General features: G+C 35.5%; 14 protein-coding genes and 1 pseudogene across 27 annotated transcripts; 7 read left to right on the top strand and 8 right to left on the bottom strand.

The window, feature by feature from the left end:
• The first annotated feature begins 7,576 nt into the window (after positions 1 to 7,576).
• Positions 7,577 to 12,397, top strand: LOC105174100 (monodehydroascorbate reductase). The gene is made up of 10 exons (XM_011096089.3): positions 7,577 to 7,754; positions 8,484 to 8,555; positions 9,573 to 9,624; positions 9,892 to 9,972; positions 10,118 to 10,236; positions 10,337 to 10,556; positions 10,673 to 10,791; positions 10,889 to 11,014; positions 11,298 to 11,438; positions 11,820 to 12,397. Exons 1-10 carry the CDS (start codon positions 7,704 to 7,706, stop codon positions 12,141 to 12,143), a joined length of 1,305 nt encoding a protein of 434 aa, XP_011094391.1. The 5' UTR covers positions 7,577 to 7,703; the 3' UTR covers positions 12,144 to 12,397.
• A 693-nt stretch (positions 12,398 to 13,090) lies between these two features.
• On the top strand, positions 13,091 to 14,882 carry LOC105174098 (large ribosomal subunit protein P2z). Its single transcript, XM_011096088.3, has 4 exons — positions 13,091 to 13,249; positions 13,358 to 13,447; positions 14,064 to 14,296; positions 14,641 to 14,882. The coding sequence occupies exons 2-4, from the start codon at positions 13,360 to 13,362 to the stop codon at positions 14,665 to 14,667; spliced, it is 348 nt and encodes a 115-aa protein (XP_011094390.1). The 5' UTR covers positions 13,091 to 13,249; positions 13,358 to 13,359; the 3' UTR covers positions 14,668 to 14,882.
• A 6,439-nt stretch (positions 14,883 to 21,321) lies between these two features.
• Positions 21,322 to 25,825, top strand: LOC105174097 (IQ domain-containing protein IQM3). 2 transcript variants are annotated; one of them, XM_020697676.2, is made up of 10 exons: positions 21,322 to 21,771; positions 22,030 to 22,144; positions 22,294 to 22,359; positions 22,493 to 22,581; positions 22,835 to 22,922; positions 23,179 to 23,325; positions 23,430 to 23,522; positions 23,819 to 23,917; positions 24,195 to 24,296; positions 24,962 to 25,825. In XM_020697676.2, the coding sequence occupies exons 1-10, from the start codon at positions 21,452 to 21,454 to the stop codon at positions 25,463 to 25,465; spliced, it is 1,623 nt and encodes a 540-aa protein (XP_020553335.1). In that variant the 5' UTR covers positions 21,322 to 21,451; the 3' UTR covers positions 25,466 to 25,825. The 2 variants fall into 2 exon arrangements, with proteins under 2 accessions (XP_020553335.1, XP_011094389.1); XM_011096087.3 differs by lacking the exon at positions 23,819 to 23,917 and having other exon boundaries at positions 21,323 to 21,771.
• Positions 25,826 to 27,310: 1,485 nt separating this feature from the next.
• Positions 27,311 to 33,644, top strand: LOC105174095 (uncharacterized). Of its 7 annotated transcripts, none has more exons than XM_088875299.1 (7): positions 27,311 to 27,584; positions 27,702 to 28,150; positions 29,336 to 29,494; positions 29,576 to 29,653; positions 32,093 to 32,158; positions 32,271 to 32,336; positions 32,415 to 33,644. In XM_088875299.1, the coding sequence occupies exons 2-7, from the start codon at positions 28,001 to 28,003 to the stop codon at positions 33,243 to 33,245; spliced, it is 1,350 nt and encodes a 449-aa protein (XP_088731425.1). In that variant the 5' UTR covers positions 27,311 to 27,584; positions 27,702 to 28,000; the 3' UTR covers positions 33,246 to 33,644. The 7 variants fall into 7 exon arrangements, with proteins under 7 accessions (XP_088731425.1, XP_020553336.1, XP_011094385.1 ...); XM_020697677.2 differs by having other exon boundaries at positions 27,311 to 27,874; positions 28,000 to 28,150; XM_011096083.3 differs by having other exon boundaries at positions 27,311 to 28,150.
• A 1,974-nt stretch (positions 33,645 to 35,618) lies between these two features.
• Positions 35,619 to 45,464, bottom strand: LOC105174093 (Transducin/WD40 repeat-like superfamily protein). 3 transcript variants are annotated; one of them, XM_011096080.3, is made up of 15 exons: positions 45,010 to 45,464; positions 44,767 to 44,890; positions 44,636 to 44,676; positions 44,469 to 44,562; positions 42,539 to 43,314; positions 41,460 to 41,588; positions 40,540 to 40,612; positions 40,247 to 40,286; positions 40,043 to 40,115; positions 39,145 to 39,210; positions 38,527 to 38,601; positions 38,274 to 38,446; positions 36,956 to 37,002; positions 36,200 to 36,428; positions 35,619 to 36,120 (listed from the first exon to the last, which is right to left on the bottom strand). In XM_011096080.3, exons 1-15 carry the CDS (start codon positions 45,345 to 45,347, stop codon positions 35,786 to 35,788), a joined length of 2,613 nt encoding a protein of 870 aa, XP_011094382.1. In that variant the 5' UTR covers positions 45,348 to 45,464; the 3' UTR covers positions 35,619 to 35,785. The 3 variants fall into 3 exon arrangements, with proteins under 3 accessions (XP_011094382.1, XP_088731737.1, XP_088731736.1); XM_088875611.1 differs by lacking the exons at positions 35,619 to 36,120; positions 36,200 to 36,428 and adding an exon at positions 37,953 to 38,076 and having other exon boundaries at positions 36,957 to 37,002; XM_088875610.1 differs by lacking the exons at positions 35,619 to 36,120; positions 36,200 to 36,428; positions 36,956 to 37,002 and adding an exon at positions 37,140 to 38,076.
• A 1,868-nt stretch (positions 45,465 to 47,332) lies between these two features.
• LOC105174092 (cytochrome P450 94C1 pseudogene) lies at positions 47,333 to 49,480 on the bottom strand (annotated as a pseudogene).
• A 7,695-nt stretch (positions 49,481 to 57,175) lies between these two features.
• LOC105174090 (GDSL esterase/lipase At5g03610) lies at positions 57,176 to 62,018 on the bottom strand. The gene is made up of 5 exons (XM_011096077.3): positions 61,860 to 62,018; positions 61,493 to 61,738; positions 60,335 to 60,609; positions 57,606 to 57,912; positions 57,176 to 57,515 (listed from the first exon to the last, which is right to left on the bottom strand). The coding sequence occupies exons 1-5, from the start codon at positions 61,921 to 61,923 to the stop codon at positions 57,295 to 57,297; spliced, it is 1,113 nt and encodes a 370-aa protein (XP_011094379.1). The 5' UTR covers positions 61,924 to 62,018; the 3' UTR covers positions 57,176 to 57,294.
• A 6,978-nt stretch (positions 62,019 to 68,996) lies between these two features.
• LOC105174089 (Flavodoxin family protein) lies at positions 68,997 to 77,877 on the bottom strand. Its single transcript, XM_011096074.3, has 13 exons — positions 77,702 to 77,877; positions 76,738 to 76,903; positions 76,387 to 76,464; positions 76,187 to 76,291; positions 75,607 to 75,698; positions 74,035 to 74,219; positions 73,109 to 73,203; positions 72,511 to 72,585; positions 72,273 to 72,383; positions 71,672 to 71,797; positions 70,600 to 70,719; positions 69,858 to 70,074; positions 68,997 to 69,754 (listed from the first exon to the last, which is right to left on the bottom strand). Exons 2-13 carry the CDS (start codon positions 76,891 to 76,893, stop codon positions 69,225 to 69,227), a joined length of 1,890 nt encoding a protein of 629 aa, XP_011094376.1. The 5' UTR covers positions 76,894 to 76,903; positions 77,702 to 77,877; the 3' UTR covers positions 68,997 to 69,224.
• A 674-nt stretch (positions 77,878 to 78,551) lies between these two features.
• Positions 78,552 to 82,621, bottom strand: LOC105174088 (uridine nucleosidase 1). 2 transcript variants are annotated; one of them, XM_011096073.3, is made up of 10 exons: positions 82,477 to 82,621; positions 82,194 to 82,388; positions 80,886 to 81,001; positions 80,717 to 80,776; positions 79,916 to 80,098; positions 79,708 to 79,812; positions 79,327 to 79,423; positions 79,144 to 79,251; positions 78,907 to 79,042; positions 78,552 to 78,815 (listed from the first exon to the last, which is right to left on the bottom strand). In XM_011096073.3, exons 2-10 carry the CDS (start codon positions 82,294 to 82,296, stop codon positions 78,707 to 78,709), a joined length of 1,017 nt encoding a protein of 338 aa, XP_011094375.1. In that variant the 5' UTR covers positions 82,297 to 82,388; positions 82,477 to 82,621; the 3' UTR covers positions 78,552 to 78,706. The 2 variants fall into 2 exon arrangements, with proteins under 2 accessions (XP_011094375.1, XP_020553427.1); XM_020697768.2 differs by lacking the exon at positions 82,477 to 82,621 and having other exon boundaries at positions 82,194 to 82,470.
• Positions 82,622 to 84,605: 1,984 nt separating this feature from the next.
• On the bottom strand, positions 84,606 to 90,145 carry TAF12 (TBP-associated factor 12). 4 transcript variants are annotated; one of them, XM_011096072.3, is made up of 9 exons: positions 89,694 to 90,145; positions 89,195 to 89,347; positions 87,343 to 87,861; positions 86,890 to 86,964; positions 86,213 to 86,291; positions 86,072 to 86,136; positions 85,891 to 85,926; positions 85,546 to 85,719; positions 84,606 to 85,127 (listed from the first exon to the last, which is right to left on the bottom strand). In XM_011096072.3, exons 1-8 carry the CDS (start codon positions 90,105 to 90,107, stop codon positions 85,576 to 85,578), a joined length of 1,485 nt encoding a protein of 494 aa, XP_011094374.2. In that variant the 5' UTR covers positions 90,108 to 90,145; the 3' UTR covers positions 84,606 to 85,127; positions 85,546 to 85,575. The 4 variants fall into 4 exon arrangements, 2 of the variants coding, with proteins under 2 accessions (XP_011094374.2, XP_088731683.1); XR_002288020.2 differs by lacking the exon at positions 84,606 to 85,127 and having other exon boundaries at positions 85,581 to 85,719; positions 85,789 to 85,926; XR_016062833.1 differs by lacking the exon at positions 84,606 to 85,127 and having other exon boundaries at positions 85,616 to 85,719; positions 86,072 to 86,132.
• A 989-nt stretch (positions 90,146 to 91,134) lies between these two features.
• On the bottom strand, positions 91,135 to 93,763 carry LOC105174086 (uncharacterized). Its single transcript, XM_011096070.3, has 11 exons — positions 93,469 to 93,763; positions 93,294 to 93,388; positions 93,148 to 93,205; positions 92,826 to 93,017; positions 92,619 to 92,695; positions 92,443 to 92,525; positions 92,316 to 92,367; positions 92,088 to 92,156; positions 91,913 to 91,999; positions 91,758 to 91,822; positions 91,135 to 91,677 (listed from the first exon to the last, which is right to left on the bottom strand). Exons 1-11 carry the CDS (start codon positions 93,599 to 93,601, stop codon positions 91,566 to 91,568), a joined length of 1,023 nt encoding a protein of 340 aa, XP_011094372.1. The 5' UTR covers positions 93,602 to 93,763; the 3' UTR covers positions 91,135 to 91,565.
• A 4,112-nt stretch (positions 93,764 to 97,875) lies between these two features.
• On the top strand, positions 97,876 to 98,776 carry LOC105174085 (A20/AN1-like zinc finger family protein). Its single transcript, XM_011096068.3, has one exon. The coding sequence runs from the start codon at positions 98,145 to 98,147 to the stop codon at positions 98,625 to 98,627; it is 483 nt and encodes a 160-aa protein (XP_011094370.1). The 5' UTR covers positions 97,876 to 98,144; the 3' UTR covers positions 98,628 to 98,776.
• Positions 98,777 to 100,124: 1,348 nt separating this feature from the next.
• Positions 100,125 to 102,544, bottom strand: LOC105174084 (purple acid phosphatase 22). The gene is made up of 5 exons (XM_011096066.3): positions 102,291 to 102,544; positions 101,895 to 102,186; positions 100,871 to 101,439; positions 100,671 to 100,759; positions 100,125 to 100,577 (listed from the first exon to the last, which is right to left on the bottom strand). The coding sequence occupies exons 1-5, from the start codon at positions 102,429 to 102,431 to the stop codon at positions 100,358 to 100,360; spliced, it is 1,311 nt and encodes a 436-aa protein (XP_011094368.1). The 5' UTR covers positions 102,432 to 102,544; the 3' UTR covers positions 100,125 to 100,357.
• Positions 102,545 to 106,545: 4,001 nt separating this feature from the next.
• On the top strand, positions 106,546 to 108,367 carry LOC105174215 (putative purple acid phosphatase 20). Its single transcript, XM_011096240.2, has 4 exons — positions 106,546 to 106,807; positions 107,311 to 107,885; positions 107,992 to 108,080; positions 108,154 to 108,367. Exons 1-4 carry the CDS (start codon positions 106,546 to 106,548, stop codon positions 108,365 to 108,367), a joined length of 1,140 nt encoding a protein of 379 aa, XP_011094542.1.
• A 765-nt stretch (positions 108,368 to 109,132) lies between these two features.
• On the top strand, positions 109,133 to 111,581 carry LOC105174083 (putative purple acid phosphatase 20). Its single transcript, XM_011096065.2, has 5 exons — positions 109,133 to 109,440; positions 110,009 to 110,300; positions 110,390 to 110,964; positions 111,157 to 111,245; positions 111,329 to 111,581. The coding sequence occupies exons 1-5, from the start codon at positions 109,291 to 109,293 to the stop codon at positions 111,507 to 111,509; spliced, it is 1,287 nt and encodes a 428-aa protein (XP_011094367.1). The 5' UTR covers positions 109,133 to 109,290; the 3' UTR covers positions 111,510 to 111,581.
• Positions 111,582 to 116,489: the final 4,908 nt, after the last annotated feature.

The following is a 116,489-nucleotide window of genomic DNA, read 5'->3' as shown; positions in this document are numbered from 1 at the left end:
GCTTTTCTTTATGTCATTTTCATTACAAAGTTTTAGGTTTTTTTAGGAAAGGGGTTTTGTCCCGCGCCAGCCATAAATCCATTAACCCTATGTTTGTTTTGCATGTTATATATTCCATTATTTTATAATTTTGACTTAATTTTGTAATTGATATTTTACTATTTTGGAATAGAGTATTGAGTTATTTTTTATATTTCAACTCCAATTTTTTTGTGTTTACGAAAATACAAATTGCATGAAATCTTCATCGTATATATTTTTTACGATAAATATTATTCAAACAGTCGCATAATTTGATTTCTGACATCATACTTATAAAATATTTGTCCGTGTGATGTTAATTAAATTATTTAACTTTAAAAAATATGTTTTTTTCTAAACAATATAAATAAAAACTCAGAAGCAACGAAAATAACTAAAGAGTATTTACTCTCATATTGTTTTTAAAAATAGGTTATATTATTGTTTTGTAATCGCATTAAGTTTTAATTTTAGTGCTTTTAATTGATGAACATAATTTTATCATACTGAAAATATTTCATAATTCTTGGCCCAATTTGTAATTATTATTTGCTGGGATGATCAAAGAAGACAAAAAGTCATCCTTGGCATTTTTATTTTTATTTAAAAAAGGGTTGTACAGTCATAAATTATTATTTTTAAGAACATTTATGCCACTTTAAGAATATAAAACGTGTTTATAATTTACATTAAAAGAAAATTTATTACTGATTATAATTTTATTGGGTATAAACTAAAATTATAATAATTAATTACTATTAACTCTGATTAAATAAAATTTAGTTTATCTATCATATAAACTACTAGCAAAAACTACAGCCAACAACCGTACTGTAGTCGTGGTCAAGAACTATTTACTACACTATTTATTTTTAATTATAATAATTAATCTTGATTAAATATTAAATTTTTTTTCTTTTTGCATGTAGTGAGAAACAAATATCTCATGAGTGATAATTTTTGCACTGATAATTACTGTGAAATGAACTGTGTATGATGCAATAAGAATTTTATCACTTAATAATTTATATATATAACAATAATAATAACAATAATTCAATGTTAAATATCACTTTTCATATTGTATTTTCTTGAAGTGTGCCCACTACATGCGTATTCTCCACATAGGATGTCGGATATCGTGAAGGCATGCATGAATAGATATTACTTCTTTTTTTCTCATTCATGTCCCTTTTTCCACTAATTATGTTAAAAGAGTATGTTCGATTTCTACGTACTACGTTGGTATTTTAGTTTATTTTTCATTTTATATTTAATAGTTAATTTAGAAATATTAATTATTGTGTATTAAATATTATATTAATAATATTAATTAATTTATAACTATATATTTTGTTTTCCCGGTCGACTTTATAATAGTTTTATATTGAAAATAATGTTCTCAATTTCTACTCTCGTATTGACTAATGCAATATTATCTCTAACCCTTCTTTATGCAAACATCAAATAAATATTTTCTTACTAAATTTTGTCGGATTAAAATTCAAACGGAAAAATACGAATAATCTGATTCAATAACTAAAATTGTGATTTCAAGACTCTACCGACGTGAGTCTTTGAATTTAAATTATATAAGACGTATAAATATTTTATTTTTGTTATACGAGTTTATTTTATCACGTCTGTTAATATACTAGTTACTGAGTAATGTAATGAATTATAAATTCATATTCTAATATAATGTCAAAATACCACTTCAAAAAATAAAATGTGAAAGGCAGCATGACTAAGTAGTGGCTGCCATGACCCTAATACACCCAATTACCAACCAATTCTTTCATGGGCCATATGTATATTTTTCTATCAGTGGTAAACAAATCTCATATACTTGGCAGTAAAATTTAATTTAGTTGGTAAAATTAAAGTCTTATGATTTTAGAGGTTATTAGTTCGACTCCGTTATTTATGTAATAAATATTGTTTCAACTGCATAGAAAGTATTGTTTATTACAATACTAGGTGTTGGTTAAATTTAATTTATTCGATATTATTGATCATGATATGATTATTATAATAGTTCGATATTTAATATAAATAATTATAATCAATTTATTTTAATTATTAATAATTTACCGTTATTACTTCGAAAAATAAAAAATCTCAACAACTACATACTATATACAAAAATTGCAGATATTACTATTATTACATACTAACATATAAAGTGGGTCATCTCTTTATAAGTTCATGGCCGCACGTTTCACAACCAAAAATGATACACTTATGTAGCTCAAATTGAATTCATTTTAAGAATTTGCCAACCACCTTAATAAAGAATTGTATTGGTATCTCATTGTGCTAAATATTATCAAATGCGGTTTCATAAGTATCACAAATTTACTCTTAAAAAGTGTGTTTTGAATAAATAGAATATTAGAGCTTATAATATACTCAAATCCATTATCTGCAATCGATACGAAACATATGAAAAACCCACATTTCATTTTTTATATGAGTTGAATTAATTTATTATAACTTAACTAAATAATTTAGACGTTAAAGAATATTCCCCCCCTTCATAACTCGTCGAAATATTATTCAATTTGGCCATCTATATCCATTAATGTTATAAATATATAAATTTTCACCGAATTAAATATTTTATAGACCCGTAAATAGAACAACTAGCTTTAGGTAAATTAAAATTTGTATAGCATTCGAGTAAGTCACGGAACTAATAATGTTTTTTTTCCGTATTCATTTGATTTTTAATTAGTTGAGAAATGGTAAATATATGTATATTTTTTTTTTTGAGGTGTTGAGCGTCCAGAAGGACTGTCAAAATAAATGTCAGAGACGTACAGAAACATGTGGTGGATGCCAGAAATTTGGCGAATTCTGCACCAATTTTTCCCTATGTGGGGTTAGTTCTGATTTGGACATATTATACATGAGTTGAGGTTTGCCTATTCAGTGCATCTATTATGAATACCACTTTCTTCCCCTAATATTCAAAAATACCAATAATATCAAACAAAAAGACACAAATTCAATAATTGAGATACTTAACTATTTTTATTGGATCCTCGTAGATGTATGAATCCATTATAAAATAAATAAAATTGATATATCTACAAATATTTCGATTTCCCATAAATATGCGAATTTCTATGTATCTAACACAAGAACCTTTCGAATTACTTTTATGATGTTTTTTTTTTAAAAGTTGTTTAATAAATTATAAATATTCTTTTATTGTATGAAAAATTAATAATACCCAATGATATTTGACATAATTATGTAAGTTGTAATAGGATGGAAATGTTAACTTTATCCATATATTTTATTTATTAATGTTTCTTTTTTTAAAAATATTTAAAAAATATAACATTTGTGCAATGTCCCATTTGCTCCTCTATGTTTATGCCTTGTATACTTTAAAAAGGGACATTTAATCCATACAATACTTTAAAAAATACGTAAAATTATAATGCAAAATCTTAATGTACCCTAATGAAAGCTAACAAAATGAGTCGAACATTAGTTTGAGAATTGAATCTCATGAAAGCTTATCAATGCAATTTACCCTAAATAATATTTGCAGTACTTTGAGCATCATGTGAACCTTCCCATTCTAAACCCTTCAGCTTGCTCCATAATTACTTGTTAATTAGATCTTAATCACAGTAGTTAAGATGGATAATTGATTAGTTGTTGATTAATTAGGATGATGATGGGATGAGAGTGGAAGTGCTTTATTTCGATCTAGGCCCATGTATCTAACTAGGACCACTCCATCTTTTTACATAACTGAAAGTTGAAGGAAAGCAATAAGAATTTTAAAAAAGGGTTCCAGTTTGAATGCAGATTGTCCCTCCCACCCCACCACCATATGCCTAATATCATTACCTAAATTAAACAACTTTAATTAAAGATGGTAATGTAGCTTGTGCCGATGCAAACTTCGCCCATACCGATGCGTATTAATCGCCATTTCTTTTGCCTTTTTGTTCTGCTAAATAAATCATGGTATATAATCTACTTTAGTCGTTGTCCATAGGGAGCGATTATTGAGAAAATATTATCGAATCAATCAATAATTTAATATACTCATTACACATCAGATGTGATTTAAGAATTGATTGTTTTTCGTTGTACAATATATTGTTTGATATGAGCTTTACTATTTTTATTTTGAAAAGTTGCTTTGAGATATAGACGAGGTATTGAGATTTATAAATCACTCAAACTTTTTATTTACAACAAATATGTCCTGTTTGCCTATACTATTAATCTCCTAGATGAAGAGTTTGGGATAGGGTACGTGCCTTGTTCTCATGCCTCATTGCCCGGTAATTGTCTGTTTTGGTCTGATATAAGACTCACGGTTTTATTTTGAAAAGATGACTTGCTACAATGAGGATGTCTTGAAACTTATAAGCCGTTTAAACTTATTCTTTGCAATACATGTGTTCCACTTGTCGACATTATCAATTCCCTAAAATGAGGAACTTGGGATGCGCATATGCCCTGTTGCACAGGTATTGTCTATCCTGACTTTATATGAGTCTCACAATTTTATCTTTATTTACTAATTATAAAATTCAAAATATGTCGTTGGCATTTAATTTTATTTTCCTTTTAACCCCAACATGGAAAAGAATGATATATATTAGGAAAAAAAAATAAAATTAAATATTAATAAAATATTTGAACTCTTAATTATAAAATATAAAAATCCATTGGTCTTTATTTTTTTTTTTAATTTAATAAAACTTTGGCGTCTATTTCAATTGTCACCTTGGGATAATTTTGATTTAACCCCACAACAACAACCAAAAGAAATTGAATACATGGTTCTTTCATAAACCCCCTCTACCCATTTTCTCTAAACAATATATTTCTTTTGAAAAATTGGTCTTTATTTTTTCCTTTATAAAGTTAGACGTAGGTTGATCAGACTCCGAATTACTTCTGGGCTGCTAGGCTTGTGACATAGTCATAGTCTCAACATCAACTGGTCCCCTGCTAATGGGGTCTATGCAATAAATATAAGTGTACTTTTGGAAAATTGCAAGTCCTGGTTTAAATTAGACTATTATGGGAGCTTTTTAGGTAGTAGGTATTTGTATTAAATATTACTTGGGTTTGAGTCAATTTTCAAAAGTACGCATGAACAATCACTTTCCCATAGTATTCCTTCTCCCCAAGAATTGATTTTTTTTTTAAATGAAAATGATGAATTATTATTTTATGAGTAAGTCGATTATAACCACATATGCATATAAGAAATTTGATCACGCCACAAGGGCTTAACGACTACAAAATAAAGGTTAGCACTCCGATACTTAAGTTAATAACGATTTATGGAGAAATAAAAGGAAAACATGAAATAAAATGAGAATAATGGTATAAAATGGTGATAATATATATATATATATATATATTTGTATGGAGTGCAAATCATGAACTTAAAATAGCCTAAGAATCGAGAGAGCGAGAATAATGTAACATAGCCTAAAATAACTTGTAGTGAAAACGGAAATTTAAAGAAAAATTGGTGAGCTTTATACAGCAAAATAAATACTTTCAACTTTAAATGAGTAGATTATTGATTTCCACATGGCAGCTTAATAATGGTGGATTTGCTTAGTTGAAGTGTAAAGACTCGAAACAATTATGGTCGTGGGTTTCGTTAAATCAAATAATTGTAGATTCCATTATTATATTGATAGGTAATTTATAATTATTCAATACAACAACCTATAATTTCGGGAATATATTTGAGTCGATAGTGAGAAATCAGAATTAAAATCACTCAATTTTTTCTAATAATAATAAAGAAAACTATAACAATTATGATGGAGAAAAAGAAGGTCAAGAAAACGTAGTTTGAACTTTAAAATGAATTCTGGGTTACAAGGAACGATTTCAGTGCGGTTCCGTCCAACGGGCCTTGAGGAATCAATTTTTCGGAAGTCAGAGTCGCCAAAGGGTAGCTACAAATGGCGTGTTTACTATGGGCTAATGGCCCGTGAGTGACTAGGCCCTAAACAGGAGAAAAAATTGATCTTTTATTTATAGGTAAACTGGAGAAAAAATTGATGAAAACTATCTTATGTGATTTTCTCCCGAGTAATGACCCTAATTAATTTTTTTTATATAATTATTATTATAATGTATTTTTAATAAAAATGAAATTTCAGTAATTATTTAATAATAAATATACTTTTATTAATATTGCGGATGAGAATTGACAAGAATAATATCGTGTGACTTTAAAATAAATAAATATATTGAATGATGTAAAATAAATAATGTTACTTTTTAAAAACTCAATTATTTCCCAAATCCTACAAGCTCATTTCCTAAAACCCCTTTTAATTTATTTTGATATGACAAGTTGAAAATCTGCTGTCTCGTTAAAATTCCAAAACATTGGGATTTACTTTTCAAAGTAGTATTTGAATTTTAATTTTTTGTAATGAATTTGGTCAAAAAATAGTTGTAGATGCATCTAGACAGGTTTTGAAGTCAGCGTCCAAACGTCAACTCAAATAGCAGGCGAGAGTAACGTATTTCCTTAGTTTATTGGCATAGATGCTTTTCACACCTACCCAAATAATTTAGTTCCCATCATTGACGCTTTTATGGCGCCCAAAATCGTCTCGAATCACGCTTTTGTCCCGATTTATATTTAAATAGCTAGAAAGGAAATAAAGATGCTTCCATCCGCGTATAGGACACTTTAGCCTCAAATTTTAAATTTATATATGATTGCACCAAATGCTCAATTCTTCTTTTATTATTTAAAATTTGGCAAATTTTTGTATTTTAGTATCATGTTTCGCTACACAAATGTACACCAACGTCGAAGTTCTTATTATTTCATTAATATATATATATGCAATAATTATTTTGATTTTATTTATTTATTTGAACAAGGGAATATGACATGATTAATAAGAATATTAATAATTGCATTAATCAAACTGATATTTTTCGCATCAAACTATACCTTAAACAAAATTATCAATATTTTTATATTAAAATTACACTGACTAATAAGAAGCTACTATAAAAGTAAGGTAAATATCACTTTTAGTCCCTCAACTATACCACTTATCCATATTTGATCCATCATATTTCTCTCTTATTAAATTTAGTTCCTCAAATTTATATATTCCATCAATTTTGATCCTTTTCGTTATCTTTATTTTAATTTTAATGGATGTGCGTGGAAAAAAAAAATTGGTGACAAAATGACTAGAAATCGGGACCTAATCTAAAGATTTTATAATGAAATTTTCATTTGACTTATGTGTGGGAATTTGGAAAGTGGAATTTGGATGATATCAATTTTGAATATTTGGACAAGTGAGATTGCATGCCTTATTTCAGGTAGGACTAGTCCGCTCGTCATTAGGTGCGAAGAAGACCCAATGCATCTATCTATTCACGTGGCGACTGCAAGGTCAGCAGATCCAACGGTATTGCTCGTAACACGTAATAGAATCAGCGTGACTTCCTGGACGTTTCAATCATGAACCGGTCACAATCGTCCGCCTCCTTTTATGCATAAAAGTATATATGTGTGCTTCCACCATCCCGTATTTCTCACCTAAATCCCAAAACTAAGAAGAGAACAGGAGATCGCCTCTGTCTTCAGCGGATTCATTCTCCAGCAGGTTGATTTTGATCGGTTATCTGGCGTTGGTTCAATGGCAGAGAAGTCATTCAAGTACGTGATCCTCGGTGGTGGCGTTGCTGCTGTGAGTATCTTTCGTCCTTGATCAACTTTTCTTTTGAGTATGACCTTTTTATGCTTTTGCTGTTTCTGTTGCATGGTCTGCTATTGTTCTGGCCGATTTATGTATTGTTTAGTACTTTTTTTGTTATGCGATGCTGAAATGTTGTCAACTGATTAGTGCAAGTCTACTTCGTTTTCAATCAGTTCTTTTTGGTTTTGATGGAAGTAGAATTAGAAGTGAGTTTTCCTAGATCTGTATTACATTTCTACACTTGATTTAGTTGCCTCTTTTTAGAATATATCACAGAAGGCTTTCTGTCTTCTTCCTCATTTTTCTTTTTTTTTTTCTTTCTTTTAATCTGTTTCTATTTAGCGTTGGCTGAGGTTTAAATTTCTCTTTTGAGGTTTCAGCAGTGTATATTTAAATGCTTGTTTTCTGTTGCTATGTAAGTTCTATGTTATATATATATATATATATATTAAATTGGGTAAGGATATCTTTGTTGGCTTTATCAAGTAAAGATTCACTATGAATTGAAAATAATGATAAAAATTGCCTGATTGAACCAATTCACTGTATTTTGTTGGTTGAATTTGTAGCCTCTGAAACTACCATGCTTCTAGAAATATGTGAAAAGCTCAATTTGAATGGTGGACATAGTAAAGCGTAGCAATGCAACTTCACAATAAAATTACATGAAATTGATTTAAGGTATGGTCTCTGGATTGAGGGATGTGTTTATGGTTGCAGGGATATGCAGCGCGGGAGTTTGCAAAGCAGGGAGTCCAACCTGGTGAACTGGCTATTATTTCCAAAGAGGCGGTATGCACCCATCGGAGCTATTTACTGAGAACTCTTGTTTTTATTAGAATGAGTGAATTAGTAGTCAGGCTTTTCCTTAAATGAGAATATCTTAACCATGGGCATTATCATATATGCTAAAACTTGCTGTCAAATAATGGATCAACAGTCACATGTTAGATTGCTAGTTGGCTGTCAAGAACTGCAGAATAAATAATAGTAAATACACCAAGGAGCAGATATCTGTTCTCAATCCTATATTCTCTGTTCTGGAAATCTTACTTAGCTATTCAATATACTAAATCCAATTGGTAAGAACAATTACAATAGGTTGGTTGGCACAGTAAATTATGTTTGTGAAGGTCTTCACCGTATATTTTTAATCTCTTGATGCACACTTCTATAAGGAGCAACTTAACTGTACCATATTATTTGGCGACGGAAGTGGTAATCTAATTATGCAGGGGATTTATGTATAAGAAGGCTGCTTTATTAGCTTACACTTTACCAAAAAACAAAAAAAAGCTTACAAACAACTTCTGTTGATTCTTCATCTTGATCTATTTGATTGAACTTAAAGATTTGAATCTTCTAACCAGATGCCCTATAATTGTTTAAATGGAGAAGCAATTTCCCAGCATCTTTTTCTTCTGTTATAGCTTGATCTTAGTCTCACCATTGGTGCAATGCTTGTTTCTTCCATAGAATCAAATAAATGAATATAAGTGCTTATGATGTTTTTCCTGCCTCAGAAACCAAGATCTTACCGGACTATAATGTATTTATGAAATATTAATCCTGAACACATGGGTTCATTAAACACTTCAGGCATCCTTCACTTCTTGTAATTTGTTCCCTGTCTCCTCCTTGGTTTCATTTTCCTGCTTTAATCATTGTATGCATCTTCTGTAACATCTGAAATTTGCTTCTTTCTTAAACTTCAATGCTTCTCTTCTGAATTTATGCATAGGGGTTGTCCTGGTATGAACATGTTTATTTTCCTCTTTGTTTAACGCCTGTTCTTAATGATGGTTTCAGGTGGCTCCTTATGAACGCCCAGCACTTAGTAAGGGATACCTGTTTCCGGAGGGTGAGTTGGTTACCTCTAGTATGTTACTCAATTACAAAGGACAAGCTGTATCATGGCAAAACCTTTGTTCTAATTATAGGTCATAGACACTGTCTTGGTCTGCGGAAATCCTTACATTAAGCATGGATACCTATCCTCGACGACACACATCCACATGGACACAAAACTGCACATTTTTGTTCACCTTTAGGTTTCTGAAAATGATTTCAATGTTTCTTTAGTTCGTTAGCAACATACTGATTCTTTCAAGCTCATCATTGTCTCCAGGAACTGCAAGGCTACCAGGTTTCCATGTGTGTGTTGGAAGTGGGGGAGAGAGGCTTCTTCCTGAGTGGTATGCTGAGAAAGGTAATACCTCTTTTCAATCATATGTATGAAGAAGTAGCTGCCATTGTTTGACTTATATGAAGGCATGCATCAGTAGGAATTGTTCCTCATATCTCCTTTAGAGTTTGTGCGAATCCTTACATGAGCTTATCTTGATGATTGACAGGGATAGCTTTGATCCTTAGCACAGAAATAGTCAAAGCAGATATTACTGCAAAGACACTTACCAGTGCAGCTGGTCAAACTTTCAAATATCAGACATTGATTATAGCAACTGGTTCCACTGTACATATCATGTTCTTGGAATTTATCATAATTATATCTTTTGGTCTTTTTTTCATGTAGCATACTGCTGCCTTCTGACTGCACACATTACTCTGTCCAGGTTATCAAATTGACGGACTTTGGTGTACAAGGTGCTGATGCCAAAAACATCTTTTATTTGAGAGAGATTGATGATGCTGATAAACTTGTAGAAGCAATCAAAGCAAAGAAAAATGGGAAGGCTGTGATTGTTGGCGGCGGATACATAGGTCTGGAGCTAAGTGCAGCTTTGAAAATCAATAATATTGATGTCAGCATGGTTTACCCAGAACCTTGGTGCAGTAAGTCAAATTTGCCACACATTTTCCTTACTAGGTTTTATGGTTGTCATTTATCCTTATTCTGTTAATTGAGTTCTTGGGGCTCTCATTCACTTGGCTTAACCATATGTCTTCAGTGCCTAGGCTATTCACAGCTGGCATAGCTGCCTTCTATGAAGGTTACTACGCAAACAAGGGAATCAATATCATTAAAGGCACCGTAGCTGTTGGATTTGGCACCAATGCTGATGGGGAGGCGAGTTCTCAAGCATATGAAACTTTTTATTCTTCAGTTAATGATGTTTTTACATGCTTGATAGCATAACATGTGCAATCTTTTTCACGCCTTTCAGGTTACTGAAGTAAAACTTAAGGATGGTAGAGTGCTAGAAGCCGATATTGTTGTTGTTGGTGTAGGTGGAAGGCCCCTCACAGCTTTGTTTAAGGGCCAGGTTGTAGAGGAAAAGGGTGGAATCAAGGTGTGCAGCTTCATTCTTTGCTGTTTTTCCCTCTAAACTGCTCCCACATTCTCATTAGCATATTGCAACAAGAGTCACCAATTTCTATGGGATGTACTCGCAATTGTGATCATGATACGTTTTTGTGAAAAAGTTATCTACCCCATGAATGACAACCAAAAGCATGAAGAAATGAAGCCCTAACTTCAAGCTTGGTTGCACTGGAGATGTCAAACATTCCGAGGATATATTTATCATTACTAGATTACTTCATGCTAGATAACATATGGCCTTATTTTTGCAGACTGATGCTTTCTTCAAAACGAGTATTCCTGGTGTATATGCTGTGGGTGATGTTGCTACGTTCCCCTTGAAATTGTACAATGACATCAGAAGAGTTGAACACGTTGATCATGCTCGCAAATCTGCTGAGCAGGCTGTTAAGGTATCTGATATTTTTGTATGCATAAATATGATCTTCTTTTGGACTATATTAACTAAGTACTCCTATGTGCCAAAAGGTAGCCTTATTCGTGGGACAAAATTTTTGACTGATGTGAATGTATGACCCCAACTGCTAAGTTAGATTGTCTTCATGCTCACCATTTATTTGCCTGGATATGGATATAAATTCACTACCTTTCAGTCCATATTTTAACCCTAGAGAATGACTAAAACCAAAAGTTTAACTGCTGTGAAGAGGGCTCTTAGCACAAGTTTCACTTCATTTGTCTTTCAAACACACGCTTACACACAACATATTGTGTTTTATAAATCTCATTTCCTGTAACGAAGCTAAAGATTTAACTCACATTCAATTCTGCAGGCAATTTTTGCAAGTGAAAAAGGAACATCTATTGATGAATATGACTACCTTCCATACTTCTACTCCCGTGCCTTTGACCTGTCATGGCAGTTCTACGGAGACAATGTAGGTGACACAGTTTTATTTGGAGACAACAGCCCAACATCCCCTACACACAAGTTCGGAACATATTGGATCAAAGACGGCAAGGTCGTCGGTGTATTTTTAGAGAGTGGAACTCCAGAAGAAAACAAGGCAATTGCTAAACTTGCAAGGGTCCAACCTGCAGTGAGCAGCTTGGATGAACTAGGCAAAGAGGGTCTCGCTTTCGCCAGCAAATTCTAAAATTTATTTTGTCAACATATATACCAGAAGGCATTGTTTCTGCATTTATCCAAAGTTCGTGGCCTTGGAACAGTTGTTCTCTGTATTCTGGACCATGCTCCTTGATTGTGGTTTGTTCCATGGACTATGCAATATTTTTTTCGCCAGTACTGCCCCATCACCTGAAAGCGACCAGATTTCTATGAAGTAACCTATGTTGCAACAGGCGTTATTGCTACCATTTTCTTGAAAATTTATGTTGAGCTCTTACATGATATTTTCTGTTTCTGCAATTCTTCCGTCGTCGTTGCCACTGGTTACGGATATAAGTTGAATATCTTCGTGGCGATATGGTGCTCGTCTCTTCAGCAGCTATCAAGATAATTAATTGAGGATTTCTCCGCTTCTGGCTTCCTATTGGGGTGCGGAGATTCAAGCAAACAACTTTTCTCGAACAATTAACGTCAGATTTTAAAAGCATGTTGAGGATCTTGATGCCAACCACATCAGGATGATTTCAGTTGTAAAAACCGAGTGCATGACAAATATTTCAATAATTTGTTCTCCCAGTACATATTTCTACATTCTGATCTGACCTAAGAGGCTAACGAGATTCAACACTCCGAGCGCCATCATGTGACAAGATGTCTGTCCAATATCAACTAGGTTCACATTTTTCTTCCTTTTATAATGTCAACTTAGTACGATGCGGTGGGGTCGAAAACAACTTGGATTTGATTTCAGGACTCTCTCATTCATTGAAGAGAGTGATGCCAATTTAATCAATTGGGATTTGGCAATGCATGCTCTTCATCTAGTTTCTTTTTTCAAATAAATAAAATAAATTAACTACCCAATTGAATAAAAACTCACTCTTAACTTAAAAAAGAAAAGAAAACAGAGAATAAGAGAAAGCTTACGGTTGCAGTGATTTGTAATTTACAAGAACATCACAAGCTAATATCTATTAACGATAAACCACAGGGGCAAAACTGGGATATATGAAAACTTAAAACCCTAGCCCTATAAACTGGCCCGCTTATTAATCCATCTTTGTCATCGCCACGCTATTCCCTCGCTTTACTCCGATTTCACCTCTTCTCTCCAAAGTCTAGTTGATTCACACGGTAATCTCTCTCTTACGCAAGCATCCTCCGTATACAGTATACATTCATTTGCATGTTTTCGTGCATAATGAATATGCATTTACACGTTGTTGTTTGGATTTCGAGCAGATATGAAGGTAGTGGCAGCCTATTTGCTCGCCGTTCTGGGAGGAAATGCTACCCCTTCCGCCGGTGATTTGAAGGATATTCTTTCATCTGGTATTTATTGAATAATTCACTCGTTGTTCCGAATATATTGATAGAACACAGTATTTGTGCAGTTCCTGATGTTTGTGGATCCTTTCTCTTTCTTTTTGATGATAGTGACTTTTATAGAAATAAGGTTGATGCTAATGTGGTATATGAATTGTAGGTTCATGTACTTTTCCCGGAAATTTAGTGTTCATTATATTATGAGTTATTTGAATGCGGTTTGTGTTTCGTCTATAGAATATTGCCACAAATGAATTGTTCTTTAGAAAATCTAGGCTTCGTGAGTTGTGCTGGAAATGTTTAGTTTATTCTGTATTTAGGTGTTGATTAACAAGGTTGCTTGTGCGTTTATGTCTTTTCACACTTGGCTTTGATGAATTGAGCTAATACTTAACCGATAATTTATGTTTTTTAGCACTTCCACTTGTAAACTTTGGTTGTGGACATCCTTTAATCGCATGGAATAGCAACACCAAACATGCATTGTTCTAATATTTTGCATCGAGAAGATCTTTGTCCTCGATTAATTTTTATCATCTTCAAGTAGTTTTCTCTTTACTTTTTGATAGTGACACTCATATTTGGTTTGATTGTGTTTCATTTTTTTATGTATGATTTGCAGTTGGAGCAGAAGCTGATGATGATAGGATTGAGCTTCTTTTGACACAAGTTAAGAACAAAGATATTACAGAGCTCATTGCAGCTGGACGTGAGAAGTTGGCGTCTGTACCTGCTGGGGGTGGTGCTGTTGCAGTTGCTGCATCTACAGCTGGTGGAGGTGGTGGGGCTGCTGCTCCAGCTGCAGCTGAGCCCAAGAAAGAGGAAAAAGTGGAGGAGAAAGAGGAATCAGATGATGTAAGTCTTCTTTGTGTGTTTACATTATCTAGTCCTCAAGTCTCTGAAAGACGATGTGCATTCTTATCAAGTTGTTTGCGATGTTGGTAGTGTTCAGTTGTTCTTGGAGCCTCACCTGAGATGTTTTTCCTTTTTGGTTTATTATATTAATATTCCACTATATGATAGGAAAAAATCATCCTTTTTTACCAATGTGATAGCGTACTGTGGAGGTCAACAGTTCATGATTACACCAAAACCTGCACTTGGAGCTATGTTTTTGAAGCATGTTTGTCTGTGCATGTATTCATAGTGTTCTATCTTCTTTGCTCATTTTAACTTTCATCTTCTTGCACTTGCTGCAGGATATGGGCTTCAGTCTATTTGACTAGAAGGTTATGGTGTCTCTATGAAACTTCTGGTTCGCACGTCCCTCCCCTTGGGGCTCTTGATTTGCGTTTTCCGGAGAGACTGTTTTTTCATTGTTTATTTCCCGTTTTTCTGTGTTTATCTAGTAGAGGAAGTTTTGAGAATCTAAAAGCATTTCAACCAGCCACACTGAACAGCTGCATTGAAGTTTTATCAATAGATACAAGTTTTTCTATTACGTCAGAAATCATTTAGTTCGCACGAAGTGGTGGTGTTATTTCTGTCAGCCCTTTTTCGTCTTCTTTTTTAATCAATAGTCAAAGTCAAGATCTATATTTATGTAATACTTCAGGGGCATGTTTATTTGGGTGATTGAGTTGGATATTCTGCCTAATTCGGATGTCCAATCATCCGATTAATCTTTTTATGGTGAGCCCATGATAATCAACTAGGCCAGGGCTTCGGTTGGATTATGGCCTGATTATAATCCCACACAAAGAGGTGGGATCAATAATCCCATAAGGCTTACTTCAGTTGGGTAAATTTTTTATTTGACTAAAATTTCCTAAAAAGTGGCTTTGATATGATCTCAATTGTCCCTGCAAAATAAATTAATATCTACGAGATTGTAATACATTATTCTGGCTACTTTTTGACTTTTTTATGCGCGATTTCTTTCTCTTCGTTTTTTCGAAACAAGATTTCTGTCTTTGTTGATACATCATTTCTTACGTTTGTCCCTCTGTAAGTAAACAAAATATAAGGAAAAAACATTATCATGCTATAATTTTCAATTTTATCATGCATTAATTTGTTATCCATTAATGTTCTAAATAAATAAAGTAGGCCTAAAAGAGATTTGAAAACTAATGACACGCTTTGTTTTGTACAATTTCGTCCTTCTGATTCATCCTACTACAATATGGGCCGTGAGCCTCTCTCTCTCTCTCTCACACACACACACACACTTTGACGATGATGTTGTAAGTTTTCATCTTTTCTTTCTCTGTCTTTGTTGTGCTGCTGTTTGATTATCTAAAAACGCAGTCACTATCATCTTGGTCTGGGTCCTCTGTTTTTATGTTTATGGGGTCATAGACTGACACCCCAAGTCTTAATCACCAATTAAAGAGGGAATCAATTATGTAGGGTACGGTTAGGACCATTACTCCGTTCACTATTATCTTGACAAGATGGGACAACTATATATGGTAAACTTAGAAACACCACCAACTATTAACAACTTCCAACATCATACATAATACTCCACAGTTTCAACCAACAGTACTGTTACTTAAGTTTCTCTAAACACATCACCAAATACTAATTTACATAACAACAAACCCATCAATAAATCTCCACATATTGCATTGACATCAAAGAATCCAACCAATATTATGTATAGTTAACTAATAATAGTCGCCAGTTAGAAAACAAAAAATAGTGGCTTCTGAATTAATATAATCGAATCGGAAAGTGTATGTACGTAGGAATGATGAAAGCAGTTAATTAGAGGAGGAGAAGGGCAGAATAAACGAACATTCAGAGAAGATAGGACAAGAAAAAAGATTTCTGCGACATATGTGAAAGGTAAAGCGGAGTGGAGTTATTACAAGGAGACAAGAGTTTTGGATGAGAAGGTGGATGATTTTTTTATTGCCAAAAATATTGGTCATGAATTTAATAGAGATAGATTTTACTATCATAGTCCTTGCAATGCATTACACGTAGCTGGCAACATTTTAGCTCTATGTGGTGTGCAGGCAACGGGCGGCTTCTTCATTACAGCATTAATTCTTACCACTACTCAAACCAAATCATGCAACAGAGGCTATGTATGGGAGGAAATTAGGTGCACATGGGGACTCTTCTGTAGGGATTGTGACGTGGGATACAACCTTGTTATTCGAATCAGGTTACAGTTCTGAGTATTAATCACTTTTTTTGATTTATATATTAATGATACATGATAAGTAATTAGTTTGATTTTGAAAAATTCGTTTGAGTTAGAATTGCCCCGAATCCTTGTATAAGTTAAAATTCCCATAATATTCCCAAAATTTAGATGAATATGAAAATAAGACTAGGATTCCCAAAGCTTCATGATGCTTAATCTGAACCATAGGATGAAAGCTAGATATGCCATATAAATATTACATATCATCTTGATGAGATTCATGTATATAGAGTTACTATTACAAAATATTAGCTAGTAACCAGAATAGGTTTGCAATTAAGATCCTATTTTTAAGTTTCTTATCTTACTAACTTGAGTATTAAAAGACTACAACATAAGTATGCTCAGCTTTCTTTGATTGAGATTTGTCGGCTTAGGGCAACCAACAATAACATTTGATCAGAGTTCAAATCAATCTCACCAAATAATAATTTGCATACAATCTGACCCAATATCAAATCAAATTGTGTTTCAATGCATAAACAATGAAAATTCATGTTACGATATATAGTACAACCCATTACTAATATAAATAGGATCAATATTATTCGATATTTAGACACTCAATTAATATATTTAAAGAAAAAAAAAGGGCCATATAGGCATGGATATGATTGCAAGCTTAGGGGTACAAAGAGTCAACTCTAAAAGCAGTCCTGAATTTTGTTAATTTCAACTTCTTTTATTGTGTTTTAGATTAAGTAAAGGAGTCGAGGATCAATAAATTCGACTAACTTTTTCATTATCTTTAATTATATACAGGACCGGTGTGCAAATTAGATCATGTTCTAACTTTCTATTCCCTCCCTGGACATAATAAAGTTGGCAAGAAAACGACGGGTGAACAACTCATTTTACAACTCAGAATTCACACAATTCTTGAATTTACAATTCTCTAATACCTCCAAAACATATATCAACCGGTCACTTAATTATTCTCTAGGGAGACTTGTTGACAATTGACAAGTCGCAATTATATATATATATATATATATATTGATGGGTACGATTTAAAATAAATTGATTTAAGAAGAAGTACTAAGTCTAAATAAAGACGTATCAGTCCAAGAGAGAGATAACCCGCCCAAGTCACCATACTTGGTTCAAGAAGAAGACCTCCTACAATTCGGTTCGGTTTAGGGGGAGGTCTATTCAGCTCAGACCAAAAGCCCCCACTAAAGTCCAGCCAAGGAGAGGAGCATGCTTTGTTGAATCCAACCCAGGGAGGAAGCCTAATCTAAGGGCCTTCCAAGCCAAGTCAGAAAGATGCGCTCAAAAAATTGGACTCTGCAGCTTAAAGGACTCTCCGTCCAATAGAAGTCCACACGGAGGAGGAGTCCCCCTTCATCCGAGGGATGTTTGTTAGAGATAAGGAGGAGCATCATCCCCAAAATCTTGCCTTTTTCGCTGGATGTTGGGCCCCTCTCATCTGATGCACCTCCTCGAACTCTTGTCATTTAAAGAAAAAATACGTGAATTACATGAATTCGCGTGATGGGTGTAATTGCTCTATTTTTCTTTTCACATGGGGATAATTGTTATTTTTTTTACAATGGAATAATTTTCTTATTTCATATAATACAGGAGTAATTTGCATTTAACCCTCTCTATATATATGTATATCTTCATAAAATATTTGTTTCCAATCCAATTGAGATGCAAAATGCAAGAAGCTTCGAGGTTAGTCTCATTTTAGTTTTGACTAGGTAGAGAGGGATTTCCGAGAAATGAATGCATTCAAGAATGCATCACCCGAGACCACTTTCTTGATAAGGAGATGAGGGGCCTGATAAGCTCCCTTTTCAATTTGTCTCTTTTTATGACCATCATACTTCAATTATCGACTTTATTATGAGAAGTCGTTTATCATACGGGTCAATTTTCGTATTGTGTTGTTCTCCTTTATTTTTTGTATTGATCGATTTTTACTGTATTCAAAATAATTCTCAATAAGTCCAACTCAATATAAATACATCTGGGCTCCTAATAACTTACATATAAATTAGCTAATATATATTAATTATTAAAAAAATTGAGCTGTAATTAATTTGAAATGAAGCAAGTGTGAAAATAGAAAATTATGCATCATAAAAACAAAACCCCAGTTGGTAAGTGAGTAAGAATATTGTATATGGGTTTGACGCAGCTATTGAGGTCAAGAAACATTAAAAAAATGAGTCACGTGGTGGACCAATAATTAGTGTTTACATGCACACATCTCATGCAAATTACCACTTCATTATCAAAACAATTTTCACTGCCTCCTAATCTTCTCTCACTTTTTTACAAATCAAATCTTATTATTCTATTCTATATAGTCTCCTTCTCTAATTTATCAACTTTGACATTATTTACGAGATATTATTCATTTTAATTTTATTTCAAAAAAATATCTTGTTAGAAAAATAAATCTTAAAAATTTATTGATGGAGGTGGGGTGGGACGCTTGTTTACGTAAAAACTCATTTGAAAACAAAATACAATAACGCAAGAGGAAAAGGGAAAGAGGGTGGAAGAGTAGAGCTGATAGAAAGTCACTTTCAATATTTGTTGTAAAATGCAGCCGCCAAAATAGAATGCCAATCATGACACGTCTGCTTGATTTGTGTAAAAATTGGGGTTGTCTTTGACTTTTTCACTGTCATTTTTACCACAAAACAATTATTTCTATAAACAAAATGTAGAATTGGACCTAAGTGTTTATTTTTGAAAATCTTTAATTTGACAAACCACACCAGATAGAAAAACTGAAAAACTAAAATAAAAACACGTTTTTCTCAAGTAAAAACGTCAAACAATCTTGATTTCTAGTCCCCGAAAAGAATGGGTAACTGTGACAGGAAATGGTCTCTCCTCACACCCTCTTCCAAATTCTTCACTCTCTTCTTATTTTTCATTTTTCTACGCTTTTCCATTAATATATAATTGCAACTTTATTAGCTATTTTCGCTAAAATTACGACTCGAATGCAATTTACTTGTTTATTCAATAGCATCGACTCACCGACTTCCCTAAATCTAATAAACTAAATTGATCCACTGTAAAATAACATAATATTTATATAATTGATGTAGGGATGAGTCCCGCATTAGGTTCATAAAAAGGCAATAACAATGGGACATCGATCGAGCCGTAAGCCATATTATTTGACACTATCTACAGGAACGAAGTTATGAACCCATACCAAGCCTCTTCAAATTCATATAAATTCAAAACGAACAATACTCCCACATTGATTTGCATAATTAATATATTGACAAATATTTTAAAAACATGTGAATTGCATGAAATTTTCAAATGATGAGAATTCAATCAAATTGGTGCTCGTAATATAATTAATTTAATTTTACATCACAAATGTAATATACTTAAATAAAGAATTGGTGATTATACAAAAATACTGTGTTTAGGTTTTGGAATTTGTTCTTCAAGATAAAGTTTATGCATGTTTAAAGGCAGTCAGCGGGGTGGTTGCAAGTTCCTTGGACTTATTCCATTAAATAAATCCGGATACGTCGTCGTGTTAGATTATATAATCTATTTATCTATTTAATTATGCTTTACTGCACATCACATACATACATAATATAAATTAATAATATGGTAGTTCAGTAGTATGTTAATTCACATTTTTCAAATAGTTGTTTGAATGATTGTTGAAGATAGTAGTTGTTTTAATTCTCTTTCTAACCACATTCAAAAAGTGGTGTATATATTATATGTTAAAGGAGAGAAATGCAAGCAGCCGCTTGTTATATTGCAAATGAACAAATTATTTTTTTATAAAAAAAAAGTAGAACAATTTACCTCTCTGTATTTTTCAAAATACTTCTTTAGACTGGGAGGTAGATTGATTCATTTCAAAAGATACGCGTGAGAGGAATAAATTGCTATTATTTTCTAATATAGGGTAATTTACTTATTTGCAACATCACATGGAAAAAAATTGCATTTATAAAAAAAACATTTGTTATCAAAATATTCATTGGCCAAAAAAAAAAAAAAAACTCTTGAACATACTAATTTATTTACAAGATACTTATTTTTTAATCAAGTTACTCTTTTAATAATTTTGTATTCATGTATATTAAAAATTAATTTCTTTTGTCAATTTTGATTTAAAAAAATCTTATTGAATTGAAGTAAATATAATAAACTTTATATTGTACACAAGCATATAAATGTTTTGATTGCTATTTCTAATAATAAAATTGATTATTTAAAAGGGTAAACTATAAATATCTCTACTATAACATGATTACGAATACTCTCTTTCAAATAAAAAATAAATATGTAGTCTTTAAAAGGTGATGTGGACATTACTATTTTATTCTTTTATTAAATTTAAAAAATATATATATATTTGTAAAAAAATAGGGTGGATAAAATAAATTATTTATATATTATTTTAGTCCGTAAAAATATTTTAAAAAAATTTAACATTATATTGTAATATTTTAATCAGTTCATCATAAAAATTTAATAAAAAATTGATAAATACTAATAAAATAAGATGGTTGTTAGCAAAAATAGCACTTATAGTTTTTTAATTAATAAAAAAAATTAATAATTATAATATTATAATTTACCAAATTAAGAAAAAGAAAGAAACAATAAACGCATTGATGTGGTGGCGCGAGTACGGGAGACTATGCATTTTCTCGCGCGTAATGGTGAAGAAGGATACAATATAAATTGACAGGCAGGTGTACCGGGAAGATTCAACAACACTGCTCTTATATTCACTCAACTCCCATTCCATTCCTCCACAGTCCACACTAACCTTTATCTCTCTAAAACTCACCCTGACTCGACTCCTAATCTTCCCACCTGCCTCACTACAGTCTCTAATGGAGGTCGAAGCTCACGGGCTTTCCACTTTTGATCTCAATTCCGGCAACCTTACTGCTTTTTCTCTCAGAAACCGCCCTGAGTTTCTAGTCCCTAACATGTCCGGATCTCCAAAGCAGCCTTCGGAACTTGAAAAAGTGACTGGTGATCAAATGGCGGAGCACGGTGGTGAATGGGAAGCCACCGCTGCTCCGACGAGTCCCGCCGCAGCACTGGTCGGATGTCCGTCGAATGCCGCGATGAAACTTCAGAAGGTTTACCGGAGTTATCGTACTCGGCGCATGTTGGCTGACTCTGCTGTGGTTGCTGAAGAGCTATGGTACTCTAGTTTTCTTTTTTCTTTTTTGGTTTAAATGCGTGAATTACGAGATGAAATCACGAGTATGTTTATTCGTTTGCGCGAGATGTTGTTTTACTTGCATTATTGTGGGTGAAATATATATATTTTTTCGATTTTTACGTACTCATGCAGAAAGTGTTCTATATAAAACTGTAATTATTTGTTTTTACCAATTTAATATTTCCCACTTTTTTCGGTATTTTTTGTGATGATTTTGTTTCGTGATGAAAATTGAAGGTGGCAAGCGCTAGACTTTGCACGGTTAAATCACAGTACAATCTCGTTTTTCAACTTCCTAAAGCCAGAGACTGCTGCGTCGCGGTGGAATCGTATCGGTTTAAATGCTTCCAAGGTAAAATCATCAGATTATCAAGATACTTTTGTATGACCTCTGTCTACAGTTGTTTACTAATTGCTTTAAACAATAAACTGGAAAATGAGCAGAAGTGACTAGACTCAGTTGTGTGGCTGTATTATTTTACTACAAAGTTATGTGGACAGGTGGGCAAGGGGTTGTCGAAAGACGCCAAGGCACAAAAGTTGGCTTTCCAGCACTGGATTGAAGCCGTGAGTTGCACCTTTCTTTATTTCCTTTCACGTACAACCATAGTAGATAAGACTTCCGTTAGTTTGTAATATGGCCGCTGATTATAGTACTACTTTGGGGAAGTTTGATTTTGTGGCTCTGTATTTGATCCAGATCGACCCGAGGCACCGTTATGGCCACAGCTTACATTTCTATTATGAGGAGTGGTGTAAAACCAATGCTGGTCAACCCTTCTTCTACTGGTAGAGAGTTTGAGCAACTTTTGATGTCTATAAGTTGTTCTTTTGACTTTGTCTATTGTGCTTGACCAAATAACTGTGTTATTTCAATTCCCATGGTGCTTCATCTGCGGTGGTCAAACCTGTAGCGGTTGGAGGGACGCTTGTAATCTTGTGAAAGCATAATTATATTATATGAATTACATAATCAATTATCAATTTCCCGTAATGTGTAGCCAGAAAACATGATAAGAGCTTGGGATTACAAATTCTACAGGTTGGATCTTGGAGATGGCAAAGAGGTTGATCTTAAGGAGTGTCCAAGGTCAAAGCTTCGTCAACAATGCATCAAGTATCTTGGACCGGTGTGTGATCAACGTTTCATTTGTTGGCAACAGATTATTTTCTGAAAAATCTCGTCATGTATTAGATACAAATGATAGTATCTTAAGGCAACCAAAAATATCTCTGTGTCACAAGTTACACGACGATTCTAGACGTGTCCTCACTTTATTTTTATTTTTTGTTGACAATCTCTTCTTCAGTCTTTCTCTTGAGTTTTCACTCATTCTATTTTGAGATAGAGTAATATAAATCATTTTTCATGTTTGATCTGATCAGAAAGAGAGAGAACAATATGAATATGTGCTTGTTGATGGGAGAATTTTGCATAAAGTAACTGGGTACCCTCTTGATACAAATAAAGGATCACCAGGATCGAAATGGATTTTTGTGATGAGCACCTCCAAGAGACTCTACATTGGAGAGGTAAGCTGTATTAGAATAAGTAGAACACATTGTCTGATGTTCCTCTTTACCCCAGGTTTCATACTTCTTCTTCATTGAAACATACAAATTGTAATTTCCTCCAGAAAAAGAAAGGATTGTTCCATCATTCAAGCTTTCTCGCTGGAGGAGCTACTTTAGCTGCTGGGAGGCTCATAGCAGAGGATGGAGTGCTTAAGGTACCTTCTGAGATTATGCAATTTGTTTTCTATAAGCCTGTTCTTTTCATTAACTGATAGTGAAGGGTACTAGCACGGTCCTTGGGAACACGATGTGTGGTATCAAATGTGTGTGGGAGGGGGGTGGGGGGGATGGAAGTGTTCTAATCCGTAGTTAAAGGAGAGTAGTGAATCTCTTCTGTTGTCTGGTATTGTTGAGTGGAGTAAAAAACAGCCCTTACTCTTTGTTTTAAATATTATAAAAATCAGTGGTGGGACATGCTTGTGTTGTAAATTTCAATCCCTTCGCAGCTCAGCCTCATGAGGAGGATTTGAAGATTGTACACGAAGAAGAATTCCTTCACCTCTTCTCGTTTCCCTTCCATTCAATTTTCCTCCTACAACATAAAAAGAAGGTGCACAACCCTCTCCAAATCTACACCTCCTTTGATCTCCTCTCATAATCCCCTAACAAACACACCATAAATGCATTTGTGCTAATGCCGATTAAGGTTTCATGAAGTCAATTTTCTGTTATTACTACAAATATCTTTCTGACTAATATATGCAGCAACTCTGTGATTGTGCATACGCAGTTGCAATTGCAAGGCCACTCTTTTGTGAAATTCTCTTAATATTTCAAGATAGCTGGTCCCATGATTTTGACCTTCAAAACCTTTTTATGTTGTCTAGTGTATCTCAGCTTACAGTGGACACTATAAGCCAACTGATGAAAGGCTCGGCAGCTTTTTATTATTTCTCGAGGAAAATGGTGTCAACCTGGATGATGTAGAGGTACAGCATCGCTTTTTCTTTGGACAACTATTCTCTTCCACAATTTTGATCATGGATCATGCTCTTTAATTGGGCCTAGGGGAAGGATGGGTTGGTGGGGCTGCTTCTACTGCCTTTTCTTGGACAGAAATTGTGAAAATGCATGTTTGTCTTTTTTTCTTTGATAAAGAAATGCATGCTTGATAATCTATAATTTTCCTTGTAATGGGAATGACTATACATTATACAAGTTCCTTGTTGATTTCACTTCACTCAATTATGGATTCTAATACTTGTGTATTGCATGAGATGAGAAATATACTGCAGAATTGCTCTAGTGAGATTTGTATCCTTGATTTGTTTAAAGTGGAGTTCATAAGCAAGCAATCTATATGATCATGGAACTAAATACGCGTTATCAAAAGGTACCTTTTAACCTAAGGGAGCCGGCAAGTAATGAGTAAATTATGTTTGATGCATTTTAGTGGGTTTAATGGTAACATAATGTGCTGATTTATTATCAGTGAGACCTAATGTTCTCTGCAGTTGTATCATCAATGAACCCTGCTGTTCTCATGTAGCTTCCACCGTCATTCATGGCTCCAAAAAGAGTTATCCTCCCTCTTGTAGAGTTCTGGTTTAAGTATTTCACCTAAGAGTCTTGTCCTTTTGTCTTGTCTTATCAGAAACACAAGGCGAATGATGACTATGAGAATAATGAAAACGGAAAAATTTCCATGGATGCAGCTGTATCTAAAGTTTTGTCAATATCAGATTCTGTTCAGTGCGATCTACCAAATGAAGAGGAGGAGCTGTCTTCAGAAGCACCCGAAGTTTCCAAGCCTGAAACTAAGAATGAGTATAAGAGGACTCTCTCTGGGGGTCTTCAGAGTCCTAAAGCAGACGTGCCGAGGATTTCAATAATGCAAAGGATCAACTCCAAGAAGGCTGCAAAATCATATCAATTGGGCCATCAACTCTCTGTCCAATGGTCTACAGGTGTTGGTCCCAGAATCGGTTGTATTGCTGACTACCCTTTGGAGTTGAGGTTACAGGCACTAGAACTCACTAAACTCTCCCCACGAACATGCCCTCCATTATCGACACCCGGTAGGAGTGCTGCTCTTGTTTCACCTTCTTGTCCACCAAATATAAGCAACGATGACGTGGGAGCTCTCTACTTGGCCTAAAACCCTCTGCTACAATGTTCATTGGTTGCTTCTGCCGTCTGCTCTTGTTGGTGTTGCTATCCTAGTTTACTCTTATCCTATGCTGTTTAGTCTAGTAGCATACCTTTTGAGAAACCGGATATGATTAGTTTAGAAAGATATCTTTAGCGATTGCATTCGATGAATAAGTTCTAAGCCCATTTTGAGCTAGACAGACTGCATTTTTATGAAGTAGTGTGTATCTCAAGGTACACTCCTATCGTGTCGTTTCATTTAATATTTGCCCGGAAGTGTACAAAGTAGGGAAATTATGTCATCAGTTAGGAGAAGAATAGTACCAAACTGGAACTTCTTAAGCAAAATTTGGTTCTTGTGTTTGTACATAGATGATTTCTGACCTCGGAGCAGTTGTGCAATAATAATCTTATGACATGATTTAGCATAATTACAAAAGTATTTACCCTTGTCTCGAAACAGACCAAAAACAAACCAAATATAGTAACATATAACCTTTATTTGTTTTCTATTTTGTGGTTGGCGCCTTTAAAATAATATCAAACATATTAACAATTGTTTTCAGCAATTTTTTATACAAACGTGAGACCTTTCTAGGCTTGAAACCGACTCGAAAGACAAACAAAGTTTGACAAGCAACAAACAGATAGGCTAACGCAGTAAGCCCAAGAGTCTTTGAGACTAAGCAGTTCAGAGAGCAGCTTACAAGGTGCTTCCAAGGCGGCGATGAAGTGTATTTATACAGTTGCTGCGTGTAGCAGGGAGGGACATATGCTCTCAGTCTCTGAATATTATTATATACTGAGAAACTACAAAAACCATAAGCCCGTTCCGTCAGGCAATCCCACCCCTCCTCCTCATGCGTGGTAGGCTGATGCGATGAATTGCCCACAGATTGATTATTCACCAGTCCGCAATGCATTGATGAGGCCTACAATTGCTGCCACGACAGATGGAACCATCACGCAATCGTGTTGTAAGCTTTCTTTCTTTGCCGTGACATTGTGCTGTGGCAACGACGCTGCTGCTCTATTTTTGCCTTGGGGCCCCTTTTTGTTTCATTTTCTTTTCTGCCTCCAGTTTTCAATTTCATATTTACCCTAATATCCATAAATACACATTCTTTTTTTACTTAATTCATAACATTGTTCAAGTTTTATTTGCAAATAACTAGAAATAGTTTAAAACTGTTTACTTGTTGGTTTCCTAGCAGGGAGAAAATGTTTGAATTGATAAAATTATAAAAATCAATTCTTCATACCTACTTTACTTTCATTATATTAATTAAGCGGAAATATTTAAAATTTATTTTTGCGTCAAACTTACCATAAACTTGAAAAATGAGTATTATATTTTCTTTATGTAAAACGAATTTTACAAAAACTATTACTAACGATTCATGGTCCTCTGCAGCCTAGACACACATGCCATCTCACTTCTGCACAAAGGGTATGTCCTGATTGTGCCAAACATTGAAATATCAGCACCACCATTCGTTTAATACAACCTAGTTTTGGACGAATTTTATAACATCAGTGTCACCATTCATGTTGCATGATCACAACTTACAATGCCTCAAAATGCAGAGCCTGTGCAGTGCATTCAACATCAGAATGGAGGATGCTGCGAGGCTTTTGGATGTGACTATGCACGCACCGTTTACAAACTCTTCGTCTGGGGCTTTGATATTGTTCATCCACGTCAAAAGGAGATGAGGGGCTTCAACTGTATAATACACTTAATGGTCATCTTCTTGCAAGACGCTTCATTGAATAAAGTCATGTTAGCTTGGATTGAGTGGACGATGATCCATCCGAGGAGAAGCTCCAAAATTAAGTAATTGAATCGAACTCAATTATTATACAGTAAAAAGAGTTGAATTAAAACATTTATTCATATATACTATTGACGAAGTAACTGACTATCAGGAACTTAATTTAAATATAATGATTTGTGGGAGGTTTGGAGGCCCCACCCGCTGTAAAAGTCATCTACCCCTATGCTATTATTATTTTTCACACAGCTGTATTTATAGTACAGAGTGAATAGTGTGTGTGTGTATATATATGGTCACCTTTTCCCCACGTTTTGGCTACGTACGACGCCCTCGAATCTAACAAAAAAGGTAACATTCATATTATTCCTTGTACTGAAACTCATTACAAATATTGTATTAATTGTTATTATTTTACAGTTTATCCATTGGTGCATTTGATAATTTTAACAAAACAAACCCATACAGACATACAGCGAGAGCCATTTTCACTTGGAGGGAGCGAGAGAAGTAGCCAAAACTGCCACAACCTAGTAGCCAACGGTATCACTCCACGCACGTGCGCCCCTGCCACTGCGGGATGATGTTCCGACATGGCTTGGCGGTGACACGTGGCTACTTCCCACACCTGGGCTTGTGAGGTGTGTCTCCGTCAAGTGGCCTCCCCCCCCCCCCGTCTCACATGCTTTTTATGGTTGGTTTTAGCTTCAGTAGTACGATTTCAGAGGAAAGACTCCGATTTTTGTTTTTTCTTCGTTCGTTAAAGAATGGGGCACGAGGAAGTTGATCTGGAGGCGCTTCCCCCGCCGGAGGATGATCAGATGGTAACTTGTGAGCTGGAGGCGGCGGAAGCTCTGGCGGGCTTGGCTCGGTGCTCCGCCGGTGAAGCAGTGGTCACTCCCTCTCACTCCTCTCAGGTTTCCTACTATCCTACTTACTTGAAAATGTTGCACTTTGCGTGAAACAGCAGGGTTTCGTCTGTATTTTTCTGCGTAACTAATCCTGTTTCTCGAACAAAGTTCCCTTTTCCCCCTCTGTATGTGCTTTTATGGTAAAGGGAAAAGAGGAACAGCGATGTTAAACATATTTGCTTTTAGGGACGCAGATACTGTCAGGGGTTTGATTGCTTATTTGGAGGAACGTTAAAAGTGTCTATTTGCTAATCCTAATCTGCCTCAAAAATGATTTCTTTTAGAAGATTTCGTTATATTGAGTTTGGTATAGGAATTGCACATGACCATTCGTTGCTTGAAGGAAATCTTGGGGATTCCTCTTTCCACGACTTTCAAAAAGAACGGCACTTTTAAAGGAGAAAAGTTCTTGAAAAAGCACCATTATTTAGTTAGCCTTCTTCAAGCAGATAAGAATTTTAAAAGCATGTAAGAACATCTTTGTCGCAGGAATATATCTTTTTCTTCTTATTCTTATTCCCTTTCGTCGTCCTCCTTTTTCTTTTGGAGGTGGTGGTGTTGGGACGACAAATTTATACTCTGTAATGATAAGATTGTGTGGTTTGCCTAACGAAACTTGGGATATGGTACTTTTCTTGTAAACTTACCCTCATTCATTCTTGTGTATGGAAGAATGATCTTCTTGGCGAATCATGAATTTATTATGAACACACGTATAAATTGAACAGTGCCTTGTCAGACTTCGTCCAAATGGATCTTCCAACTGAAAACTGTGTTTCTAGGAGCTGCTCAAAGTTTTGATGTGCCCTTCAGGAGAAATAGTGGTTCTTTACCTACTAAAGATTAAATTTTTTGAGGTGACGCCGTGTGCTAGGATGCCTGTTAGTGCTTGAAGGTCTTTGGTTTATGCATGCGCAATAAATTTGGAGTATTTCAATCATATGCAAAATCATTATGGGTTTTGCCTATTTGTCAATATGCAGGAACCTGTAACTTGTGATATTTTTTCTCTGTGAAATATGGGATCATCATTCAACGTGCTCTGCAGTTTCTGGTTGATGTCTTCAGTGTTCTCATAGGACTTGCATAAATAGTTGGCATCGCATGAATCATGTTAGGCCTGCAGTTTTTATCACCAAGTTACACAGTATCCTCTTTGCGGTCAGTGAGCAATGTTTTTGTGTAAATCAGGATCAACAAATAGCTGCTGCTCCTTTTTGTGGATATGCATCTACCACGATCACAAGTCCAGAAACAACTGAGACAATTGTTAAAAATGTTTCCAACCAGTTGTGCAGTACAGGTTGTCAACCAAATCCTGGAAACAAATTCAAGCAGAAATTGACAGAGGTATATAAACTTGGTTCTCTTCTTGTTTTGCAAGATTATGCTTTTCTTTTAGTAGAAACTTGATAGGTTCTCTCCACTCAGGCTGAGAAGGAAGCACGAAAGCTTCGTCGGGTCTTGGCAAATAGAGAGTCTGCTAGGCAGACAATTCGGCGGAGACAGGTAGGTCCAATTGCTTATATGATTATGGTGATCAATGTCTTCAATATTTTGATGCATTTGAGGATTAATGAGAAGCAAAAACATACAAATTACTGTATACAGCTCCGCTCTAGATCTTCTGTGTTGTTATATCACTATATATTAATGAAATGAGTATGTTCTGGTTGTGGTGCTCTGGAAAGAAAAGATATTTGGGTAGAGGACTGTTAGGCATAGGATAAAGATGCTTTGAGCATGATTCTAACGTAGCCATGCATCTGTTGTGGGGAATCGGTTTAGAGCTAGTTTGCCTACCTGTAAGGGTTGAAGATAAATGTCCTATTACAGTTCCTGGTTCATATATATGTTCATAGCCAAAAAAAGATAGCTTGCCTAATTAATAATTTGGGAAGTTTAACTTGTACCCAAGTCTTCATTTCATGCATTTGGTATATACATTTGCCTCCTGTTGGAAGAGCTAAGTTCATTTAAATGTTCATGTGCATCTCTGAGTGGCCATGTTATAAAAGTTTAGATATGGAGTTTCCTGAGAATCGCATGCTGGCTTCCAGCATGAAGCAAAGGAAAAGAAGATCCAGAATTACTCAGATGCATCACTGAAGTGAGTTAAGTTTCTTTTATGCCAGCAGTTGCTTATTCATTCATCAAAAGGTAGTTGAATCCAATTTCAGTTCCTAGCTTCTCTTTATGCAGATGCTGAAGAGAGAGTTTCTGGAAAAATTAAACATGTTATATCTAAAATAATCCGCCTGGAGTGGTTGCTCGACAACAAGTAGTTGCATTCTCCATTTTGCTGCCCTTTTGGCTCCTTTTGTCCATCGTGGCGTTGCTTCCTTATTTTAGCTTGAGAATCCATTCTCGCTTCCCTTAAACATCATAAATGAACAGCATAGTTGAACAATCATAAAGCAAAATGCTATGTCTTACCAGTGGATTTCTTTCTTTTAGGTTTTTTAGGGTACTTTACTCTTAAGTTTCAGGTCATTGAGTTAAATTATGTAATGACCAATAGGCAAAGAAATGGCATGTAATGGTGAATATCATATTAGCTTCCAATATCACACAAGTGATGTAAAATATGCCAAGTTGTTGTAATGGCCCAGAGCATGTGAAGCAGGTGTAATCTTTTAAGGATCAACCGTTCTTTCTCAAGATTTTACCTTGCAAGAGTTGATTCTTTTTCCCTCTATAAGGGTATATATAGAGAATGGTGACTGGTTATGGAAGGAGGCCACTCTTTAACCAGATAATTGGCAACTTCTATCTGTGGGGAAATTTAGGTGATTGCCTTTAACACCATCAGATCTTATGAGCTGCTCTTTACAGGTTTTACAGAATATGATGAGTGGAAAAATGGATGGAAAGGAACGAATAAGGTTAAGGAAGAAAGGAGAAAGAAGAATGTGGTGGGGGAGGGGAGGGGTGCTGGTGTAGTTCATGATTGGGAATAGAGTAGGAAGGAATAAGGTAGATAGTAGGGGGTGGGGATATCAGGTAGTTGTGCTTAGCCAAGGCCTTTTGGAAAGGCCCGGCCGGCGACTACCCTCTTTCATGCCCCTCGCCAAGGATCACTCACTTTTCGCGTTAGGTTCCTCATTCCTGCGACTCCGACTAGGAGGTCAGTCACTCTAGAGTTTAAAGGAAGAGGGAAGCTTCAGAGCTGGAAAGGCTTAATAAGCACATCTCCAGTGGTACATTTAGCTTACATCTTTAAACTTTCACATGAATTTGAAGCACATTTTTATGAGAAAGTATTTGCTATAAATAAGCATTCAACAGTTTAGACTAGGTTTTGACCCATATGCAAACACAACAAAGAAAACCAAAGCCGTGCATTAAAGCACACTACTTTATGTCGACACACTACTTATTCGACTCTTCTAGAAAAAGAATCGATGGACTCTTCTAGTCTCCCAGGTGACAATGGCCACGTAGTGTGAGAGCCACTAGTATCGTGCAAACTGGAAGTAAAGAGGAAACTGAGATGGGGATAGGAAGAAAAAGGTTGAAAAGATAGAAGAGAGGTGCTGAGGTGGTTAGCTGTGAGGGTGAAGGGATGGGAAGTCAAAAGGAGGACAAAGAAAAATAAGATAGAAAAAGGAGGAAACACAAATTGAAGCACACTCAAATGTGTCCTGCAGCTGGAAGTGTCGTATTAAAAGACCTTTCAATGATAGGTACTTGGGTTTGCAAAGTGCTGTTTATCCCAGTTCATCATTTATCAGTATAGTACATCTATAATTCCTTTGCTAGTCAAGTTCTATTATTATCATTATATTGTTTCTTTTCTTTTTCTATTCCCCCCCCCCCCCCCCCACATAAGGTGTGGTAAGCCATTGCCTGTGGCTGTTTCTCTGTTACTATATGGCACCTTGATAAATTGGATAATTTAGGTTATGGTGGTTGGCATTAATTATCTTTTGGTTGCTTTTTGATTAGGCTATGTATCTGGAGTTGACCAGAAAAGCAGCTGATATGTTGGAAGAGAATGAGAATTTAAAGAAGGTAAGCAGTCCCTTACCCTCATCCAACTGTTGTTTCCATTCTTTCTTATATAGAAGAAATTACTGAAGCTAACTTTATTTTTTTGGGGGACCAATGGGTTCTGTCTGAAAAGAAGAAGGAGCTGGCTGTGGAGGAGTATAATCTTTTGAAAGGAAGAAATGAATTTCTTAAAGCACAGGTAAGACACATCTAAATGGTTTTGCACTATTGTCCTTGTAAATATATTCTGTTTTTACTTATTCTTTTGCATTTTCAGTTGGCTAAAATAAAGCAGGCTGAACCAGGAGAAAAGCAAGAAGAGCCAAAGATATCCCTCCCAGAGAAATCTTGTCCTGCTACTACGAGCACTTCGACTTTTTTCCATAATCAGCCCTCTGTAGTTCCTTTTTTCTGGCCCTCGATTCTTCCATCTTCAGATCTTGTCCAGTTCCATTGTGCATCTGGCTCAAATATTATGAGCTCACAGCAATTCGCAATACCACATAGGGATATGCCCTGTCCACATCAAGGACAAGAAAACTCCACGGGGTTGAATAGTGGACAAGGAACTACTCCCTTTATTGTACTCCCAGTCCCTTGGTTGCTTCCATGTCTCACCCATAGCAGTATGCTTCACTCCAATTCTTGTATTAATGATAAACAGAACACTCAGCCTCGCAGTTCATCTGCGTGTTCAGAGACTCGGCTGCATGAAGACAAGAATCAGTCGTCATCAAGTTACAATGCAAGGGCAGAGGCTCATAATTCCACAAAAGCCGGCAGTGCTCATGGAGCTGGATTTAACATGCCGAGAGACGGTGGTGTCCAGTGCACAGCATGTCATCCCAGAGGTGCTGTTTCTGTGCCTGAGCTGTTCAGCTCTGTCAGGGCCCAAGAAGGTCACAGGCCTAGTAGAACATCCTGGGTAGAGAATACGGCTGGGGTCGATGTTTCTGCTACTCATGGTACAAGGCAGAAGAATCAAGAGCCAACCATTGGCCTGCATAAAAAGCCAGAGAATATGTTTGTGGCAACTGAGGCAAGGAGGAGGAAGGAATTGATGAGACTAAGGAATATCAATTGCCATCATGTCCAGACACGCTGTTGAGCCTCCAATTAGTATTTTTGTTCCGGTAATCTCTCTAAATCGGGAGTCCCTTTACTTGTTCTGAACTTGTTTTGCTTTCTAAATTCAGAGATCGCCAGCTGGTCAACAAAACTCACCCTCACCTGTAAAAGCTCGAAGAAGCTTTGCTCCTTCCTTGAGCTTTGTTTTTGTCCGACGACCATATGCTCGTTACTCCGACGTGGTGGAGTAGTTCAGGAACAGTATCTTAGTTGTATAGTTCAGCGGGGAATCCTTTTCTGGATTGCACATGCGAGAGAAGAATCACAGAAGCTGCTGGAAATGTGAAATTAATTTGTACCGAACCAACTTTTGTGTTTTCTTGTCTTTGTTTCCTTCTCCACCTGCTGGAAGTATATATATATGCTTATTGGTAGCTCATTTTTGTTAAAAATTTTACAACCCTTTACTTTAAATCGCGTACAACATCAAAAACAAAACAGAAGGCTTATCGCGTCCCATTGCGTTGCAATTTTTGTTCAACTTCAGGATGCATCAGTTGTAGATGTGGAGACATTCTAAATAAACAAGAAACCAACATAAGGGAATTTTTTACTCAAATCAAATTAATCACCGTGTGTGATGAGTTTGTTGTATAATTTATCATTTTTTTTAACTGTATGCAAATGATATGGTAATTGTGGCATTAGACATGTAATTCATTCAAGTTTAACAAAACTTAATTTCAATTAAAATTTTTTGAAGAGAACAAACAAGCGTTTTGTTTCTAATTAAGATTTTCTTATCTTCATTTTCTCATCACAGATTAGGCAAAGAGTATCGACAAACCAATAAACGAATACATTAAGGTGGGGAATGAAGAGAATGATATGAAAATTTTTATTCATCTAAAGAGTGCAACGCAACAATTGTGAATTGCGTTCCTATATAGGAAAGAAACATTAAAAAAAGAACATATATGTTGTCTGTATAATGACCCTAAAACACATGGAAGAACATAAGATGATGGTAATCCTTTTGTTCATACTGTGAGCTATGGATGCGCTCCCATGTCTCTTATTGATGGATTTATTTAGAAGAAGACTGCACCAACGACGCCGGCGGCGGCTATTGCTCCCGCGACGGCTGTCCCTCCGAGTGCGGTGGCACCATTTGCGGGTGTGGGGGCGGGGGCGAGGTTGGGGAAAGCCCCGTCGGGGACTGGACCGCCGACAGGGGCAGCATCAGTGACTCCGGCACCGGTGACAGTGCCAATCACGTTGTCCAAGATAGGACCGTCAGCCAGTTCGCCAGGGCTGAACCCAGAGGAGGAAGGAGCAACAGACGGGGTGGAGTCCGCAGCGGATGCCATCCCCACGACGGCGAAGAAGACGAGAGTAATCGCAACGATTTGGTTCGCCATTTATTGCAGTTACAGATATATAAATATATATATTTATATATATTCAATTACTCTCTATCGTTGGAATAGCTTGAAATCGTTGCATAATGTTGAGGTTGGGAAGGGTGTTATATAGGGCGGAGGGAGGGTGGAGATGGGTGGTGGAGGGGCGGGCGTTGCGGGAGGGAGTGGTGGTGCATGGTTTACGTGATCTTGTTGAGAGGCCATTGCTGTATTTGCATAGGAACCTCAAAATAGGTGACCCAAACTTGAAAACCCACTTCTTTTCTTGAACTAATTATTATTTTTTTAAGTATTTGGATTAGAGCTTCTTCAACATGATTTCTTTTTCTTATAACTCTTAATAAATAATTAAGGAAATCCAAGTTGGAGCCTAATCAACTGAACAGGAATGCTTGTTGCAAAACTCGTTCTTCAATTTTCAGTGACGGCTTGAAAACTCTTTACTGCAAATATGCACAATGCCTCTAATATTTCTATGAATAATTTTTACGATTATTAAATTTGATTGGATCAAATTAAATCTTTTACAAATATTAGATATTTATAATCAAGTCAATATTTTTATGAATATTTTATACCCATAACAAATTTAAGTGAATTGTACTAATCACATAATAAACAATTGGTTACTTTCTCTGAATTAAAAAATCAATCACAATAAATATATCATATTTACTGTGTAATTGATTCAAATTGAACAAAATTGATTTGAATTAAAACTTTTTCGTCTCTACAGCCCAGCTAATTACATCATCACAATGCGATAGCCGACGAATTGTATTCAGACTCGTGCAACAATAAAATTAAACCTGGGCTCTCAATAAAATAGTTATACCATATCACTTCATTATAACTTTATCTGGTCACATGTCTATTGCCCTTTTTCAAAATAGTCTATTCCAATTCTCTGATGCAAAATTTTGTACATATGACACAAACCAATTGTTATATCTTTTTTTTAATTAACTTTATTCGAGAGCTAGACTTCGTTACTCGAAAACAAATTTACACATTTGATAGCTTATATTTACGTAGATACAAGATTAATAATTTAGCTAAGTCACATACAGGTACTCATTTCTCTATTCATAAATAAACCTCCTACATCTCGAGACTATAGTACAATAAATGCATCTCCATGTGACGACCATGTAAACTATTTGAGAACAGAAAAATCAACCTCCTGACAGCGTACCAAGCCAGCAGCCCCTCCATAGCAAAGCCACTTCTCTCTGCCTTTGTTGACATTCCATCTCACTCTATGCATTGCCACAATCTTTGGAGGGAAAACTTCAACCGTATCACCTTTCTCCTCTTTACCACTTCCTTCCCTTTGGAGTTGTCCTGCATCTTCACTTCTACATAGCACAGTCTCTTGATTGGCTTGTGACTGGGTCTTACTGCTCTCTTTTGGTTTTGATGCTTGTTTCTTTATCACCATGGATGACTTATCAGATCCATGCTCTTCAACATGATCACTCCAACATATTGCTACAATAAACAAATAATTACAACTATGCTTGAGGAGAAAAATGAAACTACAGAACTTAAATATCCAGTCTCAAATTACCTGGAGTTGGCGGCTCATTACATGTTACACTTTTAGCCATTTGTTCCTTCACTCTTTTCTCTTGGTCTTTCGCTCCTCCAGACCGCTTCATGCCCGGTGATCTTTTTTGGAGGAAACTACTTGTCGAAGGACTGGCTACAATAAGAGCAGTTTCTTCTTCCAATAGAGATCCACAAAGATAATGATGCAGACGATTTCGTGAAGGGTCTCTCACTGATCTAGTTGTTGGCTGCTTAAAGTAAAATATTTGACTGGAAAAGATTTAGCTGCTGAAACTTCTGAAGAAATATACGTTCTATAGAAGTGTATCTGTGTGTGTATACATATAGGCATATACATGTGTCTGTAAATATATACATATGTTATCAACATTTTAAGAAATAGATTGGCTAGTAAATTTTGCATGCAATCAGAATATAACAAATCACTCATAGGACACTAAATATAAGCATCTTTGTTGATTTAGGGCAAAGAAATCTAATTTTAGGACCAGCTATAATGTCCAAAAATTGAAATGACATAGAAGATCTAAATAATCAACTCGTGCCAGAAAATCTTAATTATTTTAGATGGATGTTCAATCAACAATTATATGTAATATGACATTCAAGATGTTCCTGAGGAAACACAAAATGATCCTTACTACTCGAGCTCCATCATGGACTATTTACAACCCAACAAAAAACAAGGGGTTCAGGTAATAGCACTAATGAAAAATAAATTAACAAAAGTATAGGTATTTAACCAAACATTCACCTGGAAGCAAAAGGTTGTTCCTTCTTCACCACAATATGCAACCATGCCTAATTAAATGGTCAAAGCAACAGACACAACTAAGAGTTAAAGGGGCACAGTATTGGAAATTTTTGCTACAACAGTAAGGTACATAATCCAATACACTGAATTTGAAGATGTAATATGGGATTGGAGGGGGGGGGGGGGCGTGAGTATTCAAAATGATTTTATCACATGCTTTAACAAATTATTTCAAACTTCCCCTCCCTCTTCTCCCCTAACCCCAAAGAAGAAAGGACAAGACAAGGAATTAAACACAAGTAAATGCAGACACACTACACCAAAAAACATAAGGGGGACACATCTTAGCAGCTATGTGGACTCATGATAATGAAGATCTAAGAAGATATTCAGGTAAAGATAACACAGATAGCAACAGGTTGCTGACATCATATGTCACTCGGAGCTTGAATTTCCAGTGACTTTGTGTTTATTACAAGTTCAATTCTGGAATAGTATACTACAGACAACAGGTGAAAGGGTAAAAGCAATAAAATATAGCCCTCCAACAAACAAAACAAAGTCCATAAGACCATATGAATCATATAAAGACAACACAACATAGACAAACTGACACACAAAACTATAGGGAAATAAATAAGATATGCTGCAGAATAAACTTCGAATGGTTGCTTGTTGATGTAGGCATTAAGAGTCCTTTATCTACTTCACTGCTTTTGCTTTTTCTAATCTTTCACGTTGCTTTTGGATTGAAGGATTAGAAATTTTAATAACAAATCCTTTTAATTTGTTTGGATAATTTTAAATTTAATGAATTTCAGATCCTTCAATTCTAGTTTTGAACTATGTTATATTTTTTAATATTAACGGATTTCAAATTCTTTTCAAATGGAGTCATTTGAAATCCTTTGTCCAGGTTCCCTCAAATCCAAATCCATCAAGCCAAATGCAATGTCAACAAATTGGACTTAATGTTTGCTTTCATAAATGCTGTCACCTTGCTAATAATCATTTTCTTCAAAGTAGGTAATAGCTGCAGCAAGACAACGGATTATCTAAATGCACCTGTGGACTCTTCATAGACGTTAAAACTTTGCACTCCCACCAATTTCTAACATTTCCTGTGATGTTTTGAATGTATAAATGGCATTGATCAATCATCAACAGAGGAGGTCAAACCAAGGGAGGACTAGTAACATTATGGCCCACAAAACATACAAGAAAAATGTCATTCCTCTCACATGCGCACACATTTTTTAAGAATGGTAAGATTTCAAACATCTGCCAGTCAAAGAAAGAAATATCTTAAACAGCCAACCTGTCAGCCGCGAAGCATGAATACACCATATCGAGAATGAGGAACAGTCAAAACTATGGAACCCATGCTTCGGTGCTGCAGTGATAGATTTTCCAGTAACTGGAATGTCATGAGCTGCCCTCTCTAAGCTGAGTAACCACAATGTTCCATCATCTATGGACCCAAAGACACATCTACAAGCACAATGACTAGTTGAGCACATATGAAATAATCAATGGGAGATGGAACTCATACCACGAAAATTGAACTATACCTTGGATCTGGCAGCCACTCCAGACCATAAGTGACTCCTGGAATATGATGGTCCCACAACGGACGGAATGGATCCCTGGGATAAACAGGAAAGTTGAGGAGAAAAAACAGAGATTAATAATGGATAGAGTGCAATATTTTTATTGAAATAACTTCACTAGTCTTAGAATATATGTGGCTTTTGGTTAACAGATCTTCAGTATTGCTATCCATGCCTGTGGGAGGATACTAAATACTACTATATTTCCTGGAATTTTACCTCATCTTTTCTAGGCCTGGTTACCCAGATTTATTTTCCTGTATCCAGAAACAGATCTTTTCTTCACAAAATTACGCTCTTTAGACTAGACAATGTGATGATTTTTGCACATTACTTTTGAGGGCAAAAATTAGAATTTCCAAGAAGTACTCTTTCATCTTTAAAATCTCAGGCTAGATGTATGAACCAATTCAAAATCATTTGATGATGAATTTCTCAGATGAGACAAGTCATGTATATTCAAAGTTTCAAAACCAACAAGGATAATAGTATGACCATCAGAACAGGGTCAAAACTAATAACTCCCTTTTCCATCACGATTAACATTTAGGTAATCAAGTATATAAGATGTGTACTAACCGTATGTCCCAAACCTTAAAGCCTTTAGGACCTGTGGTGATGATAACATTTGCACTCTCAAGTTCGCTGCAAATTTGGACCAAAATTTGATTAGTGATAACTGAAGGCCTACAAAACATGTATCAACCAAAATGAAGGGAGTAGCATCACAATTAAAGCCATTTGTTTCAAGTTTGACATTCTATCTGACACGATAACACTCACAGCACAGACAAAGGATAATTTCCACAGATATTAATAGATTATAAGAGAAAATTCAGCTGCTTTACATGTCATCCGTCAAGGTTTTCAATGCTCAAATCATATATACTACCTCAGTAGGTGCAAGGTTTCCCACATCATGGGAAGGCCTGGGAAAAAGCAATCACCTTTCCCTCAAAACAGTAAATTTGGTTTTGCAGAGCATTGGTTATACTGAATGGATCGACACATTTGGTTTTAATACCAAGAGATCTCTTTAGGATTTTTCCAAATTATGGGGGGCTACATAGTCATTTGGCCCTGTTTTGATGTCTCAGAACCATACAGAGTTATGTACATGCATTAAGTAAGTTTGGTACATTGCTCTCCGTATGTGATATTGTATGGATTCAATCCAAGTGATATGAACTTAGCTAACACAGAAGCTCATTCCAATGCATCTTAATTAAGTGCCTCAAAAGGATGATGTTTGGGTGAACTCTATCCATGCACAACCCTAGTAAACTATAGTACCCAGTGAACAGAGTGAGAAATTAAATGTGTGTAGTGAAGGAAAAATATAAAGCAGAGAATCTATGAGGCAATTTGTGAAATCAGAATAGCAGCCAACTGCAGGTGAGAGGAAAAGAAAGAAATTCTTTATTTGACTTCACTAGAAAGAATTGTAGGGGAAATCACTTCATGCAATATTACGAACCCTTGAACTGGTGCCCAGGCCAGTGATCTAACAGGACCTGTATCTGCACTGAAGGAAAGCAGAGGCCTTGTTTCTGTAACAAAACGAGGCATAAGAACCTATCACCTTCCATATAAAACCAAACTTTGCAAGGAGACAATATTCAAAATGAATGAAAACTTGGATCAACGTGAAATATGAATCTTAAGGCCACTTAGCCACTACCTGTTAATGGATCAGTAACTGAAAACTTCCATAAAGCAACCTGCATTTACAGAGATAAGAAATGAGCTCCAAGTGTAAGGAGAACCTGATAGAGAAATGGTAAACCAATCTGCGAAAATTGGCTGCGCCACAGACACCGACGCACACACACACTAACATATGTAGTAAAATTCAGAGTTTTCATCTTGACTGTGTTTTCTACAGTGGAGGACCAAACAACCATAAAACCCAGGCATTCATCAATGTTAGATTTACAAAGACACCAAGGAGAAAAAGGAAAAAGTAAACATTACCACTCCATCATGACATCCAGCCAAAATCATATCATGGGGAGATGACACAGACCACTCCAGCGTTAGGGGAATACTGTAATAAATCAGATTTAATAAAATTACATGGTAAATTTTTTATGTACAAAAATATATTATCTAATACTACGAAGGTACAAAATCATCTACCCTCCAAAAGCACATAAACTCTATCCAATTTATATTTCCTTTTCTTGGATGTGGTAAAACAAGGTTGTGTTACTAAAATGGGTACTAAATTCCCATCAAAGTAATAAATGTGACACCACTAATTCTCATCCACTAGTTTTGAGGGAAATAAAGTATGGATACACAGAAATTACTATTGAATTTTAGTAAAACAAACTCCAAATTGAGTCAGAATACACCCAAAAGAATGGGCAGAGCGAGTATTATGGATCATGGAATCCTGAAGTAAACCCCAAGGTTGAAATAATGTGGAAATCAATAAGAATCCACTAATCAGTATTTGACCGAAAACTTGTCTGAGCAGTGATTTTCACAGTGTGATCATTTCCTATTATCATCACCCACTGGTACTTCCAACTGAAACAATGGCTCTTTTGTGCACAAAACAGTATGTACAAGTAACAGTAGCTAATCCAGTTTAGCACTTTAATATCAATTGAAGCCTGAAGGAGTACCTCTCCCCCAAGATCAAATGCTCAAGGGTAAAAAGAAAGTGAGTGAAAAAAAAGCCTCTGCTTATGCACTAAAAATATAAAAAGGAAAGCAATCCAGGACAAAGACCAACTAGTATAAGAGTATGAGACAATCATTGTCTTCATTGCCGAGAACCCGATTAGGACATAAACTAGGAATAAATTTCGTATAAAACGAGGAACTAGCAGTACTAGCATCTTGGGTAGGCAAGAACAGGATAAGCATATCTACTGCCAAACTACCTTTGCCTATCACCACACTTCAACATTGAACACCTGAATACTGGTCGCAATTTGATGAAGCGAGGATCAATACGCTCCTGGCAAGCAGGAAATACAAATCTCACTGTATGGGGAAGAGGGACCTCCCACCTGCATGTAATATTTACAATCATGAGACAAACAATGAAAGAACAACACCAAAAGAGATGATTGCTTGATATTGGAAACACTGATGAGAGAATGTACTACCACAACTGCTAGTAGACTAGTCTGACCTATTTTTAACATAGCCAGTCTCAAGCCTGGATTCATATACAGGTAAAAGGTATTTGTGCTAGTCTTACAAACTTTCTCAATTTTATTAGGGAGAAGTCATCAGGTTCTGAATAAAGGCAATAGGGTGTTCAGGCCAAGCTACATGATCTACCTAACTTAGGGTGTTTCAAAAGGTTGTATTGCGTGTTGCTTATACTGCATCTGGGCTGGTCGAGCCCTAGGTAAATGAATGATAGGTTACAGTTCGTAGAAAATCTGAAAAAAACAAAAGAATGCTTGAAATCACATGTTAGAAAGTCATTAAGCATTCGATGTTCAACATATTAGATAGCCCTTGATAGAGAGAGGTCGAAGAAGAGGATCCTCACAACCAACTAGATATATTTGCTATAATATTTTGTCGGAATTTGAGCACACAAGATGTCTTACTTCAAACATCTCATTCATCCAGCTCATAGCCTCATATACTTAAAAGACAAGAAACCCGATTTGAAAATGTATGCAGATTTAGACGAAGTTTCAACAGTATTAGTTGATCTCCAGGTGAAAGATTCTAAATAATGTACGAATACGATATATATATATATATATCAACGATATAACAGATAATTTATGCCATTATTTCAACACAGAATGTTGTATACTGAGTTAGGTAATCTTCATTACAATACTGACATCCATAGTAACTTCACATACATGATTATGATAATTACCATTTTTCAGTTTCACAACTTTGGTTTTACAAGAAAATGGAGAAAAAGGAACAAAAGCAAAATGTTCAATACTTGGACTCGATACATGAAATACACTAGAAGAGATCTTACACTTCTAGAGCACCATTTCCAAGCAAGACAGCAAGATAACCCATAATTATCATGGATTCAGGGTCAGAAGCATGTACTGGCTGCCACTTTAGATCCCACACGACCTTTCCATTGTGAGCTAAACATAGTATCATTCTAGGCAATGCAACATTCAAGGGAATGGATATCTTAGAATTACTAGGATCACAAGAATTATTGCAAGTTACATTCTTGTCAGCTCCTGCACATGCTGGTTGATTGACAAGAGTAGATTCTCCATGGTCACATTGCCTGAGAACATGCAAACCGTTATTATGTACATGGTCTTCTTTCTGTGCCTTCGCTTTATTTCCCCTGCCTTCAGGACTAGCCAACATTAATGCATTTGGATGGTCCAAACAATTAGAATCCTTATGTGTTCTTACATAGTCTTCATCATGAACATGTTCACTGGCAGTTCCAACAGTATCCGAAGGATGCAATGTAGACGTGCCCGTAGGGTATTCGATAGCAACAGGTTGCACATTATCACTATAATTATCTATCTTCTCTACAGACTCATCAAGAGGTCTCTTCCTTGGTCTCCCTCTTGGCCTCTTTGGTTTAGTTGGCTCGTTGGCCTTAACTGGTTCCTTTTTCTTGGAAATTTGTCTTGACCTTTTATTCCTCTGAGAAGGTACTTCTTCGTTCATAGAGACAGTTAACAAACACCATATCTGGACGACCCCTCTGCCAGTTAAAGGGGCACCAATTTTGTGATATGAAGATTCAGGGGGATGGGCAGCAACAGCGACAAACTACTATGTCAATTTTCAAAAATACACAAAATCAGTAGTATATTTAATGTGAAAAAAGTAGTAAAGGGTACATCACAGAAAAATAAGACACATCTTTTAATATCTGAACTGAAGTTGAAGACAACTAGGTGATTTTAGAAAATGTGTGATTCTTAAATAAAAACAAAGACAATACAGAATACTTGGCAATAAATTACAAAAGTAGACAACTAGATATATAATGATTTTGTGTTGTTCTCTTAGAAGTGCAACTGCAGCATTTCCATATCAACAATAATTTAGAAACAGCCACAAGGCCTTAAATTTTAAAGAAAGTATCATATATAGTGACTTCAATAAGGCCAAGTGAGCTCCACCTAATATTTTCCCAAAGCAAAACAGAAAAGTACCCGTTGCTTTGTGGTCACTAAGAGGAAAGAAGACGGGCAAATTCTGTAGCATTCATATTGGAGGTCCGGTCATTTCCTAAGACATCAGAATAAGATCCCAGAAAAAAGACTATAGATTTGACTCACGTCCCCTGATGTTACCTTAAACATAATACCACTAAGTTGACCAAATCATACATATTATATAGAATTCTCTTCTCCAGCACAAACATTTTTGAAAAAACTGCACCTTTTACTGCCTAAAATTGGAAGAAGTGAGACCATAACACTCACAGCAAGAATCATCCTGGGATGGTTCACAATTTCAGTAACTGCTCCTGAGATAATAGTTAGAACTCTTCAAAAGGATCTCCCACAAAAATCTCAAACTAGCTATTTGGAGTAGAGAAGCTTTTGATCAGGCTAACTGCTCAGTGGATGAATATAACAGATAAAAGGCACTTCCTTTGTCATCCATGACGACAAATTAGAGACCCTCATTTCCTTCCATCCTAGATAAGCATATAACTGAAAATTTAAAAATAAAAACACTGTTATTTTTTCAGGCATAGCCAGCTTCATTCCATAAATTTTGAACATCATTAAATTGTCTTCCAGTTTATCTATTTAACATCAGTTATCACATAAAGCAATTTTCATCATCAGTATTTGCCATTATCACAACTTAATTACATTTCTAATAGAGGCACCCCCACCCCCCAACCCCGCGGGAAAGGGAACAACAAACAGGAGAGGATAAAGTAAGAGTTATACTTGGTGGAATACCTCAGACTTAATGTGATTCTCAGTATTGCAATGAAAAGGACACCAGTCTAATGCCCAGACTGCACCGCCAGCATGCATTATGAAGTCTTTGATGCTGAAATAATATAAAAGAATCAATGATAATAACAGATGATATCTCATATGCACATTGCAAGAATGAAAAATACCTAGATTCTGTATCGTCTTCGCTCCCATTTTGTGTCTCCTTCTGCAGTGCCCAAACAGAGTTAAATTCAAAAGCTTATCACAAAAGTTTGAGACAGTCATTCTTTTCACGAAGAATTAAATAGCAAAGTACCTTCGGAACAGATGCAGCTGAAAATTGAGGTAATGTAACCTCACCTATTACATCTTTCTCCTTCGAATTATGTTGATAAGCAAACCTCACAACTCGAGGTGTATATTTAAAATCCCTCCATTCTCTGCAACCAACATTCCACAAAAAAAATTACCTAAACAGACTGGCATTCCGTACACACGACCAATTTCAACCAGTTGATCGGAAAACCAACCAAGAGAAAGCTAAAACCACTTCGGCTACCTCAAGAAAGTTATAGAACCGGACAATCGCTTAAGTTCAGGTTGATTGACATCAAGTGTTTCCGGGTACCCACACAGTTTGGCTATCGTATCCACCGCTTTGAAGTGATTCTCAACGGAGTAATCGAACTCAGAAACTGCAATCTCAGGTGGAGCGTTAGTGGTGAGGTGTTGAGCGTCGGCAGGCAATTGGACGGAGTCAGGACCGCGGGGTACATCGGGTGGCTTGCCTGGCCGGGCCTGCTGTTCTTTCTTCTTCGGGATCGGTTTTCTCTTTCGCTTAAATGCTTGGACGAGTGGAGCCTCTTCGTCGAAATCCATTGCTGCTTCTCCTTCCATTCACTACGAGGGTTTGGCGAGCGAAAATTCTGAAATTTCACGACTTTTGAAGAGAGGAAATATCAACTTATCGGGTCGGGGCGGCAGAGATTTTGGCGGATTTTAACTCTGCCCGCTACCAAGTAATAGCTCAATCAATTAATAATTATACGGTCACTTTTTATTATAAGTGTCAGTTAATTAATTATTTTTAAAAATTATACATCAATTAAATAAAAATCATACTATTATATGACCTATAAGTAACTTATGAATAATTACATAATTTATTATTTATTTCTTTTTTTTTCGGAAACAAGGAGGGAAATCCCCCTGTGACCCCCCCGTTCCATCAGTCATTCGTGCTCCTCCCCCGAGGATCACTCTCTCCTTCGATGTAAGCGATTGCACCTTCCAACTAGGAAGCCGCTCTCTGTCCGCTGCAACTGGAGTATGTCGTTCGAATGCCTCACTCCCTTTCCAACTCATATTGGGGAGCTGCCACTTCCCTTCAGCTATGCCGGTTCCCCTAACGCTTTAGTGCTAACGGGGATCCGGCTAGGCGTCAGGAAAGCAGCAGCCCCCCTTGCTTACCCGTTCCTGCCTTCCAACTAGGAAGTCAGTCACTGCCATTGAAACTAGATTTTGTCGTTCGTGTCTTCGGCAGCTCACTCGATTTTCCTACAAATCATCCTTATATTCGGTAATTATAGAACTGTTCCTAACATAAAAAAAATAGAGGTAATTTTTGCATTGATTTTTATAGATGTGTGTAATTTTTTAGAAAATATGAGTAATATATAAATAGATCATAAATTATAGAATATAAATATAATTATTCCATTAATTTATATTTGATCCAACTCAATTAAAAGTAGAATTTCTTATATTCCACTCTCCTTTCATCACTTTAATCTTTTTTTTAACGTACTTAATCATAAAATATATTGCTGCTTTTTCGGAGCAATAATTTCCATCAAATCAAACTATAGCATTAAGGATTAAGGATGTGGGTGTCAATCATGTCTTGACTACTTTATTCTTGCTAGAGAGAAAAAGTGGAAAGCACAATGATTAGTGAATGCTTGTAAAAAAAAAAGTTAAATGACAGTCCTAATTATTAGTAATCGTGTTCCTCAGTTGTAAAATTGTCTGACGTTATAACATAGATAAAAACCAACGTTTTAAATTAATTGGATTTGGATGGAAGATTTTCTTTTCTTTTATAGGGCACCCAAAACGCACCATAGGCATTGGGTCAAATTTCCAGCTCCTTAAAACTTATCCTTTAGGTGGGCTCTGCGAATTCTAACACATTCAAACATTCTACGTCAGTACTAAAACATGTAAAACCCAACACCTCTGCCCTGTCACTTTCATGGTATACGGGCAGCTTCTATTCCACATATGTTTTTTATGTTGATGCTGACCCAAATTACAGCATATACGCCTTTCTTTAGCACGCGCTTTTCTTTTAAAAGATTTTATATATGTGATTTGTATTCGTCTCAAATTACATGTCAATTATATTGTACTTATAGTGTGATTGAAAATTTCATACTTTTCGGGTGTATTTTCTAATATCGTAAAGTCATAAACAATTATATTAAAAGGAAATTAAATGATTGAGTATAGATGGATGATGATCGCTGGGGTGCTTGGAAGATAATTAAGGTGATATATTTAAGGAGATTATGAAATTTTTAAACTTAGCATAGTCATAGCAATCCATGTGAGATGGGCTGAGCCTAAATGAATAAATTAGTGATTATTTGACTTGCTACCATGAAAGGGCATTAACTATTCAATCAATTCAAGAATTAAAATATTAAACTGATGAATTAATAATCCACTTGGGGCCAATGCCATCTAATTTTCTAGGCCTAATTCCGATGTGTTGCTACAATAGTACTTCTTCTACCTACGCAAACATGGAATATTAACAGAAAATATCTTACTCAAATAAATGAAAGAGCAAGTAAGATACACTTGTCTTGTGATTGGTCTTTTATTTTAAATGCATATTAATTACATAAAAAGTGCAGTAAATATGCCATACAATTAGTTCAGATTTATGCAAACTAGATCTGAATTAGAATTTACTGGACTTTAACCATCCGTGGCCAAGTATAAATTCAGATGCCAGAAAACTAACCTATCACCTATGAACATCTTTGTATCATTGCTGACAACCAGTAATAGTTAAACAGTAGTCATATAATTTACATGCCATATCAATACATATTCGGCCAAACAGCAATAGCGGCTCCCTATAATCTGCACACATATGTATAAAAGGCAACAGCAACAAGCTGGTTAGATCTTACCAGTTAGTTGCCAAATTAAGACAGGACGAACCCCTCATTTGGAGTTCGAGCTGACGCTGATGATGCTTCAACGGATTAGCAACATTTTATACTAATTAACATATGGATCATTTTAGGTTGTTGTGCATATCATAGTTATAAATGATCGATGGTTTGTTGTTGGTCAGCTGTGCTGTGATTATTTTGATGAACTACTTACACTTCGGGGACGAACTAAAACTCGTAATCCGTCAGCAAACGTGGCGGTTAGCCCTGGTGAGAACCGGGGCGTGCACTCCGGTTGGGCTAATTCGACATGAAACTGTCGCAGCAGTGAGATTGCAACAGTTTTGAGTTCCACAAGTGCCATTTCTTTCCCCAAACAGACCCTAATCCCAGCTTGAAAAACTGGGTACTTGAAAGGGTTTTCATGAGGGAAGAAAACTCCATTCCTCAGCCATCTTTCAGGCTTGAATTCCAAGCAATCTGATCCCCAAATCTCTTCCATTCTCCCCATTGCATAAGGGTGGTAAGTAACCCTAGTGCCCCTCTTCACGAAACTCCCATCTGGCAAAAGGTCATCCTCCAAACAAAACTTTGAATCGAATTGGATTGGTGGGTAGAGTCTCATGCTCTCGTATATTGCTGCATGTAAATAGTGAAGTTCTCGCAGTTGTTCATAGCTTGTCAGGTCCTGATTAGGCCCGATGATCTTCTCCGCCTCGATCAGTATGGCCGCCTCGATGTCCTGGTGGCACGCTACCAGCCAGATGAAGCTAGTCAAGGCGGAGGCCATTGAGTCGCGGCCGGCCAACAGGAAGCTGATTATGATGTCCCTGAGATAAGTTTCGTCGCTAATACTACTCATGAATCTTGACAGAAGATCATTCTGATCGGAGAAACTGAACTTTCGGCGTTGCCTGATGACCTCCCGGGCTAATAGGTGGACGATCTTGATAGCCTGCCGGAGTTGTTTCTCGCTGCCGATGTTCAGCAATCTTTTGATCTTCCAAACGATTGGGGAGGCAATCATGGCTCTCTCAGCCGAAAGCTTCGACGCCAAATCGAAGGAGACAGCAAATTTCGATAAGGGTAGTGAAAGCTCCAAACACTTGGGGTCTAACCCGAATGAAAATCTGCAAATACTATCAAACGAAAATCTTCGGAAAACGTCTTGTAAATCCAGCACTTGGTTTCCGGCGGAAACCGACTCGAGAAGGGGTAGCAAGCGTTGATCAATTTCTTGATTCACGACTCGGAATGAGTAAGCGCGGATTGAGGTCCGACCCAGTTCAAGACTCGCCATTTTTCTCTGGAATCTCCACAAATCTCCATCGACGTTGAATATCCCCCGCCCCAAGAAGTCACCCAAAATTGCGGAGAAGGGCTTCCCTTTGGGGAAATTATCGAACCGGGTTTTGAGCATGTACTCAACGTTGTCAGGGTTAGCAGTGATCGTGTTGTTGAGAACATGGATATGGATTGTCCGAGTGGGGGAATTCTTGAGCAGGTGAGCGTACCAATCACAAAGATTCCCAAACTGGGTAGTCCAGCGAGATTCAATGTATGTTTGACAGATTTCACAGTTGCACCAAACCCTCACTCTCACTAACCGGATACTGAAGAAAATCAGCAACATAATAATGATCAAGAGTAGGAAGAAAACAAAGAACAAATGGTAGTCATCAAAGGCCCGAATCCAAGAAGATGCTGCAGCATCCATAGACAAACAATATGATCCAATAAAGGGAGAAAAGACGAAGAGGGAATGAAGAGTGAAGACCAATGAGAGAAGGGAGATAAATAAGAAGGGAAAAACATCTGGCCCTATTTATTTTTAGTTTTCTTTCTTTCCAGAGTGCATGTTTACACCCACATAAAACACTTTCGCGTGGAATATAAGGTCCACCAAATAATTGAATTTTAAAAAGTAAGTTTTAATAATAAAAAATAAAATAAAAGAAAGAAATAATAATATAAGCAAGAACAAGCCATGGCGATGGATTACATTCGTTGGCTTAAATGATAACAACAGATTATTTTTAAAATTAAATACAATTTTTATCCATTAATTATATATAGTTAAATTTCATTTTCGTTTTTTAACTTTTTAGGGTTTCAAAAACATACTTTAACTTTTAAAATTGCTCAATTTTGAGATACTAGTGACCGGATTTTGTCTAAAGTAACTAGTGATCGGATTTTATCTAAAATGACACCTGAATCAGACGTGGTGTTTCAAAAACCGGCGACTTTGGACAAAATTCGATAAATAGTCTTCCAAAATTGAAATTTCAAAAGTTAGAGAACCTTTTTGGAATCTTAAAAAGTTAAAGGACTAAAATGAGATCTGACCATAGTTAGTGGACAAAAAATTGCCTTAATCCTTATTTTTAGTTGTATAGTGTTTAAGGGCAAATTAGGGTAAATTATATTTTGCCATGCAAACTACGAGTGTTTTACACTTTGTCATCAATTTTTTTTTTTTGTGTCATTTTACCATCTCAACTTTGTGAAATTTGTACTTTACCATGTATGACCATCTTTCTGTTGATTTTTCTGTTGGAAAAACATTGAATGTTGTGATATGTAAAAAATATCACATTACATAACTCTTCATATCACATGTGTACTGCATATATATGATTTTTCTTGACAAAAAAATTTGGTTAAAAATAATTATAAAAGACAAATTACAAAATTTTATAAAGTTGAGATGTTAAGTTGATACAAAAAAAAAATTAGACACTAAAATATAAGAACAGTTATAGTTCAAGTGACAAAATCTAATTAGCCCTTAAAATTATGTTTCCTCAACTATTGATGATTAATTTGAAGTTATTTGAAATATATATATATTTCAAATCTTTTGATCAAAGTGAAATCCTTCCATGCAAAAACGAAATAATGGAGTCAATAAAGGATTTAAAATTCAATTGATTTATTGCATGAACCAAACAAGTTAAATGGATTTCATGAATTTTAGATCAACAAAATTCAAATCTATTAATCCAAATACAATCTAAGGAATATTACCAACGTGTTTAAGCTTATTCTTGATACTAATGAGTAGTTTTCTCTTAATCACCGTACTAATTATTCTTAACGGTGTACGTATTTTTAGTCTCAAGGGTGTTGCTATTACCAATTAACGCATAATAATAAAATAATAATAATAATAGATCAAACAGGTGATCTTTCCTTTTACATGGAACTATATATTATATTTGCATATTAAAAAATTAAATTTCTTTATGTACATATAATACAATTTTAATTAATTAAAATATATGTTGAAGGAAAATTCCAACCACAACCTCTGAACATTACCTACGGGAAGATTTTTGTACAGATTCATGCACGTGCTATTATTCTGTGTATTATACCAACTACTGTTTAGAAAATAGGCTAAACTCACCAAGGTATGTGGCTATGTGATGGGACACATTATCGTGTTCCCAACACTTTATTTTTATATATAATTATAATAGTAATGCTTCTTGATTAAAGATTTTAGCTATATATTTTTAATTAAATCCTGGGACTTGTCTTTTCATAACCCAAATGGATGGCGTTACTGTTTGATGATTTGCCTCCATTTTTAAATGTTATTACAACATTAAAAGTCATAACGGCAATTCAAAAGGAATTGTAACAAAAATTCATATATGTATATATAATTATTAAACTTTATTTTATATATACTCTTTAAAGTATGAAAGGTAACAAAATTAATATTCCGATAAAATAATTTGACATTCCAACCTCTTCTCGCACCACAGATTTTGAAATGACTTTGCAACGAGATTCCAAATTTTTAAATTTTGGTAATAAATTTTGGGATAAAACAACAACGAATATCGATCGTAAAATTTGGTCAACTTTATAACATGTCATTTTAAAATCTGCTCACATATAAATATTAGGTGTATACTGAATGTTTCTGGAATGAACTTGGACTATATGATGATAAGAGAAATGCAGTTAAAGAGAAAATTGAAAAAAAAAATTAAAATTAATAAAAAAAAATTGGGTGAACAGCAGAATCCGACGTTGGATGCGTTGAATTGCAGTACAGATCATTAATTAATATTAAATATATAGTACTATTATTAAACAGCAGTTGGAAATAAGTCCAGAGGCACATATAGTAACGTGTTAACTATTAACTGACACACACATGCACATATGACAAACATTATTTATTACAAAAATAATATAGAATTAAGGCACTAATGGCGGAATCTTACATTGCCCCCACACCATTGTTGAAATTAATTCCCCCTAATCATCATTAGATTTAAGGTTTTTTATTATTATTATAACTAACAATAATGTAGAACCCCATGCTTTTGTGCTAGTGAGGTTCTAAATTTTTTGAAATATTTTATGAAATATCAAAAAATATTTGGTAGAATTTTTAGAAAAGAAACTTATAAAATTCAAATTTAAGTTGTTCGGAGCATATACATTCATTTTGATAGAGTAAAGACTTCTCGATTTATTTTTAAGATTGTAATAAACTTCTTCAATCTTAATCGTTTTTGTTATAGAATTGTTAATACTAATGTCCGACAGATATTAAAATATCATATAAATGTACGAGTTCATAAAATATTGTATTGAGTTAGCTTTTTAATATTTATTTTAAATTTAATACTTATTTCTCTAATAATTGTCTATTAAGCTTTATCAACATGATGAAAATGAATTATATTTTATCAAATTTAATAAAACTTTTTGTTTTTATTTTTATTTTTTATCAAAAAGTCAAATACGGCATCTTTTATATAAGGATGATTGGAATATGTACTACGCCAAGGGCCATATTAATTATATATACTATTTTTAATAGACTCTGAAATATTTTTGTATTTTCTAATCCTAACAACTTTAAATTAAAAATGAGCTATATAAATTTGGTCAGAATTGGAATCTATTGCCTATAAAACAAAATTTAGAAAATTACACCTTTTTTTTTTAAATTTAATAAATTGTGAGCATATGTCCTAATTTTGTAATTTTAAATGTCTTTGTTTAATTGATGGGGGGTTGTCAAGCTAGTGTTGATGATCCCTACTCGAGAAAATTGTAATTTATGTTTCATAATTTATTCTTTTTTTTAATTATTTTGATCATATTATTTTACAACTCAACCGAGTGTGCAACGCTCCTTCTATTAATAATTTATAAAAATAGATAATGAGGCGTAAATTATAATTTTTTTAAATTTGTGAGACTAAATCTGTTAGGTTATAAAACAATGAGACCAAAATCGTAAATGGGTAAGTTATGGGACGTAAATTGCAATTTTGTTCAACAAATGGCTAATGAGGATGGGAAATGAGGTTGCGAACTTGTACAAAAAATATTTACATGACTCATGTCCAACTGGCCAAATTTCATATGCTACTTGTAGCTCGTATTTTCTTTACCACCTTTCAAAGCATATGATCTATTAATGTTTCAGAAATTGGGTCATTTTCAAGTAATGTATACGTCCGCCTAATTTATTCCTAAATATTTTGTCTCTATTCTTCACTCTCTAAATAAAATTTTGGTTTCAATAAAATAATTATTTTTGTGTGTGTATATTTTTATATAATTATTCTTTATAGTTGCAATGAATTAGTTGGTTTATAAAAAAAGTTACTTATTTTAAATTAAATAGGATATTAGTTGTTTTAACCCATTAAAAAGGTAAAATACAATCACGTATCTTGAATTTAATCGAGATCTTGTGATATAACCCAGGGGCTTCCAAAAGTGGAACATGTGTTAGGAGTGTGTTCGATTGATTCAATATCGATGAATTGAGAAAAGAGGGTTGAGGGTTGGAACGAACGTATAACAATAATTCTTGGAATGTCGTGGGCATTCTTGATTGGTGCTGAGCTAACCATAGTGCAAAGTCGTATCTTTTTGGTTAATAAGATCTAAAAGGTTTATCGATCCCAGGGGGTGCAGATTCATAATAGGCATACAGAAATTATTGTACGTCAAATAAAATCAAACGTCTTGGTTTCAGAATATTTTTTTCACTCGGAGAACTAATTGGATTGTTATTTACAAATATTTTCTCATTATTCGAAAAATTATAAATGCGCTTATAATTTTAATGTCTATTTAACAATGAACTCATTCTGTTGACTTCCTTTATGTTTATATCTGTTAATTATAGTAGGTGTTCATATTGATATGATTTGTTAATTAAAAACAAGAAGCATTTAAGAGATAAAAGAAAACAAATGGCAAATGATAGAAAAATCGCAATTTATATCCCATAACTTTTTCATTTGTGATTTTGGTCCCATTATTTTACAACTCAACAAATTTTAGTCCTACAGGTCTATAAAAATTATAATTATGTCCTGTTACCCATTTTCATTAAATTAATTGTTAACTGAAGGAGCATTGCACGTGTGTTGTACGTGCTCCTTTCATTAACAATTTAATTAAAATCGATAGTGGGACATAAATTATAACTTTTTTTAGACTTATGGAACTAAATTTGTTAAATTATAAAATAATGGGACCAAAATTACAAATAAAATAAATTATGAAATGTAAATTGCAATTTTTCATCCATACTCCACATGTTTATAGTTAATGATAACGTGAAGTAGAACGAAACGAATCATACTATTTGAAATTTTTTATTTTAAATATATTCTTTATTTTATTTAATATATATATTATGTTATGTGTATATATTTTTTTTAAAATAAAATAAATAGCAAACCCAATTCGCTAATTGCGAGACAACAAATCATAGCTCTAGCGTAATTTAAGGAGACAGAATCTAAGGAAACAGCACTTTAACATTTGATAATGCGTCGTGATTGCAACTTTTTTCAGTTAAATTAAAATATCTTTAAAAAATAAAATGAAAATGTATTGCACATGTCTGTCACCTTTTGTTTCTCACAGTATAATATATATTAAAATGCAAGGACGTATCCATCACTTAATTTTAGGTTGTCATATGCTCATTTCTCCTAAGTGCGTACCACATGTTCGAAATTAAAAAAAAAAAGAGAGAAAAAGGATAGTCATTAATCCCAATATCTTAATTGTCCTTAAAAAAATTATGATGATATGGACTTGAATCTAAATATTATATTTGAATGGATGGATTTCATATTAAAAAATTTAAATTCATAATAACAAATTCATCGAATCTGTTAGGATAATTAATCAGTGCTGCACAAAGTTTCAAATTATTGAATTGTCATTTTGAATTGTATTTTATAACATGGTAATAGTTTATATGAAATTATTTGAAATCTTTCATTCAAAATCATATCATCTCATCGAAACATAATTTAAGATTTTCATTAGCTCGACGATATGTCACAATTTAACGCTCCTATGCATGTCTATTGTGAGTAATTTGAAAATAATTTACTGCATAGATCTTTGAATTATCCATCTTTTGAATTTAGGAGTTATTACGACAAGTTCTGATAAAAATAGAAAAAAATGGTGCAGTTGGACTCAAAAAGTGATCAAGAGAAAAGAGGACAGAAACATATTTCAATGCTCAATAAAGCGTGATCACTCGACTCATGACGAACTGCCTCTATGCCATCCTTTTCTACTTCTAGTTAATTTTAATCGAAGACGAGAAACAAAAAATAAAAAAATAAATGGAGTTGCCAATAAAAACATATATTATATGTTTTCGAAGTAGTAACTACAATTGATGGATCCATAAATAATATTTAATTAATTCGTACGAAATCATATGTTGTTAATTTAGTATTATTAATTCCACGCGAATGTACATTTACGATTGATGAAATTAATACAAAATATATAGCATTAATTTTGCAGTAATGTGATGATAATCAAGTGATATTGGTGGTGAATGAATTGAGTGATATATTGTGTTGGAAAAAATTTTGGTGGTGGAGAAGAGTTCCAAAAATTCCGACTTCTGCTGTAGACCACTGAATAATTAATGTTGCATATGACACCTCATTCTATATACTTCATGCACACGTCCCACCTAGTAAGAATACTACATTCTCTTTTGTTGTGTTTCTATCAAGACTTCCGGCGTCGTTTTGCATTTCCATGTTCTTTCAGAAATTTTTGTCGTCCATGGCCCGCCCGGACACTTGCAAATTCGCCTCCGGGACCGATACAGACTATTAACCCTGCAGACGTTTTTCTTTCTTGATAGCCCCATAGATAAGGTTATGATTGTGTCTTGATATCCCATGTACCAAACCCACAGAAACTGCTACATCCTATGCAGCAATCTTGGTTCTCGTATACCAGATTCATATATAAATGCACTACGGAGCCCGCCAACCAAAACCCTATATATGTCCTTGTGAGACAACACCAACAAGTTATTAGCAGAGGCACTATGGCCTGTGCATCAGTTTTGGCGCCAGACTACTCTCTACTGCACTGCATGAATCTGCCCACAACCAATTAAGACCTAACTAACTAATTGGTTGGGAAACAGATGCAAAAGCTGGGATATGTATTTATCTCTACCAAACGCTTTTGTAAGAATTCAAAATCACATCATAATTCTAAGAATTTTTGTCAAAACAACTATAGGCATCTCTGGTGAACATTGAGTTGGGCTGTCCAACACCAGCACAGACTTATAATCCGGAAAAAGCTCAATTCAGGACTTACCCACGTACTACTATTTATAGCCAGTCCTAAAATTGTCTTGGACCTTTAAATAGACCCCATTTCGATAAATTTTTAACTAATCTATTTACCTGTCAGGTTGGGATCTAAATTATGGCCGATTATGCCTTTCTTCTGTGTAAAAGTGAGGTGTTCTTTTGAACAATTAATAAAATTTATAATTGTCTTTATGAAATAAATGAATAATGAATTAAATCACATAAAAAATTATAACTAGAAAAAATAGTTTAAAATTATGTAATAAACTTAGATAGTAACAATTCCAAAAATGACTTAAAACAAACTTTTAAAAAATAAAGAGTATTAATGAATTAATGCACTAAAGATTTAGAAGTAGAATAATAAAAATAAAAAATTTAAAGTTTTTAAATATAAAAAAATACTAGAATAGTTCATTTAAAAAAATAAAATAAAACTATATATAATGCATATTAAAAGAAAAAAAAACGTAACTCAAGATCAGATAATCCTAGGCCACTAAACTGGTCGAAAGTACAAGGATCAGCCAGGATTGGCCCCCGGGGCGGGCCGGGCCATTGATACGGGTCCATTCAAGTAAATCTCCTGTCCCGTTGTGTAGGAGTCAATGAGCCAATAGGGGGCAGCAGAGGTCAAATTTAGTGAGGCCCAGACGCTCAGCAATACGAATGCCATAACACTCTCAGCAGGCCCATAATCCAACAACTGCCCATTAAGGCTGATAGAGTTAAAAGAAGCTACGCTTGGTATTCCCACCCACAGATCAGACATTATTCCACAGTCCACACCTCATTCCTTCACAACCAACCAAACTTAAGGAATATACAATCACTTCCCTACACTCTGTTACTACCATCATACAACCAATTTTCAACCCACGACAACTAATTAACTCAATACTACCAAAACAAATAATAAATAAACAAGTTGAAGTTGTCACATTTAGGACATGAAGAGAAGCAAGAAAGAAACACTAAGCATTATCTAGTACAAAGACAACAACACTCTTAGTAAAGTTTCAAGTTCTGTTCAAGACTCGACTTCAAGTTCGTGTAGACAGCATGCCATCCAGCCTCGGTTGGATGCGATGCGTCCCAGAAAAACGCCGACTTTGGATCACTGCAGACCGTATACATTTTTGCACCTTTGTCGTCCAGGCTGCCACACCAGTACCCGGTACTTATCCCCATGCAACATGGCTTCAATGGAGTCTCAAACTTCAAAATCCCTGCTTTGAATGACAGATAAGTCTATGTGATTACCATGCATGCAAGAACTAAAACGATAACAAAACAGTATTTATTAGCATATTATTTACCTTGAGAGTCTCCTTTTTGCTCGAGCACAGATGTGAAGGAGGTGTAGAGATCAAGAATGAAGAATGTGGAGGTTCTGGTCTCGTTGTTCAATTTGTCGACTGCTTGCTGCAGTAGGAAGTTGTGGTAACCAACAGCTAAGTTCTGCGTGATGTTGCATTGTTGGAAGCCAGACATTTGTGTCATCCGAGGGAGGCACCCCAATGGCTCCAAGGATGTAACAGCAACTTTGGTTGCTCCGAGTGCTTTGATTCGTTTTAAGTCGAGGGTGAGCTGGTTGATCACTTGAGGGATGAACCTTTGCAGACCCTAACAAGAAAGCAGATTTCAGTGGATTAAGATAACATTCGGAAACTTTAGTTCAAATAGAATTCAACAAAACCCGACCCATTTAGACGACGAGTGTAATATAGTTGTTGAAAATCCAATTATAGGGCAAGTACAAACTCGTTTTGGGCAAGAATTTTTCTATACTTGTCATATGATTATATTAGTGGACAGGCTAAGAGAGGAACCAATCATATGGCTGGAAAGTGTATTACAATTTTTTTTAACCACTCACATGCCCAACATGCACGCAAACACCCAAGGTTTGAACACGAGATCTCCAACAGAAAAGTTTTGTGTGACTGAACTGTTGGGTTGTCCCTCAGGATACACTTATTGTATATTACACTCGTTATATGACTAGTTCGCTCAAGCTAAACCTAATTTGGGATACTTAATTAAAATTAGTTAGATAAAGTGAAAATTACACCACCATCTCCTAAGGTTTGTTGTAATTATACGAAGACTTGTTGTTGTTTAGAAAATTATATCTAGTATTCCTAATGTTTGATTTGTCTAACAAAATGGATCCATGCGTTGGTCAAAATTCACGAAATTTGCTGATATCAGCAAAACAATGTTGAATAAAAATTCATAGCTACTCTTAATTGACTTGGTAGGGACTTATTGTATGTCAAACAATTTTTTTCTAACTAAACCCCCCTTATACATCTTTATACACTAATGCATGTAAAAAGGTACATTGCCACCCTTATAATAAGGGTAGTTTGGTGAGAAAAAATTTATTAGACCTATAATAAATCTGTAAGTCAATCAACACTAATATGGATTTCTATTCAACTCATTTATTGATGTAAGCAAATTTTGTAAATTTTACTAAATAGAATGACCTATTTGTTGGATGACATCAAACATTAAAGTATGTACTAAATATAATATTCTAAATTATTAGAAATTCACATATAATTATACCAAATTTCGTGAAAGCACGACGTAATAGTGGGTTAATCAAATTCAAGAAAGTAGTTCAGATATTTTGATAGGCAATTAGGGAACACTGAAGGAAATTTGAAATGAAATTGCATACTAGACTTTAATGGGTGGGGTGACTTGCCACCTAATTCTCTTGGATTGCTCATATTTATAATGAACAAAACAAATGAGAAAGCAGGCAGTGTTGGAGTAAGCAATTATGGCTTGCTTTCGCCAATTCAAGGAGTAGGCTAGCTGGTCAACCTCAATGACCTTCAATTAGTGTGAACTGTGAAGTGAACAACTACCCACTTTCAACACACATACCAACTATCAACTGTGTGGCCACGTCAACTGCTGCATTTCTGTAGAAAGAGTTTGATTTACAATTGAAGTCTCAGTGTTATTACAAAAACATAATTATGTGGACAGGAATACAGACACCACACTTATAATATTCATTGTTTAATCGTTGGACTAAGGAAAAATATGGGACATATATACATTTCTTCTCTGTCCCATTGATATCTCTTTTCCTATAGTTCCCATCATACACATCTTATCATCTTCATCTAAAAATGATTATTCCCTACCTCTTCTTTCCCTCCTAGTGCAGCCAAATTCTACATGTTTCCACACACACAACAATATCTTCAATTTTTGCAATAGCTATAGCTAGGAGCGTTCACAATTTAATTTATTGATCCACTCAACCACAGTCAATAACAAAACTCGCAAATTTTGTCCCATATGTTTGATCTTTTTTAATTTAATTTTATTTAGTATAGTTTTTTATTTTGCGACTCATAAGTTGAAATTTACTTCTCAAATTCGTTTTTCGTTCCATAATCAACAGTAAAGGCATAGGAAATTCTAACGGCTCTGTTAAGTATTAGACAGAAAAAAAAAACGTGAGGTTTAAAATTGAAAAAAAATCACTTTATAAGATGCAACATAAAAATATCATAATAAATGAAACTAAATTGAAAAAAAAAAAAAAAAAACAGAACGTAACATATGGAACTAAATATGTAATTTTTCTGCAATCAATATTGGATACAAGTTTTTTCAAAATCTCAATATTCGGGATATCATACTGAACGGAAAGCCGAATTTTTTTTATTAAAAAAATTATATAATATATAACTATAATAAATAAATATTAAATTTCCAGTTTAGGATAATAATATAGGAAGTTAGAAATAAAATCGAATGCCGCCCCTAGGTACCACAAATTTTGTGCATCCAATAGGTACCATAAATTTGTGCATCCAACTTTCGTGAAATCATATATAATAAGTTAGTAATTACAATTTTATAATTAATATGATGATAATTAAAAAATGAATTTGCAAACATCTTTATATTTCGAAAAAGTTATAAACTCACGCAAACACCCCTAATAATGCATATAAATCCTTAGAAATTAATAAGTAGCGATTTAATATATTTGGTTAAAATAGGTAGGTACCTCGATGGAGCCATCTTTGAGTACATAAGCAGCATAGTCGTTGCCGGCAAGACAAACAAGAACGACGGACGACTGCAGATCCCGTTTGGTGTAGAGAGCGTCATTGATGAGTTTCTCGAAGAAGTCGATTTGAGTGGTGACGTTGGGCAACAAATCGCCCAAAGTGTTGAACACACCGCTCCCTCCATATGCAAAGTTCAGCCCATTTCTCAACTTCTTCCCTCCCAATTTCATCCATGCGTACGCCAATGGTGACTTCACTCCCAAGAACTTGGCTGTTCATTTTCATTTGTCCGAATCAAATTTGATCAGACTGAATCAATATTACATCGTAATTAAGGACAATATTCTAGTTATGCATCTAATGTACTTTGTTTGACCATGTACATTTGATTGATCCAAATTTGATTTAATTAAACTATTGTTTTTTTTGAGTTTAGGACAGAGATGACGGAAGCAGGACGTATAGATAACTGAAGGAAAGAGAGAATTGGAGAAAAGAGGTCAGATTCTGAAAGAAATGCATATGGAGGAGAGTCATAATGTGAAAGCGACAGCAAGATAATAATGAATGGAACAAGCATTTCTGGAATCGTGCTAGTGGATGCAAAAGTGACTTAATTATATATGCTATTAAATTAATCACTTTACTAATCCCATCTTGATCACTTTAATTGCAGCATCATCGTACATCACACACACACAAATCTGCACACGATTGCAGAATATTATATATAGATATATACATACTATTATTAATTTCCCCTAGAAAAAAGAAATTAAGAAAGAGTAGATGAACACAGACGTGAAAGAAAAGGTAGTGCATGTGGGTAATGTGATGACAGGTAATTATGGGAAGAGATAAAAGAAGATGACCAGCTGATGAAATTTACATGCAAAAAAGCAGAAAATCACAGCCCACCAAACACAAAAAGGGGAAGCCCATGTTTGAAAACCCTGAAAAGAGAAAGCAGAAGAAGAAAAGATAAAGTAGGGCAAGTGATGAGATCAAAATGCCCATAATTATTATATCTATGTAATGGAGGCAACTGGCAAGCGCAACACCTCTGCACACACCACAAAAGGAAAAGAAATAAAGGAGCTGTGTGGGGTTGGGAGTTTTTAATATTATAGCTCTCTACTAGCTACTTTAATTACCAAGGTAATCAGTGAGGATGCGGCCGTCGGAGAATCGGCCGGCGGGCTTTCCGGGGAAGGTGGTCCCGTACGGATCTTTCCATGAGTTCCCTAGAGATTTCCTGATGTTGCCTGTATCAGCATATGAGTCTCCAAACACAAACAGCTTTGTGGGTCGTCGCCTGAAACCATGATCGTATGCCTCGTGCTCTTCCCGCCGCTGGTGATGGTGGTGGTGGAGAGGTGACGCTTGGACGACTGAGTATCCTGCAAGATTGTTGGTATGGATGAAAACTGAGAATTGGAGTGGTGATTATGGAAATTCAAGTATAATTTAATTGGAAAGAAGAAGAAGAAGAAGAGAATTTAGTTTGAGAAAAATGAGTACCTGCAGAGGTGAGGAGAAAGCAGGAGTAGAAGAGAAAGAGGAAGGCAGAGGAGAAGGAATCCATGAGAGAGAATGATATTGCAGAGAAAAAAGAGTATTGAATTGAAACAATTAAGCGCGCTTGTATCAATATATATATATATATACAATATATGAATGATTTGTGGAGAAGGGACTCCCTCTTTTTAATTGTATACATGTCTCTACCCAAAATTTTAATTTAAATTGAATTTGATCGTATATAAATTAAATATATTTATTTTATAATTAATAAAAAATAAATAAATTATATAATAATCATATCACATTATTTTAATTTGATAAATTTTGAATAATTTTATAAGGGGAGGGAATGGGTGTGGACAGAGAACATTAATGATGATAGTTTGAGTGGGAACTTCTCGAGGGTTACTTTGGTCCAAGAGAATATGGGGCATTAATGGTTTTCTTTTCTAACTCTCACTTGCTGCTGCCCTGTTCATTACTTGATAGACACATTAATTATTAGTGTAAGCTGTCCTAATTTGACAGGGAAACCCACAACCACCTCCCTTCTCTTGCCATTGCAACTCTAACTCCAACACCACCCTCCCACTTTTTGGCATTTAACTCATCATTTATGAACCTAAACATTTCAATTCTTCACTATTAAAACTTTTTCAATTATTTTAGCTTCTTTAATGTTAATTTTTTCGATCTATGTTTATGTATCATATTAATAAATTTTAACTTCTTTTTATTTAAAATTATTTTTTCAAATTCATCACTCAAATCCGAATCCGTCTCGTCCAGATGGAGTCTAAGTGATTTTAAGGTATTTGAATTGATAAAACTAATATAGAAATCTGTAAATTTTCAAAGTAAGGTGTTAAAATTTTATGATCATAGGTTCCGAAAGCATAAGGAGTTTAATGATTTAATATTCTTATTTATATATAATGATCGATTTGATTACAAAATTGATATTACTGATGTTTTATAATTAATTTATTTTATTCAAAAAAATTTAAAATCTTATTATTACTTCAAAAGTAGTTGTAAAGTATAGACACTGTATATAAGAGTGTAGCAGCTTCTGAACTCCAAGGTCTTAATTATATGATCTTTGAAAGAGATAATTAAAGGTGTGGATCAAAGTTTTGAATATTATTTCTAAGAAACAGGAGAAAGTGGGCACCAAAATATATGTGACATATCCACTATAATTCATTTACATTAACTCTTCTTCAAATGGCTTCCTAAATTATGATGAAATTAAATACTTTTAAATAATCTCTTACAAATATGTGCAAACTATAACAACTGATAAGATTTTTTTAATAAATTCAGTATAAATAAACTTTTAAATATACATACAAAAATATATATATACACCCAATTCGAACACATATCCAAATTTGAATACAAGACCTTCCTTAAAAAATTTTGACCCCAAGCAACCAACCGTGTTTAAAAATCCAAATCTCGCGGACTTAAGGGTGTAGGTGATCAGGTCTTTGGAGTTGAATTCGAATCACAAAATATGTAAGAAAGTAGTACTAGAACGGATGACTACTCGAAAGTCCTCATGTTGCACTTCTTTTGTTGTTTAAAAACCTTTTCCAGATCCCACTGCCTGAGATTAAAAGGGTGTTTGGCTAAGTTTATAAATTTCTCAAAATATCTTATAAGATGGTTAAGAGTTTAAAAGTTTTAAATATTTGTTTGGCTATTTTTTCTTTAAAGGGCTTATAAGATCTCAATAAAGATGTTTTGGATCTTATAAACTGTTTAAAAAAAATTTAATTTTTTTCTAAGTTTTATTTATAAGATCTTATAAGCTATATAAAATTAATATATCATAAGACAAAGTTATTTTCATTCATACAATCACATACTTTATCTCTCTCACCCCCCCCCTCTCTCTCACACACACGAACACACTCTTGATTTAATAACTTCTTTTGTTATTTAATTTTTTTAATATTAAAACAAATATTTTATCATTTAAGAATAAATTATTATACTTAAATAAAGTTAAGATTGGAATTGATATTATGTTTATTGAAAAATATAAATTCAAGACATCATAAATTATACGATGAGAAGTAACTATTGCATTAACAAAAAAACTATCAATTATATATTAATATTCAGCCAGCATGAATATACATATATATTACTTTCATTCAAAAGTTTAAGTAATAATTCATTATTTTTTGTGTTATTATAAAAAAATTATTTATTAAACTCTATTTAAAATTAAACTAATGTGTATTATTTATAAAAGTATTTTAAATTTTTTTAAAACAAAATATGCCAATAAGTAGCAACATATTTGATTTGAATGTTATCATGTCCATTTTAATCATTTTATCAATTAAAGACCTTAGTATGCTAAACACTCCAACATTTAGCTTATTTTATAATAAGACCCAATATCTTATAAACTTTTAAAACTTCTTATAAGATGCAGGTGTTTTAAAAAAGTTTAGCCAAATACGCTCTAAGTTGCTTAATTCAGCTTTATGTGGGTATTTAAATAAGCTGCAGTATTTGTGGGCTTTTTCTGAGAGGCCCACTAAAAAATCTTGGTTTTATTGATTGGGTTAGGCATTAAGTAGAATTGTTGATTCATCTACAACTTAGAGTCGCGTTTGTGTAACTGGTTTGTTCAGGAAAGGTTGATTCAAAGGTCTCTCCAGGCCCAAATTAGCCCAATTAAGCTTGGGCTTTGTTCCCAATTCTTTTCTTCTTTTCTTTTTATTTTGGGAATAGAGTACGACTATTGGTTGGTGGTCCAGATAAAATTAAACAGGGATAATTATATTTACACTTCTTATTTATAATTTATTTACATAAATCACTGTTGTTTTTATGCAATTATAAAAGACCATCCCTGATAACCACAAAGTAAGGATGATTTGAGTAAATGATGTTGACGTTTTGGTGAGTGCATGCGTAATTATCCAAAAAGGTAGGACTATTTATGGAACAAATTATAAATCATGGGGTATAAATATAATTATTTCTCAAAATTTTCTCTATTTTTCAGTATTTCCTTCTTTATCAAAAAAAAGAAAAAGGAAGGAAAAGTGGAGACATGTGCATAAGTGATTTGATGAGTAACCAACCCAACAGATTCTACGGAATAAAAGAGTTTGGTCAGAGAATTAAAGGTGGCATTGAATTAGGCAGTGAAAAGTTTCATCTCATTCCTTTGGGAAAGAACATTCCAACTCAGTAGTACAAAATGCAGAAATTAACTGTTTCATACATCTCATCATCAATACACCAATCATATTTAGGCTTAAATAAATCTAAGACAATGGATTTCATGAATAAATCTAAGTGTTTGGATTCTATTATGTCTCTGTATTTGGTTCATTTTAATTTTATTGTTCGTAGTTATATAATATATTGATGGAATATGACGTATTATTCAATTTATTGAGATATTGTTGTAATTATTATCTTATGTGTTAACATATTAGTATTAAAATTATTTTGGTCTCTGATTGCCTAAGTTTTTAAATAAGATAGATTGTTTAACATGGCAATTGCAAAAACAAAACAAGACTGACTTAAATCACACTTGTAAATTACTGTAATAACGTAGGAATTTGTAAGAGAAAAGAAAATTAGAGAGAGAGAGAGAGAGAGAACAGTGCATTACAGAGGAAGGTACATTTACAGAAAGAAGGGTAAACAATGGGGGAAAGCTTCTCAAATGAAAAGCAGAGGGTGTGGGTGTGGGTGTGGGTGTGTAGAAGAAACAGAACAACCTCAACAAAAACACTACTACTCCATCTCATCATACTACCTATTCTTAAAAGGTGTAATCTTAATAACCAAACCCGGGAAAACATCATCCGGGTCGTGGATATGCGGGTTCTCCTCCACAATATACGGGTCCCCGCACTTTTCACTTATCGTGTGCAGCGTTTCTCCTTCCCCAACAACGTAAATTTCATCGCACCCCCCCTCCGAATACAACAAACTCTCCCCCTTCCTATTCATCTCCACTTCCACCGCCGAAAATTCTCCTCCTTGGCCCGATTCACAGCAGCTCAATACCAGCATCAGAGCCAACAACAACGCCGCGTACCATGAAACCGCTTCCGCCAAAGCTGTCAGTGAATTAACTCGGGGCATGACGACTGATGAAGTTTTCTTCTGTTTCTGTGGAGATTGTGGGGTTGGGGTATTTGTAGTGCAACTTTGTTTGACTTGGTGGAGAAGATGGATATATGGTATTGGTGTATTTCAAGTGGGTGGTTGGTTGGAGTGGGTGGCGGTGCAATACACTACACAGTTCAATATCTGAAGTTGAAACGGTTCTTTCTCGAGGGTTTGGTAACTGTCAAGGGCGGGCAAGAGGACGTTCACGTAAGCGCATTCTTGAAGTTGAAATCTTTATACAATGAGAGAGGAAAACCATTTCTATATGTCAAAATGGGATTGGCAGCGCCAGATTTTTCTTATATGGATACTACCCTTTCTACCACGTCGTTTCCGTCTCTATGTAATAACTAATTTTTTTTAATTTCAAATATATTATATATAAGAATTAATATATAAATCAACATATCATATTTTTAAAAAATAAATTAAAAAAATTAATTTATGGATATTAGTTAAAATTTTTTTTTGGTGATACAGTGTCACAAAAATAATGTCGTTTATGAGCGTAAAAGGATTTTTTTTTTTTTTTAATATTTGTATAGATGTATAGATGGGAATAAGAATTTGCGTAGGAGTGGTTGAGAAAATACATAAGTGATATTTTTGATAATTTGAAACATTAGTGTCGTGGTGTAAATATCTGTTATTTGTGAGTTTAAACGAGGTTTTCTTTTTATTAGTACTAGATATTATGGCACGTCGTCCCGACGTGCATATAATAAATTTTTTTTTATGATTTAAAATATATTATACATAATAATAAAATATATAAACCAACATATCATATTTCAATAAATATATAAATAAATAAATTTAACTTTAATATATTATCGACACAAGTAAAATTGGTATCGTGGGTGTCACAAACCGACGTTTGTGAATGAAAAAAAGGGGGAAAATAAAAAAATATATATATATGTAATTTTTTTTGCTAACATCAGTATTTTTTGTTTCAAATTCTAACGAAAGAGAATTAGATGTAAAGGAAGAATTTTTGAAGAAAATTTACATGTAATTAATAGAAGAAAAACACTTGTACTTGAGAGACCTAAAAAGCATATGTCCCTCGAGAAATTATAAAAGGGAATTAAAGTCCAGTTAACATAATGGTTTTAAGGTATATTAATATGGTTGGAGGAGTAGACAGAGTAGTACAGTTTTCAAAAGTAAGAGTTGGTTTAACTGCTTTATTACATGATCTGACGAAAACATCTTCACATTTGACTTCTTTTCTTTTCATTCATCTTCGTACTAAAATGTTGTCTGTGCATGTGTCCTAATTCTTGACTTCTCCTCCTCCTTTGCCTTTTCTATTCTTTGAATTGGGTCATAATTTGACTTAATCACCATTGAATCCTCAAGAGTCTTGACCTAATAGCTGCTATTGAAACTTTAGAACTGTACAGAATGGACTTATAACTTCATCGGTGTTTTATTGTGCGATATATTGTTTGTTTTGATTTTATAAAAACCTTATAAGTTTGGCCTGAAAAGATATCACGCTAGCAAAAGAAGGCCTTGAGTTTTATAAGCCATTTAAGCTCTTTGTTTGCAATTAATGTGGAACGTTTACTTACATCAGTACGAATATAAGACCGTAAAATTTAATCCCATCAAATGAGTGGATATATATTTATCGCTTATGTGGTTTATTTTTCATAATCCCTTTTGTAATTATTGATTATTGATAAGTATATAATAGGCTAATATGAAATTATGGTTAAATATGATGTTGTAGCCGTCAAAGATGGTATAGTGGTACGATAAATAATTGTGCATCCATTGCTAAGAAATGGTACCAATAATTCTTGTTCCCACCAAAATTACACACCGGATTTATGAGATGATTGACTTTTTAGGGTTTAGAGTTGAAATTTTGGTTAGGTATACAGTTAGTGGTAGTGGGGAAAGAAGAATTGAATGATTGATTAGAAGTTAACCAAAATAGGTCATTTAATATTTGAATTTTTTCCCTCCCTTCCCTTGTCTTGACTTCTGCCCCTCTACAAAGGTGATTCTACTACTAGTGAGAGGAAACAAATAAGTAATAATATAGACATTTTCATGTCATATTAATATCACATCAATAAATAATTGAAATCTTTTATTTTTTTCAAATTAAATTAGATTATAAATTAAACGTCTGTATCAATGTGACATCAATGTGTGACATAAAAGTGTGATAGAAGATCCTTTACCCACGTCACCATTTAAATTTATTTTTTGATGACTACTAGTTTCAGTTAATTCAATTGAATGGACGTGATATTAGTATTTTATTGGTCAAAGTATTAAGAAATTTTTCTATGATAGCCCTTCTATATTCGAATCAATTCTAAGTTGAACGAATTCGAAAAGTTAAAAGAAAATACCATCAAATACAAAGTTACATTTAGATTATTACTCACAATTGCAACATAATATTTACTTGATTGATTAATCAAACATAATATTATTAATGGTAGACAAAATTTGAAGAAAAGTATATGGCAGGTGAGGGCGTTGGGCGCTTACACAATAAATAATAAGAGGCGGTCACTTAAATTATAAAACAAGCAAGTGAAAAAACTTTGCAATTCCACTTCTCTATATATTGATTCATTTCACATTTACAAGAAAGTGATGATGGATTACACGTAACCAGATTTCCCTGATTTCTAATATTAAATAATTCCTCCCCTCTATGATGATGTGCTCTGTTTGGATATCAATTGCTGTTGGACCTCACGATTGAATTGCATAAAGAAGATTGTACATAGTACATGGTATTTTCAAGGAATATGAAGTTTGTAATTAGTCATACTACATTGTTCGATCGGGCTTTCACTCATTCTGGATTACGGGCTGCTGCTGCTGCCAAGAATCTGGATTGTCTCCTTGTCCTGGCTGATTCAAGAAAACAAATTTCTGGGTAAAATTAGATCATCACAAACACGACCGTATTTAAACAGGATCTATTCTACAGTATCGTGGTTTTGTTCCTAATCAAGTGACAATTTATTAATAAATTAGTGAAATTCATTAATGTAATCATAGTAAAAGAAATTCAACCCACCCCATCAATTTCGGGGGCTGATCGAACTTCTTGAAAATCTCTTCTCTATTCTCTTTCAACCCATTATACAACAGGCGGCAGCTAAAATCCGCTAGTAAGAGTTTAAAAATCAAACGAATTGCAAGGCGTATTGTAAAGAACTAAACTCAGGACCAGGCCTCAACATGATACTTGCCAGCCTTTTCCAGTGTCCGAATCCACCTTAAAGCAGCTTCTCTTGATACGCCACTTTCTGTCGAGACGATTTCCTCAAAAACTGAGAATACATCGGAGGGCATTTTATTCGCAGATCCAGCAACATAAACAGCAGCACCCTGAGTCAGCAAGCTCCATATCTTCATACTTTGCTCCCGCATTTTGTGTTGTACATATACCTTTTGCGGCTGGTCCCTTGAAAATGCAACGTAGAATCCTCCACCCTTGTCTTCGGAAAGTACGCCATTCTTCTGTGAATGTGATAACCAAAAGTCTCGGTACAGAAAGTCGTCATTATTGCTTCTACAGCCGAAGAAGAAAATGATTGGGGCAGTCGAGACAGTTTTGCTCTGGAGCGCCCTTTCCTCCACAAATCCATGGAAAGGTGCGCACCCAGTTCCGGGTCCAATGAGAATAAGAGGAAGTGAAGGCCGTGGAGGAGGAAGAGAACCTTTACGAAACCATGCTGGTATAAAGACTCCTGTTCAAGGTTGACAATAAATAAAAAACAAATAAAATGTAACTTAAAAATCATTCCCGTAGGATGCCCTCATGAAGGGCAACGACATAAATCAAGAACTTACTCTGCTGAGGATCAAGACTGGCAAGCCATGCTGAGCAAAGACCTGTGCGCTTTCGCTTGTAAGGAGTTGTCCATGACACAACACTTACAGTTAAGTGTACTTGATTCGGATGAGCTGAATGAGAAGAAGAGATGGAATAGGCCCTTGTTTTCAGTGGAGGGACCAGTTGTACCAACCACTCGAAGGGCATCTGCACAGAGGGAAAATCCTCTAGCACCTACATCACAGAGACAAAAAGAAAACAAATAAGCATTTTTTCTTCATCTTTTCTCAGCACAATTCAAGACAAGAGCTATGAACCAACCAATCAGCAGTTTTTCTGAAAATATGGGAGAGATATCGACAAGATAATGCTACGCGAAGATCTAAACAAGATATTACATAAGAAAGACGCTATACTGCTGATAATCTATTCACTGAAAGAATCTGCTAAAATATGAATTGCTTTTAGGACTCGTTTTTTTTCTTGTCAAGAAAGAAATACTCCTAGTACTTCTGCATAGAAGCAATCAGAACGCGTCTTCTATATAAAAGACAGCTTGATTCCCAGGCATAACCTGTCTGTTATGCAAAATCATGGAAAATAGACACTCTTTCCTCGAAGAGTGAACCATGTAGAAGACCCCCATCATTACCAATTTCACTCTTATCAATCTTAAAAACCATAACAAATAAATTTGAAATATAGAAAATTAAATTTGTGAATCCTGTTTGCAAATAAAATAACAAATATCTTCATCACCTCCAAGACAGTCCTCCTCTCCTTCTGGTTGTATTGGTATAAATCATCTCTTCCTTCAGGTGAGGCAAAATATTGAAGCCTTTCCTTTTCATGTTCAGCAGTTGCAAAATAACTCATGACCTGAAGAAGTCCGTGTACGAAAAGACTTTAGTTAAATACACTTTGGCACAGTGCAGTTGCCATTGTAAAGCAGATGTGCAATATTAAGATCTGACTACAGCATGCACATTAACGATGCTACAATCTTAATACAGGAACTTAAGAAAAGAAAATTGGATCTTCTTCCGATAGTGTGGTCTAGATCTAGGATGCATCTTTTTCGCTAGCTGTCTAACACGATTATGTGAAGAATCAAGAATATTTTACAAACACATTAGAAAGTGCTTGCAAGTCAAGAAAGTATATGAGACTACCCGAGAAATAACTGATTTCTCAAAAACTAGATCACGAAGATAACAAGCATCAGAAGGAAGAAGGAAGAAGTGAAACTCTTTTGGCTAAAGGGTTCTCCAAATTCACCTAAACAATCTCCTTTAAAGCTTTTAGAATTCACCTGCACTGCATATATAACTATTCAACCAGCCCATGGTTAAAATATACTCTTTCCCTTTCTTTTCTTGGAGTAAATATATTTGCTCAACAGTACAATACCTGTCACAGACAACTCAAATTGAACAGATTTCTCAACCAACCCCATCTGATAAATCAGAAATTATTTTAGCAAATAAAATACACCTCTGCAACTTAGAAGAAGAAAGTCAAAATTATTTCTCACAGAATTAGAAACTTAGTTTAAAGTTCACATATACACCAAAATTAAGTAACTGCATGCAGGTGAAGTACTGCCTATCAAGTGAACTATGGCTAGTCAAATCACAGTCTGATATTGGTCCTTTTCTTAACATGGGTCCGCTTTTTGGTCATTCGCAAGTCAGAAATTCTCCACATTGGTAAATGGTAATATATCCATGCCTCTAGAAAAAGCAAAACCCTAATGATCAGAACAAATTACTGCAGGGCATGAGAATTCAATAAACAAAGAAACAAAAATTAGCAGGGGTGTTTATAGTACCTCAAAGAAATAGCGCCGAGGGGAAGCTGATGCAACATCCATTGTTAACTCAATAAAGGATTTTAATTTCACAGGGGATAATGGCGGATTCAGAAAATCATGATTCTCTGCATCTCTAGGCTGAACCTGCAAACAAGTATTTGGAGAAACAAATGTAAACAAACAACTCACAAGCAAATTCAGAAAATATGCTTCAACTATTTAGAAACAAGCAGCAAATCTTGCCATGCATCAATGAAACAACATCCACAAGCTCTTTCATGATGGTGGTGAGAACCTAAGCCCTGAAAAGGAAGTCTTTGGATGTGAACCTATAATGCCCTCTCAACATCATCAGAGGTAGTATTGTTCATCAAGGGCATCAAGCATGTGATTATCTAATTAACTCCATGCGTCTATACACTATGTATAAACAAACTCACAACTCGAATGGGATGTAATGAAGCAAAAGGAGCCCACTAAAGGCTCAAAAGGGGAAAAGTTGTGGTAAGTAACAGTGAGCATAGAAAATACAATAATAACACAAGGGAGAACAGTTATGGCATGTTATAATGAGAACATGTAAATCTACGAAAAACACTTAAATTAGAGAACCACCCACAGTGATGTATGATTCAGGGTTCAAACTACAGCGCCTGATAAAAGCATCAAGTGCAGCAGGACTTTGGCCAGGAAGCACCTCAAGAACACCACCCACTTCATAATCTATTGACTGCAAAAGAAACAATGATAAATAAATTTAAAAGAAAGAAAGTTTCAGAGGTTTATATAGATTGAATGTAACTGTATATGGAAATGTCAACAATTAACCAGGTTTCAGAATGTTTAGGCTAACTTACAGATGAAACAGCATCGAACTCAAAGTGGCGTACATCTTTCCCACTGTCTGGTCTGCTTAGTAGACGATTCTTGGTCTATATCAACAAATCTAAATGATCACAACTATGGAAACCAAAAGACACTATGGTTCTAGGCAATTAGGGATATTGAGCATTTGAAAGATCTAAGCAAGCAAGCAATTGGCTGACAGCATAAATTGGAGTTATCACATAAGTACACACCATGATTGAACCTTTGATCATAGTATGATCTTTTTGAAATTAAATGAATTTCCTTCTGTCTCCGGTAGTGTCTTGACTATTGTTTATTGGACTATATATATTCCCACTATCACCATCAACAAAGTTGTGATTGAATAGAATCTAGCAGAAGCCCCCTGCACAGTGGCCTCCCTAAGTTCCCTCAAGAAAGCACTTTGCCACAAAATGTCAATTTACGCTTTAGTGTTTCTTTAAAGGATTAGCAACTTCTGGAGTTTTGTTAAAGATTTAACACAATTCAGTTATTTACCATCAAATTTCAGATGTTCAAAAATTATATACCACTGAATTTGTCAGAACTTGTTTATTGCTTGAGACACAGAAAAGTACCACTGACCATTTTCAGGAAGCAGTCTGGCCTGTCGTTGCCAGAAAACTTTCCAGGAGTCATTGAGCGAGCCCTCTCAACTTGCGTCTCAAGATACTTCAGTTCTGGTAACACCCAAAATTGGTAATTACTATTGGAGATCAATAATAAAGCTGCAAAGAACTAACCAAGATATAGACCGAGCTTACCGTATCATCACACTTAAGTTTATTCTATGCATGTAGAATGAAGAAAATTGTGATTGTAGAAAGCCTTGATTAATTAGGTTGTAAAGCAGGATTATACATCTAGAGTTGATATTATTCAGTTTATTTGCTTCTCTTCTACAGGAATTTGGTTTCCATGTTACCAAATCCTATTAGGCTAGCTTACAATTTCCATCATTAAGCGACTTTTATCCTTTCTCGGTTTATGAGGTTTCCTGACTTTTTAATTGAATGTTTCAGCTCTTTTTGTATAATATGTATACGGGGTGTGGTTCTGATCCAAGCAATTCCACGTAGGAAACAGTGTCGCATCCTCACACCCTAATACACTAACATTCTATTCCTATTTGCACATAATTGTGCAAGTTGAGCAGAGAGTAAAAATTTCACTTCCAAATAAAACAACATTTTGAAGGATATTTGTCATCGTAGCACCATCAACCACAAAGAACATACAGTAGCATGTGCGCAAAGTCAACCACCACAATCGACATTGTTATATAAGGCAAAGGAAAGGCATAGCTACTTTCTCATTCTTAGATGCTTATTTCGTTATTTGAGCTAGGGGCTACAAATAAGAGGTTTGTGACAGCATTGTCACCCATCATTTTACAACTATCAACTTTCTTTTGATCTTAAAATTCATTGAAAGAAACCATGTGCATGCTTTCATTTGTATCTGAAAACCAGATATTCAAAGAACAGCAAAGAGGTCAAGAAGCAATCAACCTTTGGCACTTGAAAGTGGTGGAATTCCTTCTTCAACATCGTGATATATAATTTGTATTTTTGGTTGATCTAAAAAAGTCGCATCTGGAGTCACGAAATCTGGGCCATTTGGAAGTAGTTTGTGATTCTTTTGATACAACATATTCCACAAGGCAGACATCCAGGGATCTAGAGCCCCTTCATGCCTATCAATGAATTTATAAACGAGCAATCAGCCTTGATTTCTGGAGGCTCACACCAAAATTAATTTTGTGCCCAAAAAGGAAAAGGAAAAGGAAAAGGAAAAGGAAAAGAAAAAGAAAAGAAAAAGAGAAAGCAAACAACAGTTGAGAAACACATAGTTCAAAAGGCTACATCCAAAGAAAGATTGTGGCAAGTGAAGCATGAAACTCTGTAGCAAATAAGATAAAGGAACAGCAATAAAAAATATATCATGAGAAAGTTTCTGTAAGTTATTGTTGACCACCAGAAGCCTGAAACATCAAGTACACAAATGATTATGTCAAACCTACACAAGGAAAGAAAAAATGAAAAGAATGAAAAGCCAGAGCCCTATCAATTTATTAAATTTCTGAGTTGTGACTTTCCAATAATAGTAGTGGTGTAAACCTTCATTTGTTTTAGCTTTCATCTCAGCACAACGCATAAATTATGTGAAAGAATTTAAAAATGTATTGTAAGGATGCATCTCTTTCAGGTACAATATTTGATTGCTTCCTATAAGTCCATCACAATCTCCTCATTTATTAAACAGTAGTTACCACACTATAGGTTGTTTGTACAAAATGCACAATCTAGCACCTAAATCATAATTCCAAAGATCATTCTACAAACCTTGGTGTTCTGTCTCTGGTTGCTACCAAGAGCCTAGCAGAACAACTACTTTATATCACTTTCCATGTCCATTTTTCAAGACTGCACACAGCAGAGTTATCGGAATCTTCCATTGCAAACGGTAAATTAATTAGGTGTCAATGATCTCGATCTCCATTTAGATCTACAAACTTCCATGCTAAAATAGCATACTTTAATACTATTATTTTCATAAAATAGTGATTACTTAATGCAGAACTCCTTCCCCATTTTTCTTATGTCCTTTTGAACTTTCCTCTTCTTCTCTTTATAATGCAAAGATGTTCCTTGGACAGCCATTAAATCACATCTGGATACTATTCTCCTTACTTAAACCGATTGAAATGATGGACAAGAAAGAAAACACAAGTACAGTATTCCAACTATAAAACCTACCGACTTCAAAGTGAAAAATATAGACCAACAACAAGCAGATGCAGTCCAGTCCTATATAAGAATATGCAACAGTCTTCAGGTAGTTCAATTTATTATTGAGTTCCAACACACAGACACACATATACAGATTGTTGAATATATAAGAAGTGAAATAGGATTTACTAGAATCCCAAACAGACTTAGGTAGTTTAATTTTTCAACAAGTCTCTGACACAATTGCAACCCATAGAATATAATATCCAAATATCACACTAGAAAAATCTTACGCAACTATCCAAAATCATGAGACACTATGTATAATGGACCAACAGTGAAAAAATTTACCCTGAAGGGTGCTGATCATCCCCCAGGCCCCTTTCAATAATTGCCGTTGCACCAAGATCTGATAGGCGCTTGTCAAGCTTCTTTGCTACAAACTACAATCAGAAAACCCTTTTATGCTACTGTGAGATGGTTTCAAGAGAAAGATTATTCAGCAAATCCGAAATATTTGATCTAAAAAGTGAGCATTGAGAAAATTTTACAATAAAACTATGGGACAGATTTTTGAAGCTGCATAATCATTAGAATTTTCATGACGTATTTATTTGATGCGTCAAATGAAGGGCTAGACCTATTATAGCTATCGTCTGAGTATGAAACCCCATACTAAATTTTATGATATTTTTGTCTAATGAAAATACAGAACATAAATAAAGAGACAGGAAGAAAACTTTTGTACTAGCAAGATGGGAATAAAATAGTAGACTTGATATGTATTATGTATCTATGGGATAGCAATATGTCATCATTATTCAATGAAATCTTCAACAAATCCAAAATGTAATAACACAAACAGGCCAAAGTGGCAGAATTCCCAAACTAATAAATTATAAAAATATTATTTCCAAAATACACGCATTACATTATACTTTTGGTAGCTCGAATCACCCAATCCAAACACAGCATAATGAACTCCTTTAAGCCACTCTCTTGTCAAATTCTTTTGCAATAAGAACCTCCAAAACCCCTGCAAAAAATTAAAACAATATAGACAGTAAAAAAACTAGGAAGTCCAATACCACAATGAAACATTTTATTCTATTATTTAAAATTACAGAAAACCTTCATGGAGTCCGGGTTGTCACCTTGGCCCGTGGTTGACACTATAAATATCACAGCCTCCTTATTTGGCAAGTCAATCTGAATTAACAAATAACACAATCAAATTAGAAACTTTAAGAGAAAATAAGTCCAGAAGTGGGTGACAGCAAACTCCTCTCTAGCTTGATGAAGAAAGAATAGGCAAATGTTACGACTCTTAAAACTACACAACATTCCCAATTAGTATATTTTGATCAATTTCCAAATTAATATTAAATAAATATTAGCATAATCAGGCAAAACAAAATAAAAACCTAGAAGTTAAAATTTATAGAAGTTCTCAAGCTGTGCTGATAATAAATGGGAACATACAGGTTGAAATTCATCAATGGAGAGGACAGAGACAGAGGGGCAGCCACGGCGCTCAGCTTCACGCCCAAGCCGCTCAGCAGCATCCATTGCATTTCCTGTTTGTGAAGCATACAATATCAGTAGCTGCTCATCAAACTTCTCCTCCATTGAGCCCATCAAGTTTTCACTGCAATAGTATCACTAGGCATTAGCTAAGGAGAACCTGCGCACAATGTATGAATATAATACAAGCAAAAATGAAGAAAGTAGAGAGATGAACAAACTTTGTTAGATTCTAGATTGATGTGTATTAATAGGAAACCAGAACTACATCATTATTGCTAAACATGTATCCTGAAGAAAACTAAAACTTTTGTCAGAAACTTATGAGAAATACAACCCAATCATTCATTCCCTTAATGGGGGCATGTTTAAAGAGCATATCCTTAGTGCTGAGTCCTATGAAACTAACGCACAAGCATGCACAAAACCCATCATATAGCATTAGTTTCTATATTTCACTATTATAAATCATCAACAGTGAAAGCGCCTTACAATTTGCAATAAACTTATAACAACAACGGGATACAAATACAATAGTCCATAAAAATGAAATACCTAGACTAACAGAGTAGCACAAGAACTGTCTGTTTCCTCTTCACAACAAAATTGAGAGAGAGATAGAGACATAAATCACAACTCTACCGTGGATGGCCATTCTACACATGACATCCAAAAGAGAGCTAAAGTCATGAACATCCTAAGCCAGAACACATAGTAATTGTCACGTCTTGTCTTTACACTCCCACAAATAAAACGTCCAGAACACGAGAACGATAAAGTCTATCATCCTTCAAATCCACTATTAATAGAGCTAATGAAGAAGGAATTTCATCAAACACATTTCCTTCAAACAAATACGACTGCGGCTTCACATTCCATTTCATAATAATTTCAAACACCCAAAGACACAAGGCGTTTATACCTGATGCGACTTGCTTTCTCCCTCCAGCTGCTGTCTTAATACAGCGCTTTGCTAAATCCCTCCGGAAAAACTGCCTCCCTGCTCAATGTCGGCCGCCATATTGGCGAAAACAAACGCTTTTTCGGGGAGAGACACGCCGTGTGACTTTTGACATTACACGTTTCTGCTTTAGCAATGGGTACTTTTCCAAAATTATTAAATTATTTTAATTTTAAATGTGCATTAGTAAAAAAGTATTAATTAAATTAATAATAAAAAATAAATATATCTATAAGACATCTTAGAGTTAACACATATTTATTAATTTAAATTTATTTAATTTAACGTATTCCATAAATAGTATAAAATAATAATTTAGAAAATTTATTGAAGTAATGACCTATTTTTATTGAGGCGGAAACACTATTTTTCTTTTTCCAGGCATTAAACTTATTATGAGGTGCAAACTGCAAAGCGCTAGTTGCCATTTGCTATATAGTTCCAACTGTCTTTTCCCCATTTTCCTTGCAAATTTGAGCGACTTTTTCTCCAGGTTTATGGAAATGTCGATTCATTAAAATCTCAAATTGTTAATTAATTACATTAAATTAAAGTATATATCAAAACCAAAGATGAGAGACAAGAATATAATCAGGGAACCAAATATGGTATGCTCCAACAATTTATTTGTCCAAATTGCACTTTTGATCTCACAAGACATCGTGTGTTGCACTTGTGGCCGCAAAACTTAAGAGATTTGGTCCCATATGATTAGTGCATGGGACCACATCGATAATATTTTCTAATCCTGTGGGTTGAATAAAAAATGTTAACTCTGTAAAGTACGGGACAAAAAGTACAAACCCCCGAATCAAAAATACAATTTTGCGGAATTTAGCTTATTTGATAGAGTTACTTGAGAATGAGTCTACACATGCAACATAAACTGATGCATGTTCCAGTCAGCAATAGGGAACTAATCCAGAGTGTGTCCAATGATAAATACACAGTTTACATGTTGAGAAATCAGGGCGTCTTTAGAATTCCATTGATATAGTTCAGCACTTCTTCCACATTAACTGTCCATGCTACTGAAATTGGGGAAAAGCCTGTCCATGGGTTGCTTGAATTCCATCTGCATCGGAATCATTTCTAGCACGATAAGAAGTGGAGTAAAATGCAAAAAAGAAAAACAGAAGTGATGATTTACGATTGTGATATCGTACTTCTTTAATCCTTGGTCCATTAGCGTATGCCCAACGCAGATGCCCTGCGTCTCTACCCTCACGACTCCCTTCTTGAAGGTAAAAAGATCCGGCCTGATGAGCGCCACAAAACTGACGGGGTCGTGAAGGAAGATTCCTGAATGATATAAATATTGATAGAATGAGTTGACGGAGATAAGAAAGAATGAGTGGGGGTGAAGAAATTCTTGAATGAATGCTTGTTTCAAAGAAGAGTACCGTAGACGCCATCAGATTTGACGTGCCAGTCGCGATAAAATTTGCACATATCACATAGCAACTGCGCGTGTCTTCCCTTGGACTGACTTAGCTCATTGAGGTGCGAGTCTGAAGACAAGATATTTAAGTGAGAAATTGTTCGTACATCAAACAGTTTGATTTATGCAATTTGAAGGGAATAACCTGTCATTTGGACTTGCGTTGTGATGTTTATGCCGACAACATCAATATTTGCCCCAGAAGTGAAAACAATATCTGCAGCTTCGGGGTCGCCATAGATCTGTCAGTTACACAAGCTCGAATTAAAATTGGACTACTTTAACAGGAATCTCTGAACTAATCGCACCCCGGATCAATGTTGAATAAAACCTCTATCAATAACAATGTATAGGAAATGAGATAACTATAAACTAGAATTATGCAAGAGAAGTGAGATGACTACAACTATTAACAGAGTGATCAGTGGAAAGAAAGTTGCATTCTCATAATCTTGGAGGCGTTAGGGTACTATTGCAAAATAAAGCTCCTCTGGAAAGCAGAAACGCAGAGTTGTAGACTACATACATTTGCTTCAGCAGCAGGATTGACATTTCCCAAAGCAAAGAAAGATCCACCAAGTATCACCACTCTTTTCACCTTTCTTGCAAAGGATGAGTCTCTCTTTATAGCCTAAATCAAGAGGAAAAAGTTACATCTTGAACAAGTACAACCAAGTCAACTTGAAAATTTAAATATTGCCCTACTTGAATTAATAAACAAGGAAACAACTTACCAGAGCGAGATTTGTTAGAGGTCCCAATGCAAGTATAGAAACTTCACCAGGAAATTCAGAAACTTTATCGACCAAAAATTCAGATGCGGATTTCCCAGATTTCTTGGATTTGGGAGGAGGGAGAATGACATTGCCAAGACCATTTGAACCATGAACAAAGTCGGCAATACGTGGTGGTCCTCTCTGTTTAAAGTGCAAAAGTATGGTCAAGCTATAGAGAGTACAACAAAGGTTGACCGTATATGATGGCATCTTAACCGATAACATAAAATACAAACAAGAATCTCTCCATACAATTGCATGTCACTTTAAATTGCTTGTAACTTCACTGTCCCAGTCCACTGATGTGACAAAAAAGCAAGCTGTCTAATGGAGGCCAACACACGGGTTTGCCCCAAAGCATGCTGAGAAATAGACAACGTCTAGAAGAGTTTTAAACAAATTACTTGGTCAGCCAAAGGAATCTTATTCCATCTGAGATGTTTTTGCCAGAACTAACATATAAATCAAAGTACACTCCCGTTCATCCTTTTGATTCTCAGGCTACTTCGGGTGTTTTAGTCCAGAATCTAGGAAACATATTCAACTTGGCTCTCAGAACACATATAAGCAAAGTCCTTTTCAAATTGGAGATAATAATACTCAAGATGCAATAAAGAAAAGCATAAAACCCAGAAGTAAACAGCAAATACAAAAAATAAGATCTATTTCTGTTAAAAGTAAAACGAACCAAGAAAGGCATGCAATTCAGTCATCGCAACCAATAAAATGATGGTTAACTGTAGAACTATTTCTTTTTACCTTTAATGGTTCGGAACTACCCTCTGCCACAGGAACATCAGGACATCCAGCAATCTCACACTATCCTTTTGCATTAAAATAGTAAGTGATCACGGACATATCCCAAAGACATGACCTGAAGCACATATATATACTAGCCAGACAGAATTAACTAACCAGAAATACATACCAGAAGCAATGCATTGCGTGTGGCATCTTCTGTAGTGACATTGCCAAATATTGTTGTTAATCCTAATATCTCTAATTCCGGTGACTGAAATGCCATTAATATCGCCATGCTATCATCTGCATACCAACAGAAGGCACTCTATTGTTTCAGAATTGACTTTGCAATGTATTTCTGGCATGTACGATCACAAGCCCAGTTTTGCTGCTGTTAACAAGTTTAGATAAATAATATGGTAGCAGGTCTTAAGCACCCAAATGGAGAACACTACGTAACCTGCTTAAGTCTGATCTTCTATGAAACTAAGTTGAACCCTTCAAGTTCTCCCAGTATTCCCTATTCATACTGGAGCCACTTTCAACATTCCACTTATTAACTCATACATTAAAAACGGCTACCCTCTTTGTAGGAATTGAAACAAAAGCATTATTTCATACCACTTTCGCATGCATACAAGTCTTACATGCCAATATCTAGAGATCCTACTTGCATCTTTTCCAAAGTTAGTAGAAGTAGAAAAAGCAACGAACTTATCTGATTCACCAAGCAAATATATCATATATATTTGAGGTGGAAAGTCATGTTAGCAAGAGAAGTGATCAAACAAAATAAAATGCCCCACAATTAGAAAAGTAGGAAATTCTGCATATGTTCATGACAACTAAAGAAAATTGTATAGATTGACATCTCTCATTGATACTTTAAAGTTTCCTCTAAACAGAAATCATGCACTCCCAGTTCCCATTTAGTTTTCTATCCTTCATTTCAGTAAGTTCTCGTTTTTGTCTTGCACATAAACATTGAGGCTCTCCCATCGCATCTGTGCTTATCTGAGAAACTGCAAAAAGGCTCAAAGTGCCACCAAACCTTCCTCCCCCACCCCCACCCCCCCAACCCAAACACAAAATCCACTCAACTAAACCCCTTATTCACTGAATCAATCTTATCAATTTAATCACAATGTCTACGTCCTAATAGCTTCTACTAGTTCTTTGAGAAAACCCCACAAAAGCCTGAAGCCAAGCAAAGCTAAAACTAAAAAATGAAAAAAAGCCACAACAAGAAAGAAATAAAAAGAAGTTAAATTAACAAAAAATCAGCACAATCTCGAGAGGTTGGTATTACTACCCTTCTAAATTCATTGCTCATTCAAGATAAAAGAAGATCAATTGAGAAGTCATGAAAAGATGCTACATTTTGAAATTGCAGCAGTATAGAACAGTGAACCAATTCAACATTAAATCAAAAAATTACCTAAAACCAGATTAAAACCCATGATTAAAGAAACCAAAGAATTGACCATCTCCTTACCAATTCCAGGATCGGTATCAATAACTATCTTTTCACGTTTCTTGGAAAAACAATTGTCGGAAACCACCATCCCATCAATCCCACCACTCTCAGAAATCGACATCACCACTTTTTCTTGGACAGAGAGTCCTCCAAAAGAACAAACACTTCAAATGGTCCCAGAAATTGAAATAAAATCCCAGAATTATCCTATAGCTGCATAAACACAGAACATATACTTATATATGTATATATGCACAGGAGGAGTATTTCTTAGTGAAAACAAGAAAGATAAGAATTGTACTGTCAGCTCTGACTCCGAGTCTGGCGATGAGCTGCCACTCTAATTGATTATTATTGAGTTTTAAAAAAGAGGAGTTACGATTTCTATATAAGATCATTAATCGTAACGCTTCCCACCAACCATATGAAGAACTGTCAAATAAATTCGGTAGTCTTTTCACGTACTCTTGATGACAAATGGCATACTCTAAGTGGATTTTCTGAATATTCTATATTTTATTCCCCTTGTTTTTTTAAATAAAATGTGATTAATGGCCTCGAAATTTATTTTCATTATATTCTACATGTTATTCCCCTTGTAAAACTGAATACAAATTTTAATTATCAATTCAATAATTTTTTTAGTGAAACAATGTGGATATATATATATATTTTTAATAGATTACAATTATATTATAAATTTCGATCAAAAATCAATATATTGGTTATTAATATCATATCTATAACTATGATATATGTAATTGAAGAGAATTGAATTAGTGTCGTGGTCCGCATAACCACCTTTTAGTGTTCTTCAGATATTTTTTTCCTCTCTAAAATTATATCATTATCTTTTTTTTTATGATCACTCTCTTATAAATGTAATATGAACTTAATATTTTGTATAACTTTATCAAATAATAAAATATTTAATTTAAATAATTTTAACAAATTACGCACACACTAACAGTGTCTCATAATTACTAGTATCTATGATTAAGCGGTTGTTATTACATTATAACAACACATGTACATTGATGCGTTTCGAACCCATAATCATGAGATCGTGAAGCCTTAATCTTGCGAATTAAGTTATGTGTCATAGAAATTAATACATTAAGAATCTAGCTTGTTATATTGAAATAGTTCAGATATGGTTAATTAAAAAGAAAAATTGCAGCTTTAATCGAGTTACTTAAGCCATGTACTTGAGTATAAATTACTATATATTGAAGAAAATAAATGACAAATTGAAACCTTTTTGATGCTGCAGAAAGAAGGAAAGTGGAATGTTAGAATCTTGAAGAAAGTGCTCAACCTTTTAGGGTTTCCAATTGTTTAGAATTTGAAGCTTTAGTGGGTAGATGAGGATTTGGGGTATCAATCACATGGAGTGGGAAGTATTATTTAAGCATGAACCCAATACTTTTATAAATGTGACCTTGAAAAGCATAGTGGAACCCTTCAATAAACTAATGTGGGCAGATCTCATCACATTGCTCAACTACAAATAATTATACATATACCATGTTGACTTCAAAATTATCCTACTCACCATAAATAGACGAAACCACATTTATACACACTTTGTTTGAACAATAGATCGGAGTAAGAAAAATCGTTATTTGATTGGTGAAAATATCAAGAAAAAGCTTGTAAAACTGTAATTTGTGGTTAAGTGTAAAACTCTATACATATCATACGATACGACAAATAAAAGACTATTATTGAATTTTTTCCTGCTGACTATTTTTTATCTGACAAAATTAAAATAAAAGGCAAGCACATATAAAGAAAAGAACGACGCCGTTACAGACACTTAATAATGAAAATTGTCATGTGGTTGGGCAGGCAGGCAGGGTGATGGAGTTGATTGAAATGATGTATGCAGCACGAGACAGCACATGAAAGTTTTATTCATAGACCACGTGAAATGTGACAAACTCAGAACACATTCGCTGTGTTTTAGGCATTGGTTCTTTCCAGTTTATGCTAATCATTGTCTCTATGTTGCGTTGTAACAATTGCGTTAGATAAGTTCGGCATATAATTTTTTTTCTTTTTGGTCTTATTCCCCCAAAAAAAAATTAAGAGAAAGCAAACGGTTATCAATGACACTTTCATATTGTGTTTTCACTTTACATATACATAGCTATAATGTGAAATCTGTTTTAAATATAAATGAAAAACTTGTTGTATGTGCGTGTGTGTGTTCATATCTAATGAAATTTAGAACCCAGACCGAATAATCAAACATACAAATCTAATCCACAGCGCTGCTGAAAACCATTTCCTCTTGAGTTTATCAAGTTCCTATAGTTGCACTCTGAAGTCTATACCACACAAACAAGATTACACTTAGCGCAACAGTTCGGTCAGACGAAAACACTGCCAAAAACCAAACAGATCATCATATTCCTGTACCTGTGGTCACCAAAAACGGATTCAAGAATTTTCGCATTATGGAGACAATGTAAACATACATGATACAACTAAGGAACAACTGCCTAATCTTGCTTGAACTGGTGACTCAAGCCTGTGCTTTTCATAGCCCATAACATCCATTTGATACCAACTAACAAAAATGTCCCAATAAAGATCACCTTGAATGCTTTCTCCAAGAGTTTGAAACCATTCCAGAATTGCAATTTACAGAATGGTGATTAACATAGCAATGAGAAATCAGGATCGCATATCTTCAAAAGACAAAGTTTCAATCATTTCGCTCCTTTTAGTCATCAAGCAATACCACATGGAAGTAACCCGCTGCAAAGTGCTCCAATCCCTCACTTCTTTTTCTGTGGCTTCCTTTTTTGTTTGTTTGCATGTTTTTCATTTACATTTCATGACATCCATCACAGGGTTTGCGTGGACTATATTTTTTCAATTCTTTTTTTTCTTTTTTTTTTTTTTTGGGGGGGGGGGGGGGGGCAACTGCGCTCCAAAATTGACCTGCATCATAAAATGAATTGATGAGCCCGAAAAGATAGGCCTAACGGAACAAAATGTGGTAAGCCTGAAAAAAGACTTGAATATCCAATTGCAGAGAAAAATATTCCTTACTGTTCATGCATAGTGACACAAATATTTTCTCAATTTTGAGTGCCATGAACTTGGCAGAGGGGCATCAGGCAAGGAAATCAATCAGTAGAATGGAACAAAAGATGCCAACTCCCACAAGCATAAATATCCACTAAGCTTGAACACCGCCTAACTATTACATAAGCTCTTTCAGATTACCGATGCATTAAAATAGCCACAATTATCTCCACCATGCTTCCTCTCTATACAAAGATGCATGCATATTTGTGTTTTCAAGGTTTAAGTATTCCTAACATACATATAGCAATGCAAATGAGGGAGAAAATACCAGAACAGAAAACTCTCTCTCCGTGTGGTCTCATGCTGCTTCACGTATTTTAGGATTTGGGGGGGAACCAATAATACTGGCAGGTCCTTTTGCGAGATGACCTTTGGCATTCCCACCAGATGGACCGCCTGGGTTCTTAGTTACCATATCAGTGGCCACAATTGACTTCTTTATCTATGAGAGAAGAAACAAGTTAAAAATCTAGTTCGAACAGAACTACAAATTGTAGAACCTGAAATTAACCTGAAACTAAAGACAGCATCCTGATATCCAGGTTCTACTATTTCCCATTAACCGCTGATGATGATTTCAAGCAAAAGAAGCAAATGAAGAAGCAGAACTTACAGCAGCAAGCCGCTCTCTGTGAATATCACTTACAATCTGGAACCATAAGAAACATGTGAGAAAAAAAGATGAGAAAGTTGTGTGGGAGAGAGAAGCACACAAGAAGCTTTGGTGACTAGATAAAGAATCAAGACCAATGTGCTGGTCATCCTCTTACTGAAAAATGATCAAAGGATCTTACCGGTTTCTTGTACGTCTTAATCTCATCCCCACCAAAGCCAGGAAGAGTCATATTCCAGTTTCTTTCTAATTCAAAATACAAGTAGCAATTTAAGGTATATATTCTTTTTATAACTAGAAAAAGAAACTCAGAGAAACTAACCAAGATGTAGGAGTATGTCCTTTGCTTCTAAAGTGGTAGATTTCCGATGCTTAGCCAACGAACAGCCAAATGTTGTAATCTGGTGAAGTTGAAGTTAAAGTTCTAATGAGCTACCATCAACGAGCACGAGAAAAAGGATTAAGGATTTACAGCAGAAATGAGTTGATAGTAAATCTACATAACAAATGTACACAGAATTAAGCAACAGAAAAGCCATATGTAAAATTGTTCAACTTTTGTTTACCAATTTTGTAATATTGTATTCCAGAGATACTTTGCAAGCCTTTTTAAGTGCTAGAGCAACCCCAGGAAGCGAAAGAATCGTTTTTGTCATGACAAAAAAGAGGAAAAACTATCGTCCCCGGCCAATGTCCACTTATTGATTATATTATAAGGAATACAGAAAGATACTCCCCGTTTCATCTTGCAACCAATCACAAGTTAAATGTTTTTGCTAACCAGATTTGCATGAGAAATCAACAGTGGATGATCATCACTGGATGAATTACTTGGTCTCAAAAATTCACAGAAGTATACAGGTAACTCTATGGTTGATATATCAGAAGTTTCAGTACATGTTGGGTGCAACAAGAATAAATGTTATGATAGCAAAGATCAGTATGCAGTAAACATATTTGTGGGACACCACTTCTAGAAATCTGCAATTTCCAACTTACTGATTCCACAAAATCCTCAGCAATTTCCACAAGAATGTCTTCAACCTCAGGATCCAATTTCTCAGATGGGTCAATCTGGGAAAACAAAGAAAAGTCAAACACATTGATAATAAATATCAAACATATAACTCTTAGATCACAGACAGGTGCAGATTGAAGGACTCAGTAATGCAGTATGCACCAAAACCAGGCACTTGGAAAATCAATTACGAAAGTCAACTATGCAACCATACAAGTGCAGGCAAAGAATACATATAAAACCATCTTGGAGGGGGCAAAAAGAAGAGATGTCAGGTGGAAGGGCAACATAGACCTCTTCCATTAAGGCATTAACATTAGAAGCCTAGCCACATGCGGCTTGACTCTTAATTGGTAAGAGGCAAAACACATGAAATATCAAATCATTGAATCCACAGATGTTGACAAAATAGGAAATAAGACAGGCATATTCACCTGGTTTACAAGTTCCTGAATGCTTCGCTTGCTTACAATTCTGTTTGAAGATTCTTCAGTATCCGTGATTGCAGTTTTACTGAGGGCTCCAGGGTGTGATGCACTAGATTGTGTCATGCCAAGAGGCGGTTTTTGATTCCCCAACCCCGATCCCCTTGTGATCTGTTGTTGATGAGATAACGACTGTTGAATCCTAGAAGGTGGATATTGTTGGCCATGATGCTCCAGGGGCTGGCCTGAGGCTGAGGATTGTGGTGGCTGTTGGCTCGAACCAATTGGCTGTTGCTGTGGAGTGGTAGACATGTTTTGGTGATGTTGCTGAGGAATATGGGGTCTTTGCTGAAATGATTGAGTACTCGTCTGCGGTCTAAGTGACGGGGTTGGCAAAGGAGGTTTCCCTTGGGTTCCAGAAGACAACCATGGTTGATTCTGGGGCTGTGGACTTTGAGAACTGCTAGGTGATGGTGATCCCGGGGATCCCAATGATGAAACTCTAAGCATACCATGTCCTTGAAAATTCTGATTAGAATAGGAGCAACAAACACATACAAGTCAAATATACTGCTAATCAGAAATCAGCAAATAAGCCACTTCTTAAACCAATCTGAACCTTGGGGGTGAGAGCCGGTTTAACTTTCAAACACAACAACATTGATAAAACATAGCCAAACAACATAGTGACATACAAAACCGAGACAGCAAATTCACCAACACTCAGTAACCAAGAAATTCTTCAAATTAAACAAAGACAAAGGATCATGCATCCACAATAGTAAAAGAAAAGGCCAAAGCAAAATCAGCAAAAGACATGTTACCCCAAAAAACATGATAGTAGCATTTAAAAGCAGAGATTTCCAGATAAGAAAATTTTCAGTGCAGAGCTGTCCGACACCTTAGAAGGAAGGTTTCTCTATGTTGTACAGATGCATGGGAAAGATAATATAACACACAGGAAAAACTAATCTCGAGAAAAGTAGGAAATGGAACATAAGGACACAAGCAAACAACATAGTAATGATTTGAGTTTGACAAGTCATAGGAAACTTCATGACTGATCACAAATAACAAAAATATGGAACATGTGAACATAATAAAGCAAGACAAGCATACATTACATGCTTTGAACTTAACCTTGCACCATCATTATCTTGGTAGAGACTAGAAATGAATGTAAAAATAATAAAAGCAATACAAACATAAACTACATGCTTTAAACTTAACCCTGCACCGTTGTTATCTTGGTAGAGACAAGAAATGAATGTGAAACTCACGCACTAGTAATTCTAAAGTCACTGGGACATCATGACACTCTAAAAGGCAGTGAAGTTCATAAACAAAAAGGAACTACTTGATTCTGTTTGTGGTTCATTTTACACTGCCAAACTAATACATGCATACCACTCTAACAAAATGTCCTCATTGCAATTGAATCATATCAGCTGCTTAATCATTCCAGCTTTCGCTATGCACTACAGAGCACCAAACTTAATTTAACTTGAAAATTGCCCTGTCAACTGTCAGTTATGTTTAGAATTTCAGGTCAAGTTTTTACATATAGCACCTTGAGTAACTTCATGAGATGCTCAAATTTAGTAACTTCAAAAATCTTCATAAAACAAGTCTATAGAAACAGAAGGGGGTCCCAAGTTTTCTGAACTACAGAAAGAATTTCAAAACTTCTCCTCATCAAAGATACTTCAGTTTCAATATTCTCAAGTATTTAAGGGCACAAATAAATTTATCAAATCAAATCAAATCTTAATCATCAATGACATGACATGACATGAGCTGTCTAATAGGCTTTTCCTTCTACCACTTTATTTCTACTTCCAGAATCTGATAAGTTAGCAACCTGTGCAGCAGGAGACTGACTACTTGGGGTAGTCTGCGGTCTGAGAGATGACTGGGAAGGCCTCAACTGATGAGAAGGAACCCCTGATGGCCGCATTGAAGTCGTCGTACCCAGCGAACCCGTCATCCCCATTCCTGGCATTGGCTGCCTTATCTATGATATATAAACAAGGACTGAGACAAACACCCAACTCCACAAGCGTGTAAACAACATTGCAGAGAAATAAAAATTTACTCAACTACCAGAGCCCATCAAAAGATTTTGCACCACCGAGATTCAGAAATCTACTTAAAACCATAAAAAAGAACTCCGAGCATGGCTGTTTTTAAGAGAATTACAAATTCCACCCGCACCCCCACCCCCCAACCGATAATTTAACCTAGACATATCAAGAACACACTTCCCTGTTCCCCTGACCTAGAATCTCATTTCCCACCCCGAAACACAAATATGTATAATGAGTAATGAGAAAGTGACACGGATGAAAAGTAGGAATTACCTGGGATGGTTGGCCGTAAGATGGGGGAGTGAGTGAAGAAAACGATGCAGGCGGAGGGGGAGGAGTGGAGGGGTTATGGGCAGGGACTCCAATGGCCATTCCGCCGCGAGGGGGCGGCGGAGCGGATATCGAAGACGAAGTTGAAGCCGAAGAAGAAGGAAGTGGAGGCGAGGGAAGAGAGAAGTGGGAGTAGGGCGGTTGCTGCCATGGTCGGGTATTGAATGACGGCCTTGTTTGGGAAGTGGTAGATTGTTGGGATTGAGGCGTAGTAGGAGGTTTAGAGGTTGGGGTTGGGGTGGGGTTTGTTGGCGGTGGCAGCGAAGAAGAAACAGGTGGTACTGCGGCGGAGGTTGTCGGGGGCGGTGGCGGAGTCTGGTCGGTGGATGATTGTGCAGCGGAGGGGGTTTGTTCCATCAGATCAGCCTGAGTACGGCAGGGGGGGGGGGGTTGAATTGCTGCCCTCGGCGTCGTATAAATAGTAGTAGTTGTTTTTGAGAGGAAAACGTTATTCTTTATTAAATTAAATTAATATCCAAATTAAGCATTATTAATCTTTAATGATATTACTATTAGAAAAAAGAGAAATTATTAAATAAAAAAGTTAGTAAAGAGAGAAAATGCTATTGCCAAAGTAAAACTATTGGAATTGTCTGTAAATATATATATATATATGTATTTTTTTTCATTTCATCACATTCTTGTTTATAAAATTCTTTTCTAAGTACATCTACATATATATATATATATAACTTGTTTTCTTACTTAAAAAACATCGTACTTATCAATTACTATTATCGTATTTATTTTATTTTATATTTGAAATATGCATTGGTCACATATAATTTTGATGGTTTATGATCAGACGATGTAAGATGTGAACCATGCATTGAACAGCACATTGGACGCTAAGTCTGCATCCCACATATTACAAACTTGCTTCGACAATAAGATCCACCAAATTGACATGGGAAGGCTTAGGCTTGCCCCTGCATTCACAGACTGGGAGGTTCTCGGCCGAGCGGGTTTGCCACAGTTGCAATTGAACGAGGCACTTGAAAATTTCTCAAACATTTGTTGGTAGTTTGATGACTAGGATAATTTTGGGCAACTAATTTTCTAAGTAAATTCAAAGTTTGAGGACCAAATAGTGGTCGGGAGTAAATAAATAAGACAAATTATACTTCAATTGATGAATTGGTGGGTCTTCCATTGGATTTTTGGTGAAATTTTAGGGCACGAGAGAAAGAGGGAATTTGGAAAATAGAAATTATGGAATAAGAATGCATGTATTAATCGTTTTATCCACATCTCTGATCTCACCATCCTCATTCACACGTAAATCACAGGCGCTTTTTTCCGGCCAGCATTGTAAATTGCCGGCCAACTTTAGCGTTAAACGTGTCAATTGTCACATTTAAATATTTATAAAAGACTAAATGTGTTTTACGTAACTGAATATAGAACTATATTTATTCACTAAATAAAATATGTCGAAATTATTGAACTTAAAGAATTAAATGAGAAGGAAAAAAAAGACTTAAAGTGAAATTGCTTGTAGTTACAGGACTAAAAGATTTTTGTCCTTTGGGAATAGGGTGAATAGCAATTTATCCTCCTGTGTTATTGAAAATGAACAAATTATCCCCTTATAAAGAATAAATAGCATTTTACCCTCTTGTATTTTAAAAAAATGAAGCAATTTACCTCCTAAGGGGTAAATAAATTTGCTCCATTTTTTTAAGCACGTGAGGGTAAATTTCTATTTTATATTTTATAAGGGGACTGTTTGCACTTTCCATAACACAAGTAGATAAATTGCAATTTACCCTTTGGTAACGACTACAATCTTGCCCTGTCTTTGCATTGGGTTGTTCATAGGAGCAGAGTGCCATTTCTAATATCTGCATTCTCTTCAATAAGAGGAGAACACTCTGGACTTGTGTTTCCATCCTCAACAACTTGTGTGATGTCAGGGTCCCTTTCCCTGCACAGGTAACACTTAACTAAACTTCAAATGTCACAAAATTAATAAATGAACAAGAAGTTGTTGCTTGCAAGACATACGTTTTCGAGTAGATGAAAATCCCGACCGCCACAAGCGCATAAGCCGAATAGTATAACCAGTTAACCTGTGATTGACAGCCGTTGTGTCGCCTGTGAATAGGTGATTACACCAGGAGAAGCAGGCGAACGAGTGAAAATTAGGAAAAAATACATACCTGCTGCTTGTAGATAAACAGTTTTATTAGAACTGCCCACATATCAGACGTCAGAAGGGATAGATTGAAAAGTGTGGCTCCGCTCATCTGTATCAGCATACATGTGCAATAGTATGGTTTAAAAACATAGCTGATGGTTGATTTACTGCAAAATTCAGCAGCGGATGAAGCTGACCTTTAGAACAAAAGGGCCGAGCGTATAGAAAATGAAGCTCGCTGTCGTGTTTCCAACATAGGCTAATACCTGTGGACGAGGGAGCGATGTCAGACAAAATATGGTTTGATTGGTTTCAGGACAAGATAGCTGCTAGATGTTGCATAGAATCAGACAACTTTTACCATGATATGGAGGTTGTTTTAAGAAGAGAAAACGTAGGAGAAATGAGTATTTCTGTCTACTTACTAGTTGAGGAGACCAACTGATCGATCTGAGGCTCTTCCTCTCCAATGTGGCCCTGTAAGAAAGTGAAGGAAATACAGAAATTACAGTCTCGAATCCATTTCTCTGGTTTGCTTAAAGACAAGGATACATCCCTGATGCAGTGACAAGCATGCCGAACACGCTGACCATTGTCACTACTTCAACGCGGTCTTTCTTCTTAACACAAAATTCCTGTAAGAAAGATACAAATATACGTCTAATAGTCTAATAATTATGTATTCATGACTTGACAAAACATTAAAGGGACAAGACAGTTTCACCAACCACCCCAATGTTGCTCATTGCCAAAAAAACTGTTGCTGCGATGACAAGAATATCGCCATAAAGAGGTTTAGGTCCACCTGAGAGGCAAATTCGATCATGTTATGACATTTATCTGTACTGAAATAGTTTCTTGATCATGTATTTGCTAGAACTCAGGGTGTCAACTACATTGGACGAGTCATTTGTCGGTTGGGCAGAAAATGTTACCTCCAACACCGGGATTAGAATCAGACAGAATCACTAGACCAAGGCCTACTAGACAAACTCCCGCCCCAAAGAACTGCCAAAGGGAATATCGCGTCCCCAAGACAAGCCGTGTCAGAATTATCGCCCACGCAATCGTCCAGCAATCGAGTATCGTCACGCTGGTGATTGATGTGTACTCGTAAGCTTTAGTCACTGCAATAGATCCATCCGAAATGAATTTCTTCATAATCTTGGGAGTTTGTATATGTTTTTACTACAACAGTGGATTTGAAATAGAAAAATCCAATTCAACACAGGAGAAGTGCAAGTCAACCAGCATTACCAAGATAATTGCCTAGGACATCAACAAGGCCTAGAAAAACATACCAATACCACGGAACCTGCAGTTTTGGACACTAAACGGAGTCAATACCATGGTTGTCCGAAATCAAAACGTGAGATATCAATGTATCTAGTTAATGTAAAAACCAGCAATTTGTGTCGGCGGTAGAGCATTATGCTTCCGTAGACGAGAGCCAGAACCATGTATGTGAAGAATGAGAGAGTTAGCGGTGTATGCACACCTACACAACACCCCACAATTAAACAGAGATCAGAGCACAATGTTATTGTAAGAAAGTGCACAAGTCATGAAGATCTATACCTTGATTGGTGATCAAAGAAATAGCAAAGCTGGAGGTGGCCAAACTAAGAGAAACAGCCTGACCTAAAAACAAGAGGAATGATGTCCGGGCCATGCCCTGACGGTTGATCCACAAGCAGCTGCTGCTGCTCATGGCTTCTGAGATATGTGGAAGAATGAGCAATAACTGGTTGTTATTTTAGTATTTCTTACTAGTTTCGAGGAACCATTTTTCAAGATTTGATCGGAAAACGAGGTGCACCTAACTGATGAAATGGCGCGTGTCTGATCAAATGAGGCGCACTTAACTGATTAAATGGTGTGTGTCTCAAAATGTCAACTACATATATACAACTTTTTGTTTGCTTTAAAGTGAGCTTTGTTTTATTCTACTTTTACTCCATTCTACACTCTCATCATTTCAAAATTTACATCTAATATTTTTTAAATTTATTTTTATTTAATAAATAAATCATCTAATGAGTCAAAATTTATCGAATTTTATAAATATTAAACAAAAGATGGATAAAAAATCATATTTACCTCCAATCATAATAAATCTTTTTATGATGAAATTACTCTTGTACATCTTTACACGTATTATAATGGTAGATTAGTCACAAAAGGTTTGTTTGACCTGCAATAAGTCAATTGAGGTACATATCGACTTTCATTCAATTTTTTTTTAGTATCAAGTGAATTTTAATTAACAAAAAACCTATTTATTATACGAAAGTAAATCTCAAATATACAAAATAAAATTTTCCAAATGACGTGAAATTCACATATAATTACATAAAAAAAAAGACAATGTAATTATCCCCGATATCTATCTAACACTCCGATGGTGTTTGGAATAGGTTCCGACCCGCCCCGCACTCAATGATTTTATGCTATTCGCCGAGGTTTCTTGTTCCAGTTTGTAATGAATTTAGACAAGGAAATTACACCTAATCATAGTGATTACATTACGCTCAAAATATTTCAGTGCGGTAGCTACTGTACTTTTATGCGATTTTAAACTTGTTTGAATACTGAATACACGACTTATTTACAAATCAGATCCATTTTTGTTTTATAATAATAAAAATTCATGTGAGTCATAAATGTGATGATGGGATATGATTTTTTTTTAGCTACGGGATCAAAGACTTTCTAGAAAACTTCCTTCACGTGCCACATTTTTAATGATCAAATCTATTTATTGGGTGTAAATTAATCGAAGGTAAATATTATGACTTTAGTCTCTAAATTTCATTTTTAATGTTTCTATTTTTAAATTTTAGTTTTTATTTTTAATTAGTCTGTCTAATAATTTTTCAGTGAAAATATCGCGTGAAAATAGTCATGTAATCAAAACATGATTTAGTTTATAGGGGTAATGGCTTAATTGTATTTACTACTCGATATATTAAGGGGGTGGCAAAACAATTACATTTATTTCTTCTCTGCCACATAAGCAATTAAATGAAAAAGAAATGTCAAATTCCATAAAAATAAAATTTGAATTTATATTATATACTAATTGTTGTGGCATGACGTCTCTAAATGTGTACAAATAATTTTACACACTTTTAAATGTATCATAAATTTAAGAAATATATACATAAAATATAGATACTTAAAACTATACAAAAAATTAAATTATAATATTGTAGATAATTTTAAATCATAAAATTAAAATCATTATTTTATATAATACAAATTTAACTGAAAAACTTACACCTTAAAAATAATAAGTATTTATTAGAAATTTAAATATATTATAACATCTAAATATATATATTGCAATTTAATAATGAATTTAATTTTCCAAAATAGTATTCAATATGTAATGAGATTTTGTGCATTTGTTTTTTGTTTTAATTTTTAAGTTGTATTGTTATTTACTAAACATATAAATGAGTGCTTTGAAAAGTTTTTATTCAATTCTTTTGGTATATCAAACATATAAATGATATACTAAAATCATTCCTTTCCTTAATTCATTATATTCTCACCAAAATTCATTCATATACACCAATTGCCTCATAATAAATGGTGCAAGTATCATTGGCTAAATAATTAAGGGTATGCTCAGTTCATTAAAATTGATCGAATTATCCCGAAATCAAGATGTACAGTGGGTTGAACTGGACTAGTCCATTCTATGACTGAATTTTTAATCAATAACAAAATGGGCTGGGTTGCCCTAAGCCTGCTTGGGATCAGGCCGGTCCCAAGTATTGGAACTTCGAACCAACTAGCCCAATGGTGCAGAACCACCTGGTCCTGAATCGGGCTTGGGCTAGGCCAATTGGGTTATTTTTTTTATAAAAATAATACGTGACATATAAATTTCATTTTATTTTGTAAACTCACTATTTTAGTAGCTTTTTTATACTTTTGAAATTCTAAAAATTATTATTTTTATTGCTTTACTTCTAAATTTTCAGTACTTTAATTCATTAATACTTTTTATTTATTTTTTCAGAGTTTATTTTAAATTCTTTTTTATTTATTATCATCTAAATTTATTATTGTAAGCTTGTTTGTCAAATTATTATTGAAGTTCATTATAATCTTAACTATTATTTTTTCTAGTTATGATATTTTGTGTATATAATTTATTATTTATGTTATTTCATAATACAACCATGAATTTAAATAATTGTTCAAAAGAAAACCTCTATTTCATAAAAAGATAAAATTAAAATAAACATATGCAGACTTGATCGAGCCTCAAGGGGGCTGGTTCATGGGTTGGGTTTGAGTTTATAAATGAACCCATTTTAAGGCCCATTTAAAGGCTCAAGTCTATTCCAAAATCGATCATGAACAATAGTAGATGGATTGTGGGCTAGACTTTTTTGAATTGATTTTTGTGCCGATTCTGAATCGACCAGAACCACTATCCACCTGAATCTAAAAATTGAGTGCAAATCATATATAGTTCAATACTCTGCACGAAGTTTTTGAAAAATTTGTCTTTCCATTAGGTTTCGATTTTGACCCTTGATAAACACAATAAAATAGGATATCAATATATATATGTTATTATCGAAACTTTTGTTCGATTTACTGACTGCATAACTTTACCTTTCTTTTATATATATATAGATACATATTACTCATAAAAATAATTAATTTTTTTTTTAGTAAATGTAAGTTTTATTAATAAAACAAGATCGTACAGTACAACAATGTCTCAACTGGTGGTTTCTCCCTTAACAGGCCAAGAAATACGCCATAATCTATATAATAAAAAATCAAAAAAATAATAATAATTAATTACGAAATTCACAACACACGATCACAAGATTCACAACACACGAATATACAATAAAATTCATGACGTGCAAATAGACTTCTACCAACAAAATCCAAATTACAATTCCCAAATTGACATCCCAAGAGTCAATCAATTGACAATTTAATCACCTCAATATTGCACGGATTAGCCCAAACATTTAATAGTAAACCAAGTTGAGTGGAAAAAAAGAAAAGAAAGAAATAAAAGGCATAGTGATAAGGGCATTGACCCTTTCCTCCTTGCAGGAGCGATTGGTGAGTGGCTTTCGTGCGTATATCATCATACCTATGATTGTGTTGAGCAAAACAGATGGACGGTCCAACAATAATGTAATAAATCCCTACATTAAATTAACACACTATTTATTTATTCTCGTCATCCATAATTGACGACCATTAAATAAGAAAAGAGGAAAAGTCTACAGAGAAGCAAACACGCACAAGAATCACGCTACCTACTTCTACCCACCTTACTCCTTATCAACATTTTACATTTCATATTCACCTTTTATCTTAATCTTATATTTATACGTGCTTATATTTCTAAATTATATTATTTTACTTAAAAAAATATATTAATTATTTATTAATACGACATCAATATACGATACAAAAATATAATAAAAAATCAATGCCAATCTAATTTTAAACCTCCCAGAGTGACACATTTGCTCCACATCACCCCACCATACCCACTCCCTCGTCGCCACGCGTCCCTCACCCATTCAATTTTGTCTAAAAAATCACGTCATGGAATCTTAATATTATATGTGATACCGTAATTTATATATAAATATAATATTAAAAGAAATAGTTTGGTTATGTTATGTGGTGTATGGAAAGATGGTAAGTAGAACATAATATTATTTTATAAAAGAAAATTCAATGTGAAAATAATATAAAAAAATAGTTACAGTTTTATGATTTCTTGAAAAATGGAAAAAAGAATAGTATTGTAATATAAAAAGAAGGGTTTGTTGACAATAAACATGGGGGACCATACAATCCCAACTCAATAGCCTTGTTGTTTGTGTTGTGTTGAATCTATTATTCTGATTTACAGCTTCTTTGGCTTTCAGGAAAAGAAAAAACAGAAAAGGCAAAGGGGAAGTTGAGTTAAATTGATCCTCCTTTTTGGGCATTTCCAGGCTGTCCCTCTTCTTCCACTCTCTCTATCTCTTCTATGATTGACTCACTCTTTTCTATTTCCTTATTGAATTCCCTTTTGGCTTTTTTCTCCCCTTTCTTGGATCCTTCCACTTCCCCCACTTTTCTTTTTATTATTCCTTCTCCAATCCCTTCCTCTTCATCATATAGATTCCTCCCCCTCCCCCTTGTGCATAAAAATCATCATACGCAGCCATCACTTTCCCCCCTTGATTTCTCCTGGTTTTGGTGTTCTTGATATGGCTGAAGAGCACGGGTTTCAGGCTCCCGAAGGCCACCGCTTGTGCGTCAATAACTGCGGCTTTTTCGGCAGCCCTGCCACGCAAAATATGTGTTCTAAATGTTACAGGGACCTTTCCATCAAGAAATCTGCTGATTTTTCCACTCCCTCGACTGCGCCGCCGCCGTCCACCGCGGCGCAGCTGAGTCTTTCCTCGCCGGACAAGGCTGAGTCCTCCGTCGCGACGGTGGCGGCTCAGTCTCCCCCGATGCCGGTACAGCAGCAGGCACAGCCGCAGCCGCAGCCGCCGACGAACCGGTGCTCCACGTGCAGGAAGAAGGTGGGGCTGACGGGGTTCAGGTGCAGGTGCGGGATCACCTTCTGTGGGAGCCACCGGTACCCGGAGAAGCACGGATGCACGTTTGATTTCAAGGCCATGGGAAGGGAGGCCATCGCTAAGGCTAATCCGGTGGTCAAAGCCGACAAGCTGGACAAGATTTGATCCTGAGCCGTCGGATTTCTTCATTGTAGGGATGAGTGGTCGAGATGGGTCGGCCACGGTGGTTATAAGAAAAGAAATGATGATCCTGTGAATTTGATGTGTATAATTTTTACGTTTTATTAATTAAAAATTTAATATAATTTTCTTCATTTAGTAGTCTATTACCATAATCAATATCATCTCACAGCTTCCTGATATTCCTAATTTGTATTACCCAAAAATAATAAGTTTGGACTATATTGCATTTGAATTGAAGAAATTAATATCAAATTCTTTCAATTAGTTTCAATATTTCTTAATTTAAAAACTTTCAAAGTCGATTTTAATTTTAATGTATATTTTATTAAATATTGAGAAATTTTGGTGTTGGTTGTTGGTAAGAAATTTGGTCTAAAATGGGGGGAAATTAGATTTTTATGACTAAAAAAGCATACATTATTAGTTGAGTTTAATAGTGATATTATTAATGAAAAAGAAAAAGGTAAGAATTTTGTAATAATTGAGATAATAATAAAAATTGGGTAAAAAAAGGTTGTTGCTTAAGAGACGAGCAACACCCACTAAATAATAGTGGGTTTTGGGTATGGGTTATGGGTTATGGGTATGGGTATGGGTATGGGTTTGGGATGTGGTCCATTGATTCGTGGTACAAAGCTGCTTATTTGTGAGTTGGGCAGAAAAGTTGCGTGATGATTCAAGCAAGCCTTTTTGTTTCTCTCTCTGTCTCTGTATACATAGGTGTGTCAGTGTTTCACATTGGTAACAGGGGACCATCACTCGAGTTGTGGTTCCTTTGTCTGTAATGTCGTTGTTGGGCGCATATGGGAAAACTATAATCTCTTTCGGTATAAGACGGCAATTGCAGATACCCCCATTTCACTACCAACATTTTTTACACATATTTACTCTACTCTATTAATGTGGAACGGATAATTAAACATCCATTCATTCAGATTTTGTGTAATTATATGAATTTTTTTTATAATTTAAATTTTTTTATTTAATATTATTTTTTTCGACAAATAAATTTATCCATTAATTAAAATTCATTTAATTCTGTTGATATCAATAAAAAAAAAATTGAATTAAAATACATATTTAGCCTTGATTAACTTGGTACATGTAAAATAATTTTTTTTTTACAAAACTGTGCTTATGCAGGTAAATATAATTTTTCATTCAACTTTTTTATCGATGTTTATAAATTTTTGTGGGTTTTACTAATAGATGGATCTATTTATAGAAATAAACGTTATGAATATTAAATGTAATTTTTTCATCCATAAAAAATTACGTGTAATTACACTAAATCTAAAAAAAAATAATATAAGTATCACTTAATATAATATTGTGCCAACCTGGTTTATATTTATATATTTAACTTGTATAAATACAAAGATAGGGCATAAATATGGTCAAATTTAACCTGATTCTGAATTTTCTTAAAAATATTTACGTGGGTATACAAAAAAAAAAAAAAAAAAAACAGAGAGTAAATGACAAGCAATAATTCCACATTTGTGTGGCAGAATAAAAATCGAAAGGAGGGAAATAAAATAATTACATAAAATTTTTCATTCACATACACAACACATATTTTTGTTTTTCCCTAGTGATACAATTTTTTGCTACAATCTCATCAGTACACTCTAAAATATGTATACAAATCAAGCACAGGTGATCTCAAAGAGCATTCAAATTTCTAGGTGTTGATCTCAGTGCAACATTTACTATAATTCGTCATTTGGAGAAGTGGATGAAATATTAATTTGGTTGCAGGGTGTGGAGGAGCTCAAGCTTTCCAACCATACCTCGTCCGACATATGTGCGTCCGTCTCATTGTTACGATGCCACGACCAATGCGCATGGGTGCTGTTCACTATCCTCAGTCGCCCATGTCCGAAGCTTGCTTCTCGGTACACTGAGATCCAAGGACTAGGGTTCTCGAACCTTAACAAGTTCAGTAACAACAACATGTAATTAACTGATTTTTACTTCAAAATATATATGTGAGAACGCAAGAAGGAAGGTAGAGGTACTTACAACATAGCAAGTCCTTCTCTATTTCCCCCATCGCCAATGGTCACATGCACAGGACCACATTCATCCGCCTTGTTATCATAAACCCTTGTCTGCACCAATCAAAACCAAAAATTCAATTAATTATATATCTTAATAATAGTCTAAAATCGACCTTAGAAAAAAGATTAAAATTATATAAAAAGAAAGTGAACTTCACATACGAATCTCTCATATGCGTGAACATGTCCCGCAAAGACCACATCGACCCGTGCCTCGTACAATATTTTCTCCATGGCTTTCCTCATGCTCTCTCCCTCTCCTTTATGAGCAAGATTAGAATTGTACCACGGAGCATGTATCGTTACCAATATCCAAGGTGTCCTTCTCCTATCAACTCTTGCCAAATCACCTCGGAGCCACTTGTATTGATTCGAGTTGGAATCAAAGTCAGTGTAAGATCCGAGCATGATTATATGGGCACCAGCCACGTCGAATGAATAGTATAAATTGGATGTGGACCCACTCTCTTGGTGTGGCATTAGCCATCTGGCGTTGTAGGCTCTGAAACCATGGGGGTAAATGATTGGGAAGGTTTCAATTTCATGGTTTCCTTCGGTGACCATCCAAGGCCGGGTGCTCGCGTATGGCTCGACCAAGCGCCCGAATGAGTCCCATAGTGGCTGGTTAGTATCGGCATAAGATAGATCACCGGGGAGAAGCAGTAGATCGTAGTCCCTAGCGCCGACGTGCGATAAGGTTGATGCTGTCCATTCAGTTTGCCCTAGATCACCTATATATTCAAGTGCAAAAGAATATTAATATGAATTTGATTTATTACCGCATCAAAACAAAATTGATTATTAGACTTATTAAATATTACTGATACAAAATATATGATAATTACATGTTAGAAATCAAATAATTTTAACGTTCTTGATTGTTAGTTAATGAATTATCCGGGTTAGATAATCAATTACAATACCAAAAGATTGTATCCATTAATAAAATCAAATTCCAAGCGTTTCAGATGAAATTTTAGAGACTTCAACACAAAAATTGAGAAAAATAATTAAAAAAAAAAAAAAGGGAGGTGCAGAAAGGCTTTGCTTGCAAGTTTTTCCTCTCCAATAATGGTCTCATTTTCACTGAACTAATGGAACTAACTCGAAAAAGACTTAAAAACAGGCACGCAACCGATGACTAAGAAGCAAAATGTGAAAGAAATAGGCGGCCACCACCACTTACCAGTGACGGCAAATTCGATCGGAAAAGCCGACGGCGGCGTGCGGAAGCTGAACTCCGGCCCATAACCACCGCATCTGTAGTAATACATTGTGCTCGGCTCCAATGGTCCAATTCTGACATGGTGGATTTCACCTGAACTGTAGAAGAAGTATTTATACGAAGTACTCTCTCCGGTGGCCGACGCCTCGTATTTCCCCGGCGTCTTTCCGTATTCAACTACGGATTTAACCTTCTTGTCTGAAGTAATCCATGAAACCCTCATATTATCTTTCCCCGCCACTGAAATATGCACCTGAAAATTTGCAAAGGACTATAAGTTTTACAATTCGTACGTATGTATACTTTCACAGAGCAATCAAGAAAGTATGCGTATGTATATACACATCAAATGCGGACCTGTTGAGGCTCTGACTCCGACCTGTTATGCGGCCGGAAAATGAGTGGCCGTGGATGTGGACGGGTATATTCCGGCGAAACCCCCATTGTCGCGACGAACAAGAGGAAGAAGAGAAGGAAATGTGGGAGTAATGTTTTCATTTTGGAAAAAATAAGAATGGTAATCGTGAATTAAAGCTTCAATGTCCGAATAAGAGGATGTATGTACAATATTTCTCGCACACAACTGTTGGATTGTATTATATTGGAAAAAAGGAGGGAGTAAGAATTGATATATAGAAAGGGAATAATTAAATTAATTTAAATGCAATAGCGTGAAGGAACTGAGTTGGGACAAATTTTGGATATGCTTACATCAATGTCAATGAACTCACCATATAAAACGGATCATTACTTTACTATATATGATAAAAATTATAGAAATTAATTAACAAAGTCGATCGTCAGCGTCTATCTTTTCATGAAATTATTACAAAATCTCACTTTAAAAGGTTGAAATGAAACGACCAATGACGCCTACTTTAATTAGTTGGCAAAGTTGATGAGATTTGGTAATTAATATGTCCTAAATTTGAATTTCATCAATTTAAATTGTCTATTTTAAAGTAGTTTGTTGGCTTCCAGTAATAATATTATATATATATATATATATAGATAATTAATTTATATCGATTGTTTATTCAAAATTTAAAATGTATTTATAACCATTTAACTTAAAAATAGATTAGAATAGAAGGTCTTGTGCAGTTTCAGATCGAGAAAGTTACACATCATATTACGTGGAAATTGGATTGCTGTTTAATTTAATGATAAATTATAGCTACCTCCTTGATATTTGACATAATTATGAATACCCCTCGTTGTTTGAAAAATTACAAATATCTCCCTCAAATTGAAAATAATCATGTAGTTGTGCAGTTTTAGATCGAGAAAATTACACATCATATTACATAGAAATTGGATTGCTGTTTAATTTAATGATAAATTATAGCTACCTCTTTGATATATTTGACATAATTATGAATACTCCTCATTATTAAAAAATTACAAATATCTCCCTCAAATTGAAAATAATCATGTAGTTCTTAAACGGCGAGTTAAAATTTACTATTTTACCCTTGTTGGACTTTTTCTTTTTCTTTTTTTAAAAAAAGTTGACGTTGGATAAAACAAATAATGCATAGAGAATATCAGTTCATAAAAATATTATATAAAATTTAAAAACATACAAAATTATAATTTATAATTCAAAAGAATATTTTGGACAGTTCACCTAAAAAAATTAGATAAAAGCCTAACAGAGTGGGATCCCTGTTATACGAACATCAAAATCAGAGAGAGCAAGGGAAAAATTTATAATTTTTCAAATAATAAGATTATTTGTATTTATGCTAAATATAAGAAGGCGTGACTGTGTATAGGCTTTGGTTTGTTTGGTCACAAATTTTGCAAATAAATGTTTCCAACTATATACAGGCTTGGGTTTATTTATTGAAAAATAGATTTATTTTAATTTGAGATAACTGTAATTCCTAACTCCTGTTTTATTGAGTTAACAATATTATTTTATATGTGTTTATATTGTTTTACGTTCATGTAATTATTTGTATAACCATAGTACAAATCTGATCTTCACTTACACTCACTGTTTTTTTTTTTTTTTGACCACTAAATATTTATATAAATATATTTCTTTTAGAGGTATATAAATGCATTAATTATATAGATTTTGTAATTTTAGGGTCGGTGACAAACCATTATATAATTCTGTCCCATGTGGGGGTGCCTGAAATATATTGCAGTGCTAATATTAATTAATACATATAAATATACATTATTAATTATTTGCCCCAACTGGGAACAACTAGCAATAAATATTCAAGTAGGTCTAAGTCATGGGAATTTGATGTGGTTGTGATTTTGAATAGGGGAGCCAATGGGTGAATTACTTTTGATGCATTTATACTGGTTATTTGTCAAATCATGAATAGTTACGGGAGCTTTTTTTCTGCCGTGCAAACTTTCTATTTTGTGACGACGGAGTTTCTTCCCATTGACGTTTATTAGTTCTCAAGGTAGCCTGCTCACCCTTGGTCAAATTGACATTCTCGTGGATACTGGTTGACGTACTCCTCCAAGTGCCCTCTTTGAATTAATTTTTCTAACTCGTTTTGGATGTCACGACATTCTTCAGTTGTATGGGTGCGATTTATAACAACATTAATGCTCCGAATCCCGTCAGATCTCCGAAGAGACTCCATCGTCATGAAATTGATTATTTGCGAGTTGATTTTATGAACCCATCTCAATTTTAAAATTAAATTTATATGTCTTTAAACTTAAAAGTTTTAAAATAATAATAACAAAATCGAACTGAATTCAATCCAACGTCAAATATAGTTGAAGAAGACACAGAAACATATGGAAACCAAGTTTGTGTGGGTGTGATTATTAGATAATTCAAAATTTCATAAAATCGCAAAGTCCTTTTCACATGATGAGTTATATCCAAAAATTCAGACAAAGCCCTGAGCAGACCGCGTACGTACCTAGGTATCAGGATCCAATTTTCGTGGAGGAGATGCTCGCACCATTCATTCAAAAGAATAATCAAAATTATCAGCAAAGCATATTCATGGAATGTACTGTATCTGATAAACACTTGTATGTAGGACAAACGAAGTCGCATGTATGTGTCCATTTAAGTCGCTATCCTCAACTCTTATTATTATTTTCTTGACAACAAAACAAGAAATTGGACATTACGTGACTAACTCCAACTTAAGGAAGAAGCCTTCTTCACGTTGATGCAGTACTACTGACCGTGGTCGGCAACTAAGGGGCATATTTATTTTTTATTTTTTATTTTTTATTTAATTGTTGAAAAATTAATGGATTTCAACTCTGTTTGCGTCTTCACCTGAAGCAGAATAGGAGACCCCTTTTTTTTTATTTATTTAAAAATGTTAATAATGTACATATATGTTCATGTGATGGATAAATCATTAAATTTTTCAAATTTTTTTCGGTAGTTGCAAGTTTTATCTGAATCGATTATAATCATCAATATCAAATATTTATATCTAACAATCACTGACAACTAATCATCCATATCAAGTAAATATATCTAATCAACAACTACTATTAAAGTAGAACAACACCTACTATAACAGTAGAATAACATCTCCACATGTTATGAAACCTCACTTTCGTCAATTGAGTTATGTCTCATTGACTTGAACCCTCGTTACTATTGCTATGAGCGTTTTCTTTCATAGTGAAATCCCATTATTTCATTTTCCTTGGTAACATTTTTTTAAATCCAATCATTGTCATTTATCTCAAGTAGTTTCCTATAATTTTTTACGATAAATATTTTAATTACCAACTGTTATATCATACAATAGAGTATTCTCTTCCTAACCTTATTATTTCCAAATCTAGATTCTACAATGCACTTTTTATATTTTGTTAAGAATTTTCCTTATTCTCCTACTTTTCATAAGCTGAATTTGCAGTTTGAATGATTTATTTAAATTAGTATTTTATTTTATATTCAACTTCATATATATATATATATATATATAACTTACTAAGTGATCGTATAATTTTTATACACGAGATATCTAAAGATAAACACTAATTTAAAATATGGGATCTAAAATTAAACTCGTTTTCTTTTGAATTTCAACTGCAAATTTGAATACTTTGACAGAAGGAGATGAGTATAAATTAATGGCAAAAGACATCAATATTGACCATCAACGGACTCTCTTTACTCCTGAAAAGATTGAAATATTAATTAATTCCAGTAATTCTTTGTAGCATGCATGGGCCGAGTGATTCACATTCTTCTTTCAGTCATGGCTATGGCCACGCATTTTTATGCAGTTTTCACCTATCCCACGTCTCCACCCACCATGCGCCTCTTCTTGCAGTCGCCACAACAGGTAATCACCAAATTTAATTTAATTTCTAAGATGCAAGAATTAAGAGAGACAAAAATTGATTTTAATTTTCATGCATCCAAGAAAATATATAAGTAATCCAGTTTTGCGAGTTAGATCCGCCAGAAACAGGGCGGTCGATCCCGACGACCGTTTCTTGTCCAAAGAGTACCGTATAACATTATTTTTTAATTTTTTGGAGAACATTACCATATGACATTATTCATTACCTATGTTTCATACATTAATAATGAATATGAAGAGAGGAGAGGGTGCAGGTCCGAATATCGTTGAGTGGTAAGAAGCACATGAGAATATCATGGACAACGTTGTTCCCTACTCCGGCAATTGTGTACTATGGTACGTCTTCCGGGAATTACAGTTTGTCAGCAAAGGGGAGTACTAATATGTATCACTATCTAAGGTACACTTCCGGGGAGATACACGATGTCGTCATTGGCCCCTTGAACCCAGACACGTTGTATTACTATCGTTGCGGCATTAAGTTTTCTCCAGAGTTCACCTTTAAGACTCTACCATCACCATTTCCAATCAAGTTCGCCGTTGTAGGTAACAATACAAAATTAAACAAGATGGGTTATTTGCTATGCTTTCATCATGCTTGAAGCATTGCTTTTTTTTTTTTTGCAAAATATTGCATAAAATATTAAAATTTAGATTTTACAGATAGTCGAATCATATCAGGTTGAAAATTTTACTCTTTACAAATTTATTTTGATAATTTTGTCCTGTAAGTTGAAAACTTTACACATTAAGCACAAAAATAGATGAAATTTAATTACTACAATGACTGGAAAAATCCGATCGTAAACTCACATAAGCACTTGTCCAGCTATTTTAGTGAATTTCGATTATTCTTTGTCCTCAACATTTGAAAATTTTAAAATTAGAGGACAAAATGACTGTTGTGTCCTAATTTTCACCCATTTAATTTTTGGTGTTACATGCTGGTGCTACACCCACTGAATCAGCTACTTGAAGAATTTCTCATATTTGTGTGTATCAGTATAAAATAATGCTGGCGATTGATACATTATAAACTACTGGAACAGGTGATCTCGGACAAACACAACGGACGAGTTCTACACTCGAACACATTGAGAAGTCAAATTACGATCTGTTGCTATTGCCAGGAGACTTGTCGTATGCAGACATGTACCAGCCGAGGTGGGATACTTTCGGGCACTTCGTGGAGCCACTGGCCAGCAAGAGGCCATGGATGGTCACAGAAGGAAACCACGAACGAGAGAGAATCAGAGGGATTTATCGCAAGAGTTTTACATCTTACAATGCAAGATGGGTTATGCCTTACGAGGAGTGCGGTTCGCCTTCAAACTTGTATTACTCTTTCAAGGCTGGCGGCGTTCATGTCCTAATGCTCGGCTCATACGCCAATTTCGAACCTGGTTCCAACCAGTACCGTTGGCTGCAGGCCGATTTGCGCAAGGTTGATAGGAGAACAACACCGTGGCTCATTGCTGTTGTGCATGCGCCATGGTACAATTCTAATGAAGCACATCAAGGAGAGTATGCGTCTTTTGGCATGAAGAAGGCCATGGAAGATGTGCTCTATAGAGCTCGTGTCGATGTCGTTTTTGCAGGCCATGTCCATGCCTATGAACGATTCGTAAGCCGTTACTAATGTTGCATTTCTAATTTCATACAGAGAGTTACAGATTGTTATAACTAAGATCATACTTTTTTCCGACTTATTACTACTACACATGGATTAGGTACGAGTGTACAAGGATCAGGCCAACGAGTGTGGTCCGGTGTACATAACGTCAGGGGCCGGAGGCAATCATGAAGGCCTTGCTCTAAGGTAACTTTAATCACTCAAACTCATAATGCAAAAATTAGTGGATAGATTCAACTCGTGTCGTTTTCGTCAACAGGTTTTTGGAGCCACAGCCAAAGATATCTGCTTTCAGGGAGGCAAATTTCGGGCACGGACAGTTGTCGGTACTAAACGCAACCCATGCTGTGTGGACATGGCATAGAAACAAGGAAGACATTGCTGTTGCATCTGATAATGTCGTATTGAGGAGCCTTGCAACTGTCCCAACTTGTTACAAATCACGAATACATGGACTGAATTGGAACACATGAGTCAAAATACTGATCATATCTAGATAATACTGAGTGAAGTGATCAATTAATTTGTTGTCAACGGTCTTGATTGGTTAAGTCTTTCTTCTGGTGTAATGTAGGTGTAGGACTCGATCCTTTTCCTAGATCAGAGTAAAATGGATTCTCAGTTGGGCTGGGCTGGGCTAGCCGACATATGACATCGAAGCCTTCATTTTATAGGCTTGGACTTCTTTGGGAATGGACTGGGCCAAGATTGGACATAGGAAAGCCCAGGAACGGCCCAGTCAAAGTTGCACATTATAGCCCATACCCACAGTTTCGCAGGGACAATATCAACGGTTTCCTTTTTTACGACTCCAATCTTGTGACACAATATTTTATCTATGAACCCAGATCAAAATTACTTATCAACGAATATTCATTATTAATCTAAATCAATCTTATAGTAAATATAATTGGACCTATTTCACAATCAGTTGCTTCAGATTCTTACATAACAAAGGTATAAACTCATTTCATGAGGAATTAATACTAATAATGTTGGATTCAAATCATATTACGTAGTAATAATCATTAGGTTGAAAGGCCATCTATCCCAATATAGAAGCAGATATCATGTTTCAGACACAATATAGATCAACAAGTGCATAAGAAAAACCGACAAAGTAAAGAGATGATGTGCGAAAAGCATGCACGTAAATATAGGCAAAGCCGTGTTGGCAGCATTAATCCTGCAACGGATTGCCGCCCGTAAAGACTTTTAAGGCAAGGATTCCTGTGTTGTCCTTTTTGTCTGTAACCTCTGTTTTCTCTCTCCAGTTCACACAACTGTTTTTATACCATATATAGCCGCAAACTTCACTCTCAAAAATTCTCTACTCTTCTTTCCTTTTCACTTCTCATCTTCCTCTTTTTTTCTTTTTGTTTTGGGTTTTCTGGGTATGGCCTCCAACTGCTTGGTTTTGTTATTAGTTTTTGCGGTAGCCATTGATGTTTGCGCCGCTGAATACCGCCGGCCGCCGCCGCGGAGGTCCCTTTCAGGGCTACTCTTTAAACAACTTGATGAAATTGATCCCACTTCTCCACAACAGGTAAAAAATCTACGTTTATGATCTCTTCTAGTGATTGTTTTTCTTGCATTGATTTTCGTGTCGCCATAGATTCATTTACACACTTCTCTCTCTCTCTCTCTTGCAGCAATCATTGGCTGTTACTTGTGTTGTGCATTCTGTTTTTGGTTTGGGCAATCTTTGTGTTTCTCAACCTTGTAATTAATGATTTTGTGTGTGTAATTACTTGGGATTACGTTATTATTGCGAATTTGCTTGAGCATATTACATCAATTTGTAATTGGACAGGCTTCCTAATTTTCTCGAATTATATCTAATATCGGATCTTGGTCGTGGCCCTAAAATCCTGATGAACTTGTGTTCCATTGCATATTGATTTAATTGTTTTATTACACTGTTAATGATTAATTTCTGCATCTTGTTGAAAGCAAGCACACCAACTTAGGGGGAGGTTGAACTAAAAACAACAAACTTGAGCTTCCTTAACATGTATGATACTAGTGTACTTTGATAAGTTGATGTAACAATTTTTATCCTCGAAGGTATTAATTAATCCCTGATAAACAAGCATGGGTTCTGATGCTTGCAGGTGCACATATCTCTGAGCGGTGAGAACCACATGAGAATATCATGGATTACTTCTGATCCAACCCCATCAGTTGTTTACTACGGTACGTCTCCGGGAGCTAGTACTTCCTCCGCCAACGGAACTACCAATATGTACCACTATGTAACATATCGCTCGGGAGAAATACACAACGTGGTCATCGGTCCTTTGAAGCCAAACACGGTGTATTACTACCGTTGTGGTCTGAGTTCTTCGATGGAGTTCAGCTTCAAAACTCCACCATCTCTGTATCCTATCAAATTTGCAATCGTAGGTAGAGACAATCAATCATATATAGATAGTGATATATACATTTTTGTTTGTGTCTGTCTGCGTGCTTTCTCATATGTCTGTTTATTGCAGGTGATCTTGGGCAAACTGAGTGGACAAGTTCGACCCTTGACCACATTGCGAAATCAAACTATGATGTATTGCTATTGCCGGGAGATTTGTCTTATGCTGATATGTACCAACCATCTTGGGACACTTTCGGGCAGTTGGTACAGCCACTAGCCAGCAACCGGCCGTGGATGGTTACACAAGGCAACCACGAAGTCGAGAAAATCCCAGCCGTCCATCATGAGAGCTTTACATCATACATTGCAAGATGGTTTATGCCTTATGAGGAGAGTGATTCATCTTCAAACTTATACTACTCCTTTGAAGTGGCTGGTGTTCATGTCATCATGCTGGGATCTTATGCTGATTTTGGGCCCGAATCAGATCAGTACCGTTGGCTGCAGGCTGATCTGAGGAAGATAGATCGGAGAAAAACTCCGTGGCTAATTGCTCTCATACATGCACCATGGTACAATTCTAATGAAGCGCATCAAGGAGAGCACGAGTCTGTTGGCATGAAGACATCCATGGAGGATTTGCTGTACCGTGCCCGTGTGGATGCCATTTTTGCAGGGCATGTCCATGCCTATGAGCGCTTTGTAAGCCATATTTCTTCAATTTGCACACTTATAGAGTACTTGTAATTGATCCAAAGTTATGAATAGTACTTTAGAAAATGGATTTCTAATGATTGAAAACGACCTCTAACTAACTATCATTTTTCTAAAATCTCACCTAATTCTCAACTCCCTTGTCAAGCCATATATATTTAAATATTTCACTTTAATTAGGTGCGTGTCTACAAGAATCAAGCCGACGAATGTGGTCCCGTGCATATAACCATTGGGGATGGAGGCAATCGCGAAGGTCTTGCTATGAGGTAGTTATTTGTCTACGGGATATGAATCAACTGTAGACATATTATTGTCATTTTCTTAATAAATTGCGCGTTATGGTTGCCAGGTTTATGGATCCACAGCCAAGAATATCTGCATTTAGGGAACCAAGTTTTGGGCATGGGCATCTGAACATAGTAAATGCAACCCATGCTCTATGGACATGGCACATAAACGACGACAATGTTGCGGTTGCATCTGATGAGGTCTGGTTGAGAAGCCTTGCATCTGTCTCCGCTTGCTCTTAAATTTTGAATCAAATGAATAAATGTTTGCAACACTATTACCGCTTATATAACCGGTTCCTAGTTTGCTTGATACATTGTTAATGTCGACCAAAATGCATAAAAAGAAAACAAAACAAAACATTATCAAAGTAACATATAGACCAACATCCTTCGTGAACTCTGATTCATAAAATTTTAATCGTGAAACTTCAACCTCATGATTTAAATAAAATTCGACGGGCCTCTCGCCTACATTACTATAATTTGGGATTGGGCTGGGGTTGGGGCTGGGGCTGGGGCTGGGCTACTACATCCATTGGGCAAAGAAAAAGAAGGGATAGATTGAGATTGAGAATGGTTAAGAAAAGAGGGGAATATTCCTAAGTTATGATATTTTGGAAAAGGGAAGCAAGTACAAAAAGTAGGATGGTGTAGTGAAGTGTATAATGATGAAAGAAACGTCGCCAACCTCAACCTCTCCATATTCACAAACTTATTGAGTTGTGTTGTGGTCCAAAATTTCATCGCCACTGCACTCTTGGCCTATGGGAGCTAATTGCTACTTATTACTTACAACTCCAAAATTTACTCTTTTATCCTACCAACAACAAACTATGTATGCATCGTCTCTTGTTGATCAAACGAAATCAGACCCACAACCTCCATCATTTCTTGAACTAGTCAGAAATCTGTGGCATGGCGTTGTTGGAAAAATTTCACTTTGGTGTAATCAAACAATATTTTGAAATATAATAATCGAATTTAGAAATTAAAAGCAATAAAAGTCATTGTTGGATTTTGGCTCATGACCCAACCCACCAAAGCCTCTCACTTGGATGGTGGCCCACTTGTTGCCTGACCCATTACCCAACCCAACCCATTGACCCGACCCACATCCCGACCCGGCTACTTAATCCTAACCCTTATCACTTTCCCCCTCATTTTTTGTATTAGCCGTTGTTTTCTCTCTTCATCTTCCCCATCACTCTCTCTCTCTCCCTTGTTTCTCTAAACTACCAATCCTCCACCGCCTTCATCTTCAATTTCTGACCACTATAAAATCCTCACCCTCTTTTCTGGTTTGATTAATGTTAGGAAATGGATCGGGTTAAGATGGATAACAGGTGGAATATGAAGGCGATAAAAGACACACGAATTTGTTAACCCAGTTTGGATATAAATCCTACGTCTGGGGGCGATACCAAGCCAGGAGAAAACACTCAAAGAGGAGGAAAATTGAGGAGTACAACACACACACACTTGTATGCAAGTCTTCACCACACGTGAAAGACAACACTCACCCTCGTCTCAACTCTTTCTTTTCTCTCTACTCTATTCTACTTTGCTCTATTAAAACAATGCTAATAAGAGTAGTATATATAGCCATGACTTATCCTTTTTCCAACTCAACTTGGGATTTCTAAGTTGAATGAGGTTATCCTTCTCCAACTCAACTTTGAATCGGGTTATCCTTCTCCAACTCAACTTGGGAATTCTAAGTTGAATCAGGTTATCCTTTTCTTCTTCAAATCAATCTTCACAACTTAACAATCTCCCACTTGAAGATTGATTAGCTTTTCTCCACTTCTTTCTTGGTACCGCCGGGTTTGTCTACTCTAGTCATCAAGGCCAGTCGAAGCCGTACACAGCTTCAACTTCGCCATCGCAACCGCCTTGGTCAGCATGTCCGCAGGATTCTTTTCTCCTTGGATCTTCTCCAGCTGCAGTGCCTTCTTCTCCAGAAGTTGTCGGATGAAATGGTACTTGATCTCGATGTGCTTTGTCCGCGAATGGAACGCGGGATTCTTTGCCAGATGGATCGCACTCTGGCTATCGCTATGAAGAATCACATCTGCCTGAGGTTTCCCTAATTCACCCAACAAGTGTTGCAGCCAAATGAGCTCCTTAGCTGCCTCAGTAACTGCCACGTACTCAGCTTCCGTCGTGGACAGTGTGACAACCTTCTGCAACTTTGAGACCCAGGATACGGCTGTACCGCCATATGTGAACACGTACCCTGTAGTGCTCCTCCTTTTGTCATAGTCACTCCCTGCAAAATCAGCGTCAACAAACCCAAACAAGGTAAGCTTGCCCTTACCAAACACCAATGCTCGGTCCTTAGTACCCCTCAGGTACCTAAGAATCCATTTCACAGCTTCCCAGTGCATCACTCCTGGATTGCTCATAAAACGGCTAACTACTCCCACTGCATGTGCTATATCCGGTCGAGTACAGATCATAGCATACATCAGGCTCCCAATTGCTGAGGCATACGGTGTGACTCTCATCTTTGCACGTTCGGAGTCAGTCTGGGGCGAATCACTGTTGGATAGTTTGAACTGATTTCCCAATGGCGTTCCAACCAGTTTTGCATTTTCCATCTTGAATCTGCATAATACCTTCTCAATATAATCAGATTGAGATAACCATAATTTACCAATACCTTTGTCCCTTGTGATTTTCATGCCCAATATCTGTCTTGCTTCGCCAAGATCTTTCATGTCAAACTTCCTCGATAACTGATCCTTGAGCCTATTGATCTCCTTGACATTTGATCCTGCTATCAACATGTCATCAACATACAGGAGTAGAATGATAAAAAACTCATCGAACCTCTTCACGTAGCAGCAATGATCAGCATTGCATCTAGAGAAACCTATCTCTAGCATGAAGTTGTCAAACTTCCTGTACCACTGCCGCGGAGCCTGTTTCAATCCATACAGGCTTTTCTTCAGGCGACACACCTGCTGATCATCTCCATTATACCCCTCTGGTTGTACCATGTATATCTCCTCCTCAAGATCCCCGTGTAGGAAGGCTGTCTTTACATCCATCTGTTGTAACTCCAAGTTCTCTGCCGCTACCATGCTCAACACAAGACGAATAGTAGTTAACTTGACAACAGGTGTAAAAACATCAGTAAAGTCAATACCGTATCTTTGTTGGAATCCCTTTACTACGAGTCTTGCCTTGTACCGCTTCTTCCCGTCTGATTCTTCCTTAACCCGATAGACCCATCTGTTCTGTAGGGCCTTCTTTCCTTTTGGGAGCTGACACAATTCCCATGTGTTGTTTTTCTTCAACGAGTTCATCTCGTCGTTCATCGCAAGCTCCCACTTGCTCTTGTGGACATCATTGACTGCCTCTGCGTAACATTCGGGTTCTCCACAATCAGACAAAAGCAAGTAATAAAGAGAGGGGGAGTACCTATCTGGGGCCCTTCTCAGCCTCGGTTCTCGACCTAGTGCCAAGGGTGTGCTGCTTTCAGTAATCGGTTCCTCCGATACTGGTTCTGGCTCTATCTCCGTTTGTTCGGTTTCGTCCGTCTGAACTCCCATTGAATCCGTATCTGCTGGTCTCATGATCCCGGAATTTGAAATATCGAGATCAACAAATTCCCTTTCCTTCTTGTCATCGTCCGGGCTTACCTTCCTGTCGTTGTACATTACATCCTCATTGAATATAACATTCCTGCTACGAATTATTTTCCGGTTTTGATCATCCCAGAATCTATACCCAAATTCGTCAGTCCCATACCCAATGAATGTACATTTAATCGACTTAGCATCCAGCTTAGTCCGATCATCGTTCAAAATATAGGCTGAACAACCAAACGTACGTAAGAAAGAAAGATCCACTTTCTTACCACTCCATACCTCTTCTGGTATCCTGTTGTTCAACGGGACAGAAGGCCCTCGATTGATCAAGAAAGCAGCCGTGTTGACTGCATCTGCCCAAAACATCTTTGGTAGTCCGCTCTTCAATCGCATGCATCTCGCACGCTCATTCAGTGTTCTGTTCATCCTCTCAGCAACGCCATTTTGCTGAGGTGTCCCCGGGATTGTTTTCTGCATTCGGATTCCATGGTCGGCGCAGTAATTCTTGATACCTTCACTGTTGTACTCGCCACCGTTATCCGATCTGAGACATTTCACTTGTAGACCTGTCTCATTTTCTACTAGTGCCCTCCATCTCCTGAATGTATCAAAGGCATCAGATTTTCTTTTTAAGAAATACACCCATACCTTTCTAGTGGAGTCATCGACGAATGTCATGTAGTACGTTGATCCACCAAGAGATGACACTGGTGCTGGTCCCCACAAATCAGTGTGAACAAGCTCCAACTTTTCTTTCCTCGGAGTTCTTCCTGTGGTCAAGAAGCTCACCCGCTTCTGCTTTCCGAACACGCAGTGTTCACAATGACCCACCTCCACCGATTTTAACTCGGGCAACCGTCCTTTCGACTTCAGCACGTTCATTCCTTTCTCGCTCATGTGGCCCAAGCGATTGTGCCACAGGTTAGCCTGCGATACAGTTCCTGCAAAGGGGATGTTTGAACTGGATCCTCCCGCCATGTAGAGCGTTCCCGACTTTAGTCCTCGAGCCAAAGTCATTGCTCCCCGACTGATCTTCCACTTCGCGTCTCCAAACGTCGTGTGGAATCCATCACTATCCAGCTGTCCGACTGAGATCAAGTTCCTTTTCAGTCCTGGTATGTGTCTCACATCATGTAGGGTCCAGCATGACCCATTCGTTGATTTGATCCGCACATCTCCCTTTCCTACAATCTTGAGGGGTTTGTTATCTGCAAGATAAACTAAGCCAAAATCACCTGAGGTGTATGGCTCCATGATGTCTTTGTTGCTGCATGAGTGGAATGAGGCCCCTGAATCCACAACCCAATCATCGGAAGAACTGCTCACACTCAACAAGAGTGCATCCGTGATCTCCTCCGTCGCGGCATTCGCTGTCCGGCCCTCCTTTTCCTTCTTTGGCGCCCGACATTCGCTTTTCATGTGTCCGGGCTTCTCGCAGTTCCAGCACACCATCTCCTTCTTGCCCTTGTTCTTCCCCCTGGACCTTGACCTTGACCTTCCACGGTATTTACCCCGTGTGTCAGGTCTCCCTCTGGACTCTGTATGTAGTGCAGAGCCAGATGATCCACCCGTTTGCTTTCTACGGGTTTCCTCGTTCAACATCATGTCTCTGATGTTGTCGAAC

Source organism: Sesamum indicum, linkage group LG11 (assembly GCF_026168435.1).
Source record: "Sesamum indicum cultivar Baizhima isolate 11 linkage group LG11, ASM2616843v1, whole genome shotgun sequence".
In the NCBI taxonomy this organism is placed as follows: Eukaryota; Viridiplantae; Streptophyta; class Magnoliopsida; order Lamiales; family Pedaliaceae; genus Sesamum; species Sesamum indicum.
The sequence above is the reverse complement of the archived record's forward strand: the minus strand, read 5'-3'. Positions and strand labels throughout refer to the sequence as shown.

What these genes read in the sequence shown, in the direction of transcription:
- TAF12 (XM_011096072.3), bottom strand. Translation starts at nt 90,107, where the DNA reads ATGGAACAAACCCCCTCCGCTGCACAATCATCCACCGACCAGACTCCG. An exon ending in GTCAGTCTCCTGCTGCACAG is followed by an intron (nt 87,862 to 89,194) that starts GTTGCTAACTTA and finishes TATTCTAATCAG; the next exon opens with AATTTTCAAGGACATGGTAT. An exon ending in GGACATACTCCTACATCTTG is followed by an intron (nt 86,137 to 86,212) that starts GTTAGTTTCTCT and finishes ATTTTGAATTAG; the next exon opens with AAAGAAACTGGAATATGACT.
- LOC105174098 (XM_011096088.3), top strand. Translation starts at nt 13,360, where the DNA reads ATGAAGGTAGTGGCAGCCTATTTGCTCGCCGTTCTGGGAGGAAATGCT. An exon ending in GAAGGATATTCTTTCATCTG is followed by an intron (nt 13,448 to 14,063) that starts GTATTTATTGAA and finishes TATGATTTGCAG; the next exon opens with TTGGAGCAGAAGCTGATGAT. An exon ending in AGAAAGAGGAATCAGATGAT is followed by an intron (nt 14,297 to 14,640) that starts GTAAGTCTTCTT and finishes CACTTGCTGCAG; the next exon opens with GATATGGGCTTCAGTCTATT.
- LOC105174083 (XM_011096065.2), top strand. Translation starts at nt 109,291, where the DNA reads ATGGCCTCCAACTGCTTGGTTTTGTTATTAGTTTTTGCGGTAGCCATT. An exon ending in TATCAAATTTGCAATCGTAG is followed by an intron (nt 110,301 to 110,389) that starts GTAGAGACAATC and finishes TGTTTATTGCAG; the next exon opens with GTGATCTTGGGCAAACTGAG. An exon ending in TCCATGCCTATGAGCGCTTT is followed by an intron (nt 110,965 to 111,156) that starts GTAAGCCATATT and finishes CACTTTAATTAG; the next exon opens with GTGCGTGTCTACAAGAATCA.
- LOC105174095 (XM_088875299.1), top strand. Translation starts at nt 28,001, where the DNA reads ATGGGGCACGAGGAAGTTGATCTGGAGGCGCTTCCCCCGCCGGAGGAT. An exon ending in TCAAGCAGAAATTGACAGAG is followed by an intron (nt 29,495 to 29,575) that starts GTATATAAACTT and finishes CTCTCCACTCAG; the next exon opens with GCTGAGAAGGAAGCACGAAA. An exon ending in ATGAATTTCTTAAAGCACAG is followed by an intron (nt 32,337 to 32,414) that starts GTAAGACACATC and finishes TTGCATTTTCAG; the next exon opens with TTGGCTAAAATAAAGCAGGC.
- LOC105174215 (XM_011096240.2), top strand. Translation starts at nt 106,546, where the DNA reads ATGAGAATATCATGGACAACGTTGTTCCCTACTCCGGCAATTGTGTAC. An exon ending in TCCATGCCTATGAACGATTC is followed by an intron (nt 107,886 to 107,991) that starts GTAAGCCGTTAC and finishes CACATGGATTAG; the next exon opens with GTACGAGTGTACAAGGATCA. An exon ending in CATGAAGGCCTTGCTCTAAG is followed by an intron (nt 108,081 to 108,153) that starts GTAACTTTAATC and finishes TTTCGTCAACAG; the next exon opens with GTTTTTGGAGCCACAGCCAA.
- LOC105174090 (XM_011096077.3), bottom strand. Translation starts at nt 61,923, where the DNA reads ATGGATTCCTTCTCCTCTGCCTTCCTCTTTCTCTTCTACTCCTGCTTT. An exon ending in TCAAAGATGGCTCCATCGAG is followed by an intron (nt 57,913 to 60,334) that starts GTACCTACCTAT and finishes CTTTCTTGTTAG; the next exon opens with GGTCTGCAAAGGTTCATCCC. An exon ending in GCAAAAAGGAGACTCTCAAG is followed by an intron (nt 57,516 to 57,605) that starts GTAAATAATATG and finishes CATTCAAAGCAG; the next exon opens with GGATTTTGAAGTTTGAGACT.
- LOC105174097 (XM_020697676.2), top strand. Translation starts at nt 21,452, where the DNA reads ATGGAGGTCGAAGCTCACGGGCTTTCCACTTTTGATCTCAATTCCGGC. An exon ending in TCGGTTTAAATGCTTCCAAG is followed by an intron (nt 22,145 to 22,293) that starts GTAAAATCATCA and finishes TTATGTGGACAG; the next exon opens with GTGGGCAAGGGGTTGTCGAA. An exon ending in CAGAGGATGGAGTGCTTAAG is followed by an intron (nt 23,523 to 23,818) that starts GTACCTTCTGAG and finishes TTCGCAGCTCAG; the next exon opens with CCTCATGAGGAGGATTTGAA.
- LOC105174085 (XM_011096068.3), top strand. Translation starts at nt 98,145, where the DNA reads ATGGCTGAAGAGCACGGGTTTCAGGCTCCCGAAGGCCACCGCTTGTGC.
- LOC105174088 (XM_011096073.3), bottom strand. Translation starts at nt 82,296, where the DNA reads ATGTCGATTTCTGAGAGTGGTGGGATTGATGGGATGGTGGTTTCCGAC. An exon ending in CACGCAATGCATTGCTTCTG is followed by an intron (nt 80,777 to 80,885) that starts GTATGTATTTCT and finishes GCAAAAGGATAG; the next exon opens with TGTGAGATTGCTGGATGTCC. An exon ending in CTCTAACAAATCTCGCTCTG is followed by an intron (nt 79,813 to 79,915) that starts GTAAGTTGTTTC and finishes CTCTTGATTTAG; the next exon opens with GCTATAAAGAGAGACTCATC.
- LOC105174100 (XM_011096089.3), top strand. Translation starts at nt 7,704, where the DNA reads ATGGCAGAGAAGTCATTCAAGTACGTGATCCTCGGTGGTGGCGTTGCT. An exon ending in GCACCAATGCTGATGGGGAG is followed by an intron (nt 10,792 to 10,888) that starts GCGAGTTCTCAA and finishes CACGCCTTTCAG; the next exon opens with GTTACTGAAGTAAAACTTAA. An exon ending in CTGCTGAGCAGGCTGTTAAG is followed by an intron (nt 11,439 to 11,819) that starts GTATCTGATATT and finishes TCAATTCTGCAG; the next exon opens with GCAATTTTTGCAAGTGAAAA.
- LOC105174086 (XM_011096070.3), bottom strand. Translation starts at nt 93,601, where the DNA reads ATGAGCAGCAGCAGCTGCTTGTGGATCAACCGTCAGGGCATGGCCCGG. An exon ending in TTCTTTGATCACCAATCAAG is followed by an intron (nt 93,389 to 93,468) that starts GTATAGATCTTC and finishes GGTGTTGTGTAG; the next exon opens with GTGTGCATACACCGCTAACT. An exon ending in TGTCCTAGGCAATTATCTTG is followed by an intron (nt 93,018 to 93,147) that starts GTAATGCTGGTT and finishes GATCTATTGCAG; the next exon opens with TGACTAAAGCTTACGAGTAC.
- LOC105174093 (XM_011096080.3), bottom strand. Translation starts at nt 45,347, where the DNA reads ATGGAAGGAGAAGCAGCAATGGATTTCGACGAAGAGGCTCCACTCGTC. An exon ending in AGAATCACATTAAGTCTGAG is followed by an intron (nt 43,315 to 44,468) that starts GTATTCCACCAA and finishes TTGACATAGTAG; the next exon opens with TTTGTCGCTGTTGCTGCCCA. An exon ending in GGAAATGGTGCTCTAGAAGT is followed by an intron (nt 41,589 to 42,538) that starts GTAAGATCTCTT and finishes TATTACATGCAG; the next exon opens with GTGGGAGGTCCCTCTTCCCC.
- LOC105174089 (XM_011096074.3), bottom strand. Translation starts at nt 76,893, where the DNA reads ATGGGCTCAATGGAGGAGAAGTTTGATGAGCAGCTACTGATATTGTAT. An exon ending in GATGATCAGCACCCTTCAGG is followed by an intron (nt 74,220 to 75,606) that starts GTAAATTTTTTC and finishes ATTCATTGATAG; the next exon opens with GCATGAAGGGGCTCTAGATC. An exon ending in CAGTCTTGATCCTCAGCAGA is followed by an intron (nt 69,755 to 69,857) that starts GTAAGTTCTTGA and finishes AACCTTGAACAG; the next exon opens with GAGTCTTTATACCAGCATGG.
- LOC105174084 (XM_011096066.3), bottom strand. Translation starts at nt 102,431, where the DNA reads ATGAAAACATTACTCCCACATTTCCTTCTCTTCTTCCTCTTGTTCGTC. An exon ending in CGGAGTCAGAGCCTCAACAG is followed by an intron (nt 102,187 to 102,290) that starts GTCCGCATTTGA and finishes GCAAATTTTCAG; the next exon opens with GTGCATATTTCAGTGGCGGG. An exon ending in AGAGAAGGACTTGCTATGTT is followed by an intron (nt 100,578 to 100,670) that starts GTAAGTACCTCT and finishes GAACTTGTTAAG; the next exon opens with GTTCGAGAACCCTAGTCCTT.